The 137,773-nt window shown below is 43.6% G+C and overlaps 16 protein-coding genes and 2 long non-coding RNA genes across 31 annotated transcripts; 8 read left to right on the top strand and 10 right to left on the bottom strand.

Moving 5' to 3' along the window:
- On the bottom strand, positions 1,224–4,822 carry LOC8077026 (probable prolyl 4-hydroxylase 4). Its single transcript, XM_002439940.2, has 7 exons — positions 4,408–4,822; positions 4,220–4,277; positions 4,003–4,107; positions 3,066–3,123; positions 2,274–2,449; positions 2,065–2,122; positions 1,224–1,963 (listed from the first exon to the last, which is right to left on the bottom strand). Exons 1-7 carry the CDS (start codon positions 4,581–4,583, stop codon positions 1,668–1,670), a joined length of 927 nt encoding a protein of 308 aa, XP_002439985.1. The 5' UTR covers positions 4,584–4,822; the 3' UTR covers positions 1,224–1,667.
- LOC8077025 (type I inositol polyphosphate 5-phosphatase 10) lies at positions 5,670–11,229 on the bottom strand. 5 transcript variants are annotated; one of them, XR_002447571.1, is made up of 13 exons: positions 10,630–11,181; positions 10,099–10,178; positions 9,849–9,924; positions 9,384–9,443; positions 9,201–9,270; positions 9,017–9,133; positions 7,839–8,466; positions 7,561–7,754; positions 7,375–7,483; positions 7,092–7,240; positions 6,609–6,679; positions 6,289–6,497; positions 5,670–6,135 (listed from the first exon to the last, which is right to left on the bottom strand). XR_002447571.1 is itself a non-coding variant. In XM_021447624.1 (12 exons), exons 2-11 carry the CDS (start codon positions 10,126–10,128, stop codon positions 6,290–6,292), a joined length of 1,641 nt encoding a protein of 546 aa, XP_021303299.1. In that variant the 5' UTR covers positions 10,129–10,178; positions 11,150–11,229; the 3' UTR covers positions 5,670–6,135; position 6,289. The 5 variants fall into 5 exon arrangements, 4 of the variants coding, with proteins under 4 accessions (XP_021303299.1, XP_021303296.1, XP_002439984.1 ...); XM_021447624.1 differs by lacking the exon at positions 6,609–6,679 and having other exon boundaries at positions 11,150–11,229; XM_021447621.1 differs by lacking the exon at positions 6,609–6,679.
- Positions 15,785–19,457, bottom strand: LOC8064159 (NADH--cytochrome b5 reductase 1). The gene is made up of 9 exons (XM_002439938.2): positions 19,262–19,457; positions 18,391–18,532; positions 18,198–18,288; positions 17,967–18,044; positions 17,436–17,516; positions 17,254–17,343; positions 16,588–16,653; positions 16,393–16,479; positions 15,785–16,298 (listed from the first exon to the last, which is right to left on the bottom strand). Exons 1-9 carry the CDS (start codon positions 19,371–19,373, stop codon positions 16,206–16,208), a joined length of 840 nt encoding a protein of 279 aa, XP_002439983.1. The 5' UTR covers positions 19,374–19,457; the 3' UTR covers positions 15,785–16,205.
- Positions 21,668–24,038, top strand: LOC8064158 (E3 ubiquitin-protein ligase RING1-like). The gene is made up of 2 exons (XM_002441242.2): positions 21,668–21,982; positions 22,827–24,038. Exons 1-2 carry the CDS (start codon positions 21,820–21,822, stop codon positions 23,831–23,833), a joined length of 1,170 nt encoding a protein of 389 aa, XP_002441287.2. The 5' UTR covers positions 21,668–21,819; the 3' UTR covers positions 23,834–24,038.
- LOC110430272 lies at positions 27,278–32,243 on the bottom strand. Of its 3 annotated transcripts, none has more exons than XR_002447583.1 (3): positions 28,498–32,243; positions 28,308–28,409; positions 27,278–28,178 (listed from the first exon to the last, which is right to left on the bottom strand). It is a non-coding gene; the product is annotated as an uncharacterized LOC110430272 (long non-coding RNA). The 3 variants fall into 3 exon arrangements; XR_002447582.1 differs by having other exon boundaries at positions 27,278–28,409; positions 28,498–28,729; positions 28,803–32,243; XR_002447581.1 differs by having other exon boundaries at positions 27,278–28,409.
- Positions 32,248–35,482, top strand: LOC8077024 (myb-related protein 2). Of its 2 annotated transcripts, none has more exons than XM_021447649.1 (7): positions 32,248–32,385; positions 32,472–32,679; positions 32,754–32,830; positions 32,919–32,976; positions 33,056–33,143; positions 33,220–33,289; positions 34,698–35,482. In XM_021447649.1, exons 2-7 carry the CDS (start codon positions 32,475–32,477, stop codon positions 35,436–35,438), a joined length of 1,239 nt encoding a protein of 412 aa, XP_021303324.1. In that variant the 5' UTR covers positions 32,248–32,385; positions 32,472–32,474; the 3' UTR covers positions 35,439–35,482. The 2 variants fall into 2 exon arrangements, with proteins under 2 accessions (XP_021303324.1, XP_002441286.2); XM_002441241.2 differs by having other exon boundaries at positions 32,250–32,385; positions 32,475–32,679.
- On the bottom strand, positions 36,134–37,448 carry LOC8077023 (uncharacterized protein At5g19025). Its single transcript, XM_002439937.2, has one exon. It carries the CDS (start codon positions 37,148–37,150, stop codon positions 36,446–36,448), a length of 705 nt encoding a protein of 234 aa, XP_002439982.1. The 5' UTR covers positions 37,151–37,448; the 3' UTR covers positions 36,134–36,445.
- Positions 47,880–48,961, bottom strand: LOC8064157. The gene is made up of 3 exons (XM_021447221.1): positions 48,764–48,961; positions 48,570–48,640; positions 47,880–48,342 (listed from the first exon to the last, which is right to left on the bottom strand). Exons 1-3 carry the CDS (start codon positions 48,858–48,860, stop codon positions 48,214–48,216), a joined length of 297 nt encoding a protein of 98 aa, XP_021302896.1. The 5' UTR covers positions 48,861–48,961; the 3' UTR covers positions 47,880–48,213.
- On the bottom strand, positions 50,420–51,915 carry LOC110430563. The gene is made up of 2 exons (XR_002447913.1): positions 51,035–51,915; positions 50,420–50,943 (listed from the first exon to the last, which is right to left on the bottom strand). It is a non-coding gene; the product is annotated as an uncharacterized LOC110430563 (long non-coding RNA).
- Positions 53,434–56,444, top strand: LOC8064156 (60S ribosomal protein L24). The gene is made up of 6 exons (XM_002441240.2): positions 53,434–53,566; positions 54,858–54,896; positions 55,070–55,145; positions 55,229–55,330; positions 55,790–55,938; positions 56,103–56,444. Exons 2-6 carry the CDS (start codon positions 54,886–54,888, stop codon positions 56,248–56,250), a joined length of 486 nt encoding a protein of 161 aa, XP_002441285.1. The 5' UTR covers positions 53,434–53,566; positions 54,858–54,885; the 3' UTR covers positions 56,251–56,444.
- On the top strand, positions 60,452–65,377 carry LOC8077022 (BRCA1-associated RING domain protein 1). Of its 5 annotated transcripts, none has more exons than XM_021447978.1 (16): positions 60,452–60,668; positions 61,418–61,512; positions 61,603–61,860; positions 61,948–62,051; positions 62,260–62,446; positions 62,532–62,635; positions 62,733–62,813; positions 62,911–63,009; positions 63,116–63,211; positions 63,309–63,407; positions 63,503–63,598; positions 63,706–63,801; positions 63,919–64,048; positions 64,249–64,414; positions 64,592–64,716; positions 64,812–65,377. In XM_021447978.1, exons 2-16 carry the CDS (start codon positions 61,462–61,464, stop codon positions 65,169–65,171), a joined length of 2,052 nt encoding a protein of 683 aa, XP_021303653.1. In that variant the 5' UTR covers positions 60,452–60,668; positions 61,418–61,461; the 3' UTR covers positions 65,172–65,377. The 5 variants fall into 5 exon arrangements, with proteins under 5 accessions (XP_021303653.1, XP_021303655.1, XP_021303652.1 ...); XM_021447977.1 differs by having other exon boundaries at positions 60,453–60,668; positions 62,718–62,813; XM_021447980.1 differs by lacking the exon at positions 63,309–63,407 and having other exon boundaries at positions 62,718–62,813.
- On the bottom strand, positions 70,370–76,315 carry LOC8064155 (probable NOT transcription complex subunit VIP2). 3 transcript variants are annotated; one of them, XM_021447821.1, is made up of 16 exons: positions 76,032–76,314; positions 74,806–74,901; positions 74,319–74,424; positions 74,062–74,228; positions 73,930–73,966; positions 73,606–73,806; positions 73,033–73,245; positions 72,832–72,933; positions 72,339–72,424; positions 72,187–72,258; positions 71,585–72,013; positions 71,459–71,511; positions 71,343–71,384; positions 71,058–71,202; positions 70,893–70,977; positions 70,370–70,803 (listed from the first exon to the last, which is right to left on the bottom strand). In XM_021447821.1, exons 2-15 carry the CDS (start codon positions 74,821–74,823, stop codon positions 70,894–70,896), a joined length of 1,755 nt encoding a protein of 584 aa, XP_021303496.1. In that variant the 5' UTR covers positions 74,824–74,901; positions 76,032–76,314; the 3' UTR covers positions 70,370–70,803; position 70,893. The 3 variants fall into 3 exon arrangements, with proteins under 3 accessions (XP_021303496.1, XP_002439980.1, XP_021303495.1); XM_002439935.2 differs by having other exon boundaries at positions 72,369–72,424; positions 73,606–73,966; positions 76,032–76,315; XM_021447820.1 differs by having other exon boundaries at positions 73,606–73,966.
- Positions 90,290–96,465, top strand: LOC8064154 (probable leucine-rich repeat receptor-like protein kinase At5g49770). Its single transcript, XM_002441238.2, has 19 exons — positions 90,290–90,571; positions 90,783–90,906; positions 91,114–91,185; positions 91,894–91,968; positions 92,062–92,133; positions 92,234–92,395; positions 92,508–92,579; positions 92,667–92,738; positions 92,832–92,903; positions 92,987–93,055; positions 93,147–93,221; positions 93,306–93,377; positions 93,468–93,602; positions 93,701–94,176; positions 94,288–94,452; positions 94,671–94,810; positions 94,954–95,173; positions 95,296–95,528; positions 95,745–96,465. The coding sequence occupies exons 1-19, from the start codon at positions 90,463–90,465 to the stop codon at positions 96,255–96,257; spliced, it is 2,928 nt and encodes a 975-aa protein (XP_002441283.2). The 5' UTR covers positions 90,290–90,462; the 3' UTR covers positions 96,258–96,465.
- On the top strand, positions 96,745–99,207 carry LOC8064152 (L-ascorbate oxidase homolog). The gene is made up of 3 exons (XM_002441236.2): positions 96,745–97,290; positions 97,356–98,465; positions 98,562–99,207. The coding sequence occupies exons 1-3, from the start codon at positions 97,028–97,030 to the stop codon at positions 98,866–98,868; spliced, it is 1,680 nt and encodes a 559-aa protein (XP_002441281.1). The 5' UTR covers positions 96,745–97,027; the 3' UTR covers positions 98,869–99,207.
- Positions 100,310–106,166, top strand: LOC8077021 (probable galacturonosyltransferase 7). The gene is made up of 10 exons (XM_002441235.2): positions 100,310–100,739; positions 100,919–100,947; positions 101,039–101,086; positions 101,281–101,340; positions 102,429–102,522; positions 102,603–102,652; positions 102,806–103,101; positions 103,790–104,144; positions 104,221–104,766; positions 105,235–106,166. The coding sequence occupies exons 1-10, from the start codon at positions 100,583–100,585 to the stop codon at positions 105,514–105,516; spliced, it is 1,917 nt and encodes a 638-aa protein (XP_002441280.1). The 5' UTR covers positions 100,310–100,582; the 3' UTR covers positions 105,517–106,166.
- Positions 106,589–108,250, bottom strand: LOC8077020 (protein SCARECROW). Its single transcript, XM_002439934.2, has one exon. The coding sequence runs from the start codon at positions 108,092–108,094 to the stop codon at positions 106,589–106,591; it is 1,506 nt and encodes a 501-aa protein (XP_002439979.2). The 5' UTR covers positions 108,095–108,250.
- On the bottom strand, positions 115,173–117,493 carry LOC8064151 (transmembrane protein 56-B). The gene is made up of 8 exons (XM_002439933.2): positions 117,172–117,493; positions 116,761–116,849; positions 116,441–116,573; positions 116,243–116,317; positions 115,954–116,075; positions 115,771–115,846; positions 115,586–115,645; positions 115,173–115,484 (listed from the first exon to the last, which is right to left on the bottom strand). Exons 1-8 carry the CDS (start codon positions 117,253–117,255, stop codon positions 115,332–115,334), a joined length of 792 nt encoding a protein of 263 aa, XP_002439978.1. The 5' UTR covers positions 117,256–117,493; the 3' UTR covers positions 115,173–115,331.
- On the top strand, positions 133,470–137,065 carry LOC8077019 (cation/H(+) antiporter 15). The gene is made up of 3 exons (XM_002441234.2): positions 133,470–134,166; positions 134,259–135,257; positions 135,349–137,065. Exons 1-3 carry the CDS (start codon positions 133,888–133,890, stop codon positions 136,729–136,731), a joined length of 2,661 nt encoding a protein of 886 aa, XP_002441279.1. The 5' UTR covers positions 133,470–133,887; the 3' UTR covers positions 136,732–137,065.

The following is a 137,773-nucleotide window of genomic DNA, read 5'->3' as shown; positions in this document are numbered from 1 at the left end:
AAAAGGAAGAGTAGAATTCATGAGATGCCCAGAATGCCAGATGGCTCAGGCAGGCACGCTAACGCCTCCATTGATGGAGTCAGGTTCAGCAATCGCCATGCCCGAGTGAGGTTTTCGGAGACTTTCAGAAAAAAGAAAGAAGATAAAAAAACTGATGATATGCCGTCTTCACCGCACTCCATGAGTCCATGACCTATGCCCCAAAGTCCGAACGCGTAGAATGCAGACCAGCCGTGGCTCGGTTGATCAAGTTCGTAAAGCGAAAAATTTCGCGTGTTTATGGTAATTATTATCCAATCATAGACTAACTAAGCTCAAACGATTCGTCTCGTCAATTCTGATCAAACTGTGCAATTAGTTTTTTTATCTATATTTAATACTCATGCATACGTCTAAAGATTCGATTGTGACAGAGAATCTTGAAAAATTTTAGGTTTTTAAGTGGAAGTAAACAAAGCCCAAACTTCGACATGAGAACTTAAAAGTGCTGCCGTCCACGATTATTCATTTTCTTTTCACGAGATCCACGTGGTCAATAACATGTTCTGAACCTCTATGTTCTAACTATACTAATTATATACTTTAAGTAATAATATTTTTTAATATATATTTAGTTAAATTTGTTTTTTGAATGACAGATAATTAAGGACGGAAGAAGTGTATATCTAACACATACTATATTATATCTTTTTATTTTGTGCCAGAACTTCTGGCCATTCATTTGAATTCCGTCCCTTGAACCAAGGCAGTTCAGTGCCTGCCAACGCCTGCTGGTCTGACCATTAACCATCCTGAACGGGAGAAAAAAAAACACTTTTCTGTCCGTTTGGTCATAATCATTTCGTTTGCGCGTCTTCGGTCAGGGAAAGAAAATTGCAAATTGGTAATACAGGATTGCTCAGAACAAAGTGACGCAGAATTCAAGATGAAAACCACCTCGTCTCCAAGAACAAGTGATGCCACCAGCACTTTCTAGCTCGTCGCTGGCCGCACCACCAAAGTAGCTCAGTGGCAATGCTATTGTGCTTGGCGTCTGTTCGCTGGCCGCGAGGCCTGGTCTAAAATTTTAAGGCTGAAATTACTATTAGCTAATTTAGCTAATTTATTATAAGAGAAAAACACTACTGACTGACAAAAAAAAGTACGACTAAAAATAAAAGAGAACGGGCTTGACTTTGGCTCTAGCCATCAGTATATCACAGTTCCTCATCAGTTCGCTGGGATACCAATTGCATACTACCATATATCGAGAAAGGTTAAAGATGACAACGAATCAAGATCTTCCAAGATTCTGGTACAGATTATGAGCTAGCAGAACCAAGCAATCTAAAAAATCAATAAATAAAACGCTGGGCTTGTTCTAAATGCATCTCCATCCAGCATGACCTATCGCATATTTCTTTTATGTGGGACACAGGAGACCTAGAACAGACTACGGATTATGGATACAAGTGGTATGCAGTAGCAAAGAGTACTCTTCCAAGCTCCTGCCTGGTTACCGCTCAAAACCGCTAGGGGAAACCAAAAAACCCAATATCTAATCAGGAGCAAGGAGCAACAAAACCAGCAGAATCCAGGCCAAACCCTTGCGAAACAACTTGGTGTAACCTGTTCCTGTGTCAAGATCAATGGTTCCAACACGCCAGTTGTCCTCTCACATCCTGACCCTAGCACACATTGCAGCTCCTTCGACAGTAACCGGGCAATGCTGTGGTTCCCACCATGTACTCTGGGTTCTTTATGCACTCCCCTAGGGCCGCCCATTTCGAGCAGCTCTCGTTCTCGTCGGTGCAGTTGCCTTGTGGGTAATGGACCTTATCGAACGAGGCCACACGGATCCACTTCGTAGCTGACCATTTCTCGCCCCTTATGACTGCACAACCACCATGGAGGCTCACTGGATCGGTGGTGCCATCTGGCTTAAGGTTGAAGAAAAGGAGGGCATCTCCTTTTCGTGGTTTCACTGAGGAAGGAGTTTCAGGTCAATTGAGAAATATGTCAGATGTGGCATACAAAGGGGAAAACAAAGGAGTACCAAGAGACACTCTGGATAAAATGCAATACCTGCAATGCCTTTCTGAGCACATTCTGAGAAGGTTGCATCTTTAGCATCATCGACCTCCTTTTGACAATTCACGCAGATCATTATTTAATATGAGAAAATAGGAAATGGACATGATAGACGCATGTAGCCAGAAAAGCAAAAGAAATTCTTAACCACTCTCTACCATCTTCTTAAACACTAACATCACTGAAAATAGAAGACAATTTACCTCAGCCAAGGGGAAAACTGTTTCCCCTCCTTCTGCTACATCAGTTAAGTACAAAAGAACAGTAGCATAGCGATGACCACCACGAATAGTGTTAACATTGTCAGTGAAGTAATCATAGTGCGGTTCATACTTCTCCCCATGTTTATATCTTAGGACTTGGATATCTTCACCATTCTCTGATTAGAATATAACACCCATAAGAAAAAAAAAATCAATATAATTTTTCATTGTTCAGGCAGGTCCAATCTATACATGAAATAGGAAGGTGTAAACAGAAGGATAACAACAAAATGTGTCAAAACAATCACCCTATTATCAAAGCAGAATTTCAATGAACCAACATTTGAACAGACGCTAGAAAAATCTTGGATAAGCTAATCCTCAAAATTAGGTCATACAGCTCAGCACTAAGGCCTAAGGGACATGTCTGGCTTCTTTAGGTTGTGACATACTAGATTTGACTCCCCAACTGATATAAGCATACAGCCAACTGATTGACATAAGATTGTGTGCACAAGTGTCAGAGAAAGAGAGTGTGACATGAATTTCTAGAGACTACTACTATATTAAAGGCATGATTCTAATACATGCATGGTCATGGCTCTTAACAAAGAGTTCTGAAAACTGTGAGCTAGTATTCTTATCATGTAACTTGTCAAGCACTAGATATAATTCAACAAAAGAAAAAACAATGGTAAGCATAATCTGCCAAGCACTAGTATTAGGATTTTTGTGCCTCCAAAATGCAAGAATATAGAATTACAATGTTGATGCCTCAATGAGAACCACAACCTTTTGGAAGGAATGTCCATGCAGCAATTTTGTCCTCTATACCCTCAACAATTGGATCCTACAAATTTGAGCAGCATTGTTCAAGTAAGAACCATGCGAACAAGAGAAATGCCTCAACAGCCGGCTGTACTGCACTCTCAGACACTAGGTACGATTAGTCACGAGATGTAAGAAAATACAAATGTTTATCAGTAGCAGATCGCTCCCACCCTTCTATTTAGCTGGAAGGAAACATGAAAAATTCCCATAAAGATACAGTCAAATCCCATATTTCACTCTAATATGCATGCCAAGGAAATGCTCAGCATTCACTAATAGACCAGATTGATCAAAAGACTATTTTCTTCCCTTCCTATACGATGAAACACAAATAAACACTGAGGTATGAACTCGTAATCCTAAAGGGAGGGGAAACTCTGATTCAATGTAGCAGCACCAGCAATCAGAATTCTGAAATATGGGCCATAGGGCTAAATGGCAGTATCGGAAAGCTTTATATAATATTTCAGAATCCCCGATTCTCATTCATTCAATCACAACATTATTTTCTAGTTTCTGCTTGCCCCTGGCCTTTTGAGCAGTATCTTGTACACTGATAAAATGGATTCAAGTACTCACCACGGCCAAAAGGCTAAACTGGGCTGTAGCCTGCTTTGAACACAAAGCAGCTATATCCGCTAGTCAGCATGAGCAACAGACAAATACATTCACTGAAAAAGTAGGCATTCCAACTTCCCAAGGGTAATCTGCGATGCTCGAACTAGTGAGATGCCTCTTGTTGGGGATGATGCAGTTCCATTGTATAATATCTATGGCATATTGGCACATCTCCTTTATAAAACAATGTTTGCACATACGATTTCTATGCCAGCCCAGGTAAAGGGTTTTGTTTAGCAGAGGCAGTCTAACCAAACAACGAAAGTAAGAAGGGCCTAACCTGGCCCTTCCTGAGAAAGGTGCCGGAGCTGGTGCGGACGTCGCTAAGTGTGCTCTTGCCGGACATATTATCAGCGACCGCCGACCTCTTGAGCTCTGCTCTCGCCTGAAGAGATGAAAACGAGCAAATCCGGAAAATTCAGTCGAGCCCAGGCATAACCGAGAAGCAAAGACAAGCGTTGTGTGTGTGGGATTGGGGGCGGTAGAGCGGCACTGACGAGGGAGATGAGGTGGTTGGCCTCGTCGTCGCTGAGGAAGTGCTGGTACAGGAACACCCTGCGCCGTGCAAGCACCATGGATCGCCAGTCAGACTCAGACATCTCATTTGTTTTCGATGAAATCGAGATGGCATACGGGACGCAGAACCACCGAGCGATGGAACGGTGATGGGGGGTTGGTTGCCTACCTGGGTTTCCAGGAGATCTGGCGGGAGTGATGCGGGTAGACGACGGCCGCCGGGTACACCGAGCTGCCCTTGCTGCCTCCCCCGGCAGCGCCGCCGCGGCCGACGAGGTGGGCGAGGAAGAGGAGGAGCTGCACGACGGCAGGACGGCGGGCCCCCGCCCATGGAGAACTCTTCATTGCAACAGAGGAAAAAAAAATCACTCGCCCCCGGGGAAGGAGAAGAGGAGGAGAGGAGAGATCGCTTGTCCCGGGAGAAGAGGGGGGAAGAGCGGGGCGGGCGGCGGCGCGCGGTGACGCGAGCACAGCGGCGGCGAGTGGCCCGTTGGAAGTGGTCGCCACGTTCCACGGGTAGAGAGACAGGACAGCGCCCCGCCGCTCAAGTGCGCGCCCCGTCGGCCGTCGATCGAACGGCCAGCGCGCGCCGGAAGGAACCGAGCGTCCTTTGATACTCTTTACAGCCTCTCAGGCTTTGCTTGGATTATTATTTGATTCGTTTTTAATTTGAAAAAAATCGTTTTATCATTTTGTAAAACATCACTATAACTGTAGCAAATATAATAATAGTTTTATAGCCAGGTTAGTTATTATTTCGATCTTATAGTCGAGCTAGTTAATATTTTTTTGCTTATACCAAGAAGAGAAACGGGAGTTTGCCTCTCATGCCACCACCAAACTGGTTACGAGACCGTATATAGTGGTGGATATAGGCACCGCTTGGCGTAACTTTTTACCTGATCGGTCACTTAAAAAATGGCTCATTGCGTTGCGAGTCTGTAGGAGTCGGAGACGCTGAAATGTGCTTCTGGCTCTTCTCATAAACCTAACACAAATTAATACAAAACTGCCGTTGATGCCATTTTTACCAAACATTTAAAAAAAAAGGACTTCAGCTCCGCCGAAGCCAGAGTCCTGCCAACGAGGCCATAGATACCAAGTGCAAGTACAAGGAATAGAAAAGAAAATATGAGATATGATATTACAACATAATAGAAAAAATATTTTATAAACAAATAGAAGATAACTAACACTTGCTTTATTATTAACCTTGTTCTCATGAAAAAAGATGGTTACGAATGTTCGTAATAGCAGCTTTGTTGAGTCCACCATCTACTCCGATTTGCCCGATTATTTCAAAAAGATTTTTGAAAGCAAGATATAAACACAGATAAAATGATATAAACACAGTCCTCTGTCCATTCATAGTAGATAAACCATTTACTCCTTCCAGTAGATATAAACACAGATAAAATGTTATAAACACAGTAATAATCAAGATATGGAATAAATGATATACAATTAAAATAATGTCTCCTTCCAGTGAGACTCTGTAGTCTGTCCTAGACAAACTCAAAACTTGACCCTACAAACAAAGGTCAAAATACAAACTTTGTACAGTACAGAAAAGAAAGGAAAACATCCTTTGGTTACTCTGTTCAACTTTGAAAAGTACAAAAGAAAGAAGTACAGAAATGAACCAAAACAACCTTGTGAGGGAAATTTTACAGGTATACAATATAAACTAATGACTAGCTACTCCTTTCGAAACTGTACGCGATTACATGTTGTACAACAACATAATAATAATCATATGATATCTAATCATACTTCTTTGGTCACATAAAATTTCCCTGAGGAACAGATACCTAGGCGTCCTTGCGAAGGTTCTGCAGTGTTGTGTTCCCGAGTCACACAAAAACCTAGTTTTAATCGGTGATTTAGGCCCCAGCACCTGCAGTGTCATATCCATAATAGTAGTTAGCCATAGAGTATGCTTTACTAGTCTAGTCACTAGTGCAGTGTTTTGTGCTCTGCTTAAGGACATGTAAATTGCTGCAGTGCCTGCAGAGATTAATGCAATATCAAGAAGACTGAAGAAACATACCTTAGTTATGCTTGTTGCTTGTCGGTAACAGCTCTTCAGCACCGATTCTAATGTTAGTGTTTGATGAGCGCCTCTTTGATTTGCCATCTAGCCTTTCAGCATCAACAATAAATGTTCCACAAACAGGACGATGGTCAGAGAATTGAGACTCCCCCCGGAAGTACGATAACTGTGCAATACCATCTCCATGCCATAGTATTCTATCACACCTGGATATTTGCAACAAACCGGTCATTCAGTGGCGAAGCTATATATAATGTGGTGGATGCGGATGCACCCACAAAATTTTTAAATATCAGTGAATAGGATTAAATTTTCACCATGGTTATGACTCAAATTTATGCATCTACAAGGCAACCGCACCCCTCTCGGATTTGCTCTAGCTTCGCCACTGCGGTCATTAACTAGTATTATGTATTTCACAGAAGAGTTGATTGAACAAGTACCACATTATACTCATAGATGGCATGAAAAAGACGGTAGTGACACATGCAGTCAACTGTGTACCCAATTTTGGGAAGTGCAATTCATGAATACAGAATATGTGAATCATCTTGATTATTTTTTATTTACCGCACATGAGAATGATTCCTCTTTTATGTTACCACACTTACAACTAGCTTACTGTCCAAATCTGATTTAACTCATCTCAAAAGATGGTTCTTGTGGTACAGAAAGAGGAAATGCAAGGTTTTCGAGTTGCAAAGAGGTTTGTGGACTCTAGGATACTTCATAGGCACCAATAAGTGTTTAAATATGAGATCTGAACTTTCTGAAACTATCTCAAACATTGTACTACATACCAGGCTGGGGTTCTCCTCTTTTTCTTTGATGTGGCAGTCTCTCCAGCATAAGAATCTGAGTTGCAAGAGTACTTGTATGTGGGAGCAAAATATATCTTCTCTTCACTCCACCCCTTGAACACACTTCCAGACGCACGCTGAATATTGAGCTGAGAAAATGTGTACAATGTCAGTGAACTCTAGTATCATTTCACCATAGTATAAAATAAAAACCAGACTGGTTTCTTATTCTATAACTAGTCTTCCTTCTAGAAAAAAAAAAGCTTTATTTTGAGGAGTTCACCTGATCCTTTTCAAAAAGGGCATCCCAGTTATTTTCAGTCAGAAGTTTTTTGGTATCTTCATAGCTCAAGGAAATTCGGTAGTTCAGGTCTCCTAACCATATCACCCGCCTGAAAAAAGATCATGTGAATAAAAAAACAGTAGGCAGTAAGAAAAACTTAAAGCGTTTGTGGGATAACTTTCTTACTCATGGTCGAGAATTTTCTCAGGGATTCTTCGCCCAGCTCTTCTGCAAATCCTTCGAAATTGTGTGAGCCTTAGAATCTCTAACACATCTAAATTCCGCCTCAATTCATCGCCTTCCTTTTCACCTGAAGCCAAATGGCTGCAGATGAAACAAAAGCTTGTCTGGTACAATGTCATGCTTACTGATATACATCCCTGTATCAAAAAGAATTCTATCACTTAAGGGATCTGCTACACTCTATAGAAAATGCTTTCAGATAATTCCTTTTTGCCTCTTACCTTGTTTCCAAGATATCCCATTATTCCGCGACCAACACAGGATGTTCTCACATGTCCTATATGCTGCACTAGTTCTTTCTTTGCCCAGACTGTGACAAAAATACCAACCATTTGTTTGCAAGATATGAGGTTATACTTTAGCTGGTCCCTGGAGGCAGAAGCAGACGAAGTAACATCATCATCATTAAGGCCAAAAATATCATTCAATTTGTCATCCAATTCATCCTCTTCTGAAGAATCCATTTCATTGGCATATGCTTGTGGCCGTGGGCATCGAAAGCAAGCATCTTTGTAGGATTTCTTGGCCATTTCCACTGGGCAATTGCAGAATTTGAGCAGTTTTCTCTGGGATGGCATGTAAGATTTCCTGATGGATTTCAAGGACTTTTGGAAGATTACAGAACCACTGGCTGTTCTTGAACGGTTGGAGAACGAACCATCAAGGCCTGGTGTTGACTGGGATGAGGTTGAATCCAGGGAGGGCGATGGTTTGTGCTGAAATATATCAGCATCAGTGTCAACTGGTTGATTTAGTGCACGGTTTATAAGAGCAAGCCATCTTGCAGCTGGTTCGTTATCTTCTATCACAAGGACATTACCAGCATTGAGAGGCACAATTTCCTGAAAACTGTTAAAAGATCAAATAAAATAAGTATTAGGATGATATCTTCCATTAACTTATGAATACCAAATAAATTCCGATCCTTATTAGGTTTCCTTTGTTTTTATATTCTCCATGGTTATGTTTTTTCAAAAATAACTGGCATGATTATGCCAGGCATATATTAAAAAAAGAGGACTATTCTCCATGGGTTTGGAATCGGATTATTTTCACCTTCTCAATACAGTGACTTGTTCGTTAAAAAAAATGACCAAATTCTCCTTCAAGGGAAGTTAAAGCCTCATTTGGAAAGCACAAATAAATACCAGAATGTCAATTGCAGTCAAATAGACCAAGATAGATAAGAAATCAAGAAAATCTTGACTACACTGATTTTTTTTTTTTGAAAGTTGAACCGGGTTGGGGGCACCTGGATTGAGTACACTGAATACTAAACGTAAGCACGAAATAAGGAACATAACATACAGGGTATTACCCATTTTTCTGAGATAATGTTAGCACCACAATTGACAACATTGACATGGATAAGGTTCAGAGTAATGACGAAACTGGTTACCCTAAAACATAAATATCTGAATGGTCATCAGCAGGAAGAAAGTCATCCAGTTTCAACTCGGCGGTAGGCGCTTTTCCTCCAACGTTCCATGTGGAGACAAATATCCTAAACACAGAACTAAAGAATAATAAGGAGCTGTTCTATGATTCATGTATAATTGAACATGCAGCATTAATTCTCTTACCTAACATGTTCATATTTTGTAGCATTTGAAGAGTGACTTAGAAAATGGCTGAGACGTATGCTCCTAACTTCTGCTCTCATTTAGTCCAAAGAAACACACAAAAAAAAAATTCAAATTACATCTGTAGTTCTGTACTGTCAGTGCAGTTAGCTCATGAGCAAAATTGGCAGATAGAAAATCAACCTGAAAGTTTCCGGAAGGGGGATGAAGATGGTGACTTTGAGTTGCTTGATCCACTCTTAGCTACAATATACAAGAGAAAATGGACAGTTGGTTACTACTATGTTATCAGGATAAACTAGCAAAGTTGTACCACATCCAGTTTGTATAAAATGTTGAACTTCTGGAATGAAGATATCAAGTGCAGTACTGTATGTACATATTTGAATTCAGTTTGATCTCTTCGTTTCATTTCAACATTTGTACAAACAGAATAGTTATCCACAGTTCTGCAAAGTCCACATAGGTTCAATCGACAATATCTGTGTGGTTGCCAACTGACTTCAGCTTCAGCCATTACTCCTTTTGATGGGATGAAATTTGACAATAGGGTACTAAGATATATATTTTCCATTATTACCGTACGACTCAGCATTGACTGCTGATACAGTTTTCCGAAAGAAAGAAAGAAAGAAAGGATGTACTAACATGTGGAGCAGCCTGCACGGTCTGTCCTCTTGGCGACTTTCTTATCCTTTGTCCGAAAAAGGTTTGGCTGACAGCCCTATAGTACAAAGCAGAACACTTTTAGGTGAAATGCTCCATTTAATTGCAACTATGCAAGTGCAATCAAGATGTAGTTAGAAAAACAGAGGGAAGAGAAACAAGGATAGAAAGTTCAGAAACAATATGACCATGATATGAACAAAAGTGAAACAATAGGCACACCAATTCGTACCTTCATCTTTCCGTCATCTGAAAAAGACATCCCCTTTTGAAGGCAGAAGAACGATGGAAGATTTCCCCCCAAATCCAACTCTGAACACATAACTTAATAGAATGAGAACATGGTAATAGATCATCAACGCTAGCATGTATGACAGAAGCACCAAAGAAAAGAAGCACAGAATTGGAATTCTGACAGGAAATATAAAAAAGGGAACAGTTGTACGAAACCTCCACTTTTTTCAAGCAAGTACGGAAACTACGCCGGATCCACACCGTTATTTGGAACGAAGTTTCTCCACTGTTCGATTACAAATGACAAAGGAAAAAAAAACACACCGAAAATTTAACCAAAAAAGCATTTTTTACATGAAAAGTCAAGCATTATTCCTACAAGTTCCTCAACGAAGAATTTCCCTTTCAAAATCCAACCATCTTAGGATCCAGAACTCAAGTGCACACGCAACAGAGACACCGAGAAACGCAAGAGAAGAACATGGCGAAACTACAGATTTCCCAGCAGCAGAGAAAGCCAGAAACCCACCACCACCAAAGAGGAGCTCCAGCGCCCAATCCGTCTCGCGCCCGGCAGAACCTCCCTCCGACCTCCGCTTCCACCCCCCCTGCCGAGACTCGAGAGCCCCGGAATCCTCCTAAAACCCCAGCGGAGAATGAGAACCCACCAACTCCGCAACCATTCCTCCCAAACGCAACCGGAAAGAGCGGCGGCGGCGGCGGCAGAGGAGGAGGGAGAGGGACGCCTCAAACCCGGGAGTGGGTCTGCAGGAAGGCGACGAGGACACGGCCATCCGGGGCGGCCCCCCGTCCCGTTCTCCCCCGAGGATTAAACTACTCGGCCGCGGCCGCGCGCGACAACTGTACAGCGGGGCGTGGGCCGGCGCGCTTCCACGGCATTTCTTTCTTGGTGTGGGGGGATCCGGCAATTGTTTACGGGCGCGACTGCGCGAGCACGGTTTCCAGCGGGTGGGGGTGGTTGACCCGACCGTGGGGAGGAGAGGGAGAGGAGAGGAGTGGGAGGGGAGAGCTTGAGTTGAGCGGCGCACGTGCGGCTCGCCGGATTGGGTTTGGCGCGAGGGAAGCGGAGACGGTTGGGCCGGTCTGCCGTCTGCGGATGGGGATGGGGAGGTGAGGTCGCCAGGACAGGCGCCATGGGGTCAGCCCCTGTCCTTGCGTGCTTTATACTACCACTGCTGCTGCTCTGCATGCTTCCATGTAGTTTGGGAATAATCTCCAGCCTTACCCAAAACAGTTTGGGAATTAGGAGCTTCACCAGTCCATACGATCCGGTAATTATTCAGAATTTCATCAGAAGAATGATATGTGGATTATATTTACTTATTATTAGTTCGTACCAGCATCTTGTTCCATATTACTACTAGTGAGCTCTAGAACATCGAGGTAGGGTTAAAAAAGACCGTTTTGCCAATGAGTGGGGGCATAGAATATACGGAGTACGGCACATGTTTTACCGCTAGGATTATTTGAACAAGCGGGGTGAACGTTGACTTTGCCTTTAGACTAAATCTTAGGCATTGTTTAGTTCATCCAAAAACCCAAAACTTTTCAAGATTTTTCGTCACATCGAATCTTGCGGCACATACATGGAGCATTAAATATAGATAAAAATAAAAATTAATTACACAGTTTGACCTGTAAATCGCGAGATGAATCTTTTAAGCCTAGTTACTCCATGATTAAACAATATTTGTCAAATAAAAACGAAAGTGCTACAGTGTCGTTTTCTCAAAATTTTTTGGAACTAAACAAGGCCTTAATTGGAGAGGTTTATGTTGCTTTCAAAAGTGCCACATCATATAGACTCTAGAATCATTTGGTGAATTAGGCCTTTATTGTATCCCTCCAGTTTTGTCAGTTTATAATAATATGACTTTTATAAATTAGGTGTGATATGATAAGCCATGGCGGAAAGTATTGTTGGCTGATTTGTTGTGAGAGAAAAACATTGTTGAATGGCAGATTTGGTTGATAAACTCAAGCGTAATATTTCTAGTTTTTGCTGCCAGTTTTTGTTGGATTCTTAAAAACTAGAAAACGATTGATATCCATCTTTTGCTAGTTTTTATGACCTATAAAGCAATAAATGAAGCTAGATTTTTAAAAGCTAGGAGAATCCAAACACTCTACCGGTTTTTGCTCAGAATCCAGATTTTAGAAACTAGATATAAAAACTAGTTTTGAAGAATCCGAAACTGATCAAATATGCCCTTAAACAATAATCTTTTATGCATTATTTTCATTTTGCTATTTTAGATGCTAGTCATGACTCACGATATTTAATACATGTGTGACGCGGGATTGGATGATTGTTGGATGAAATGGAACCTTTTTTGTCTCAATGCTGGTGTTGAATACTTTCTAAGTGGTAATGGTATATACATAGTTTTATCTCAAATGAAACACTTTCTCACTCATCAATAATAACTTTAGTGCCATTTATGTAACTCCCCATTTAATGAAAATGAGACATTTTATTGAGATTGACCTTGGCCCGTGGATCGCCTATGGTGCCCTGCCTCTCGGTGTCGGTTCCGCCACGGCAGTGTAAGGCCCGCAGGTGGCGGCGCAACAACTCTGGCGGCATCGTTGTGCAAGGTCGCGAAGTCAGCGCGGTGCTTGAATGCTCGGCGAGGAGAAGGATGGTGGCGAGAGGCGTGTCTGTTCGACACAATATCTTAAAGAGGGTGAACTCACCATCTTAAAGAATAGGTGACTCTATGCAAAGCAAGCCAACCAACAAAACAAACATATGTTGTAGCCAGGCTAACACAATGCAGACAAACAAACAACACTAGGTTTATCCAACGATGGTGCAAGTGAGAGCATATGACCTAAAAAAACAAATTTTCAGCAACAAGCTAGCGTGCATGTCTCCACATAGAACCACCCATTAAAAGTGGTTGTTACTAGAATGGTTACTCAAGTTCTTTTTAAGAGGAAACAACAAAAAAAAAGATGGAAGAAAGGAAAACGCCGCCTCCCCTACTCGATGATGATTAAATTGAATGCGCACGAAGGGATATGGTACGGTGCTGTGGCGCATTTAGGCCGTAGTGCAGATCTGTGTGTGAAGCGCAATGGTCCAAACGCAAGCTGCATACGAAAGATATGATTCGGGTAATGAGGCCTTAGCTCGGAGCTAGCTGAAAGGATGCCATCATCGTTGCCATCATTAGAGGCGAGACCACCACTCCCCCACTCGGCCGATTAGTGGGGGGCCATGCATTGCATTGCATGGTGCCCATTTTAAAACGGTGGTGACAGTGAGCTAGTCCGATCTTCCACGGCAGGCGATCGCCCGCCATGCATATGCATATGCATATGCTTCATCTCTACAAATTACGAGAGCAATAAACAAAAACCCCTTGTTTGTTTCACAGGGAAGGAGAATGGCCTTTTGGAAGCTTATTACATGGTTGACGTCAAAGTTGTACTATAGCTCTTACATCAACCAATGCGTCTTTCACACCTTGTATAACTTGAAAATTCTGTAGAATTTTTTTTAACATCTTCTGGAAGCTTATTACAACTTTGTAGGGAGAATGACCTCTTGGAAGCTTATTGTATGCCAGTGGCGGATCTAGGATTTTAATCATGGGGGTACGGACAAAAACGATATAGTTCATCAATATGAACATAACATAATTATATCACTAAACGGTGATAAAATAGTTGTGAATGTAGAATGTTAAGGTTGTTGTATGGGCTGAGCAGACTAGCAATTGTATATAACAATGTATTATATATGTACATGTTACTAAAGAGTATTATATACTAGATGTTTTTCAAGAAATTTTGGGGGGACAATTGTACTCCCATGCTACTACTATACATCCGCCCCTGTTGTATGCATGGTTGATGACTTGATGTCAAAGTTGTAGCTCTATCTTTTACATCCAGGGGCGGAGCTGCGTTGCACCCCAAAAAAATTCAAAAATAGTAGATTTGATTAAAATTTCACCGTATATGCATCCCCTACAAACCATCTTTATGAACCCACAAGGCAAGTGCATCTCCCTCCAATTTACTCTAGCGATGCGTCTTTCTCATCTTATATAACTTTATTCTGGTAGTTTTTTTTAAACCTTTTGGAAGCTTATTACCTTGCAGGGGAATGACCTTTTGGAAGCTTATTACATGGTCGGTGTTACAGTTGGCAATTTGCTTCCAAAAATGTAGGGAGAATGACCTTTTCGAAGCTTATTACATGTTTTATTATATTTTTTTTACCTTTTGGAAGCAAATTGTAGGCTAAGTAAAAAAAACATACGGATGTGTCCTTTTCAGCTTTCACCTCATATAACTTTAAAATTCTGGTCCCTACAATTTGCACACTCACTCGAGTGCGTTTGGTGGTAATAATATTATGAGTGCCTAGTACATCTGTGAAAGCTTAACCGCTAAGCTACTATTATAATGGCCCAGGCTCAGTAATCAGTGCTCCTCCCAACGAAAACACACGATCACCCACAGGAATTTGACATGCCCACAGGCCCTCTTGCGACAAAAGCAAAACACGGATTTTTTTTTTAGCATACAACTTTTCGATTTGACGACTTCCTATGTCTTTATCGGACCGAATTCGATCGTCTGAACGTCACATCCCTGCCATTGCAGTTGTCCGGACTAGTTCGAGAAAAGAAATTTTTTAGATATTATATAACATATTTATAATTATAGTAATTAGTGTTCAATTATAGATTAATTAGGTTTAAAAATTCCATCTTGAAAAAATACTTGTAAATTGTATAATTAATTATTTTTAAATTTATATTTAACTTTTATGTATATATTAAATATTTGATGTGACAGGATGAAAAGTTTTAAGATGCAAACTAAGGCCTGTTTCAGTTCACAAATTTTTTTAGATTTCAACACTGTAGCATTTTTGTTTTTATTTGACAAATATTTTTTTATCCAATTATAAAGTAACTAGATTTAAAAGATTTATCTTGTGATTTACAGGTAAACTGTACAATTAATTTTTATTTTTATATATATTTAATGCATCATACATGTGCCGTAAGACTCGATGTGATAGAGAGTCTTGAAAATTATACAAACTAAGGCCTTGTTTAGTTCCAAAAAAAATTGCAAACTAGGCACTGTAGCACTTTCGTTTGTTTGTGACAAATATTGTCCAATCATGGACTAACTAGTCTCAAAAGATTCATCTCATCAATTCCGACCAAACTATGCAATTAGTTTTTATTTTCGTTTATATTTAATACTCCATGCATGCGTCTAAAGATTCGATATGACGGGGAATCTAAAAAATTTTGTAAAATTTTTTGGGAACTAAACAAGGCCTAAACAAGGCCTAAGCAGGGCCGCCGAGAACGCACTGCCTGCCACTTGGTCTCCTGTCTGCTGTGTGCTGTCCCCTGAGCACGAAGCAATCGCACGTACATGTACGGACACGCCATGAAACCATGTAGCAGGAGCCAAGAAGACGACGACGAACGCCTTGGTGTCACTGGCCATCTATACCTGCACCTGGCGCGTAAACGAGCGGCTTGAGATCGCTGTGCTGTTCGTGTTTCGGCCTCATAGGGCAGGAGCTGCAACCAACACACCACCTGCTCGCCTGTTTGCTACCAAGCCTACCCGTATGTATGCGCACGCGTCCATTGCTCTGCAAGAACAGAGATTAACACATCTGCACATGCACAGTTTTTGTATTTGTATGACGCGTCAGAATGACGCAAGTTGGCACCGTGTGCCGGCTCGGAGTGACAAACGATTGTGTTGGGGGGAGAGGGTGCAGTGTAACCACTGGTAACATTGCAGATATGAGGCAAAAAAATGGCGATGCCAGAAAACAAAAATAACATGTCTTCATTGGAGCAGCGATTGCGACGACACGAAAAATGGCATGGTACAATAATGTCCCGACACCAATACAGATTAGGTAGGTACTCGCGGTACTCCTGCTTTCATCCAGGTACGATGCTCTGAACGGCATACTTCGTCTGTTTGGAGCTATATGGCGACAGGATCAGGCTTCGTCTACTCAAAGTCTCAAAGAGGCAAAGAAACCTGTCCCATCGCCGCTTATTTTGGTATTGGTAGAGAGAATGCTTAGAACTGGAACTGCATCTCCTTCGTGTAACCGAGATCGTCCAGGTGTGCAGCCATGGCTTTGTTCATGGGAGGAGGGCCACATCGCAATACCTGAAAACGGAAAACCCCCTAGTGTGTGACTTCACCGAGCAAAACTGATGGCTTCCAAGTTCCAGCAAGTGCTTTCAGTAACTGGAAAGTTTACCTGAATGTCGGCAGCGGGCACTGGACAATGAGTTTGGATCATTTCCTTTGAGACGAACCCGACACCACCGTCCCAGACTTCGGGAGGCTGCACGGAAACAATGCCTATTTAGTAAGACACGGACACGCGAAACACAAGGTATCCACTAATGACAGGTGACTGGCCAAACTACTAATTCTTAGAATAGAAATAGACCTGATTCAAGACATAGTAGATCTTGAAGCGATCGGGATAGTTTTTGGCCATACTGTCAAGTTCTTCCTGCATCAAGCAAAATATAAGCGCACAAAAACGATACCGTACTGTATGATCATAGCAAGTTGCAATTTCATCACGAATGTAATGTCATAAGACCAATCAGTGGCACAAATGGCATGTCAAACATAATTTTTTCTTCTATTGTGATGGTTTAGTTTAGCAAACAAACAGGTGTCTACAAGAGTAACATTAACAGACTACAAGGACTGTAGACAAGAGTTCCTAGTTATACTGTGGAGGAACAAATCCATAATTATTTCTCAAAAACAGAGTGCTGCTTACACATATTTTATAGAAGAATTCTTGCAAGATGGCATATATAGAATTCTAGTAGCAGAATACAAATTGCCTGGTATTCTGTCACATGTTTCTGCTCTTCATGACATGATCCGTAATTTTTGCGCAAAAAACCAGATTATTTCCTTATCTCAGAAACCAGCCCTACTAGTTTTCTATTTGTAATGTAAGATGGACAGATGGAGAGTAATGATATCAGTGTCTCACCAAATAGGCATCATCCATTGAACCAGGCCCATTTACATACAGGTATATAACTGCTATCAGGTTAAGAGTCAATGAAGTCTGTCAGCATAAAAGGCATACCTTCAGAAGAATATCATCATATGTGACATTTGCATAGATTAAGTGTACTTTCGTATTGTCTTTTGGGTTCTCAAGAATTGCCCTTGTGACCTATAGTAAGACAGAAAATGCACTGCTGAGTACTAAAATAAATATCTCAACTTTTATAACATAATAAAGAACTTTGGACGGCATGTTATTACTTGGAACATTGGAGTAATGCCTGATCCTCCAGCTATCATTCCAAATGCTCTCACTTGTCCAGGTAGGTACTTGAAACGACCCTAGGTTAGAGAAGCATTTATTTAACTTCAATATCAAAAGGCCAAAATGCATACCAGGAGTATATCTACGTTTTCATTAATAAAATACATCCTCCGGTTCAAAATAGATGTTGGTAGCCTACTCAACTTCATTCAAAATGCAAAACTTCTAGGTACTTTTTGCCGTTTTGTTCATTTGTTGCCTTTGCTAAAACAAATGCTATCACTCTCATCTCACAAAACAAATGAACGCCTCTTTCCAATGTAGGAGGATAACAAGGTATTTACAACCACAGAATGACAAGCGCGATGCCTAATAATGCTCAGTAACTCAGAGGATTATAGACAAAATAAAAATCAAGACCAAAATATGTATCATGAGAAAGGACCAAATTGAGCATGTACAGTGTGTGAATTCGGACATGGAACAGGCAAAATCTACGTACAAAATAAAATGTGATACAGGTATACCTTAGGTCCCTTCACAGACATATAATCACCAACTTTCATCTCACGGAAATGATGAGACATTCTTCCTTGGGGATACATCTTCATGATGGGAAAGAAAGAAAAATAAGTGGTCAACCACAACAGTGCACAAATAGTTGCATCGGTGACCAAAGATGCATAACAACACAATTGAAGATAAGATGGAAAGATTAGGAATGAAAAAAAAAAAAGATCATCTTATTGAAAACCTACCTTTATAACAAGCTCAAAGGATCCAAGATCAGAGTCCAGAGTAGTTGGAGTATAAGGCTTGATCACTTCCTCACCAGCAGCATCCTGTCCTCTGGAACAATTGGGGATAAACACAGTAAGATTAAAGGAAATTCAAAACTAACGGCTGCACCTTGCAAACCCACTTTCAAAACCGGTAACGAAGAGCGCAAACCTGCAGCTTATATGTTGTCCGATTGGAAGACCCAATGCAGAAGTAGGTGTCGGGAGTGCAAACTTGAACTTGGCAACATTATGACTCAGTTGCCTCTTCTCAACAAGTTTAAACTCCTTGAAGTTCTCGGGGTCCAGGCAGCCTATAAAACAGATCACACAATGCAACCAACACAAATGAGCTACAAGAACAAAAAATGGGACTAGGCTGCGAGCTCCGTGTTCGTAAAAAAGAATGAGCTCGTAGCTTCAAAAGCACTAAGTAGGTCACTTAAAATAAGTAGAACGGTATATGCATACACAGATTACCAAGTAGCAAGAAAATAATCACGGTTGTTAGGATAAATAAATAAATAGGGCCTTCTTTTTTTTGCGATCAAGGAGATTCATTCATCACGGGGGAGCAAAACTACAGTCTGAGGCCAGTAGGTTCCAAACACTGGTTGGACCAGTTCTGAAATGGTTCAGAACCCAAAGAAGCATATCAACTAGATGGCCTTGGCCTAGCAAGGAACTTTAAGGGCGGTAAACTTTAACAACGCAAACCAAACGGGGCCTTATCTCTGAATGTTCAGCTTTGGCGAATCATGTAATCTTACCGACACTAGTGCTCAGAGGCATCAACACATCTAAATCCAATTATTAGCATGACAGGAAGATGAATCGATGGATCGCCTACTTCACAAATTCTTTGAGCTCAGCACGACACCAGCGCGGCAGGATTCAGAGCCAGAGATAACATACTACTAGCACTAGTGAGTATTGACCACACGAGGACACGAGAGAAGACGAGTGAGTAGCCACAGGCCACAGCAAAGGGTTCCGGACACGCGCGGGGTTATTGGTGACGGAAAACGCGCAAAAGGGCTCACCCCTGGTCTTCCTGCTGCGGAGGAAGAGGTAGGCGGCCCCCGCGGCGACGGCGACGACGGCCACCGCGATGGCCACCGTGGTCTCCAGCCTCTGCCCGTGCAGGAACTCCATGCCCCCCGCCGTGCCCTTCCCCTCCCCTCCCCTCCCCGTTGGTTGGTTCGGCTTTAGATTCGCGGGCGGGGGTTTGGTTTGGTTTGGTCTGGTCTGGTGGTGTGGTGCGTGCCTGAGATTTTAGAGCCGTCGTGACTGACCGGTGACGCCGACCGGAGACGGGTAGGTGCGCTGTGCGCAGTGGAGGCGGGGTTGGTTGGGACGGGCACGGGACAACGCCGTTCGCTTCCTGATCAGAGACGGTGCTGGGCCGACAGGATGACTTGTGGGCTGCGGCCATTCCTTCCCGTCTCGTCAGCCGGCCCGTCGCCAACACCGTACCGGCCCGGCTGCAAATGAGGCCTGTCCCACTGGGCTGCCGTTGGCGCGGCCACGGTGGCCTTTTTTTTCTTTCTCTGCCCCGGCGAGCCCACGCCGCCGCCGCTAAAACGTTGACGTCGGCGAGGACGGAGCCCACGCCATGGCCACCGATCTTGACCGACCCTCTCCGTCCGCAGGCAACTATAACCACGCTAAGAGCAACTCCAAGAGAATAGGTAAATTTGGATATGGAAATTGGCTCTCTAAAACAATTTAGCCATTCAAAATAGAGAAGTCCCACAACAGCTTGTCTAAATTGGCTTTCTATTTCTTGAACATGCTTCCACATCATAGGCTTGAATTAAACTGAAACGACGCATATCGTCGAGCACCTCTGGGGCGTGGACACCGACGACGCTCGGGCAGCCGCTGGTGCTGAAGGTTTTGAACGGAGCAGGCATATCACCTCTCTCCGCAAGGCATTCACCTCCCCGCACATCCCGGCAGCGCCGACTCAATGTGTCTCCTCGACTTGCCTCATTGTTGCTGCCACTACGGGCTACGGCGGCGGCGGCGGCGGCAGCCAATCTTGCTTTGGCCTTCGTCTCAAGAGTAGCAGCTTGCTTGACTTTGGGTGGTGTTGCTCTTGACGCCCGCGCCTGCACAGCTGCAGAGCCCACGAATGAGTGTTGTTGCCATGACGATTGCTGCTCGCAACTTGTTGCCATAACAATGGCGGTGGCGCTCGGCACGACGGCAGGATGGATCGGCGTCGGCACTAGTGGGGGCAGGGGCTAGGACAGCCGTGGCACTTGACAGGCAGGGCCCATGGTGGATAGGATGGCGAGCCAAGGCCGCTCGCTTCTTCTCCCGAGCGACAAAAACGGAATAGCTACTTTTGTATTTTAGAAATCCCGTTAGCGAGGCTATTGGAGCCTAATTTTCTCTAATTTTGTCTAAACAGGGTAGGATAGCTAACCTGTTGGAGATGCTCTAATGCCTTCTTTACTTCCACTCAAAACCCAAATTTTTTCAAAATTCTTTATCACATCAAATTTTTAGACGCATGCATGAAGTATTAAATATAGATAAAAATAAAAACTAATTACATAGTTTGGTCGAAATTTTCGAGACGATTTTTTTGAGTCTAGTTAGTCTATGATTGGACAATAATTACCACAAACAAACGAAAATACTACAGTGTCGCGAAATTTTTTCATCACCAACTAAACACAGCCTAAAACGAGGTGGAATGGAATCCCTTTTCGCCGTATTCCAGAAGCTGAAGGTCGACTAGGGAGTAGGGACCGGCGGCAGACGCAACCTGGAAGCGTCCGTTGGAAATGGACGGCCTCGTGCGCGGTCAATGGCTTGCTGTGCCACCTTTACCCGTACAAATCGTGTTGCGCTGTACCGGAAATTTCTTCGGACATGGCCCTGCAAATGCAAGGCCTTATTTAGTTCTAAAATTTTTTATAAAATAGTAATAGTAGCATTTTCGTTTGTATTTGACAAAAATATTGTCCAATCATGAACTAACTAGGCTCAAAAGATTCATCTCATCAATTCCGACTAAACTGTACAATTAGTTTTTATTTTTGTCTATATTTAATACTCCATACATACGTTTAAAGATTTGATGTGACAGAGAATCTGAAAAATTTTACAAATTTTTTTTGAACTAAACAACGCCCAAGAACCAGCTCAATCCGGTATCCTACTACTTTGGTTTTCCTCCACGGTTGTTTTTTTAGTTAAAAAATGAGAGACGAGTATGATATAAGTTTACTTGATATACAATAATAGAATAATAGTGGTATGTTTACTAGTTTATATATATATATATATATGCAGAAAAATAAACAATTAGGAAAAGCCAACAACAGTTGGGGCAGGAGGATTAGCTGGTAGGCACCTTTGCCTGAAAGTGAGGTTTTATCAGCCAAACTGCAAATGTATTTACAGGCACTGAAAAAAACTCCCCGAAGAAAAGCGAAAAAGGAGCAGAGCAATTGTATGCTTCCAAGTCATAACAATCTTTATTGGTTGGAGATTTGCGCCTGGTTCAAATAAAAAAAAAAATATCTCTCCTCCATTTGGAAACAGGCGACGATGACGGCCAGGGAGTAAAGAAATCCAGCATAGCATGCCAGCCACCTGCCCCGTAACTTCTTTGTTGTTTGTTCCCCTTCATCATCCTACTACTCCCGTTCCGCCGAAGCTACCGAGGACGGGCGCACGCAGGCGGAGGACCAGCGCCGTCGTCCAATCCGCATCCGCTAGTAGGGGGAACAGCCGGCAGCGCGAAGGTCAGTCGTCTCGTCTCTTCGCGCGAGCCCTCCCTCCCTGTTTTTTTCTTTCCTCTTCCTACTACTAAAAAGGAAGGTGGTTTCTGTTCTGTGGGGGCGATTGGTTCCGGTGCCCGAAATCAAGAACCCGGAGCCGGTTTGTTTTGGGCCCTTTGGATAATATATCTTGTGCTGTCTGATAAAAGGGATCGCTTTTGCTGCTTGATAGATTGGGGATTTCTTGAGGGAATTGTTCGGTGGGGAAGATGAGTTTGCGAATAGTGCAATGTGAGTGAATCAATCCTGAGAGGACAGGACAGGGAATTAGTTTTGTGCTGTGGTTTGCGCGAACCACAATGACTTGTGATGGGGGCTCTCAATACCTTCTTTTGGAATAGAATCTTGTTCTTCAAATAGAAAGTGTGGAATTGGGACCCTATTCTTGAACTAAGAATCTCGACTCCTAATCTCTGCCTTCCCCCGTCTAGAAGATCTGCCAGTGCTGCCTCGTCTACAAGTGGGTCTTCTCTGTAGGACAGCTTGCTGCTCCTGTTCCTATAGAGCTGAAGTGAATAGAGTTTTAATATCTGTATTAGATGTAAACTTAACTTTGTTCTTATTCTTGATACCGAATTATTATAAGATCTCCATGCCTGCCATTACTGAGTGAAGTTCAGTCACAGATGGCCACTGTATTCATCTTGTTTCATCTCTTCTTGGTAAAGTTGTTGTAGATGCTGCACTTACTCTCGTCAATGATGAGTTGTATCCCATGGTTATTCGCTTGGGAATCAGTGCATATTTCCCTTTTTATTCATATTGCACTGTTGACACCTTTTGTCTCTGTGCAATACTTGATCGGCAGCAAGGATTTGGAGGATGACAGAAGCTGCAGTTACAAGGTACTGGTGCCATGGATGTGAGAAGGCCATTGAGGAGGCCATGGGGGAGGAGATCAAGTGCCCATTCTGTGATGGTGGATTCATTGAAGAGATGATCGGGGAGGAATTTGAGGGGTTGGTCAGTCAGCAGTCAGAGCGGGATTTATCACAATGGGGAACGTCAAACAACCCTTTTGAGCAGCCAGGATCGGCAGCAGACAGTGAGGATGAAGATGACGACGATGATGATATAGGCCGTGAATTTGAGGGTTTCATCAGGAGGCATGGACGAGCATCAGCTCTGCGTCGTGTGCTTGACAGCATCCAGGATGACCTTAGAGCTGACAGGGAAAGGGACCACTCCGTTCTGATCAATGCCTTCAACCAAGCCCTCGCTCTGCAAGGCTCGGTACTTGACGCTGATGAGGCTCGAGATGACCAAGGTGGATCTAACAATGATGATGGCTTGCTTGAAGAATATGTCCTGGGGGCTGGGCTGAGCCTGCTGCTTCAACATTTGGCTGAGAATGACCCAAACCGGTATGGCACCCCTCCTGCAAAGAAAGAGGCGGTTGAAGCTCTGCCCACTGTCCAAATAGCAGAGGTTGTCAGCTGTTCAGTCTGCCTTGATGATCTTGAGCTGGGGTCCCATGCAAAGCAGATGCCTTGCGAGCATAAGTTCCACTCTCCTTGTATCCTGCCATGGCTTGAACTCCATAGCTCCTGCCCTGTGTGCCGGTTTGAGCTGCCATCTGAAGAGACGAAAGATTTGAATGAGCCTAGCAATGTCGACAGAACAGAGAGCACCCAAGAGGAAGTCAGGGCTGATGGCCCTGAAAATGACAGTGAGAGCAGTAACAGAGCATGGGCCCTTGTTCCTTGGTTCAGTGGGCTATTCTCAACACCTGAACCGCAAACTGCCAGAGGCGCTTTCACCGATCAACAGACTCCATCCGCTTCTGGAACCAACCCGAATGCTGGGGAAAGTTGATTTCTTCCTCCTTTGTGAATAATGCTCATACATCTAAGAATAGCAATGAACCTTGTCAGTAGATGACTTATTTTTCTGTACTGACAATCATTGGATGGATCGCAAGGTACAAAGTTTGTGGCTGTTCTGTTTTGCCAGGATTTTAGCGATCATTTCACCTTTAATTAATTTCATAGCTACTGAGCCTATGCGATCATTTGCTTTCTATGTTGTTGGCTCTGAAAATTCCATTCATGTTTATTGTCTTGAACTAGTGCTAGTCGTAAAACGTTTGTGATTCATGAACACCAGTAGAGGTAAACCTCGTCATGTTCAGAGATGACACTAAACATTCTCGGGGAGAATATGTCGGCAAGGAAGTACAGATATCAATACTACGCAAGGCTACCTGTTGAAATAGTGTGACCAAATTTACACATCGGGTTAAAAGTATTAAGATTTTCTGGCTGTGTTTGTTGCTCTGATGGGATGTCTTTGAGCTATTTCTGGAATATGTTGGTCTTATAAACCATCATGCCTGGGATTTATAGCTGGCCCGTGCTTATACCAGTTAAAATATATCGTCATATCAAGTATCTGCTGGCTGAACATGAAGAGAATTACCCCTATGGGAATCCGTTCTATTGATGCTGCACATGTTATACAACAAGCTTTAGGGCTTGTTTTGGCTGCACTGCAATCCACCTCAATCCACAACTATTTTTCAACCCCAATACACCTCAATACATATGAATTAGGGTATACAGAGTGTAGCCAAACAAGGCCTTAGGTGGACAAACGGTACTTTGGGTTTGCAAAGGAACTTCCTGCTCATATGAATTAGGGTAGAGAGAGTGCAGCCAAACAAAGCCTTAGGTGGACAAACGGTACTTTGGGCTTGCAAAGGAACTTCCTGCTCTGTATGTTTCTGAAGATGGTTTCCTTTGTGTTATATCACATGCCCTTCTCTTGGTGCAGGTTTGAGTATCCTTGAGTGGCCATGAGTACTTCTTCCATCTGTCTCCTCACTTGTAGCCATGGCTTTCAAATGATTGCTAGCCTCTCCTTTTTCCAGAAAGGAAACGGTTCAGTGTCCATACCGCTAAATGCATCCACATGGGCATGTTTTTTTTAACTACTACTCTCTCCGTCTTGTAATATAGTTCATTCTAATATTTAAAATTTACCCTCAAATATAATGTATTCTAGAGGATAAAATCTTTGCATTAAATACTTTCTATTTATCAGTCAATCACCATTAATCAAATTGATTATGGGGTCTAATTAGGAAATAAAGTGAATGTACATGCGTTTTTTATATTCTCTCTTAATTTGTCTTAAAATTTCTAGAATGCACTATATTACAGGACGGAGAGAGTAGACAACAATCTTTGCGTTGATTAAAAGCATGTTTAGTGGCTGTAGGATAGGATCTATGCTTCAACCTTTGCATCACTCATCTTGTTATTATTCGTCAGGAATGTACGAGGTGCCTGTGCATAGACGCAATATCTGAAAATTAGCGAACCGATCTCAGATTCTCAACTGTATCACGGTCCGAAGAACTGTTGCCGAATCCAAGAAAAAGAAAGAATTTTCTTGGTAAGACGATTTAACATACAAACTATCTTAATTTATTCATAGAAAAGGAATTGTGTAATTTTTTTTAGAAAAGGAATAATGTAATTGGTATAGCAAAAAATGGGTTTGTTTGGTAGAGGGTTTTTTTTTATGTGTGATTTAAGCTGTAGCTCCCTGATTCTGTGACTGATTCCATCAGCAGTTGGAAAATATTCTAAAGTGATTTTTGGTGAGAACTGATTACGAAGCGGTGGGGAGTGGTTTTTTAGCTCCCAAATGGTAGTGTAAATAGATAACGGTTCTTGTTAGATCCTACCAAAATCTAGTCACGTTTTACACGTTTGCTGTTTATGAGTGATTCTCGCAAAGGATCTAGAGCTGGGAGTACTCTCAAATAACTCTAAAAGTTGTTCCATAACTCTAAACTTTAGCTCATTTTTTCATCTAGAAGACGTTGGCATACATGTATGAGCACCCATCCAACAACTATAATAATCTTCGAACGAATGAGCCAATTGATCTTAATATTGATGAAGCACCTACCACCAAAAGAATAAAATAACATCGCTGGATCATGAAATTAACCAACTCAGCTGTGTTCAATTTATTATGGGATAGATGTTCTATGTAACAATAATCCATTTCACTCACCTTCCTTTTGGCACGATACAAAGATGACGTATTATAACATATAATAAAACTGGGTCGTCACGTTCGTTTGAGCTTATCTGCTGAATCTGTTAGATATTCAAACAATATTTTTCTCTCATAATAAATCAGCCAACAGTATTTTCAGCTATGGTTTTTTAGTCAAACGAATAGACTCACGTAATCACCCTAAGAGTCTATTCGCTTGTCTGAAGAGTCATGGCTCAAAATACCATTTATTGATTTATTGTGGAAGAAAAAACACTACTAGCTGGTTGAAAAAATATGTCAAACATATAGGTTATAACACAAGCGAATGAAGCCTAGCCCTGTTTAGTTCCCCACTCTAAATTTTTTCGTCCATCCCATCGAATCTTTGGACACATGCATAGAACATTAAATGTATATAAAAAAATAAACTAATTACACAGTTTGATTGAAAAATGTGAGACGAATCTTTTAAGCCTAGTTACTCCATGATTAGCCTTAAGTGCTACAGTAACTCACATGTGTTAATGATAGATTAATTATACTTAATAGATTTGTCTTGTAGTTTTCTGATGAGCTATGTAATTTGTTTTTTTATTTTTCTAAAAATCTCTTTCGACATCCTTCTGACACATCCGATGTGACACAAAAAAAAATTTTCATCTCCAATGGCCTTTGGCAAACTGTACCCGAGCCAGGAATTTGCAGCTCCAAATTCAAGGCAATCTGTAAAACCGTGATGCTATCTTGCCCAGCTTTCGGCAACTTTCACTTTGGACGTGAGCTGCGGCGCAGATGGCGCCTCGCCGCCGCGGCACCACCGCCCGCGCCGAGATCCCCCTTTCGGCAGGCACGGGAGATTCGGCGGCCGCGGACGGGCCGGAAGCAGCTGACTTCCCGCCGGGCGCTTTGCCCAATCAACGGAGCGCCACACGCCACGCGAGGTCGCGCGGTAGGTACAGGCCCCCCGTGCGCGCGAGCTTTGGACTTTTTCATCTCCTGCTTGTCAAAGCGAGAGAAAGATCAAAGATGCCCCCGCCGCCGACCGTGACGGGCACTCCCGACGCCGTGCGCTCTGGATAATCACTTCTGGAGGCGTTGGGTTTTTCTTGCTTTTTCGCTGCAAAAGTGCAGCAATTGTTTTTTTCTCTCCACGAGTTCGGTTCAGTTAACCAAGTGGGTTGCCATCGGGAACAGGTAGTATTCAATACAGGCGAGAACCTGTTCCACGCACAAAGCCACCATAGATGAGATGCATGCTCATCGCCCCCGTCTTAAATTTATATATAATTCATTCATCCCTGGAACATAAGCCTTGCAAACTTCAAAGGCCAGCATAAAACTCTACAGATTTGTCATAGAAGGCTGGCATTATAATTATACATGTATTAAAAACAATATGATTATCTGTGTGCACTGCTAATACACACATCAAACTAGATATAAATGTGTAGACTCTGGACATATTAGCTTATTTTCTACTCCAAGGTGTTTACAGGACAGAACTTGTCGTCGAAGTGGGTATTCTTCGTCACCCAGCTGCCAGCAGCACATGGTATGGTACTGCCCTCCCTCCATCCCAAATTTCGAGCATTTCTCGTTTCATCCCAAGCCAAACTATCATTAGTTTGATCATGTTTATACAAAAGGATGATAACATTTATAATATCAAATAAGCATCAATAGATCCATCATTAAAAAAAATTTCCATGGTTCCTTGGTGTGATAAATATTAAGACATTCTGACTTAGAATGGGACCAGAAATGCTTTTATTTTGGAACGGAGGGAGTATAACACAACTAATAGCAAGGTGGAACAGAAATAGCACCTCTAGTATAGCTATATTGGTAGTGCTAGATGGTCACCCCTCTCACCTGACCTGAGCTCTCTTTTCCCAAGCCGAAGCAAAAGCCTTCCAAACGAAGAACCTGTGGAATCAAATAGAGGAACATGGTCCAAAAATTCTCTAGCCAAGCTCAGTGTTAAAAAAAATTACTGTTATGTGACGGATAATATAAGTACAGAAAACAATAGGAAGTATGATTTCAATCGGCATATTAATTAGTAACGAATTGAAAAATAGAGCAAAAGGATAATCGTTCGTTTACAGCGCAGCATGTGTTCAGCAAGCAAACAACGAGAAAGCACCTGCAATAAACCAGGAAGCGAAATGTGGCAGAACTACCCAAATTCTTAGAGGAATATTGCTCGTGACATCGACTGATGTCAATATGATCATTGGAATATCGAAAAGAGGGGCAAACCAAAAGCACTGACCAGGACTAGAAATGCCATATGCTCCAACGATGCTCCCAAGGAAAGAATATCAAAGATGTTCGCCTCATCGCCTCAATTTGATTTACTTTAACCACAGATTTCCTTCAAAGAAATCCAACCATTAGCACAAAGCATCAGCGCACATAATACATGTACAGCTATAAACATAGTGCAAATTTGCATTAGATACCATATCAAGAATGAATCCTTCAGGTGCCTCCTCGCTGCCTGTGAACTGCAAGAGCATCACATAACCACTAGAGTAGACTAGTTGCTCAAAGAGCATCCCTGAACAGTAACCATCACTAAGCGTAGGATAGTCGCCGCCGCGATAGTTTATTTTCATACTCAGGCAGCATATGTTCTGTGAAAGCCACAGAAAGCTTCTTTGCTCCACAAGGAATATCAAGATTCGGATGCCGCTGATGAGAATAAGAAAAAAAAAGATTTAGATGGATTGATGAGAAATACATATTGATGAAAAGCATAGCTCACCGGAAATATGCAGGCAACTTGAGGATGAATACATGCCAAGGACACCAAGAAAAGAATCAATGCCGAGGAGATAGTTTGAGATCGAGAATCTATGTGTCCATGGAGCTCATGGTGTCTGGACAAAGACTCCATTCAATAAATGAGTTGCTTGTGCAATTGGGTTGCCCTATTCATGACTGATTTTCATTGGTTGCTACTCTGCCTTTTATCTCTCGAATGATCAAAATTGGACAAGAAACTAATTGATTACCGGTGTACCCATGACAATAGACAAGGTTTCTAGACCCAAACTGTATGATCTTGTTGCAATTGTGTCGGACCATTTTGAGCAGCCAATGTCATACTAACTACTGGTAAACACTGTTCCAAATTGTGCAGTCATATGACAAAGCTACTAAACTACAGAAGGCCAAACCTAGGTCATCAGAAATCAAGCAGTCTGGGTTTGGTCCGTCAAACGCTGCTTGGCAGGTCAATATAAGGAGGAACTTAGCCACACATGTAGATGCACACTCCGCCAGTCCACCAGAACTCGTATGATATCAATTATTCAAACTAGTTTTGTTCTGAAAAGTGGTGGGTGCTAGGTAGATGACGAGGTGGTTCCTAACACGTGATAGCGATGATAAGTTGGCACACAGGCAGGGTATCTGCAAATTAGGTGCTAGGGGGACGGATGAACCTAGGGCCAGGTATCGACTAGGTGACTGTCCTGGATAGTTAACTGGGTGTATAACTTGTACATCCACGCATTCTTCTATTTTGTTGCCCCCTGTGACAAACCAGATAAGATCACTTCTGATAATTATGTGCTTTTTCACAGGTCTTTGCAGCTCTAAAGATGAGTGCCAATTATCTACAAGTACAGATCTTTCAGATAAGAAATAATAACTTAATCTAATGAAAGGATGCTAAAGTTTATAAGATTACGATCACATAACTGTTTGCATTTTGTTTAGTCTTCACTCGATTGTGCTACATGGTTCCTACAGGCAGGAATAACAATCATATATTCCTGTGACAAGCCATTTATCAGACAATTAAAATGCATAATACACGCAAGATAGACTAGTATTTCCTATAATCTATCAGGTTTAGCTTTCTTTCTTTTTTAAAAAATGAAAGCACCGAATTTCCAGGGACCAGTTAACACTCTTATACCCTTCCTTTCTTCTGATCATCTACATGAGATATCTTGTGGTTTAAGAAAATGGCCATTAAATAAGAATTAATAGGTATAGTATGCTGGTTCATTGATAATATTTCCTATAACCTAACATGCTTAACTTTCTTGTTGACAAAAAAAATGATGCATAAATAATATTTAAAAAACAGTTTTTGAATAACAATTAGCGTGTGCACTGTGCTGGTCATGACTCCTTAGTTCAAGCAACTCCGGCACAAGCCTTTGTGCCTGCTACTGAACCGGTAAGCCTCATGTAAAAGAAGTTCGTAGAAACTAGAACAGAAAACTTCATGTTATATGTAACTTACAATTCTAGAACTGCTATCAGGACCAATCTTTACAGCTGAATATGCCCCCACAAGTGATGCTGCTTTGTTAAAGATGAAGGGTACAGGATGATGCTTTAGATTCTTGTATCGAAGACTTCTTTATATGCTGATAGCTAGACAGCCCACCCTCCATTTCAAACAGCATGTGCTATCTGATAAGTACATGTTGCTAGAAAAATAGAAGTACAGCGCATGGATAAATAAAATAAATTATGAGATGAGTACAAAAAGTATACTGCAGCAAGAAAAATAAACATGTGTTTCGTGCTCAAGTCATCAACACAAACTCAGTAAAAACAATGATGCCGCAAATGGTATAATCAATAGGTCTTAGTGTCATTCTTTCAAAAAAAATAGGTCTTAGTGTCACAAATATCATGAGAAAATTACCAAACATTCCAAATTGGCCCATTCTTCCAAAAACTTTATGAGGTTTCTAATCTATTGAAAAGAACTAATAGAATAGGGAAGTTATGGTTACAATTCCCCATGACTGTAGAAGAAGCCCTAAATGGGAAGGGACACCGGACACAGCAATAAGTTCCTGGAATTCCTTTTCTTAAGTGGCGAACTTGAATTATGTCCGTTTAAAATTCTTACTACTGTTCTTCAATGTCAACATATGTTATTAGTATGGTCCTAATGAGTCACTTCAACCAACCAAATATTGTACAGGGGTGGAGTAGAAACACAGCGAACTGCCAGTTAAATTGAGTACATGAAACGAAAGTCCTCAGTTCTCAGGAAAAGACTTAATCTTATTCCTTATATATCTCAAGAATCAAGAGCATATAAATAGAAACAAAAAATGCTGACATGTGGAAAATTCATACATGCTTCGCTTTTGGTTTCAAGAAGATAATGGAACTAAGTCTAGAAAAGCTAGAAACAGTTCCCTTGATGACAGAACATGAATTAATAAAAATTGTATGTTACTGTATTTTTTAAAATTAAAAATGGGGAGGACCTAGACTGACATTGACTACAAGTGTTTCGGTCCCTTAAAGCTTGGTAAGCTAAAGAAACTTGATTGTAATGAACTGGTTATCTATGGTAGCAAAAGTCTGAAAGGGTGGTTGTGTTATTGTGTAACATATACAGAAACATAGTACGTAAGTACTCTTGCTTTGACTACTGATGATTACAATCAAAGGGTCTTGTTCAAAAGGAGCTTATCCCACATAAAGAGCATAAATCTCATGGCCGAAACTTTCCTGGACTGCAATGTGAATATGTACCAATCTTAGGAAAGGACGCTGACGGAACTTATTCTTGTTCATATTCCATGCACTTTAAAGTAATACAACGGACAGAATCAATTTGATAGAAAAACTATGTTTCTGTAAGTAGAATAGCGTCCCCAACAAGATAACGACAAGTGTCAATGTGTGGCTTAAACAAAATTAACCCAGACTGCATCTGATTCCACTATAAATAATAATAATTAAATCATGTACCGAAGTGCAGCAAGACTGAACCATTTGTAAAAACCAGCAAAACTACCCCCAGCTGGCAGTATAGAGAAACTACTCAAATATTTTTCTCTGGTCATTCATGAGGCATAAATTCAGAAGTGCATCTTTTATAAACTGAACAGATCAGATAGCAGAATCATATTCCAGAAAGCTACATAAAAGTATAATTTGCTTTATCTATAGGTGTTCGTGTTTATCTCTACACATGCCACAGACACTTCAAGTGTTCTAAATCAGTAAAATACACCTAGAAAAGTAAGGTGTTAACATACATAGAAGTCACAGGTTGAAATTCAAAATGAAAAAAAATTGATTTTGGTTATTGATTCCAAAATTACTAAAGCTAGCATCTTCTCTTAGTAGGCTTAAAGGTTGTTCTTTTGACGTTTGTTCCAAGATGCTAGATTCTATGTTTTCCCATATAAAACGCACCTCATAAGGCACTCCTTATCAACCTGAGAAGGTCGAAAGGGTATCAAAAGGCTTAAGGTCGGACAAGAGGGCGTTTGAGTTTGTCAACACGAAACACTCCAACACAAATTCAGCCTTTGGGAACAGAGAAAAGAGGACACTGGAAAACACAGGCCACAAAGGTTAGGAAAATTCAGAACCCCCCCCCCCCCCCCCCCCCTTGGTCTCATTAACCTAACTTCTTAGAAATTGCATGTCATTTCTACAGCAGATGTATCACCAACATCAGGGCCCGAGTGAGCTCTTCACCACGAGAACATCCTTTCCAATGGAGCAGCATCTGTTTTTGCGTGGAGGAAATGCCCAAGGAGATTCTGGGCTGGTTCTCTCAACTGACGCTAAACCAAGGCTGAAATGGACACCTGAGTTACATCAGCGATTTGTAGATGCAGTCAATCAATTAGGTGGAGCAGAGAGTAAGTACAACACTCTTATATCTTCTCAAAGTACAGAGACCAGCTGAATTCTTATATTTCTATTCATCACCCAGAAGCTACTCCAAAAACAGTCATGAGGCTCATGGGAATTCCAGGACTCACCTTGTACCATTTGAAAAGCCATCTCCAGGTACTTCAGAATCAGAAATCCACCTGCTAAAAATGATATTTGTAACTTTGTAACTGCTGCAGTAACCATCATTTTTTGGATGTTACAGAAATACAGGCTTAGCAAGAACCTCCAAGCTCAAGCAAATGTCAGTACATCAAAGAATGGTAAGAACAAGTTGTAATTCCTATATTTACTATCATAATGGAACAGCATAAGAGTTAGCAACTTGTAACCGCTTGGCAGCCATAGGATGTACATCCGTTGCTGATAGGATTCCTGGAACAAGCGCAGCTACAATGAGCAGTACAAATGTCGTTCCACAGGCAGAGAAGTAAGGACTCTGATAACACACTGTAATTGTATATAATCTGAATACTGAAATAATAGTCTCTTTTCCTGGGTGCAAGGACTATTCAAATTGGTGAAGCACTTCAGATGCAAATTGAGGTTCAGAGGCAGCTAAATGAACAACTTGAGGTGAGTCACTGACACCGCTAAGATAACATTCTTGTTCCAGATTTTTCACGTGGTAGATAAGGTAGGTTGAACAGTGGACTATCTCAAGCATTTTAGCTAGTACAGTCCCAAACTTTCGGAAGAGCATAAGGGAAGACCACAATTCCAAATTACTACCTCGATGACAAAATAATTTACAATCCGGATCTGATTCAGAACCGAACATTTACATTACAATGGCAAGGGTGTATAAATGTAGACCCAATATTTTTAGCCAAAAATACATAGTTAGTAGGTATAATATGTATATACTCCCCTTTTTTCAAATTGTAAGTCGTTTTAGTTTTGTCCTAAGTTAAAGTTGTCTAACTTGGACTAAGTTTATAGAAAAATGTACAAACATCTACATCATCAAACGAGAATCATTAAATGCACCATGAATATATTTTGATTGTATTACAGTGCATTTATTTGGTATTGTAGATATTAATACATTTTTCTACAAACCTGATCAAAGCTAAAAATTTTTTGACTTAGGACAAAGCTAAAATGACTTGCAATTTGGAACAGAGGGAGTACAAGCTAATTACAATTTTAGATTAAGCAATAAGGTTGTTTAAGCTGAGTCAAGAGATGCACATAGCCATTAGTTATTACAGGGTGAAGAAACAAATAGTCTGTTAAAAAATCAAACATGAAAACAGATCTCTCAAACACCAATTCTATTATTGAACTTCTAAATGTTTGATGAAAATTCCCATTAATGCAAGCCCACAATCTTTATCAGATGGCATGCAGCCTTCATATGGTCCCTCCGTTCCAAATTATAGTTCACTTTAGCTATGCTTAAGTCAAACTTCTCTAACTTTGTCCAAGTTTATAGAAAAATGCATCAACATCTACAATATCAAAGCAGTTTCATCAAATGCTCCATGATATAAGTCAGTGAAAGTAAGTTTGACTTAGGACAGAGCTAAAGTGAAGCTGTCCTCCTCGCACCTCCCATGTTTTGTCAGCCTGCTGCCTCTTGTTGGCCCAAGTGCACTTGTGCACTCTGTCCGACATAGATGATGACCGTTGAATCAATTAGTGATCTTGAAGCTGCATGCTTGAATAGCAAACCATAATAGTCTGGTTTCTCTCGCATATAGGCTTCTTTCTCCTGCTCGTCTTCTACAAATAGGGTTTCCCTTCGATCACACAGTGCCAACCACCTCAGTCTCTTCTGTGTGATCATTAGGCAGCCTATAGAAGTGCAGGGTTCAGGGTCATGATTGTGAGGGGTGGCATCCTAAATTATTTTCTATGGCTTCGTACACACAATATTGGAGTCCAAACTTTTTAAAGGTCCAGCAAAGTCCCATTTATAGTGTCTATAAAATGGAGTTGTGCTGCAGTGATTCTGATCTGAAATTTAAACTGGAAACAGGTGCAAAGGCATCTACAACTACGAATTGAAGCCCAAGGGAAATACCTGCAGGCAGTTTTGGAGCAGGCACAAGAGACACTTGGAAAACAGAATTTGGGTCCTGCAAACCTGGAAGATGCAAAAATAAAAATATCAGAGTTAGTTTCACAAGTATCAACTGAATGCTTCAGTAATGCGATTACAGATGTAAAAGGAAGTTCAAGTGTGCATAGATTAGAGCCCAGACAAATCCAGTTTGTTGAAAGTTCAACAAATAGTTATTTGTCTGTGGCTGAAGGATTCATCAAGGAGCACAGACTACAGCACCATGGAGTACTAAAAGCATATGATGATAGTTCATTATTTTGCAGAAAAAGATCTCATGAACATGAGACCCAGTTTGCCCTTAACAGAAGCCTAAGTGAGCGTAGGATGGCTCATTTGCAGAATGAGGAAGGATACAGTAAAGCAGAGTTTGGGTATGAAAGTGACACAGAAATGGCACATGAGTATGCTGAACCTCAAAAGAATGGTGGAGGTAGCACCACCAGTTCGGCGTCAGGAAGCAAAGTAGATGCAGAGAAGCTATATCTGGAAGAACAAAACTGCGCAAGACAGGCAGTTGAATACCCCAGAGAAAGCAAGCTAGTAGATTTTGAGCATCCGTGCTCTGGGAAGAAACTTGATCTGAACACCCACAATGTCGATGACACTGATCAAGCTTACAGACATTTTGACTTGAATGGCTTCAGCTGGAGCTGATAATATGTAACATGATATAAGTGAAGAAATGAAGTTACAAATAATTTCTTCCAACATTGAAGTATTGATACATGATCAAATGTAGGTCAAGAGGAATCATTTATGTTTTTAGGTATTTAGTATAGCGTACAGAAATGGTATTCGCTTTGGGCCATCAGCAGTTTACTCAAAACTAAGGAAAATAACAATGCGTAAACAGTATACGTAAGAACCCAGACAAATAGCATCAACGAAATTAGAGTCCATAAGATTCAGAACACTACGATAAGAAGATAATAGCAACAAAATGAACAGTGGTATTATTAAGAAACCAAGAGAAACAAATGGAGGAATATTCATCAACATAAAGAGCACTATTTTTCCAAGGTCAAGCAGTGAGAAAAGGACCAGAAAGAAACGAGTCATCTCAAATAGCATTGCAAAATCAATCTACTGGCATAAACTATGTGTGACATCGCAGACCTAACATTCTAAACTCTTAGTTCAGAACAGCTTGAAACAAACAGGGGGAGATTATACACCAGTACAGATGGAATACTGCTACCCCTCATAGCTAACATTTTAGATAAGAAGCATCCATTGGCACAATAGGACTATATGAATGAAAGCAATTTCTCCAAACAGCCATCCCCCTTAGTAGTTAGTAATCATTTCCTAGTAACACGACAAAACCAGCATATTGGATAAGTAGGTCGTTAGACGATATAGCAAGTTTTTAATTAAGTAAGAAAAAAAAGGATTTGTCTCTGCTGCGCTTATTTATATACCCAATAGGCAACAACCACTTATTGCATAATCCACTGATGACATTGTATCTACCTCCACAATTATTCCTCTCCGTGAGCACATTATGCTTCCTACAAGAGACTAGAATAGCAGGGAACTGTAATACTATCATGTACGTAGAAACTGTAGTTATCTGAGATGGAGCAGTCACGCCAATTATTCGCTCATTATTTCGCCATGGGAGGAGGAGAGCCTTCAGCTGTTTGTTCTTCATGGCTTCCCTACTTCTTCATCCGGCGCACCTTCTTAGCGCCCCAGACCTCCACCCTCTCTTTTGGGCACCCGCACGGCGCACGGAAGATAAGCACGGTACGGCCATTGGGCGGCGCCATCTTCCTGAGCACCGCCTCAAGCTCCCGGTGCTCGTCCCCAAGCCCCGCCACTGGCCACGTGGCCGCGGCCCCGCCTCCTACGCCGTGCGAAAGCGGCAGCAGGCCGCGCACGCACTCCTCCGTCTCGAGCTGGATGTCGTACTCCACGGCCTTGCGCAGGCCGCGGCACCGGGGCCTGCCGCACCGGCGCGCTCGGTGCGACGCGGCGTCCCACGCCAGCACGGCGGCCCCAGCCGCCACGCCCGCGGCCAGTGGCACGCACGGCGCCGCCGGGTGGCGCGTCGCCACCGTGGCCACCGCGTCCCGCGCCTCGACAGCCAGCAGCCGCGCGTAGGGCGCTGCAAGGAACGCGAGAGCGGCGAGCGACGCGAGGAGCGCGAGCGCGTCGACCGCGGCCAGCGCGGAATGGTCGCAGAGGGCGGGGAATAGCCGGCCCCGCGATCGCGACCGCGAGGCGGTGGTGGTGGAGGAGGAGGAGGAGGAGGAGAGGGACGCGCGGCGGGGGCGCGGGGAGGAAGCGTCCGAGGAGGAGGCGCGGCGCCGGTGCTGCTCGAAGGCCCGGAGGAATTCGATGAGGCTGCGGCAGTCCGCCATGGCGAGGCGGGTGGCTCGGCAGGGTGGGTGCCGAAATGGACTCGGAATTTGGGATCCGCGGATCTGAGAGTGGGGCGGGGCGGGAGCCGAGACGAGCTGGTTGGGATCGGATCGGTGGTCGCGTCCGTGCGGTGGTGCCGCGCGTCGTCGGCGGCAGCGTTTGCGTGGTGCCGTGGTTTTTCTGTTTGGCGCGGCGGTCGGTCGGTCGGTCTTGTCGCGTCGCGGCCGACGCCCGCGTGGCGTCCGCTCCGCTGGAGTGGAATGGAAATGGCCCCGATGACTATGGCCTTGTTTACAGGAAAGACGCATGCATCGAGTATTAAATATAGACGAAAATAAAAACTAATTGCATAGTTTGGTCGAAATTGACGAGACGAATCTTTTGAGCCTAGTTAGTCCATGATTGGACAATATTTGTCAAATACAAACGAAAATGCTACAGTGTCCATTTCTCAAAAATTTTCGGAACTAAACAAGGCCTATCGGAAATTTTCGAAACATTACTGATCCTTAAAAGTGTCATTTCATTAAGGCCTTGTTTACTTTTTAAAATTTTTTTAGAAATGCGCATTGTACCACTTTCGTGTTTGTATGTGATAAATATTATCCAATCATAAATTAAATAGGCTCAAAAGATTCATCTCGCAAATTATATGTAATTAGTTTTTTTTTAATTTATATTTAATGTTTCATACATGTGTAGCAAGATTCGATGTGACGAGAAATGTGAAAAAAATTATAAAATTTTTTGGAACTAGACAAGGCCTAAATGTCACCTTCTCGATTGAAGAGGACAGGAAAAAAAAACTACTGCACGAAAAATGAGTATGGGTATATACAGATTAATTAGTTAAAAACTCAAAATTTATTTATCTTTAGTACATAAAAGATGTGATTACCTTATGTGCCTCGTAGTGAGAGGTTACTCTCTCCATGCCATGATAGAAGACGTCTAAAGAAATGTTCCATTAATATTAAGGATAAAAGACTTGAATAGTCCCGTAAACTCATCATGACAGATGCTGTCCATTTGATGAGATCAGAGATGTCCATTTGAGGGTCTAATAGAGCTCCAGATTTGTTTAAGATTCAGTTTCAACAATGGCATATTAGATGCAATTCCAAAATATGATCAATATAAGGTGAGTGTGGCACCTGCGAGGATGTGCCATTTTCTAGACCTTCAGTTTTACTTGTAGCCTTGTTTAGTTTTGAAATTTTTTTGATTTTGGGTACTGTAGCATTTTATTTTTATTTGACAAATATTGTTCAATCATTGACTAACTAGGCTTAAAAGTTTTATCTCGCAATTTACAGGTAAACTGTGCAATTAGTTTTTGTTTTCATCTATATTTAATGCTCCATGCATGTGCCGCAAGATTCGATATGACGAAGAATCTTGAATTTTTTTTTTTGATGAACTAAACAAGGCCTGTGCAAAATAACACTTTTAATAGTATAGGACATGGTTAAAAGCAATAAAAAGCAGTAATAGAAACACATAAATCACAAATAACTCAAATAAAGGAACAACAAATAAATTATGTTTTTTAGAAGAAAAAATGAATGCTAGTAATATACTCCCTTCGTCCACAGAAGAGTCAATTTCTAGAGTTGTTCTAAGTCAAATTTTTTAAATTTTGAATAAATTTATAGAAAAAAATGCTATCAAATTAGTATCATTAGATTCATCATAGAATATATTTTCACATTATGCGTATTTTATATCATAGATGTTGTTACTCTTTTCTATAAAGTTAGTCAAACTTAAAAAAATTTGACTGACACGGATTTTAGGAATTGATTCTTTCATAGACGCAGGGAGTATTAAGATTTAAAATATATTTAGTTATTGATTTCTAAAAAACAAAGAATTTTTATTATTTATAGAGAATACAAACCCATCTTAGCACGATTTTAAAAATGGCCAAATTTCTTGTTTGATGGTTAAAGATTTCTGATCCTAGAGTTAAGATGGTTAAAAACAAACATGAGAGACATTAATTTGGATGATCCAAAATAGACTTCTCCTATGAGAGAATCCAAACAACAAAAGCAATTGGGCTATTTGCCCAAAAACATGTAACTGGGCGACTTGCTCGAAACATGTAACTGGGCCAATTGCTGCACGGAACACGAGAATGTGCAAAAAAAAAAAGTGAGAACGAGGTCGTTTCGGCCAACATGAGGTTCATCACACGACCTGGCCCATATTTGGTTTCGTCAGCCTGTCTTCTCAACATTCTCCCATCGTTTATTACAAGAGGTATATTCCGAATTCCCATGAGGAATAACGATATTGAGCCTTATTTTTTCAAAGAAGATATAAAATTATATTACAACTCAACATAGAACATCTAAAAAAAACAACATAGAACATCTCAAATTAAATAGGAAAGAACCTGAAATAAAAAAAATATATATCCAAGTCATTTCCATCTTCTTCTTTATGACTCTCTTCGTCTTGAAATATATTATAGGAATTCTAGAATATTGCACCATTGTGTATCAAACAATCCGCCATATGATGTGGTTGCATGTTGCAGGATACCGAACCATTTTGAGGTTAATGACGTCACTGCCGATAAATGCATGCACGACGCATGTTTAACAAAAGAAACAATTGCATTAATCAATACATCAAACTTGAAGTTTAATTAGTTCCTAATGGGCATGTAGCGACACATCTTATTGCTCTCACTAATACTATATCGTTACATTTAGGGTCCCAAAGAGAAATTTTTTTGTGGAATTGGGATCTAAGAAGTAAACGGGGCCAAAAAATTTTGGGACCAAAATTTTGGGCTGTAACTGTGCACGCACTCCTATGGAAGCCCACCAATAACAACTGCAACTGCATGTTGTCAATGGTGGGCTTTCATGGGAGTGCGTGCACAGTTGCAGTATAAAATTTTGGCCTCAAAATTTTTTGGCCCCGTTTACTTCTCAGGCCCCAATTCCACAAAAAATTTTCTATTTAGACCAAAAATTTTCAAATCTAAACAGGCCATACGTCCATTATTCTTAAATAAAGAGGGGGGTGTTGGAAGGTTTCTCCTCAAAGGTACGCTCGTACTTTCTTTCAAAGATTTGGATATATCTTTTTGGATAACGACTTTCAAAGATTTGGATGTTGCGAGGCTGTGCCGAATCTGCTGGTTCGCCCCCCTCGACGGAAAACGATGAATCTCCAACAATAATTGCACAACGAATAGTCGTATGTTAAGGCTTTGTTTGGTTTGGTCTGTTAAAGTTTATCGTCCGTCACATTGAATGTTTGGACGAATATATAGAATACTAAATATAGATTATTTATAAAACTAAAAATATAGCTAAAGAATAATTTGAAAGACAGATCTTTTAAGCCTAATTAGTTCATAATTAAATAATAATTATCAAATAAGACGAAACTGCTGCAGTACCTGTTAAACTTTACCACCCGAACCAAACACCCCCTAAATATACTCCGTATTTGGCCAGCGGCTCAACGATCATCATCAGATCAGATCAGACTAGTATAGTAGAGCCAAATTAAAAAAAAATGAAGCGAAGCAAAGAGGTAGTGTACAGCTTCGTTCAGTTGGCGTGCACACGGCGGGCCGTATATATCTCTGACCCAAATCCAACGTGCGCCAGGGCCAGGCCAGCCACAGAATCTGCTCGCCGACGCCCCAGCGCTTTTGCATGCGGCGCTCGTTGCAGTTGCACGGAGAGTCAGAAACGGCGACTCGAACGACAGGGGGGATGGAAAGCCACAGCCGGCCGCTCCGCTTTTTACAAGCCTATCCAGTAACCAGTATCCACCGCCACCTCACCGGCGGGCGGCGGGCGGGGTCGTCTCAGTCTCACCACCCCACTCGGACTCCTCTGCTAGCTGGAACGTAACTGCATGCGCGTGTCGTGTGGCTCCACCAGTAGTAGTAGCATATGCTGCGCTGCTGTTGCTGATTTGGGTCTTGTTTAGTTCCGAAAACTGAAAAGTTTTCGAAACTGTAGTATTTTCGTTTTGATTTGACAAACATTATCCAATCATAGAGTAACTAGTCTTAAAAGATTCATCTCGTGATTTACAGGTAAACTGTGTAATTAGTTTTTATTTTCGTCTATATTTAATACTCCATACATATGACGTAAGATTCGTTGTGACGAAAATTTTGAAAAGATTTTGCTTTTTGAGTTGAACTAAACAAGGCCTTGGAAGTCACGCGCCCACCAGTCACCCAGCAGGGGTATCGATGCCGGTGCACACTTGTCGACCTCTTGAGAAGCCACGTAGTACTGTACGAATTGGCCATAGCAGATTCAGCTAATAAATTTAATCGAACAAGCTTTCAAGCTAGCTTATCTGGACAGATATATAAGAGTATATTTGTAATCGGACGGATTACGGATATATTAGCATCTGGCTGGAATATATGCTCATCGATATATAGACAGAAGATCACTACGTTCGCTTTGGTATATATATATATATATATATATATATATATATATATATATATATATATATATATATATATATATATATATATATATATATATGCCTTTCTACGATTCGATCTGCTCGATCGCTGCATGTACGTGTACTACATGGCTACATGCTCTTTCGTTGCATGGCGGCGTGGATCACCAATTCGCCGCCGTACATGGAGAGAAAGGAGAGACTGCTTTCCTGTCGACCAGTGGAAGCGGGTAAAGGTTCCCTGCTTTGGGGGTTGGATAACCGGCAACGAACCGGATAGCCTCGCATCGCGGCGCGCGCACGCACCACCGTACCAACACGTGGAGCTAAGGACGGATCATGGTCATGCATGGGCAGCAGAGGTTGAGAGATTCGATTATTCCATTCGTCGGTCCATTTTGCTGCCGGCCGGGGCTGCACAGCGCGCGCGCGCGCGGCGGGGCGGGCGGACACGGACGTGCGGCATCGTGTTCACGAATGGAGGAGGAATCGTCAGCGACCATGGACCATGCCACATGTGACGACGACGTGCCAAGTCAAAGGATAGAGAAAGGGGGTGGGATGAGAGATTTCGTGTCATCGTGTACTAGGCTTTCTCGTGAGTCGTGACGCGAAGCTGATCCATGGACCACAAAACGAATGGATTGCATGGGAATCTTTTTATGTCCCAGTCGGGCGGGGCAGCGTCACGCCGCCCAACGACAGCGCCGGCTTTGTACGCTTCTCGCTCCCGGACAGGGCCAGGCCCTGTATAGGCCTTGATTTAGTTCACCCCGAAAACCAAAAAGTTTTCAAGATTTCGCGTCACATCGAATCTTTCGACACATATATAAAGCATTAAATATAGACAAAAATAAAAACTAATTACACGGTTTAACTGTAAATCGTGAGACGAATCTTTTGATCCTAGTTAATCCATAATTGGACAATATTTGCCACAAACAAACGAAAATGCTACAGTAGCGAAATCCAAAATCTTTTCATATCTAAACAAGGCCTAGATTGGAGATGAAAATTTTTTAGTTGTCACATCGGATGTGTCAGAAGGATTTCGGGAGGGGTTTTTAGACATTAATAAAAAATAAATTACATAACTCGTCACGAAACTGCAAGACAAATCTATTAAACATAATTAATCTATCATTAGCACATGTGGGTTACTGTAGCACTTAAGTATAATCATGGAGTAATTACGCTTAAAAGATTCGTCTCGCGGTTTTCAACCAAACTGTATAATTAGTTTATTTTTTTATGTATATTTAATGTTCCATGCATGTGTCCAAAGATTCGATGGGATGGATAAAAAAATTTTGGATGGGAAACTAAACAAGGCCTAACAACATATCTTTTATCTCTAGATCAAGATCAAGGGCCCGCAAAAAAAAGTACTCTCTCCGTATAGAATTTAGATATCATTTAGGACAGCGACACGGTTTTCAAAACACAACTTTGATCTCTTATTTTTATAAAAGTATTTAGAAAACTTTTATGAAAGTATTTTTTTAAGACAAATCTATTCATATAGTTTTTATATTTACAAATTTAATAACTTAAAAGTTATTAAGGATTTATATTTTTAATGTTTGATTTAAATTTTATCTAAAACAATATCTAAATTCTATACGAAGAGAGTGGAGTACGATATTTCTCGGCTAACCAACTTGGACCAAAGAAATTCTTACAAAGTCCTTAGTAGTAGTACTCCAGTACGGAACAATTCTTCCGCTTCATAGGTGTAGTACGTACTTATGACCTCGCCGCTGCAAAGTCAAGGCTTGAGGCAATTTGGTACGTACTACTCCGTAATTCTCTAGGAGATCGAAGTTGACGTAATTTTTTTTTTTTTTTTTGAGAGAGAGAGATAGAGAACAAGAAAGGCAAAACGCCTACACTGTCTAGTGATTAGCCAGATAAAGGTGGAAACTCCGTGCACCTCAAATCCATGCCGTATGTAGTAGCAACCAGATGCTACAGTGGCATCTCATCTCCTTTTTGGTTGGGCCTTTTCAGCCGTCATCTGTTCACGGGATCAACAGATAACATTGTATAATGCGTCTGAGTGATCCAACTCGTACTGATTACGGTTTTTATTTGAATTTAGCTGGATTCGTATCAATCCACATATATCAAGTGAATCTTTAGAGGCGAATCTATTGCATCCATTAGGGTCAGCTGACCCCGATAATTTACCAAAAAATCACTTAAACCTCTTTAATTCACCTGCAAATTATTCTTTCAAATAGACAATGAACATGTGTTTGACCCCGTTGTTTAGTCCTTGACCCCAGTGACATAATATTCTGGATTCGCCCTTGCGAATCTTTCTTCATGTCCGTGGAAGTCTCGACTCATAAGAAAAATCAACAAAGCAGGTCATCGGTCCCACCAACTAATCAAATGCCAATATCCCTTGCTCTGTAATTTTGATTATTATCGTTGGCATTGCCAATCCTAAACCAAACCACACCTTAGTGTCTCACACTCTCGATATGATGTCCCATCTATGCTTCTAGCATAACTTTTCTTCAAACGCTATCAATGTACTATGACTGCACAATGGCTTGAACATCAAGGCAGGGTGATCACGCGCGTATATATGCAGGCAATTAGGCAAGACGCCAAGTGGAACACTTCAAAGCACGCATTTCAGTAACACCGTCACTCGCAAGACACATTTTTCGTTAGTTAATACTCCATCCGTTTTAAATTGTAAATCGTTAATCAATACATATCTAGATGTATAATAAAATTTATGCAACTATAAAGGAAAACATCATAGTTATTAATATTTTTTATATTTATTAGTAAAATTTGAGATTCATTAACTTAACTTATCAAGAAAAGATCATTTTATCCTTTGTGCATAGAGGGGGTATAATTTAGAATGAAATGAGTACAATTTCCTTTTTCTTTCCTACATGAGATCCATCTATTAATTTGCAGCACCCTAAAACTTGCACTTGGTTGACACATAACCGCGTGCATTGTGGAGTTGGGCGGACTGATGGTGAGCGTCGTCAAGGGGTGGAACTCTCTTTACCTGACTTGGGCCTGCGCTTTTGCATGACGCTTCTTGACCTTGTTAAGTAGTATTTCCCACTAAATTTGATCTTTCTTATTACATACTCAATGGTGGAGCCAAGGGAGGTCGGTAGGGGCCATACCCCCCAAACATGTGACAATAATTTTTTTACTAGGATAATAATTTTTAGTGCAATATTAAAATTCTATTTATATCAAGTGAAAGAATATAACAAATTAATATATATACACCTATTAGTACATCTACTCCCTTCATCTAATAAAAAGTGTCACTATCATTTTTCAAGAAGTCAAATATTTTTTATTTAAACTAAATATTTTTGAGAAACCTAGTCAAACTTAAGACCACTAAAAGAATAGGGTCTTAATACATATAAGAAAAGGTTAGCAATCATATCAAGTTGATGAATTAACTGAGACAATCATAAAAAAAAACCTAACGAGTTGAGCCACACTCAGTTTTTGCAAGTTGTTTTTTTTTTCAGCTGCCCCCTATCTATAATTTCTCGCTCTGCGCCTGCACACACATATGCATCAGAACAAATAGGGTTTGTGAGCTCAACATGTTCCTTGTTGCTCAAAAAAAAAAAAACTCAATGTGTTCCTTTGAGCTGAGAAATTTGTATCATCTCGATAAGTTGAACAAATAATGCCAAGCTTAGGGTATTGCATACAGGAGGTGAATACTAGTTAGATAAAAGTTAGCTTTATTTTTATTTATTTATTTATTTTTATACCTTACATATTAACGAATGGTGTGTGCACTTTAGCTTCATCCTACAATAGAACACAAATTATAATATTGCACTTGAAAATTTCGCTACATGGCGCCCTTCTCCGGGTGTAGCTCTCGCCTTGAGCCCCTAACTGGCCGGGAGAATCAGCTAAGAGTTAAGTCATTGTTGTGGTATTTAGTGATGTGTTTAGGCAATTCAGGTTTTAGATACTCGTCATATTGTAACATTCTTTTATGTATATTTAGGTGTCTCCAACGGGTATCAAATAGCTAGTGAGAAATAATTTGTGTACTAGTACTATCCATAAGAGAGAGATTACAAGAAATGAACTTGCGCTGATTTACACATAAAACGCGTGTCTACATCTCTGTTCTTCGCATGTTTCACATCTTTAGTGCTTCTCTTTTTTTTATTTGTTCCGTTGTCTATATCACAGACGATTTGATCAAAGTCCACTAGGACGCCCCTAGGATGGGTTTTAACCTTTTGTATTATAATAATATGGAATTATCAAGATTAGTTTGTTGAATTTATAACTTAGTGTATTATTTAATATTTATATACCTAAATTGTAGAGTGTGATTATAATTATGCACTGAATTGCTAAATGAATTTCACTAAAGTACATGTAAAATTGTGTACGTCATATCCTTTGACAAAATCCCAGGTCCGTTGTTGGCTATCTAGCATATAATCTTTTAAAAATAGTTTTAGAGGTAAAGTTCGAATATGTTTTTATAGAGATAAATATACATGTGTGTGTGCACGCGTGCATTTTTAGAAGGGATGGCAAGAGCTTTGCCGTGATTAGAAGAAAAGCTGTGCATCGATCTACTGCCTACGAAGTATTTTCTCTTTTTTAAATTGTAAGTTGCTTTTAATTTTTTGGTATATCTAATTTATTATATATTTAGATATAATAATATTATGTCCACATGCATAGAAAATGGATGAATAAAAAATCAAAGTAAATTATAATTTGAAATGGAGGAAGTATGTTGAAAAGAGAGAAAAAATTATCAGGCAGATACATGTCTAAAGCACTATTAGGGCTCGTTCGGTTAGCTTCTTCCAGACCTGGGATTCATTCCAGATTGCTTTCTGTATACAAATTAAGCCTACGGCTAGAATTTTTCTAGGATGTCATTCCCTGCTAACCGAACGGAGCCTTAGGGCGTCCTCAATACTCTTTTTGAATAGCTAGCTGATCTGGAGCCCGGGAACAATTAAATAATAAAAAGTAGATAGTGGTAAAGTATGTCAGTGAGTGAAATTTTTTTGAAAAATGTGCGAGCTAAGCTCTTGGTTCGTCGCTAGCGAGATGAGTTCTTCGTTTCTCTTTCTTCTGGATTGGGCAGATGTTCCTCTTAGCTAGCTGATTGTAGCGCCATTGGGAACGCGCTTAGGCCAGTCTCAATGTAGTATAGTTTTATGACACAGTTACCAATACTATAAACTAGGTAACCGAGCCACAAGAGTTTTATGGGGATGAAACTTCTCTCTCATCTCATAAAACTCTTTTATTTAATGACCCTGCCAAGTCAGCAATTATACTTATATGACATTCTATTTAATGTACATGACACTCTCATAAAACATACATTGTGACTGACCTTAGTGTTCTTGTTTGCAAGGACCCCATTGCGACGTGGACTCTTTCTAGCATAGGATCCCATCGGATCTTTCGCTTATCTCCAAGGTTGGATGGAAGAAGGACCAAGGAAGGCAACTAGCAGCGAGTGGCCGTTGCAGCGCTGCGTCCGTGTGCGTCCCCTCCACATGTCGTCAGCTGTCCCGTGCGTCGTTTTCGGCCCCGCCGCTCTCGGCCGTGCTGGGCCGGCGCATCTTTGCGCAGAGCTCGCGATCACGGCCCCTCACGGGCGCACAGGGAGCACCCAAGTCAAAGGCCCGGAGCGGCGCGTAGCGGCGGTGCTCCTGTGTGCCGTCGTGTCAAAGCCCCTGTGGCTCCGTCACCGGCCGGGTCCCCTCTCTCTCTCTCCGTCGTCAGGCGGCGTCAGCTCACTGGGCGCGGGCGGTGCGCGGAGGACCCCCAGCGATCGGACACGAGGAAACGACACACACGAGGGCACGAGGCGTCGCTCTCCCTCCTTCCCAACCCAACAAGTCAGAGCCGCATCTCGCCAGACGCCACCTCGCCCCTCACATCGCGGCGGGGGCCAGGGGGACACGAGCGGAGCAGAGCGGCGCCCGTGGCCGTGGGCGTGGCCCGCCGTGCAGGCCGATGGTCGCGGTTTCTAGCTCGCCCGGCGAAGAGAGAGAGAGAGAGAGAGAGGTTGTTCACGAGTCACGGATCACGGAAAATTCGCAGGATAATAAACGCGCAGGCGCGCAGCTCGACGTCGCCGCCTCGCGCTCAGCAGCGCACGCGTACGTACTAGCTTGTCACGGGCGGCGGCGGGCGGCGGCAGCAGCAGCCGTGACGCAACAAAAGATGAGGCGGTCGAGGGAGCAATGATGCTGCATCATGGAGGAGCAGAGAGCTGAACGATCTCAATGTGCTGGGGGCACTGTATCGACTCGATCACTCGATACATCTGCATGCAGTTCTGACGATGATATCGAACAGCAACCTAATCACAACTCCAAACAACCGATGTGCTTCCAAAGCCATACACACACACGCGGCCTGTATATATAAATATATATATATATATATATATATATATGGCTAGGTAATTTTGTTTCTAGCTTAATTTCTACTAGAAATACACAGGAGCACTAGCAAAAGCACTTTGTACTACTGGTAAATAAAGACGACGACGAAGGATTATTGGGTCGTCCGTCTAGCTGAGCTCCGTTGTTCAAGCTCTTCCGGGACCCTTGGGTGGGTCATGGCGGTTGTTGGGGCCAGACGGTTGGTAGTCGTTCACCTCCACGACCATCCTCGCCATAGGCTTGCCCATGTTCATCGCCGCCGCGATCGCCGTCTCCTGTAGTGTCCCAACACAAAGTCATCATCGTCGCATCAGGATTATATTACAGCAGCAGCCACTACCACTACCATCGCTGAATTAATTCATTAATTAATTAATTAACCTCTGTATTTTTCGCTAACAGTTCTTCTGTAAATTCAAGAGGGAACGAACACAGACAGCAGCCGGCAGCCGGCAGGAAGGCAGAGGAATTAAAACAGCCGGTTTATATAGTAGCACCGTACCTGAGCAGAAGTGAGCTTCAGAGCCGGCGGGCGCTGCTGCAGCTGGCTCCTCCCCACCAGGCGCAGGCTTCCTGCAATCGCACGAGCAAAATCAGCAACCGATCGAGGAAGGAATCAGCGGTGGGATCGATCGAGCTAGCTAGCGAACGCCATGGCCGTCGGGCCGAGCTGGTGGATGGGAAGCCGAGGCTCACTTGGCGTGGGGACGGCGGAGGCGAGGGGGAGGAGGAGGAGGAGGAGGCAGGACAGCACGAGGAGCACGAGGAGCGGCTTCTCGGCGTGGCGCTTCATTTCCGCCTGCTCACGAGTAGGGGGGCGTATCTCAGGACGAACGGAACGAGGTGCCAGGAATTCTGAAACTGGAATGGAATGGAATGGAATGGGGATGACGCCGGGTGGTGCCGCGGGTTTTATAGTTGGACGACCACGGCGTTGCTCGGCTCACTGGCGTCCACTCGCGGTCCGGCTAATAAAAGGTCAACTAAAATGTCCAAATCTTTAAATGTTACCGGCTTTTTTTCAGAAGGTGAAATGTTCTGTGTGGGAACGCGCGGCACTAACCGGTGAGCGCTGACAGAATGCCAGTTGTCAACGACAATGAGTCGTCGGTAAATCGATGTCACGATGTGATTTTTTTTGCCATGTCACGATTTGATTTGATTACTGCTGAGTATACAGCCTTTTTACCTAAAGTTCTTCCTTCCAAGAAATCAAACATGTTTAATTTCTACCAAATACATACAAGAAAAAGATATTAATATTTATGTACAAAATAAATATCATTGAATCTATTTTTATGATAGATTCATTAGAAATATAAATATTGTTAGTATTTTTTATAAAATATAGTTATTTTTTTAAAAAAATGGCCGACATGAATACCAAAGTGACACTTAGAAAAGACAGAGGGCGTACTCCCCCTGCCAACAAATTATAATGCCACCTTGTCTTAGTTAAGTTAGACTGAATAAGTACGCGACATCCTGTCATTGGTTATAAGATCTTGGAGTGTATATATATATCGCATTATATATAATTGAATAGCGGGACTATGTTATGCCACTCTGGTTCATTAGCTGTGCGTTTGTCTGTCTAAATCGGCAACGCCTGGAGTAGTTTACATCTTGGAGACTCCCGTCCTTGCTTGTTTTGCATGCAAATCATTGCATCACAGGACTGTGATGCCATTTTACTACTCTGCACTTTTTTGTTACTTGCTCGTCCTTCTTGCCTCGGCATGCAGCTTGATGATGCCGTGATGCCGACTTGTAGCTCGATGATCGAGTCACACGTATATCTATACATATGGCGTGTGTGCAAGTGCAAGGGATCGGACTTCCGTGTTTATTATATCATCACCTCATAATATCACAGCACAATTACACTGTTGTCTGTCTATGACAGCAATTTCTCGAGTAATTCGATACATAAGTACTGTAAGATAACTAAAAGTATATAATTAAAGTGCTCGAATGCCTTTCCAAATTATTAACAATATATAGGTATAGTAAAGGGATGGAGATGGGTGTATTATGAAGTGGTGGAGAGAGGGATAGAGAAACTGGATGTAATTGAGTTTACAGCTAGCTTAATAAAAACCAAAAAACTTTGTGAAATGAAATAAGTAAGCTAGTATATGTGAGCTAACTACTGTATATAAATTAAAGAGCTCATAGATTAGCTACGAGCGTACATATATAGCTAAGTAAAAGCTAGCTAGCTAGTGTTCTTTACTACCCTTCGATTAATATAAGAACCTCAGTTTTCCTAAATTAAATTATTTTAAGTTTAACTAAATTTATAAATAATAACGAATATACATCTAGCACATTAAATATATTATCCAATTGTGCTCATTTTATATCGTAAATATTGTTTTTTTGGTAATTCTGATCAAACTAGAAATGGTTTAATGGTAGACAACTTTGAATTTCGTATATTTTAGGAAGAAAAAGAGTTCGTGTAAAAATTCGTTTTCTTCCTAACCACTTTCTTTTTATGAAGGATTTTCTTTCCCGTTTCTATAGTACAACAATATTGACAATAATTCTGCATTCGTACGTATCTTGCTGCTGCGTTCACAGTTTTCGTTCGAGACGCCACACCACAGGTGGAAGTTGGCAGGTCACCACTCGAAGTCTTTATTCAAACTCATCAACCCTAATTGGGCATGCACTAACATCAACAGTTCCCAACAAGCTCCAGTCCAGTCCTTTTTATTTTCGCTGCTGCGCCTAGATATTTTGCCCATCTCACCCAAAGTTCATTCATGCGATCGTGCTCCGATCCGTGTACGTTTCGGAAAAGCTTTAGCGATGTCAACTGACATATAAGTACATACAGTGCAGGATGACTCGATCGCATGCACCAAACTCTGCATTTGAGGAAGGAGAGCGTTTCAGAACTCTTGTTGTTGCATGACCATTAACGACATTAATTTGACTTTGCTCTGCAGAGTGACTTACTCCAGTAAACAACTATGATGACCTTCCGAGTCAACTTTATTCCTGATCCGTTGCCACAAAATAGCGTCTTATTTGTACTTTGGATTTTGACAATGCAAGATCCCGCAGCATGCCCCACGGCCGTGTTTTGCGGGTGAACAAAGTTAGGTGCCGCACACACACACTACAACAGATGAACAAACAACTGAGACGAGAAAAAGAGATGCATGCATCTAACATATCTATGCGGTTCTCATCTATTCCTGCGAGCATTTGCGTCGAGACGAGACGACGGATGCATCGCGTTGCACCGCAGCACACGTACCTTTCTGCTGCGCCGGGGCCGGGACGGGACCAGCCGAGCAACACAGAGACAGAGTGGTGTGTGGCCTGACCTGACGAACTGCAAGAAGCTTCTTGAATCACTCGTGGGCCCTCTGATGATGCCCTTTCGCGCACGTGTGGATCCTTGGTGGGGTTCCAGCACTCCGCTTCGTTCGTTCTCGCTAACGCTGGTGGAGCGGCACCAGTGCATTGAGGGCGTGCGCGATGGAGAGGAAAAGACGCCGCCGATCGAGCGGCAAGGAAATTAAAGCCGGGTCGCGTCCCTCACAGTCTCGTCGATCGGATCACTCGGAAAAGCCAACGCCATGTCCCATGTGCGATGTGCCGGATCGGACTCGATCGGCGGTCTCGACCTCGACGTCTCGTCGATCCCACCGCCTTGTGATCTGCGAATGGAACGAGACGTGCGTGTACGACTGGGATCACACGACGGCGCCGCAGTGGCGAATCGAAGACCTGCTCTGCGCGCCTCGGTCGATCCGGGCTGGGAAACCGGCCGGTTCCGACGGCGAAACCACCGGCGCGATGCGCGCCCGGCCGGGTGGGGCGGCCGGGACAGCGACGGCGCATTGCCAGCCGGCCGGCCGGCCGTGTGAACGACGCTTTACTCTAGTCGGCGGCTCGTATAGGGAGGATGAGGATGCGCGCATGTAAAAAGAAGCTTGTGCATGCTCCGTAATGGTTGGATCTCATGGTCTGTCGTGACAGATCACGTTGGAATGTCGATCAATCAATGGACATAAAGCCAACAGGTTTTCTACTCCCCCTAGTGGGTCCGGATGTTACATGGGCTATAGGTTGGTCCAAGACAAAGTTACGTGGACAACACCAGCCCTTGGGAGCATTGACAATTCGATATTTTCTAATAACTTCAATTTAAAGAACCCGATAGTCTAAAAGAAAATTACATCGTAGACTTTTAAACATGGTCTTCCGTCGTCTTTCACGGGCAACCAATCGAGGGTACATTAGCCTAGCCTCAGCATCATTTTCATGAAACTCCATCTTCAAATTTGAATGGCTCGGTGGGGCAGTAGGGGACAAGAAAGAAGAATGAGTATCTTGAAATGTATTCCGCGAGTGCAGTAAAAGATGACATGAGGCTTAAAGCAAGGAAAGTCTCATAGGGTTTCGCATAAAGACTTTAATGACACATCCTAATTTAGGTAATTGGGTTTCCTACTTAGCACAAGTTACTAGGTGAAAATCGCGATCTCCGGAGAGAACCAAACCACACCAACGCTTGGATTCCATCCAAGTTTCATCTGAACCAACCAACCGCCAAGAGCCCATCTAATCACGAAGAAGTCTGAACTCACTCTTAATCGTGAGTACGACTGATATATCAAGTTTACACTTTTCATAAACTGCACACTTTCATCTTAAAGTCGCGATTCCTATTTGTCAGAGTTACTAAGACTCAAATAACATTTTAAAGATATATGGATGGTTTTATCGCATGATCCTTTCGATGTTCTCTTCAAACTAATTTTACACCTACCACTGAGGTTTCAGCCACTGTCAAGGAGCAAAATCCATTTTAGAAGCCCCCTTTTGTGCCACTTAAACCGACCTTATGTAACACAACATTAAGAAACCCAATTAATTAGTGGTCTGTTGTATTTCAAATCTCATGGTTACATTGTAAAGACAACTTATTTGTCCATGAAGTACTACTTAGAATCGAACAAGCATTAGCACAAACACAAATATCCAACCACCGTATCATAACACATCCATAAGTATAACTTTAGAAGCAAACTTTTTTATACAACTATTAGTTCTTGGCTGGATTTTTTAATTATAGAAGTGATTAAATCACCTTGAAAACTATTTTGTCTGATAGGAAGGTAATTTAAAAAAATTTTAGAGGTAATTTAAACAATTTTAAGAGTCGAGAGATGAGATGAAAGGTTTTAATAAAGAAGATAAAAAAGTTCATGAAGGTAGAAAAATACCTTACCTAATTCCGCCCAAAAAAAGCCCATGGGTTCATTGTTATGCCTGAAGCCCACAATGCGGTTTTTTGGGCCCAAAAGGGCCCACTTCGCAGCATATATCAGAACCTAGTCAATCAGCCCAAGTGCCCAACGCACGAACTAATATAAGAAACCCTAGCGGAGCCACTAGCACACTCCCCCTTCCTCCTCCGCGCCGCCGCCACCACCGCCTCGCGGCCGCCTGCGGCTCCGCTCCTCCACCCGGAAGGTATGGCAACAGTCGAAACCATCTGCCTTCGTTCCTGCCTTACACTAGCTCCTGCGCTCGCCTTAATCTCTTGTTGTTGTCGCTAGAACCGTCCCTAATTCCATTCCCGTGATCTGGTGGTTGTGGTCATTAGATGGTTTCATTTGTTGCACCTGTAGGAGAATCACTGTCCTGCAGGTAGATAAACATCGGGAGGTGTACATCCAGTTGAGTTTTGAGTTGGCTGTTTGTGTTTAGCTTTCCCTTCTTAGAGACGGATCGAAGCACAGTACTGACTACTGAGGGTCTGTGACGCTACAGCTGTTTCAATCGCGTACTCCTAGTTGTCTATTTTTTGTGCGTGCTATATGGATCAGAGAACCCTGTTTCCAGTAGAGATTTGTTCCTTATTTTTGCTGCCAGCAGTCGCATGTCAGTTTAACCTTTTGAGTTCTGAAAGTGTTTGGGAGGACCTTTTGAATCTAAAGCACATGCACTCAGGTGCTATGGCCTTTGCCATTTCATAGTTGCCTATTTCATTGATGTGCGAGATGTGCCAGGATAGCACCCTTGCGGCAGGAACTTACTTTTGGTTGCTTTTCTGCTGCCTGTCAAATCCTAATATTTGTGCGCTTGCAAATTTGCTTGGTTGTTTAATTGATTGCTATTGATTTGACAGTTTTTGTACTTGCATTGGTTCATTGTCATCTGGTTTCTTTTGCACCTGTAGCTTGTTAGTTGTAGTCATTGTCTTGCAAGCAGATAGTCCTCGGGATGTATATGTCCATTTAAGTTTTGTGTTGTCTATGTGTTGTGATTTAGGTAGTTAGGTTTCCTTTCCCTAGGACGGATCAGTGCACATGTACTGTGGCGATATAGCTGTTTCAATAGCGTAGTTGCCAAACTTTTGTGTGTGCTATATGGACCAGGGAACCCGCTTTGCAGCAGAGATTTGCTGTGTTTCTGCTGCCAGTAGTCACCCGACAGTTAAATCTTTTGAGTGTTGGTTACTATGGACTTTGGCATTTCATAGTTGCCTATTTCATTGAGTGTGTGATACACGATAGAACCCTTGCAACAGGAACTTAGCTTTGGTTGTGTTCCCTTTCAAATCCTGGTAATTTTTTTTTGTGTGGCTGCAAACATACCTGGTTTCTGCTGCCTGTCAAATCCTGATATTTGTGTGTGAGCTAACTTACATTGTTATCTAATAATAACTGATTTCTCAGGTTATGTAATTTCGTAGTTGCATTGTCAAATGTATATATCATCAATTCTGATTTTATTTCTTTGGTTCTTGTGAAATATGTAGTTGGTGAAGGTTTCTTGAGCCTGAGAAGATGGTGCTGAAGTAAGTTTCTACTTTTATTCCAATTGAAATATGTGAATATATCTCGATAGTCAATGCCCTTATTTTTTTCTGCATGGCTAGTATATTTTCTGTGATTAATTAATGACTGTAGAACTAATCTATTAAGAGTTATGGATCTCGAAATTATTCTAAGTACGGTCATCTCATTGCAGGACGGAACTTTGCCGCTTCAGCGGTCAGAAGATTTATCCTGGGAAAGGCATCAGATTTATTCGTGCTGATTCTCAGGTTACTTGTGATTACAATTTTATAAGAGATTTCTAAGCTTATACAAAATGATCTTATAGAAATAAATTATGTTTGTTTTATAGGTTTTCCTTTTTGCCAACTCGAAATGCAAGCGCTACTTCCACAACCGCCTGAAGCCTGCTAAGCTTACCTGGACAGCAATGTACAGGAAGCAACACAAGAAGGTATGTGATATTACCCAGCTAGCATTCTTAAGAATGTCATTTGTTCATTTCTCATATGAGGATTCCATGTTTTTTGGTTATAGATTAGCTACAGCTTTCTCGTATTAGCTGAATACAAGTCTTATTATAGGACCAGTATTTGAATAAACCTCAGCTGTGGACGATTTCTCGCCATTCCGGATTATGATTCTTGTGTTAACTTCTGTATTTATATGCTGCGCTGATATGTAACATTAACTAGCTAACCTTCATGTGTTAATGTACATTTAATGTTAGCTAATGTAGTTAGCTGTCTTCTGAATCATGCGTTTTTTTCCTTGTAATCTACACTTCATAATTATCATTGTATCGATCTATTTGATGCATAGCATCTGACAAGACGTTTGCAAAAACAATTATTTCTGCCATGCTCATAATGGTGCTAGAAGTCTACAACTTACATGCCATTTTTTTCCGCAGGACATCCATGCTGAAGCGGTCAAGAAGAGGCGCCGCACCACCAAGAAGCCATACTCCAGGTCAATTGTGGGTGCTTCCTTGGAAGTGATCCAGAAGAAGAGAGCTGAGAAGCCAGAGGTTCGCGATGCTGCTAGAGAAGCTGCTCTTCGGTATGTTTGCCAAATAAAGCCATTGTTTTTGCCTGACAGTAGTAACCATTTGTTTGTCTAACCAATAAAATCTGGTTTGTACTCGAGTGATATTTTACAGAAATGCAATAGATACTGATGCTCAATACCTCTCCCTACTCATTTGAACTGTCATGACCTTGCAGCGAGATCAAGGAGCGCATCAAGAAGACCAAGGATGAGAAGAAAGCAAAGAAGGCGGAGGTGACCAAGTCCCAGAAGGGGCAAACGAAGGGCGCGGTCCAGAAGGGTTCCAAGGGCCCCAAGTTGGGTGGTGGCGGCGGGAAGCGCTGAAAGAACTGAAGTGTCATTCCCCGACCTTGCAGCTGCTCCTTAGCCTACCCTGTTGCACCAAAGCCACTTTTGTAGAACCTCGGTTAAATTTGGAAGACTATTCTTTCAGTGTTGCTTGTGGGTGTTAAATATGATGACAATAGAACGTATTTATATTTATGTTGGAAAAAAATGGTCGTTGTTCATATGCTTCACTCTGCTTTGCTTGAGGGCTTTCTCAAATGTGTTTGGTTGGGCTGACGTGCTCTATCCTGTCTCGGTGTAACCGGATAATCAGATACACGGCGCAGGCCATTTTGTTGGGGCTCTACTGTCTTGCCATAGCAAATTTGGCTAGAGCAACTTTAGCAATGTTACCTTTATCAGCTGGTTGGGTTTTTTATGGTGAAACCTACCCATCTGGGTTAGGTCTTTGCTTGTATTTTTTTAAATTTATTTTAGAATTTTAACGGTGCTATGCTTTAGTGGTGGCGATGTCATTTTGTGATTTGCTAGCTCAGTTCGTTCACCTACTCATCTGGGTTAAGTCTTTGCTTGTATTTTTTTTGGATTTATTTTAAAATTTTAATGGTGCTACGCTTAGGCAATGTCTTCGTCGACAGGTCAGCTCAGTTCTTTAGAGGTGCTTAAGTGCTCATAACTCTAGGATTTGCATATATGTATTTATAGGGATGAGTGTTCGGAGTATCCTTTGGATCATTCAAGCTTCAAGAACGTTCCATTATCAAGAAAACCATTTTTAACATCCTCAATTTCCCAAGCAAGCTCTCTAAATGGGACCATTCCAGCAAGATGAGCCTTCCTCTCCCGCGATAGCCAGCTGAGGTTAGATCTCGCTTAAGAACCAAACCTTAGGGCTTATTCAGTTTCCAAAAACTACCGAAATTTTTTTAAGATTTTCCGTCACATTAAATCTTGCGACATATGTATAGAGTACTCGGCCACAAGATCTCATCAGTCCGGTGTCTTTTCAGCATGTGCTCCTCTGATCTCGGAGGCCAAAGGCGGAAGGATAGTACCGTCGAATTGACTTGGGCATGTTTGATGCTAGGGCCGTGTTTAGTTTCTGGAGGGAAAAGTTTCGCAATAATGTAGCATTTTCGTTTGTTTGTGGTAATTATTGTCTAACCATTGACTAATTAGGCTCAAAAGATTTGTCTCGTAAATTCTGACCAAACTGTGCAATTAGTTTTTATTTTTGTCTATATTTAATACTCTGTGCATATGTCTAAAGATTCGATGTAATGGAAAATTCTGAAAAATTTAAGGTGGAAAGAGCTAAAGTAAACTAGTTCATCAGTTGATAGAAAGAGCTAAAGTAAACTAATGCTCCCTCCATTATTTTAAATTATAAGGTATTTTAACTTTTCTAGATACATTATTTTTACTATGTATTTAAACATAGTGTATATGTAAGTGTATAGTAAAATCTACGAATCTAAAAGGGCCAAAATATTTTATAATTTGAAATAGAGGAGGTATCTATTAGTCTATATCTGCCCAAAGTCTATGGCCTTGTTTAGATGTGAAAACTTTTTGGATTTCGCTACTGTAGCACTTTCGTTTGTTTGTGACAAATATTATCCAATTATGGACTAACTAGGATCAAAAGATTCATCTTGCGATTTACAGTTAAACTGTGTAATTAGTTTTTATTTTCGTCTATATTTAATGTTTCATGCATATGCTGCAAAGATTCGATGTGACGGGAAATCTTGAAAACTTTTTGATTTTTGGGGTGAAAGGCCTATATCTACCCAAGCGCACGCGCGTCGTATAAGAATTGAGGGGTCACTACACTGGTGCACGCTAATAAGGATTCTACTTCACCCTACTAGCAGTGATGAAAATGGACAGAAGCGGGCGAGAAGATCCTTTTTTTTTCTGTTTCTATATATTTTTTGGATGGAAACATATTGAGCTTAGAAAAATCGAGATCAGAAATAAGATCAGAATACCTTGATATATGGAAACAGATAAATACATGTGGAGAGGAGGAAAAATAAGCTAGGATGACATGATCTAGTGTTGTCAAGTATGTACGCGTGTATGAAGTCACATAACTATACGAGTCCACTGCTATTTTTCTATTGAAGCCCTTTTCATATTTCTTTTATACTCTTTCCATCCCTAAATAACTGTTATCGTTGGTGTACGTGGCATAAGTTTGACTTGATTTGTAAAAATATACATAACATTTGTATCTCTAAATAAATTTATTAAAAAAACTAGATTAAAAAATCTGTCCAATGATACTAATTACATACAATAAAGATTCAAAAAACTAGATTCATAAGATCTTTCCACGCTGTCGGTTTGGCTGCTGTTATCTGGGCCATTTGGCGTATAAGGAATTCAGCTTGCTTTGACATGAAAAAATTATAATCTCCTACTAAAATTGTCTGTAATCTGCTTCTTCTTGACATATTGGGCAGGCTTACTGAAGGAGGGCCTAAAGGATCAAGTGATTCAAGGAGCCGAGGTGGTGAAGTCGACAACACTCCTCTTTCACAAGCAAGATCTCCAATCACGCGCGATGAAAGAACGTCAGATGGTGCCTTTTGTTGGACACTCCTGGGAGCTGAAGCAGTAAAGATGGCGACTCTTTTTCTTCCACTTGCAGGATCTGCAGTCGTGTTATCAAAGATGAACTTCAGCTGGTTTCTTTTGTCGATTTTTTTAGTTGTTTGTTTCGCAGCTGGTGTGCTGCTGTGAGTGAAACTCTAGTGTCCGAAATAGAGATGGATGCGATGTTTCAAATAGATATCTGCGGTTTCTCTAGCGTAATTTAATGAACTAAATGAAAATAATAAAGAAAAAAAATTATCAATTTAGTTTATTGAGTTGAACTAAAACTACAGATATCCGTTTAGAGCACCATCTCCATCCTTAATCCGAAACCTCAGTTAATCTTCTGGACAGATAGCTTGTTAGTTGTTACCTAGTTTGTGGTAGCAGCGGTAGTTTTTTTTCCATGCATTTGTTCCCTTTGTTTGCATGGATAAGTTTTCTAGTGGCGGTTATGAATTTCTCTTTTGCGATCATTAAACTGATCCTTTTTGTAATTTTGTTACCATGGTAATAAAATTCGGTTTTATCGGTGTAGAAAAAAAATGATATCCAACCGAATAAAAGTAGAATCTTGCAAAAACGGACCAAAAAGCTCCTGTTTAGTTCATGAAAATTTTTAGTTTTGACTACTGTAGCATTTTCATTTGTATTTGACAAATATTGTCCAATCATAGACTAACTAGGCTCAAAAGATTCGTCTTGTAAATTACAGACAAATTGTGTAATTAGTTTTTGTTTTTGTCTATATTTAATGCTCTATACGTGCCACAAGATTCGATTTGACGAGAAATCTTGAAAAAGTTTTTGATTTTTGGATGGAAGTAAGGCCTTGTTCAGTTCGCAAAAACTTGCGAAAAATGGTACTGTAGCACTTTCGTTTTTATTTGACAAATATTGTCCAATTATAGAGTAACTAGGCTCAAAAGATTCATCTCGTGGTTTACAGATGAACTGTGCAAATAGTTTTTGTTTTCATGTATATTTAATGCTCCATGCATGTGCCGCAAGATTCGATGTGACGGAGAATCTTGAAAATTTTTGGTAACTAAACAAGGCCTAAACAATACTTGGGTGAAAAGTTGTGAGTATTGTAACACTTTTGCTTGTATTTGACAATTACTCCCTCCGTCCTAGTATATAAGGCGTAACCACTTTTTGCTCATGTCCTATAATATAAGGCATGCTCTCTTACAAACATAAATGCAATACTACTAGTGCTGTGAGAGAGAATTAAATATGTTCTTGGTCTTTAAACCAGAGGTGGTTACGCCTTATATACTAGGACAGAGGGAGTATTGTGGACTAACTAGACTCAAAAGATTCGTCTCATAAAATTATAGATAAACTGTACAATTAGTTAATTTTTATCTATATTAAATACTTCATGCATGTACCATAAAATTTACTGCGCCGAAAAATTGTAAAAAGTTTTTGTATTTTATTTGTAACTAAACAAGGCCTTAAAAAAACTGTCATCCGTGGACTGTGGGTCTACGGGCTCCGGCTGCCATCCAGCTCGCTACGCGTGCACCGCCATCAAATCGCACGGCCCATTCGCAAATCGCAAACCAGCGCAGGCTTTTCCACCCCCTGACATTTATTGCCGTTCGCTGCACGCCTGCCCCTGTCACTCTCACCTCGAGCTGAGGGAAACGAAACGAGTACGAACCGGAGCGGCCAAGCCGGCAAGGTTTGAAACGCGCCTTGCGGAGTTGGAGTTGCGGTTGCGGGCGGCGGGCCACAAGAGGTGAGTGAGGAGAGGACTGAGCACCGACGAGACGGGCAACGGTCCGACGACGGCTATCGTCATCTTGCCGGTGCGCGACGGCGATCGGCCCGCCGTCCAGGTGAGCCAAAACTGCACCACACCCCGCTCGCCGCCGCCGCTCCTCCTCCCTCTCTCACGTTTCGCTGCCTTCGCCGAGTGGCCGTTTCTCTTCCTCCGTATCGTCCTCGTCGCGTCTCCGTCTTCTCCGTTTCTCTCGCCTGGTCTCGTGCCGGTCGCCTCGCTCGCACAAATGGTTTGGGCATGCCGGATCATGGCAGCGAGCTGGGACGGGAACCGGAGGCGTCGGCCGGCTAGGTCACAACAACTACAGTACCGATTGTTGCCAACCAAAAAAAAAGCACAGTAGCGATTTTGTGAACAGGGTGAGGGTTCTTGCTAGTTTTGGTGGTTTTGGGTACCTGTCTTACCATTTCCAATCTCGACCGGCGTCCAAAGTGCCTTGTCCTTTCTCTTTGCCACATTTGGGGGCAACAGTTTGGCCATGGACTCCTCTTTTATCATCGACCCTTCTTTTGTTGGAAGTACTAGTCTCTTGCCCAGATAGAGTAAAAAAAATTGTCTCCATCAGTAGAACAAGTACAGGACACATTTTAATCTAGATTTGTCACCACGAGCCATAATAATCTCTGAAATGTAATTGGTTAGGGTATGTATATTAGTTTAGTTTGTTTTTTTCTCCTTTCACACGTCCATGACTTCTGATTCATCAAGAATGCCGCATGTCTCATGTTAGTTAACAGTCTCATGATTTTTAAACATATCTATCTAGTCCACCATTTTAAATTTTGACCTTGATGTTGGTCACAGCTTTACAACCCATAGATGCAAGGTCTGCTACTTATGTGGACATAATGCGTGGTAAAAGAAAAATCAACTCTCCAACTCAACCCGGATTCAAACAGGTTCTTTCATTCGTTTTTGTTCACCTTTGATTCAATGTTTGATGCAACAAGGTTTATGTTCAACTTTCTGTTGATTAATTTCTATTGTAGAACACAGACGCATCACAGTTGAAAGGTCAAATCTTAAAAGCTGTGGCAGATGCAGGGGGATTACCATCCCCTGACAGTAAGCAAAGCAAAATAGGAGCCGGAGGACCTAATAAGCGCTCACGAAAAGAAAGCAACGTGTCCAAAAAACTTGTCTTGTACCAAGACGCTGGACGTGCTACTGAGTTGAAGAGATTGCCAACTCCAATCAATTTATTTGAAGACGAATGTGTTTTTTGTCATTCATTTAGAACGACCGAGGTAATACAATTTAAATCATTTTGCAGCTATCTTTCAGAGCTGATGTGTTGAAGGCATCTAACTGGTAATGTCTCCCCTCTATTCCAGTTGGTTCATGGTCCGATGGTACGTTATCTAAATGGAAAAATTTTGTCCACTGACAAGGGCAACTCGTCAAATGCCATCTATGTCCATAAGAAATGCCTCGAGTGGTAGAGCTCTGTCTTTTGTGTAGACTGTGCAAGTCTTTATATTAATCTACATAATTTAAATATATCATCATGTCATTTTCACTGTAGATTTCAGACGCAGCCTTGTTCCTTTAAAAAAAAACTGTTCAGTTCGATTTTAATCTAAAGGACTGCTTGGCTATGGTGATACGGCCTTTCATATTCTGTTCCTACTGTTTTTTTTATGAAGGGCTCCTAAAGTATGGTTTGATGGTGACAATGTTATGAGCTTGGAGTCAGAAATTAGACGTGCTTCAAGACTGAGATGCAAAAGATGTGGACTCCTGGGAGCAGCCCTTGGTTGTTATGAGAAGCACTGCAGGAAGAGTTATCACGTTCCATGTGCAGTTCAGATAATTGATTGCCGCTGGGATGTTGTAAGCATTTTTGCCTTTGATCCAAAGGTTTCTTTACTACTTATGAATAGCGTAATATTTTGACATGCTTAATTTTACGTGGTAGGCTAAAGGCTATGTGTTGTGCCCTGAACACGTTTCAAAGACACTACCATGTGATAAGCTGCGGACACATAGAAAGGAGAATTACAATTCTTCCCTGCATCAAAGGTATTGTGATCATTCTTTGCTCTTCTTGGGAGATATGTAGATGTTGCAATTCATGTAATCTGTATTGTATTTTTCTTTCTAGCCATTGTTCATGCAGAGAAGAACCTTTCACCAATTTCGGAGAGGAAGGTCAGCAATCTGATTTGCATAACACCACAAGTTCTTTCTTGCCTGTAGGGTAAATGCATTTCTTCACCTCCATAGTTAATACAAAGGTTCATGCAATTTTTTGTAAGAAACATCCATGTTTCATTTCTACAATTTCGTGGTTTCAGCAAATGTGCAGAGAAGGAAGGAAATCTTTATGTTCATCATAGGGAAACTCAACAAACTGATCAGCTTAACACTTCAAATACTTCCTTGTTCCCACAGAGGTATGTGAATTGCAATGTCATGCAAATATAGATATTAGAGACCTTGTGCCTTGTGATTAATATATATAATCTCTGTGCTGTATCCCCCCCCCCCCCCCCCCCCAAGCCAACCTTCTCACAAAGAAGAAATTTCTCCCAATAGCCCAAGGGGTGGCAAACAAATGGATCAGCATAACTCCATGAGTTCTTGCTTGCCTGGCAGGTACATGATATTTATTCATCTTTCCTTTGGGTATACTGTAAAGGTTCATAATAATTTTATCTATCACCCATTTCCATTTCCATAACTGGTGGTTCAGCCTGTATACAAAAAAGGAAGAAAATTTTGACAATCATCAAAGGAAAAATCAACAAACAGATCAGCTTAACATTTCAAATCCTTTCTATTTGCCTCGGAGGTGTGTGATGTCGTCATGTTTGCTATGTGATATGTAATGTAGCTTTTGGAGTTCATCTGATAATCTCTGTGTTGTCTTTTTCATGTTTTTCTTAGCCAACATTCTCAAAAAGAAGGAATTTCCACCAACAACTCAAGGTATGGACAAATAGATCAGCTTGACACCTCAAGTTCTTCTTCCTTGCCACTAGGGTATGTCATGTTTCTTCTCCCTTCTTAAGACAGTTTCCTGGTTACTTAGCTTAACTATTCAATGGCCTTTGATTTTGGTAATTCTTTATTGTGTTTCTTGACTCTAGCCAACATTCGTACGACAAAGCAACTTCTAACAATTGTGAAAGGGATAATCAACGAACACATGAGTGTAACACCTCAAATTTATCCTCGCCTCAGAGGTAAATGATCTTTTTAGGTCTTGGCCCTTCTTGGAAGATTACATAAAGGTTGTTGGTCATTGAGCAGTCATTAATTATTTAGTTATAATTATTTTCTCTTGTATCCCATCTTTCCAGCTGTCATCCAGCCGAAGGAATTTCTATTGCTTTCCAAGGGGAAGAAACAACTGCAGATCAGCCTGACACATCGAGCTGCCCTTCTGATCAGTTGGTTTTATTTGGCTTGTCATTAGGTGTGTCGGAGAAGGTATCATAAAATAAAGTAGCAAAATAAGCCACTTTTAAAATGCATGCCATGGATGGATGACATGTAACATGTTCCATATGTTCCATTTGAATTCATCTCTATGGATAAATGTGGTGCAAGAAATTGTCTGCTGCGTGCATTACTAATGATTTCTGTTCCATTCCAGATCATGACCAATTTCCTTCACCCTTGTTGGACAGGATTTCTTGCAAAAGTTTGCGTGTTTGACCAACGCGAAGCTGACAGAAGAGTGGTCAAAAGATGTGACCCATGTCATTGTGGCCAAAGGTGCTGATAGCTCATGGAGCAGATCATTTGAAGCCCTCATGGCCATACTTTTTGGGAGATGGGTTGTCCATTTTGAATGTTAGTATGCTATCTCTCTGCTGCAGTTCCATATGTGAGCTTTTCTTTTGTATGTTTTGAGTACGTTTTACTTATTTGAAGCTGTACCTTATCACCCTCGGAGTCATGAATTGGAGGCATCGAAATTCAGCAGAGGAGTTTTATCCGGTGCTGATGCTTTTGACCTTGCTCTTTCAGGGGTTGCGGGCTGCTTTGGGACGGCACTTCCAGTTCCAGAAGCTGCTTACGAGGTAGCATTCAGCATGGATTCAGTCAGAACAATCAACGGGCCGAAGAAGGGACGAATGCGAGCAGCTGAAGGGGTATGTTATCTAGCACTGGCGATCATTCAACACAGGAGTCCATTCATGGATCTAAGCTGATTGCTGCATCTCGATTCTTCGTTTCATGCTCGCAGGCACCAAATCTGTTTTCCGGACTGTGTTTCTGCCTGAGCGACTACATGAACCCTGACAACAGAGACCGCATGCGAGACCTCATAGCCGCAGCCGAAGGGCGGGTGCTGGAGAGACGCGACCTGCACTTGCAACAAATAAAAAACCCTGATGATGACTCTTCGGTGAGGCCGTACTTCGTCTACGACGTTGATGCGCCGCCGGGAGAATTCAGCTTGAGCACGCTGCACAAGGAGATGGAGGAAGTGAGAGAGCAAGCGGCGGCGGGGGCGCAGGTGATCTGCCACCTCAAGGTGTTGGATGCCATTGCGGCTTATGACGCGGAGATTCTGAATGTGAAGGACGATAGCTTCACGTCGTGAATGTGTGCGTAGGTGGGAGAAGTATTTAGGCGATACAAAGTTGTCCCTTTTGTTCTGCAAAATGCTGAGGACGACGTAGGCTGGTCGATGTATATGTGCATAGATTGGTTGTCGATTTGGCACTTGCTCAAGTAAGTTTCAGGATGCTCCAGAAATGTTAATGTATCACTAGATAAATGCCCGTGCGTTGCAACGGGAAACAAAAATTCAACACCATCACAAAGAACACTTATTCAACACGACAAACAACATGCAAGCTTTACAGTGCATTTGAGAAGAGAGATGCATGACCTGAGCAATGTTGTCCCTTTTTTTCAAGAGAAGTTCATTACACCTATCATATCTAATAGCTGAGCATACAACTGAGATATTGGTGTCTCCAATTAAAAAAATAAGTTGAATAGAAACAAAGCCACGACATTTTTTCTTTTTGAAATACTATTAACACTCGCTGGGAAGTAGTTGAACAAATATTACAATCTGCATAATCTTAGTATAATCTGTTTCAAGCCACATTAATGACCATGACAATAATATGATTGATGGCCATCGGTGATAAAGCAAAGGCCATATCAGTTTCAATTCTAAATACCCTGCTCAAGATCACGCAGCACCATCCCTAGCCTATAAGCACTACTTATAGAAAAGCTATCTGATTTTTCATCGATCCATGCCACAAAATTGTTCTATAGTTCTTCGTCTAGAACTAAATCAAAAGCCCCAAACCACAAAAAACGTTGAGCATGGGATGAAATTGTTCTATACCTAGTTCTTCACCACCTTGGCCATCTTGTGGAATTCCTTGTGCATGACAGACTTGTCACAGAGGTTGAGTCTTATTTTGCTTCTTTGTTTTGGTTGTATAGAGGACCACTACATTCTCCCTACCACTGGCTGGCTGCAATGTCATGATCTTCTTGTTTGCAAGGCCTAAAGAGCAACCTATCAGTGTCGCTGATAGCATTAAAAAGTCAAATGAATAGGTAAACAGACGCTAACCAGAGTTCCCTAGCAGTGAACATTATATAGATTGTTGGAATCCTTACTGAACTGGAACTTGCCATTGTCGTTGCCAAATTGTTTGACAAGGAAGGTGTTATTCTTCCTCACGATCTCTCTGACCAGAGAATATGGCTTGTGCATATGAAGCCTGCTGCGAGTAGAGTTAATCCCTGATTTATATCTACAAAAACATTGAATTAATGGCACAGTGAAGCATCTAAAGTTCAGTTATATAATACAAAGGTAATTTAAAACTTTTAAAACTTTCAGTTAACTAATTACTCAAGAATCTGTTTGGCTGTTTTCATATGTACCGGACAAATACCAAGAATAAGAACTTATAAGTTGTATTTGAGTGTTGAATACGTAGAATGCAAATATAACAGTCGCACTGATACTGAACTGATTGTCATCTATCATCAATTATGACAAACTTTAGAGCATCCCACCTTTAGTGGGTTTTAGTATTAATTGCAGCAGTAACAAGTTTTAAAAGTTCAGAACTCTAAACAAAAAGGAATGAAAAATAAGAAACCCATTTTCCATATATAATTCCTCACTACCTCTTCCTGTGATAGAAAGTCTAAAAGAGTATCTCAATAGATATGCAGCAAGCTGATTAATGTTGTTGGCAGTACCAGTACCAAATCAAAATATTCAGAATAAGTTGGATCAGAAACACTTGCCTGTTTAGCTAATCAAAATATTTCATTGACCATCTTGTAAGCAATAATTTTACACCATAGTCTTTTTGGTACAGAAACACTCACCTGTTTAGCTAATTAATAAGAAGCACAGAAGCAGCGGCGATGTCTTACTTCCAGATGAGTCGATTATTTAGACAAAGCAAAGCAATAGGCCAATAGCTCAGTTCCACGGTGGCTGAAGTGGTTTCTTGTGATTGAAATTGGCATAAATGAAGGATAATGGCGGTTTCAACCGACTATCATTCTCAAAACAAATATTCAGAGCACGACCAGCTGCTTATATAAAAAGGCAAAGATGATTTAACCCCTGGGAAAAGGGAAGGAAAGTAAAGTGAGTGTACAACAAAATATATGATCCAGTTTCATAATTCTAATTCTTAAACCAAAATTTGTTACAGCTGAAGGGATTACTGTGGTAAGCCTCATCTTATATATGATTCCAGGTTCATCTCTCAAACCAAAGGGAAAAAGATCTCCTCGCTGCTTCATCGTATATACACTTGGTCCTTAATTGTTTAAACACTGAAAATTTCTTAGCTGAAAAATTGAAGTTTTGCCGTAACTCCAATACTTTAAATAAACTTCTATATTTCTATCAAAGCAAAACAATAAACTTCTAATTTCTATCAGCTAATCAGAGTATTTAATCCACAGCTAATCATCACTCCCATCAGCACAATCACAAATTATTCCAAGAGCAAACTAAAATAATCCTCCAAGAATAGATCAACACGCAAGTCGCAAGAGCAGTTGCAATCACCTAATCAAGCCACTGCTCCAATCACCGCCTGTGTTCATTGCAACGCACAGGGGAAAGAATAATAACAAGAGATAAGTACATAGATAGAGATTTATTTATTTTTTCAGAGCATCAGGAAATTGGATGCATGAACTTGCCCATTCGTGGGCACGGGTGGTGAGCGCGAGCAGGAAGGGCTTGACGGGGAGGTTGCGCTCGGCGGTGAGCTCCGGCACAATCTCGGTGAGCACGACGCAGCAGGTGTCGTTGGTGAAGAGCGCACTGGCGAGCGCGATGACGATGCAGACGGGGAACAACAGGTTGTTGCTGCCCTGGCGTTCGCTATGCCAGGAGTTTTCCCAGATGCTTCAACATTCCAGCGCTCTTGAGGTATCCGCCCACCACCATGGTGGCGAACAGCAGGCCCAGCATCACCCCAGTCGTGCGCCGCCGTCAGGCCGCGCCAGCCCAACCCTAGGGGCCGTTTTTTCTAGCGTTGTGGGAGGTAAAGGGAGTCTGGATCTCCCTGATCCGGCCATCATCGGCTCACCGGAGCTCTGGCGGCGCAGGATGAACAGGTGCGGCCGGTCTCCCCCATGCGGGTGTGGGAGGAAGGGGCGTGATACAGACAATGGGAGCCCTTCCTACTTCAGGGAGGCTGTGCGGAGGAGGTGGCCTAACGCCGGCGTCAGGAGCCAGAAGGCGTGGCGACGTCCATGGGAGATGGGGAGGGGCAGGGGAGGGCATGAGTGCGGGACGGCGTGGTTGCCGAGCGAGATGGGATGCCAGACTGACGGGGACCCACTTGTTGGCGCAGTAAAAAATTGGCCGAGGGGAGGGGAGTTGGGGTGGGAGGAGCGGAGGCACGAGGGAAGCTAGGTGTGAACGATTGTCTTATACATGTTTTAGTTGTATATAGATATAGATATAGATGTAGCTGTTCGCGTGCTTCTTCTAAAATTTTAGTTTTGAGTCACGGACATCTATCTACAAAGATTTTTTTTTGAAAACTGAGCATTAGCTCTCAGCTGTGGATCATAAGTCTATCATCTTATTGTATTTGCTTTAAGGGCATGTACTATGTACCTAACGGGGATTAGTGTGTAGCATAAGAGAATCTCATTGCCACTTAAATCTATAACAAACCCCTTGTTGCCATCCAAAATTATAGACTTCCCTCACTGCTCTGGAATCCTGAATCCCCTCGATGGTAACTAATTTCATTATCTTATTATAAAAAAACACTAATTTCATCTCATGTACACATAGACATCCACTCATAACGAACCAGTGGATGCTCGATTGAATTCAGATCATTAAGTTGCCTTCGCTCTGTCTACCATTGGTCGACTCGATGGGTTCAGAACAGCCTTCTCCATGTATCGTTGGCATAGGGCATACCCAATGCTTAGTCTAGGAAGAATTCTATTAGGAAAAAGTCTACATAACCCTCTAAACTATCCAATGTAGTCTACTTTATCCTCCAAACTTTAAAACCGGATATTTTATCCCCTGAACTTTCAAAACCGGTCAAATAACCCCCTTGAGTGGTTTTGGAGGGTGGTTTTGTCTTTTTTCTTTATTATTTATCTCCGCTGAATATTTGAAAAATCATAATAAATCATAAAAAAATATAAAATGAAAAATCCAATTTTGTTAGACTCACGATGAGTAGATCTACATAATGAATATATAATATAGTATAGTTTAGTGCAAAGTTTTTGCTATAGCTTTAAATCTATGTTTTTCTATAATTAATTAGAATAATTTATATATGTAGTTTCTAAGGTCCAATTGTGGTGGAAAAATTTTATAGTGTGCTTATTATTGTATGCTTGAACTATATAAAAATTTCATACTCATTAGATCACGTATAACTTAGTTTTAGATAAAGCATAGATTTAACAAGAATAAAGCTAAATAAATCTATAACTAAGTTATACTTGATCCAATGGGTACAAAATTTTTATTATACTTTAACCATACAATAATTAGCTCATCAAAAAAAATCACCATAATTGGACCATAGAAACAACATATATGAATTATTCTAAATAATTATAGAAAAACATATATTTAAAGCTATAGCAAAAACTTTGTACTAAATCATATCATATTATATGTTCACTGTGTAGATCTACACATGTGGAGTCCAACCAGATTTTTTTTTCATTTTATGTTTTTTTATGATTTATTTTGATTTTTTTAAAGATTCAATGGAAATAAATAAAAAAGAAAAAGACAAAACCACCCTCGAAAATCGCTCAAGGGTGTTATTTGACCGGTTTTAAAAAGTTCAAGGGGTAGAATATATGATTTTATAGTTCGGAGAATAAACCAGTCCACCCTAGATAGTTTGGGGGATTATATAGACTTTTTCCAATTCTATTAGCTATCAAAAAGAGATCAAGTAGCTAACAACTCTCAAATAGCTAATCTAGCATGATCTAAAAACTTCTCTCTCACAGCTCATATAACTCTCCATTATAGTGTTTATTTTTTATTATTTCCATGCTTTATCTAACGAGCTATTTGCAAATTACCATTGCGAACGCTCACAGAGGTGAGGATATTCCTCATTTTCATATCGGCTACTGCAAATCTACATTGAAATACAACCAAACTAGTAACGTTATATTGTTCAGGTTTATACAACAGCCTCTAGGGCCAACTAGATGCAAATAAATTGCACGGCAAAGCCAGAGACAGGATAACGTAGGCAACCAAACAGATCTACAGAGCCTTCACTGTTTAACCGGATAGAATCATTAATATGCTCTGTAGTTACGCGACATGTTCAGCAAAACTCTAATCCTCAAACAGGCAACGCGCACATCTCAAATCCAAAGTCTGATTCTATTTTTTATGCGACTCAAAATGGTCAAAACATTGATAGTCAACACGGTGACTGCGTCACAACAGCAAAAAGAAAGTCAAAAGTCAAAACATAGGTACAATTGCCCTACAAATACTGAAGCAAACCTAAATCTCAACTACATGTCTACAACTGCCACCTGGCAGGGCAGCCGGCCAACAAAGGAGCTCCATTTTCCAATCAGCATGCATGCCAATTTCCTGGGCTCAGGAGTTCTTACATAATCATTTTGTATGAACTCATCCCATCTATGACAACAGCTACTGATCAAACCAAACTAACTTCAAATGCAGGAGAACCTAGGGCAAGCTGCAAGGGTAAATACGTGTGCATCAGACAAGCAAGTCAAACATACACATAATTATTCCTTCCTTTTATGCATGATAGAAGCATGCTACCTTATAATTCTCGCCTAATATTTTGGCCAGCAGAAGGAAGGACAGGTCTCTTCTCCACTGCTTCGTAATGGAGAACAAAGTTGTCCTGCAAGCAAAAGAATGCTCAGATACACATTTCTCTGCTAATAGATAAGGATTCATAAGGTTTGATTCACATAATGAAACCTTATGGACAGTATCCCAGATGCTTGGATCAAAACAAATGTAGGACCCTCGTTCATGAAGTGGAGTTTTCACGAGAGGTGCAGAATTAGGAGCTCTTGTGAGCCACACACGGTAGTCTTTGTGGTAAAACCACCCTTTATTGTATCTGAAAACATGGAGCAGCAATTTGCTTAAACAACATGAAGTTTCTATGCTTAAACATGAAGTTTGTTTAAACAAGAGGTTGCAAGCTATATATAAAGAATCAGAGAGTGATACTATAAACTGTGCAGTTTCTATGCTTACAGTTCATTAGCAGCATATAACTGAGCGACATCCTTAGGCATGCTGCACAAAGAACATAGTTAGAGGAGGCACAACCTAATTACATCAAATGAATAGTTAAATGAACTATAAAGTACCTGTAAAAGATGTAGAATAGTGTCAAGGGGTGAAACTTCTGAAAATGTAATGGCTGCAGAGGATGAAAAATATGTGAATATGTAATGTCAAGGAGGCTAACAAAAACTAAATGTTTAGAAGCTTACTTGCAGTGCTGGTGGTGGCTCTGCAAAGAAACAAGCGGGGATCTGATAATCAGGTTCTCCTATAGCTGGCTCATTTGACCACGGAGAGCCAAATGTCTTGTAAAGATTATCTTGGGAGTTCAAATTCAACCCCAACGATGTCAAATCAATCCCCAAAGCAAGAGCTGTAGGTCCAGGCTCTTTCATTCTTATTAAACTCAACAATCCAAGTAAGCTATATGGATCTGGCGCAGCCTGTGTTCCCTGAACGGATTTTTGGCTCTGATCCTTGTACTGTTGAGGACCTGAAGATGCCTGCAACCTAAGTGAATTTTGAGTCTGTGGTTGATGGTACTTCTGCATGAATTGCTCATAAACCCCCGCATTAGTCGATGGACTTGGAGAATTTGATGGTCTTAGTCCAATAGTTTCCAGCCCAGCATTTTGAACCTAATAAAAGATCACTATGGTTAGTAATCCACATTCAGAAAGCTTAGCAGGCACCCAAAAAAAAAACTCAGTAGGGATCTCCCCTGCAGCTCCGGTGGAACAAAGCAAGCAGTTTTAAAAAAAGGTGATGTGTTCAATCTTGAGATGATGTGAACAGAAGTGGTAGTACTTACTGAATTAGCACTCTGCTGATGTTGACGGGGTGGATAGCTGCTTCCCAAGTTAAAGCCAGATGGTCGAGCCATCTATAGAATGATGTGTGCCAAAATTAAGAATAAGCAAATATAAGTGTTCAGGAAATCAAATGGTAAAACCATCAACTCACAGGATAATGTTGTGCTTGCATAATATTTACATTCTCATGAAGGTGGTCCTTGTGATGGATATCCATAGGATAATCTGAGGAACTACCTTATATTCCAAAGAAACATATAATTAGATAATACACTCCAGAAGAGGGGATGTATGACAAAAACATAATCAGCAGAAAAAAAAAACATATCAATGAAGTTAGCATAACATTAGTTGGAAACTTGAGTAAAGGATCAGGACGTCAAAGTGTGATTAAACAAGGAAACATCAACGGTAATAACATACTCCAGATCATCATGTAGTGTTTAATTATAGCATATGTTGTGAATGGCTGAATGCAAATTTCCAAACCAAAAATATAAATAACAACACATGAAATGCAAGTGCACAAAGCTACAAAAACTGGGAACAGGTGGCCGTTCATATCATATCAAACAAGGTTAAGAGCTTATGTTTCTCTATTACACTCATAATGAGACTAGCAATGGTGATTGGTGAGCACACACCTTTATTTCCTGGTAAAGCTGGAAAATCTTCATTCTGAATGCTGAATTCCTGATTTTGTTGCACAATGGCATTGACACTTACTCCATGCTTTCTCAGTGATCCTTCAAATTACATAAGTCAGAAGTTATATATAATTTAAAGAGTACTCTAATCTAAAAATCATTTGAAGATTTGTTAGCAACTTAGCATTGCAGTATTACCATATTGTCCTTGACCACCTCCAGCCGAATTAGGCCGTCCAGTTAACTGAGGGAAGTCATTAATATCAAATGGAGCATTGTCACCTGAGCTTCCATCATATAGCATTCCAGAAGATCCTAAAGAGTTGTTTCCTGACTGTACTTGATTCTGAGATAGTGACCCTCCAGGTGTTGGGTAAGAACTTCCAAGCAAGTTCATAAACTGTGGGGATGCTGGCAAAGGATAAACAAAGTGAAAGATATATTATTACACTAATTCCCAGTAAATAGTGGTACTGATTTCTAATAACAACAGCCTGGTTCCCCTTGTTAGTTTTGAGCCAAAGTGGGCCAAAACAAAAGTTTGCTGTTTGAAACTTCAGGAGCAAAGTGTTGCCATTCGCCCCTTCCACATCCCTGTTACTAATCTTATCATAAGTGTACCTTTCAAATTTGAACTAGACAATTATAATTAGAACCAGATCATTTCTATCCAGCCAACATGAAAGATGTAATGAGAATATACAAATAGATTCATCAATAAAGCATGGAAAGTTCAACCAAGCCTGCATACCCACAATGTCATCTACATACCTTGTTGAAGCATACTACCCATACGGTTGGATCCTTGAATGTTGATAGCCCCACTTCCAGAGTTGCCACTTAAATTCATGCGAGATGCAATACTAGGCATAGACAGTCCTCCAGAGCTTATACTTCTCCCAATATTGCTCCCACCCATAATATTCCCAGCATTTGTTATTCGTGGACCTAAATTCCCTAAGACTGGAGAAGCTGCCAACCCAGGAGCAGAATTGCGGTTACCCACATTAGCCAAGTTTGAGGATAAACCTTGTATTGAACCACCAATAGCATTCATGCTACTACTAAATCCAGGATTTCCCCCAACATTCATACCTCCTCTGTTGCTGATCCCAGAATGCCCATGAGGAATCTAAAAAAGGGGGTCAAGTGAAATGAGAACCAAAGCAACAAAGATCCCACTCAGCGTGAACTGGAACAAGCTGTGGATGCCAAGGAAAAAAAAACCTGAGACATGGAAGCTTGAAGATTATTTGAAGGGAACCGGCCACTGGAAATACCACCACCGGGTTGTTGAACCCCTGGAGATGGAATGCCCGTCATTGAATTATTTCTTGGTGCTAATGATCCAGAGATATTTGCAAGATTAAGATTTCCATGAATGTTGTGTGAGCCTTGCAAGAAAATTCAGAGGAGTTAACAATAAAAGCAGGTCAATGCAACATGCACCAATGGACTAACAAGATACTGTAATCTTCACCAACCTGAGTGATGAAAACCCGGAAGTGATCCAGATTGACCGGAAAAGGATGATGTAAATGGCCTTCCTGTTGAATCTCTAAGGTTTGAGGTGGCCCCACTAATGTTTGACTGCAAAAGTGATGAAAATGAGTTCACCCGTCAGAATATATAACTGACACTTTAAAATGCAATACTTACAAGGATGCAAAAGGTAGAATAGCTTGAACAGCAATGCTATTACATTAAACAATCGAGCATCAGCTATCAAAGAAATAAGAGAAAACAAGGCATGTTTGCTTTCCGTTCAGCAACATTTTTATGTATTTTAATGTGACAGAACTAAACAGATAACAAACAAAAAAATTACCATGTCTAGAAAGGAAGAGGCTATAGGAGACACTCATAAGTGATAACATACAACTGATCTAAGAAACTAGACTATGATTGTTTACTGAATAGAAAAAAGATGAAATGCATAACCATATTAATTTAGTAAGGGTGATGACGTACATTCAGCGGTCCTGACATTTTGATGATGCCAGAATTGAACAAGCCAGGAGCACGTCAAATATTATCCACCTAATGGCATGGTATTGTTTATCCAATCTGAAGTCCAAAAAGAGACAATAGATGTGCAAGTTATTTATAAAACCATATTCAACAAAACGCATTTTTACTTCAAATAAAGAAAAAGGAAAGCTAAACAAGCACATCGTCTTAGCAAGTTTTATCTGTAAACATGGCCAGATTCCTTATCAAATGCAAAGCTGGATCAAAAGTTGACTTCTAATTTAAAACACTAACAGGTACTACCAAACCACGAAGACAGAAACAAAGTATTAGACCTGATTTAGGATGATAAGGGTGTGTGAGCAACCTTTAGGTCCAAATTAGCATTTTCAAAAATGCAACCGTAACTTGGAAACTTAAAATTGGGAAGCCAAAAAGGACAAAAATATAGATCACGATTATTTCCAGGTTTCTACAACCTCAATATTAGCTGACAGATTTATAGAAGGCAAACCAGATGTTCTAAGAACTTCTTTTTTTTTTTTGGGGGGGGGGGGGGGTGGATTTTCTTCTGGAATGACTTGGTGGAGCAGAAAGGGACTAGAACTCATGACTTGCTGAAGTGTAGGACTACGAACCAATCAAATAATAACTACAGTATGCAAACTTTATTGTTTTTTAACAGCCCAACTGGCTCCGAGGACCCTCATGTTTATGGGTCACCATATAATGTCTACAATCTACACAGAAACTATCTATGTAGTTAACCCAATAACATGTTAAGCTAAGCATGAAGAACCAAGAAACTTCTGAAACTGGCAGGCTATAACAGAATATAGATGGACAGAGGATTGGCATATTTGATGCACAAAACAATAAACTTCTATGTTCATGAATTCTCTTCCTATAGTTTCACCTCCACAGGAAACAATTCTGTGCAGGCTCGCAACAAAAAAAAAATTGTTTGGCACTTCGGCTGACTTTGGTGCCCATGGGGCGGACCCAGTAAAGGACATGGGTGTACACATGTACACCCAATATTTTTTGCAAAGCAATCGAAGTTAGTAGTCATAATACATGCATATACACCTGTAATTAGATCCAGATCCGATTACGAATGGTATGTTAGGGTTTGGGCGCACGGTTTTACCTACGATTTAGGTTAAGATTTGGGCGCACGGCTTCGCGCAGCAGGAATGGAGGACCAAGGGGAGGGGAGGGAATACCTGGTGTCCTGGTGGTGCTCGTCGCCGGCCAAGGTGTCGAGTGGCGAAGTAGGACAGCAGCGACGGTCGCGGGGACACCGGGGCTGCAGAGGGCGGACGCCGCGCCGGAGCTGGTCGCGACTCGCGAGGACGCTGGGCCCCAGGTGGTGCTCGACCGAGCGCTGTCTCCTCTGCGGGTTGCGGCGCGGCGAGCGGATGGAGAGGATCGGCCGCGGGCGAGACGAGTTCTGGCGGCGGGCCAAGGGTCGAGCCTATACGGTTTCTATTTGCGAATGCCTCTGGTATCCTTTTCGGACTCGGATTGGGTGACTTGACAGAGTACTACCTCAATCTCAATCGTCCAGATAGCATCCAACGAGTACATTCTAATCTGAGAAGCTCTCTCCCTGGTTATAAGACAAAATACCAAATCCTGCAGGTCCCTGCTCTCTTCCTGGTTATAAGAAGCTCACAAGATCCAATGAACCTTAGCGCAAAGGCTTCAACACTTTGCAGATTGAGGCAAAGTACACAGCAGCAGGCACTCTCAAGAGTGTAAAACAAATAAATACAAGGGACAACTATATTATAATTATAAGTAGAACTAAGCACTTTTCATTTTAGGAGTTCTAGGTTCAAAGCACAAATACATGCCACATTCATTTATATATATAGTAGGTCACAGAAGACTATAACCAGACCACAAAAGACTATAGTTGGGTTATTTCACTTCTACAATTTGGCCACAAAAGACTATAGTCGGCCACATACAAAGTACTATCTAAGGGCTAGAGCTAGAACATATCATGATCTTTAAGAATGTCATTATCATAAGTTGAGGATGTTATGAGTTGGGTAAAACTTCCTAAATTGCCAATAACATTGCATTCTTGAAGCTCCACACTTGCTCCTTTGCTACAACCATGATTCTCCACTTCTACTTGGGGTTGTACTCCATCAATTTTTTTTGTGGTTGGAAATGACAATTTAATTAATTAGTCTGAGAATGAATTACAGTAGAATATATGGGCTGCACCTATAAAGTTTATAACATACCTTTGCTCCTTTTTTGGTGGGTTGTACTTCCTCTAGTTTAATTTATCAATCCAAGTTCTTTTCCTCCTTGAATTTTTAGATTTGACCTCCTTTTTCTTCAACTGTGCAGCACTAAGCAAGTCTTTTCTTTGCTGGACATTTAGTTCAACATTTTCTTGGTCGTTGCATGGCTTGCTCATAGTAGAAGTAGATGCATTTAGTTTATCCTCTAGCTGTGTACCAAGGCAATCAAGTGCATTGTCTATCATCAAACAACATTGTGGAGAGTGGGCTACTTTATATGTCAAATTGTAAAATTTGTAAGACAAGTCCTTGTAAGCGAAGTTGAGATCCCAGCTTTGGATTTGCTACCACATTCCTTCCTTCCTTATCTTGTACACTCCCATTGTGTGCTGCTTTAGTCCATCTCTTTAACACATAATGTGTTGGCAATATCTTTACATTCACCAAACCAAGAATTTTCAAACCATGTGCACACAATATTCCAGTCCTATTGAACATTCCACAACTACATAAAGTTGTTTGGTTCAAAGAATCAGTTGTTTGGTTCAAAGGATTAGCTTGCGGGAGTTGCTGCTCAATGTGGCACCGTTCCCGCACCTTGTGGGTTCCATCCTTGTTTATTGGCATGGGCTGAAAGGTGAGGGCTGTTTTGGAAACTGCTGTAGCCGTCAGATGGTAGGTGGAGATTGAGAGAATGTTACGTCGTAACTTTGCTCCATAAATTTACTGAATCTGGCTTCATCCTTTCATCTAAGAGCAACTTCAGCAGGGACACCCAAATCAGAGTTCCTATTTTGGATTTGGGTGTTTACCCCTATTTTTATTGGCTCAACAATTTCTTTCATTCTAACAACAACCTCCAAATAGAGCCTCCAAAGTTTATATCAGCAGACAATGGCATGGAGACCCACACGTTTCTAACTTAACCCTTCTTCCCCTCATCCTATCTCCACATAGAGGGCACGGGATGAGTGGGTAGAGAAGGCCACGGCCACTCCTTCGGTGGCAAGCAGGCTAGGCCCACTCCTCCCAGTAGCTAGAGCAGGCTGGGGACGCTCCTCCTGACGGCGAGCTGGTCAGGCCACTCCTCCCGCGCGACCAGAGCAGTACGAGGACGCTCCTCCCAGTGACAACGGTGACCAGCTTGGGGTTGCTCCTCCTGACGATGGCAGCGAGCAAGTCAAGGCCGCTCTAGCTAGGACGATGTGGAGGGTGCACCATGGTCGTGACAGGTGCACTGCGAGCAAGTACGTCGTGGCCATCTAGCCATTCGGGGGAGCGGATCAAGCGAACGGGGAGGAGATCGAGCAGTCATACAATAGATTGAGCCACCGGGGAAGAGATCGAGCCACCAGGGAGCGTGCTCGTAGGAGTGGAGGAGACACATTCGTCGGAGGTGAGGGACAGAGGGGAGCGTGGTGGAGGTAGATGCGGGCAACCATACTCATGCTCGCGTGGAGGCAGGAGGAGGTAGTTGTGCTCGTCGGTGGGGAGGCAGACGATCCCGTGCTCGTCGAAGTGGAGGAGGCGTGCTCGTCAAATGGGAGGGGGCGCGTCACGAGCAGGGGAGGACCACAGTTCCATACGCGCGAGCAGGATGGGGCTGAGGGGGGGGTGACCCAACAGGAATTAGGGTTGGTGGGAGGATTTTATTGGCCGAATAAATTTAGGGTCCGTAGTAGAGGCCCTACTGGAGTTGGATTTTTGACTTGGATACCCATATTTTGCTATTGAGGCTCAAGTAGGGTTCTACTAAAGTTTCCCTAAGATAATAAATTAAAATAAACCCAATTGAATTATAGCACTGCGTATCGGTGGTGAGCTCAAATCCAAGGGGATTTTTAACTTTTTATCATTCTTACGGATGACACTCCTTTGTTTGTCAGTTTTTTATGTGCCCCTATATAACTGCCATCGCAAATAATGAAACCTCTTATATTTTACCATTTTCGCTGATGTGACACATTAAATGGGCATGTCAACACGGTAGTGAGCGTGGGAACTTCTACATTACCTGTTTACTCTCGCTGCTTCTTTGTCCCTCCACTCGTTGACGTGTGAGCCCTCTTTCTCCTCTCTCTAACTTGTGGGCCCCATATGTCAGCTTCTCCTTCAACCTCCACCCACCTCCACCCAGTGAGGAAAGGGGTGTAGTCCATGGTGACGCCAATGAGGCTGCACCCACCGCCGGAGCCGTCTGCGCTCATCGGAGCCGAGGAAGGGATTGTGCTCTAGATCCGGACCAGAGCGCCTTCGTCGGAGGGGCCCAAGCCGTGGCCGAGTGTGCTGGCGCGTAGAGCCCTGCACCCGAATACCCGATGCTACAGCTCCAACCATGCAGCCAGTGGTGGAGCGTGAACTAAAATCAAGGCGGGCGATTTGTAAATGTATGAGCTCAGAGAGCCGATATGGCGATATACTCAAGGAGACACCACTCGCCATATTTGACCAAGACCTTATTTAGTCCTAATAAATTTTTATAATTTTTTTTCAGATTTCTCCTCACATCGAATCTTACGGTACATACATGGAGCATTAAATATAGATTAAAAAATAACTAATTATACAGTTTACCTATAATTTACGAGACAAATCTTTTGAGCCTAGTTAGACCATGATTAGACAATATTTATCAAATACAATACCTTCCGTGGTGCTGAGGAGTGCATAGCAGAGGCCAGAGGGCATGCTCAATAGCACTAGCAAGCGTCGTAGCTGTAACGACACTAACGATCTAGGTTTCACAAACTATCTAGCAAAGCTCACTTAGTTTAAGAATTACCATAAAGAGCTATCTGGACAAGCGAATTGTAATAGTGGACATCTATCTTTGTACCACTCCGTATGTACTAGCCTCATGCGCTATGTACTATACTTGCATATAGTTAAAATAGGAAGTCAAATCATAAAAGGACAATGGACAGCTACAGTTTGTTCTTGTGGCTGACTCGTCAGCTGCAAGCTGCAACTAGCCTGATTAGCAAACACAACAATTAAGGCCTTGTTTACTTCCCAGAAAATTTTGCAAAATTTTTCACATTCCCCGTCACATCGAATCTTTAGACGCATGCATGGAGTATTAAATATAGACGAAAATAAAAAATAATTGCACAGTTTGGTCGAAATGGACGAGACGAATCTTTTGAGTCTAGTTAATCCATGATTGGATAATATTTGTCAAATACAAACGAAAGTGCTACAGTGTCCATTTCCCAAAAAATTTCGAAACTAAACAAGTCCTAAGAACGATGACACAGTGTTCAGACAGACTTAAGCTTTCAGAGAAAGGGGGGGGGGGGGGCAAGAGCCCAGTTTCGCCTTTGAGAGGCTCCGCCCATGCATGCAGCCCTCGCTCGCATCCGCAGTCACGCTCTGCCTCGAGATGTGGTACGTGATGTTGCTCATCGTGCTCACGAGACACCTCGACGACGCCGAGATCGCCATCTGACTCCATAGCCATTTCGTTTGCCGTCGCACCGTACCTGATCCATCTTTAATTTCCATCTCACTCATCAATTTTGATAATAAATTTGGACTGCACCACAGATGGATCCATCGAGCAGCATGAACATCAACGGGTGGGAGAGGCAGCTGTTCATCGGTCTCAGTGCAGCCATCAGGTAATAATTAGCACAAATCTCATTTCAGAAAGAAACTTTTTTTTTTCTCGAATATGCACGAGTGTGCGTATCATTGTATTAGAAGGTAAAGAATTTTATGATACAGAGAGTGCCGTTTCCGGCCGTTAGTACATGCAGGTGCTACATTTTGAAGAGAATACAACCAAGGGTAGAAGCCAGCTACACGCACACTAGGCGGCCGCCATAGACCCCAGATCACCGGCGCCCGCCTGAATCCAGCAGTTTGCTTCGGCTTTGATTAGTTGTAACAGGTCGCTGAAGCTTGCGCTTTGCCTCTGAAACATCTAGCATTGCGCTCTTTCCAGACTTGCCAGGAGACTAGCGCGAAGAGAGAGTCAAATCCCGACCGCTGCTCACCGTCGAAGAGGCTGCGCAGATCGCGCCACCAGCGAACCGTAGTTGCAGTGGTTGGCGGTAGCTGTCGCCTGAAAGTTTGCAGGATATGAAACCATAGCTCTCTGGAGAAGGGGCAGCTTACAAGGATATGGTCGATGGTCTCTGTGGCCTGAGGTAGCAAAGCTCTCTAGCTTCTAAGCCATGTCTCGCCCTTCGGTCGCCCGTCCAGTGCCTACGCTTGAGTGCTAGCCAGAGGAAAATCTTCATCCTTAGTGGCGCCTAGGTTTTCCAGATCAGTTTGTGGCCAAACATCGGGGTGGAACCTTGATGCAACATGATGTATGCTGATTTGGCTGAGTATTTTCCGTCTGCTGTCCATCGCCAAAGGACCCTGTCTGGCTGATCGTTGAGCTGCACCGCGGCCACCGCGTTCCAGAGTTGGAGATAGTCCAGGATCGCCTGCAGCGACATACTCCCGCTGATGCTACGCGCCCAGTTTCTATTTTGCAGTCCGTCTTGGACAGTTTGCCTCCGCCGGACTCTTTTCGGCAGACAGAACATGCATGGAAAGATCGATGAACGTAACGATAACTGCCATTGTCGACTTGTTGTACTTGCACATGGTGCAGCGTGTGCGTGTCCAACGAGCTCGGGTCCGGGCGGCCCCGTGCGAGCATGTACGCGGTGAATGGTGATGGTGGTGCTGGCACCGCTGGCCATGGCGCTCGTGCCGGCGACGCGTGAGAGCAGTTCCCGACCATCTTCACCGGGCGACAGACACCTCTAGAGAACGCCGTGTCCAGCATCGTCTATTGGTTGGTTTATAAAATATTCATCTTACAAAATAATCACAATTTATATAATTATTTATTTTTTTACTTTATATTAAATATTTTATACATATATTTAAATATTCGATGGGAGACGACACCTGAGTTTTATTTTTCTACGTCAAACCGGAATGTTTTGTATGCGCCTGCTGCCGTCCAAGTATCTAAGTGGCTACAGTATTTTTTTTTTTTTGCCAGGCTTATCGGCCCTCTGAATATTCAAGGTACTGCTGGTTTGTTTGCGCGCCGAGGTCACATTCTGATATTTGTCTGAATCAGTTGACTAGGTGAAGTAGTCACCTTTAGGGCTTATTTAGATGCAAAAACTTTTTGGATTTTCACACTGTAGCAATTTCGTTTTTATTTGACAAACATTGTCCAATCATGGAGTAACTAGGTTTAAAAGATTCGTCTCGCAATTTACAGACAAACTGTGTAATTAGTTTTAATTTTTATCTACATTTAATACTCCATGCATGAGACGCAAGATTCGATGTGATGGAGAATCTTGTAAAATTTTGAGTTTTTGGGTGCATCTAAACAAGGCCTTAGTTTTCGCCGTTTGCCAGAAACTACGTTTATATACCACTTTCCTTGTGCCAAAACTCGCGGTGCATTGCTCTTAGGCCTTATTTAGTTCCAAATTTTTTAGTAAAATAGATATTGTAGTATTTTTGTTTGTATTTAATAAATATTGTCTAATCATATACTAACTAGACTCAAAAGATTCGTCTCAGAAATTACAGATAAACTATGTAACTTGTTATTTTTTATCTATATTAATGCTTCATGCATGTGCCGCAAGATTCGATGTGACGGAGAATCTAAAAAATTTTACAAATTTTTTTAGACTAAACAAGGCCTTATACTGTCTCCAACAATACAACCTATACCCCAAATAGGTCCTCAATAGTGCTTTGCCTATCCAAAAACACCTCCCAATAGAGAACAAAAACAGACAACCTATTTTGCCTACCGGACGAATGGACACGCAAAAAAATTTTCTCTTGGGATGACGACGCAAATGAAATCGCTGGTAGTGGTGGGCTCAATGGGGACGAAGACGAGTAGCGTTCGACGGGGACGGAGGCGGGTGACACTCAACGGGGTGCGGATTTGAGCTCCTCCTCGCCTGCGGGCGCCGGATCTAGGAGGGAGAGGCACCGTGCTCAGTGGGAAGAAGTAGCACCAGGGCAGAGAGGGAGAGAAGGAGGGGCCGGAGACGGAGATGGAGAGCGTAGGAGCAGGCGCACGACCGAAGAGGAGGCTGGCGCAGTGGCCGGCTATGGCTGCGCAGCAGTGCAGCAGCGTGGCTAGGGCTGCGCCCGAGATGGAGAATTTGGCCACCGGCGCTCGGCGGAGAGAGACAGGAGGAGGAGCGGCGCTCGGTTGTTGGAGCACGATAGTTTTAGGTATGCGTTGCTCGTTCACTGTTCACGACTCAAAAAGATGAAATAGGTCTCCGTTTAGGTTAGCTATGTTAGAGATAGTCTTAGTCCGTTACTCAGCACATAGTCGAATTTGTCAAATCCTTTTTTTTTTTGTCGGCCAGCAGTTTGTCCACGCCACGCCAGTGTTTTTCTTGTGGGCAAAGGGAAACGCGACGGCCGCGACGTGGAATGGAAGTCGTCAATACCTACCTAACCCCATGAAATTTTCACCGGAGCAACGACAAAGGCGCTGCCTGGTAAAAGTAAAACGACTGTGTTGGCACTGGCTGACGTATGGACGGACGGCTTCAGGGGCCGTGGCGCACCGTGCAGCCCTGCCGGATGTTCCGACGACGCGGCCTGGGCAGAGCCGGTCTTCGCTGCGCGGGGGAAGAGCAGAGGGCAACTCACCCAACACGGGCATTTGTTGATTTCACACGCACCAAGTGACCGACGCAGCCGCGAGCGAGATCCAGGCAAAACCGGGTTGGGGTTTTCCAGATGCATGCATGCATGCCCCTGTGATTGTGTTTATTGATTAGATTTGTTGTGACTGCTAGTAGTAATAACGAGAGTCGGCTGATCGCGAGTGTGGAAAGCGCTAGGATCGCCATCAGCGCGAAGCTAGCTAGATGCAGAATTTGCGCAGCATGCATTGACCAAAAGGACTGTAGGCTGCTGTCCTGTCGTGTCTCTATTCTGGCCCTGTCATAATCAAAGCGCCAATCATTATCCGATCGAAAAAGAAAATCCTGTAGTACGTACGTAAAAACTAACGCTAACAGTCCCCCATTCCAATCAGAAAGTCGTCTCCATCCGTGAGTATTTATAATCCCCCAGCAACTAAACGCAGGATCCGGCAGGGCACCTCGACCGGCCGGTCCCGGTCGCCGACCTGACCTCCCCATCTCGTCAACAGCATGGTATTATCTTACCCCTGATAGAAAACAAAGAATGATATTTAAGGCTTGGTTTAATCAAATTATGTTACTACTTACTCCTCCATACTTGAATAAATTTTTTTAGATATATATTTCTAGAATTATCTTAAAAAACTTTTCAATTATTGTCCGAATTTTTAGAAAAAAGACTTATGATATTAAACTAGTTTCATTAAATACATCATAGAATATTATTTTTACAATACGCTCATTTTATATCATAGATGTTACTCTTTTTCTTTAGATTCATAGAATTAATTTATTTAAAGACAGAGGGAAATTAGGTTTGCATTCCATTACAAATCTAATGATTTTTGCATAAATATCAGCATATCTTTTCTTATACATTTAATTAATTTCAAGACGATTTTATTGTTCAAAATAAAGTCAGATTCTCCATTCTCCCGGACTGCTCAAGCACGCGACTCCATATGAGGACCTTCTTCCCTTTTCTTCTGCCCGCTCTCCCGTGCACACGGTTATCAAAGTTGTACTCATTTTTTTTAAAAAAAAAAACCTCAAAGTCGTATTCATTTTTGAGGCAGCAGGAGTAATAATCTCCTACAACTAAAAAGACTAAAAGAAGGACTTTTTTTGGTGCGGCTTTTGGTTTCGTCCTTCGGCCGTGCCCCGTGCATCCGTTGCGGCTCCCAGCGTCAACTTTGGAAACCGGCATCGCCTCCGTGATCCCCTCTCCCTTTCCTATCTTCACCGTGAGCACTAAGCAAAGACCCCTGATCCTGGGCAGCGGCAGGCCCCCATCCCCTCCGAGCTGCGGCAGCGGCAGGCCCTCATCCCCTCCGTGTGCGGCACCTCCGTGCTGCGGCAACGGCAGACCCCCATCTCCTCCGTGTGCGGCAGCGGCAGGCCCGGCAGCGGAGGTCCGTGATCCGCATCGACGCGGAGAAGCTGGGCAGAGGCAGGCCCCCCCATCCCCTCTGCTCACGTTTCTCTCCCTCCTCTCGATCTGCGCAGCTGCCCGCGCATGGCGCACGCCGGTGGCGGCGCCCCCGCTGCGAGCCCGCTGCCCGCGCGCACGCCGGTGGCCGCGCCCCGTGCCCCCGCCGTGAGCCCGCTGGCCGAGCGGCCGCGCCGGTGCCAGGTCCTCTCGATCTCCGGTGGCCGAGCGAGCGAGCGTCCACGCCGGTGCCCGCTCCTCTCAATCTCCGGTGGCCGAGCGACCACGCCGCGCCCGCGCGGACTCTGGTGGCCGCGTTGCCCGCGCGAGAGCGGCCGCACCGGTGCCCGCTGCCCACGCCGCGAACGTCGGTGCCCGCTGGTGCCCGCTCCACTCGATCTCCGGTGCCGAGCGCCCGCGCCGCGCCCGCGCGGATTCTGGTGGCCGTGTTGCCCGCGCGAGAGCGGCCGCGCCGGTGCCCGCTGCCCGCGCCGCGAACGTCGGTGCCCGGTTCTCTCAATCTCCGGTGGCCGAGCGAGCGGCCACGCCGGTGCCCGCTCCGGTGGCGGAGCAGAGTGCCAACAACAGTGAGTCCAGGGGCCCATGCTCTGGGGCCGAGCATCCATTCATGGCCGGACGCTGCTAGCCAAGTCGGCTCTGGCATCAACTCCTCCGACTGCGTGCAAAACAAGAACGATGTCGTATTTATTTGTTTCTTTTGTCGTGTGGACTTCCACATACTAGCGCAGGTAACATGTTTGACGAAATTCCCCTGAAATCTTTTGAATTTGTTTGTCAAATTTATGTCCAGTGATGTGTGCTTATTTGGATACTCGGTTGAGTAAAAAACATTCTTTTATAGTTTGTTAACCTTGCGTGTCATTGGAGCTACAATGAGATGTCAAGCTCTGTTTTTGTTTGTTTTCTTCTTCCACAGGTATGAGCAACCTCCCAGAGCTCAAGTTGATATGCACAATGATATCCCCTAACGAGCTGCAGTCTGCCCAAGCTAGGCAAGTGGCTACAAAGTGATGTATCTTATCTTCAAAGGAAACAAACTTATAATATGACAAAGCGTTTTGCATTGGTTCAACTAAAAATAAATATGGTTCCTATATCACTCGCTGACATGAAAGTCTAAGAAAGTCATTGTAACGTCCCGCCTCCACGAGGCCGGACCCGCTTACATCTGGCAGCTTTTGTAGGATATAGTCAGTCCCCACAGACCAACACTTCGTCTTTTCTGCACACTTTGTCCTCACTCGCGCGCACCCGGGAAGTATCTAGGCCAAGCACGCTTAACTTTAAAGTTCTTTCGAGATAGGCTTCCAGAAAAGAAGTTGCAACTTGTTGGTATGAGTATCCTATTAATCCTATTGAGTCCTGGGCCGGGTGTTACATCCTCACCCCCTTAAACGAGGCCAGGCCCGCTTACATCTGGCAGCTTTTGTAGGATATAGTCAGTCCCCACAGACCAACACTTCGTCTTTTCTGCACACTTTGTCCTCACTCGCGCGCACCCGGAAAGTACTTCCCGGTCGGTCACCCATCCCTAAATTGCTCTAGACCAAGCACGCTTAACTTTAAAGTTCTTTCGAGATAGGCTTCCGGAAAAGAAGTTGCAACTTGTTGGTATGAGTCTCCTATTAATCCTATTGAGCCCTGGGCCGGGTGTTACAGTCATAAACCTGAAATCGCAGAGTAATTTTAAAACAAAATCATGTGGATTATTGGCTATTGCACATAAACAAGAATATCATATAAATATTACTTCTTGTTTAATATTTGAGTACCAGATAAATTAAATTTGTGTATTTCATTTGAGTTTACTCCGTAGCATATACGCTATCTAGGGGTTATTATTGTCACTAATTTTTTCTTTGGGTTGGTGTTGTAGTGCTTCGAGATTCTGACAGTTTCCATCAACATACCATGAACCACAGGATGGAGTTTGCCTAACATATTTGCTGGAAAATGTACTCATTCTTATTTGGCCTCAAACATTCTATATTGTTTGAACGATTCTGTTTTGATGAATGATTTATTTTGGAGAAGAAGTAGAATGATCTTCTGATGTCCAATTTACCTAAATAAGTTTAATCAAGTTAGTGGAGGATGTCTAAGGTTATGTAAGAAAATAAATCTAACTGAAATTCTTTTTAGTTAGATCTTTTTTGCCTTGTTTTTGTCACAACATATTTCTAACTCATTAAGTTGCTACTGGTATGTATCTACCATTTTTGTTTTGATTTTACTGCTATAAGCATATACTATTTTTTGTTGATTCAGTCACTATATTCCTTTGACATCTTGCCACTGTCTGATAAGCACATTAGCTCCTTCATAAGTATTTAAGCTGCCTTGAGTGAATGTTCTTTGGTGGTTTCAGATAATATATGGGCAATGGGCAATCTTAGGCTTGAAGCAATCCAGGCAGCATGGGCAGTACAGAATCTCAACAGAAAATTAGACTTAGCATGTGCTGAAAACCTAAAATAGTGTTGCTTTATCTAACATTTCAATATATGTTCACTATGTTATTTCCCATTCAGGTGTATCAAGTTAAAAAGCTTAGTCCATATCTCCTATTGTATAACAGTGAAATAGGATTGATTGATCTATCCTTTATTTCTTATTTCAAATGAACATATGACTACTGTGAATGAGGCACTTATATCAATAGGATTTCAGATGGACATATCTAGCAGAATTTCCTTTTTATTTTCCATCTCTGCAATTTATGAAGTGACAACAACATGTAAATATCTTTTTGCTCATTCTAAACTATTTTGTGCTTCTCTACAGGGTTGCGTTAAGTACCACAGCCTTATATCCATGGAGGTTAGTATGGCTGGTATTTTATTCTGAAATTTACATTCATCAAATAGTTTGGAATTTCAAGCAGTACTAAGAAAAGAGCAATTCTTATCATCTTGGGTACTGATTTGGCTCAGATCTTGAAATGTGGTCTAACATGCTCTTGGATATGGAGTTGTCTCAATTCTAGAAATATGGCCTGATATGATTAGCATAGGTTTCAGATTAACATTGTCGCTTATAATTAGCGCATGTCTGTTTTAAAAACCTGTAGTAAACAATTAATTTTTTAGCATGTATTTCATTAAGGAGTAGAAAGTGCACTACAAAAATAATAGCTTAGCATGTAGCAAACAATTCATCATTGATCGTGTCCACTTTTACACTTGATTTTGGTTGTCAGAAGTCAGCAATACTGGTCAGTTTAAGATACTGTGTTTAAGTAGATAGTTTGTCTGAGGTAGTATCTGCACAAAAGGATACAAAGATATTAACTTCCATGCAGGTGATGAGCTGCAGTAGGGTCTTCGTTCAAGTTTTAGGTAGTGACAATGGACAAAACACTTGTGTCATTATGCATTGATGTCGAGCAGCTTGCAATTTCCACTGCACTTTAAGATGGTTGTGCTCAGTTATTTATCAGTATATTTATTATGCTGGTGCACAAACTTCCCTATGTAGTGCCATATAGGTTGTGTAGTTTCTTATATGCCCAACATAGCGTGGATCGAAAATATCACATGGGTTGAAATTCTGCCCTTAACAATCTAATTAGGACTTGATTGTCGTATAGAACTTAGGAATACAAGAAGCTTAATTCATTGTACTTGAATATAACACAAAATTGGTTGCATTGTGATAATTCTACTTTTTGAGGAAATGATGTGTGCTGCTACCTATCAACCAGGTACCAGTTGAATTGGTAACTCTACAGTACCCAGATCCATGCATTCCTTTATGAGTTCCAAGAAGTGATTTGGAACATGAACTCATTTTGGTTGCGCAAGACAAACAGTTAATCACATCCTGTTATGAATTTTGAGCTTTTGCCCCATATTTGATGGCTTCCATGGACAACAAGTGATGTCACTTTTAACGGCAATATTCAATTTCGTAATATTGTTTTTTTATCGTGCGATCTGTGTGTTTTTAGTATAAAAATTTATCTATCCCGTAGCAACGCACGGGCATACTACCTAGTGTAATAATTCTCAAATCTCAACCACCTTTGTCACGGTCGTCGTCCGTCAGCAACGTTACCATGTCAACTGCAGGACATACTTACTATATATAATATATAATACGAACCGGACTGCTGCGCATTGCCCCCAATCCTTCAATTAGATTACATAGATATAGATAGATTATATAAAATATAATAACGTAAGCTAGTACTACTACTTTACTCCTGTTCTAAACAAGACGCTAGCGGCCGTTGGTTGGACGTAGCTGAAGGGCATCAGCAGCATCCACAGAACCCATGGATATCATTACCCTCCTATATATATTGCTACGTAGCTGAAGGCAACATACGAAAAGAGATCGCAAGAGGAGGAGGGCCGACGCGCTAATCGCAATTAAGCCCCGGTTCGGCTGCGAAAGCTACCTGCCACCAACAGTCGCAAAAGCAAAAAAAAAAAAGTGCTGGCATCAGCGTTAATTGGGGGTTTGCTCCCGACTGCGTCGAATTTCCTACCCCCTTTGACCGGGGGCTGCTAGCCGCTGCGCATTATTATTGCTTTTAATCACGCCGGAGTTCTGAACGCATGGGGCTCGCGTCGCGCCTCCGCTCGCCATTTGCTTGGGTTGACCTCTTCCCTTTCCCTCCGACGCACTACGCAGAAGCCGCGCCCGCGTTGGGGCCTCGGGAGGTAGAAGAAGAAGAAGATAAAGAGGCGGTTGGTGCCCCGCCGGCTCAAATATTGATGAACCGCAGCGCGGCTCGGTCGTTCGCGTGGACGTGCGGAGGGGAGGGAGCATTTTTGTACAAGTTGCGCAGCACAGCTCGCTCGCTCTCTCTCTCTCTCTCTCTCTCTCTCTCTCTCTCCCCGTTTAGCTAGTAGGGCCTTGTTTAGTTCACCCCAAAATCCAAAAAGTTTTCAAGATTCTCCGTCACATCGAATCTTGCGGCACATGCATGAAGCATTAAATATAGATGAAAATAAAAACTAATTACACAGTTTGTCTGTAAATCGCGAGACGAATCTTTTGATATTAGTTAGTTCATGATTAGATAATATTTATCAAATAAAAACGAAAATGCTACAGTAGCGAAATCCGAAATTTTTTCGGAACTAAACAAGGCCTAGCTAGTGTTGCCAGCTGCCACGGCAGAGAGAGAGAGACACAGCTCTGTCTTCCTTAATAGCTAGTCTTGCCACGACAGAGAGAGAGGAGGAGGAGAGTCGTCTCCCCGGCCAGAGAGAAGAAAGAGGCCGGGTGCTCCGGCGTACGTACGTGCACCTCTCTCATCGCCCGCCGTCGGTGGTTAATTAGCAGGATGGAGGAGGCAACGCGGCGGCGGGTCACGTCGACGGCGCTGCTGTTGGCGTTGGTGGTGCTGGCGGCGAGCGCTCCTGCCGGCTTCTGCGCCATCAACTCACAAGATGGTTAGTACGGCGGTCAACTCTGCTGCTTGCCTCCTTCCATTTCCGTTTTCATCGGGTTTTATTTACGAGGGAATTAAAGATGATGCGAGCCCAGAAACTATTAACCAGACAGGACGATTTTGATCCAAAATTGGTCTCTGCTCTTACCAACCAACCTCTCTTTGCTGCCCTTCTTCTGAACCCTGAACTGAAAAAAGGCTTGTTTTCGCAGGTTCTGCTCTCAACGCGCTCAAGAGCCAATGGACGAACGCCCCGTCGAGCTGGTCCTCGGCGAGCGACCCCTGCGACGGGGGTTGGGACGGCGTCATGTGCAACAACGGCAGGGTCACATCGCTGTGAGTGCCGACTGCCAAGGCATGCAAGCCACCATGGCCGTGCCGCTGCGCACCTTCCTTCCTTCCTTCTTCCTTCCTTCCTTCCTTCCTTCCTTTGTTTATCGAATCGATCCACCGCGTGTTGCCAATTGCCATGCGAGGCTACCTCATCACTGAATGGAAATGGGTCTGAATTTCACCATTGTCCGTGACGTGCCTTGTTTGCAGGCGGCTGTCAAGTGTCAACATCCAGGGAACGCTCAGTGACAGCATCGGACAGCTCACCCAGCTCGTCTACCTGTAAGTCACTTCTTCCCGAATCACAATCGCTAGCTGCTGCAAGGCGCCATGGCTATACCCACCCGGCGTGAAGCGTTTGCGTTTCAGTGTTTCAGACGATTCAGGGTTAGAAAGATTTTGAATTGGTCAGAGCGCTGAATACTTCTGCATCTAGGCTTGTAGCTACCTTGCAAACTCTGCTTTCTTCGGGCTTCACCTGTCCAGCTCATGCTGACCAATTCAAGTTTGGCAGATTGTTGGTTGTGACTAATAATCTACCAGTAAAGTATCATTACCATGGATTAGCTAGTTGGTCTCTAGGTTCTTTTGTTAATAAGGCCAGGTTACCAAAAAAATAATTAAACAAAGATATATACTCCTTCGGTCCATAAAACAATGCAATTATCACATCCCAAGGAGTCAAACAATTTAAACTTTGACTAGAATTATATAAAAATTACTAACACTTATGAAACAAAATAAGTATCATTAGATTAGTTATATAATATATTTTTATAATGAATTTATTTGAAAATATAAATGCTAATATTATTTTCTATAAATTTGGTTAAATTTGAGCTAGTTTGACCGGCACGCTTTCCATAATTGCGTTCTTGAGTATATACACGAACCTATACCTATATTATAATAATGTGACAGAAATGATAATGTACAGTAAATTTCTAAGAGAGGAAAGGGTGTTCTATCTCACAACATAAGCACTTGCAGGGATGTTTCCTTCAACATCGGTCTGAATGGTCGAATGCCTGCTACAATCGGGAACCTTGCAGAGCTTACCACACTGTATGCGCTACATTACTCTTCATCTTCGATCCTGCTTTTCCTTATCCAACGCACACAAAAATCACCAAAGCTTAATTGGACTATACTTGACAGGATCCTGGCAGGCTGTAGCTTCACAGGAAGCATTCCACCGGAACTCGGCAACCTACAGAAGCTCACATTCCTGTAATTACTAGCCTGCTTCAATAGGGGTTTTTTTTTTCAATTGTCACTCCTTATGATTTGGCATGCAGAGTTAACTGGTTTTGTCGCACATTCTCTTTAGGGCGCTGAATTCAAACAAGTTTACAGGCACAATACCCCCTCAACTTGGTTTACTCTCAAGTCTCTTCTGGTTGGATCTGGCTGATAATCAGCTCACTGGATCTATCCCGGTCACAACAGCAAATACACCAGGGCTTGACCAACTTATCCACACGAAGCACTTGTAAGTGATATCGATCTTAATTTGTGCTTTTGGTCAATTAAGCGAGATCAAAATGTATCCATACCACCGTTTCATTTGCTTTAAATGCTTCTAATTTCTGATACATGAACAGTCATTTCAACAAGAACCAGTTGTCTGGAACACTTACAGGCCTCTTCAACTCCAATATGAGTTTGATTCACGTGTAAGGGATTGCCGGACTTTCAGTTTATAGTTCATACATGACATCAATAAAACATGCCCTGCTAACTCATCTTGGTACCTTTGTTAGATTGTTCGATAGCAATCAATTAACTGGCTCAATACCAGAGGAGCTAGGGGGCGTTTCAACACTCCAAGTCCTGTAAGTATCTTAGAATCTGTGGAAATTCAATATTTTTCAACGAACACTGTTCTATTATATTCTTCCTCTTTGACCGATTTGCATCTTTCACAGCCGACTAGATAGGAACAGTCTTCGGGGAGCAATTCCTCCTAACATCAGCAACTTGGTCAATCTAAATGAGCTGTAAGTGGCCCATGATCTTAAACAATCAGCAACAGTCCTGGCACCCAGCACCATTTTTTTATTAAAAATGTGACATTCTGCAGGAACTTGGCCAGCAACCAGCTCACTGGATCACTGCCAGATCTAAGCAGCATGACCCAATTAAATGTCGTGTAAGAAACTAACTGTAGTGATACCATGCTGCTTTGTCGGATCATACCAATTTCTGGATAATTACTGACGAATTGGTTGCTTCATAACCAGGGATTTAAGCAACAACTCCTTTGCCGTTTCAGTAGCCCCAAACTGGTTCTCAACTTTAACATCGCTAACCTCAGTGTGAGTTATCTTAGACTATTTGCTCTTTAAATCACCATCGCTATATCAATAGCTAACTCACCGTGTTATCTTCTGATCTCACAGGTCAATATCTTCTGGACGACTCTCTGGCGTGGTCCCCAAGGGTCTCTTCACGTTGCCCCAGCTGCAGCAAGTGTAATGTTCTGGCAACTTATATACTAAACAACATGTTTCATAAGGGGGGAAACTTTATCATGCTAACCTTTTTCGTCACTGATCAAACAGTGTACTGAACAACAACGCGTTCAACGGAACCCTTGAGGTCACGGGCAACATCAACAAACAACTGCAGACTATTAATCTCATGAATAACAATATTGTCGCTGCCAATGTCACCCCAAGCTACAACAAGACTCTAGTGTAAGAAACACTCAGCCCCGAGAGCCATAAAGTTGCTTCTTTCTCCACCCAAACAATTCAGAAAGACTTCATTTCTTGTTTGCCAAACCTGAATACAGGCTAGTCGGGAATCCAGGCTGCCAGGACCCAGATTTAAAATCCTTCTGCAGCCTCAAGCAGGAGAGCATGATTGCATACAACACCAGCCTGAGCAAATGTTCCTCTACAGATTCATGTTCCAGTGACCAGAGTCTGAACCCTGCAAACTGCGGCTGCGCCTATCCCTACGCCGGGAAGATGGTCTTCAGAGCGCCCTTGTTCACGGACCTGACAAACAGCGCCACTTTTCAGCAGCTGGAGACAAGCCTCACGCAGCAGTTATCTCTACGTGATGGCTCTGTATCCCTCTCAGACATTCACTTCAACAGTGACAACTACCTCCAGATTCAGGTGGCGCTTTTTCCATCGACTGCTGCATCCTTCAGCGTGCCGGATCTGATACGGATAGGCTTTGATCTGAGCAACCAGACTTACAAACCACCACCAAATTTTGGACCTTATTACTTCATTGCAGACACATACGCTCTTTTGGCAGGTACTTTAGTTTTACCATCAAAAAGCCCAATATGTATTCAAGTATTATGATTTATTTTTTGGAGCAACTAGTATGGTGGTATGAAATTCACTGTGTGACTTTCTGTGTCAGGTGCTGCTTCTAGTGGTAGTAAGAAATCACAGATCAGTACTGGCGCTATCGCTGGAATTGCGGTAGCCGGTGGACTTCTTGTGATTGCCCTCATTGGCATGGTATTATTTGCATTGCGACAGAAAAGAAGGGTTAAGGAAGTGACAGGACGAACTGACCCTTTCGGTAAGGACTTGTGTGCATTTCGATTCCTGTTATGTTTACTGACAGTGTTGTGCAAGAGATTCATTGCAGAAGCTTTTAGAACGTAACCATGATTTTCGTTGTTGCTTTTTTTTAACCAAGGACATGTCATAGTTTGCAAACAGTAGTAACAAAAATCACCTGTGACAAAGAATAATACTAACATCAGATTTGAACTGAACTTTGTTCCAAAATAACAGCTTCATGGGGAGTTTCTCACAAAGACAGTGGAGGGGCTCCACAGCTCAAAGGAGCAAGGTTGTTCTCTCTGAATGAACTGAAGACCTGCACCAACAATTTCTCAGACACCCATGAGATAGGCTCAGGAGGCTATGGAAAGGTATCAAACAAAAACAACAAGCTGTTTGGTTTGCTTAAAGAAACCATTTTGGATAAAAATGATCCAGTCTTATAGGTAAATCTGCCTATTCTTCACAATACATTCAGGCAACTCACAAATATCAAAACTGGTAAATTTTAAAGGTGTATAAGGGAACACTAGTTGATGGAACGCGGGTCGCCATAAAGAGAGCGGAGCGCGGATCAATGCAAGGTGTGGTGGAGTTCAAGAACGAGATCGAGCTGCTGTCCAGGGTTCACCACAGGAACCTGGTGAGCCTGATAGGCTTTTGCTACGAACAAGGGGAGCAGATGCTGGTGTATGAGTACGTCTCCAACGGAACGCTGAGAGAGAACCTGTTAGGTACGTACATTGGCAAAACCACCGCACCCCATATATAACATTTCACAAATTTTCCATCTCTCAATTGTAATCAAAGCATCAATTTGATCATTCAAATCTGTACGCGTGAACGGCCTATGCAGTGAGAGGAACGTACCTGGACTGGAAGAAGAGGCTCAGGATCGCGCTCGGATCAGCGAGGGGACTTGCGTACCTTCACGAGCTCGCCGACCCGCCTATCATCCACCGGGACGTCAAGTCCACCAACATCCTCCTCGACGACCACCTCAAAGCCAAGGTCGCCGACTTCGGCCTCTCCAAGCTCGTCGCCGACACCCAGAAGGGCCACGTCTCCACTCAAGTGAAAGGAACGCTGGTGAGTCACAATGAAAACATCATACTACTAGGAACCTACCTGAGCTCGTTCGTTTGTCTTATAAGCTGTACTTTTTCTGCTAGTCAACCATGTTTTGAATGACAAATTTGACAGATAAACTCAAACGAACATAGCGATTTTTTAAAAAAAAATTAAAATTATCATTAAAACTTACCTAAGCAATGTGGTGAATTTGGTGGACGATGCTGCCTGTAGGGTTACCTAGATCCGGAGTACTATATGACGCAGCAGCTATCGGAGAAGAGCGACGTGTACAGCTTCGGGGTGGTGATGCTGGAGCTGGTGAGCGGGCGGCAGCCGATCGAGAGCGGCAAGTACATCGTGCGCGAGGTGAGGATGGCCATCGACGCCAACGACCGCGACCACTACGGGCTGCGGGGCCTCCTCGACCCGGCGATCCGGGACAACGCGCGCACCGCCGGGTTTCGGCGGTTCGTGCAGCTGGCGATGCGGTGCGTGGACGAGTCGGCGGCGGCGCGGCCGGCCATGGGCGAGGTGGTGAAGGAGATCGAGGCCATGCTGCAGAACGAGGTCGCCGGCGCCGACGGCGGCGGGGCCACCAGCTCCGCCAACTCCTCCGCCAACGAGTTCGACGGCGCGGGCGGCGGCGCGCGGTCGCACCCGTACAGCGACACCGAGATCACCAGAGGCTCGTACGGGGACAACGCGTCGGACTACATGCCCTACTTCGAGGTGAAGCCCAAGTAGTAGTAGTAGACTTCCAGTTCCAGACTTCAGTTGTTGTTGCATAATCAAGTAGGTTGCGAGATGCATTGTAGATTTGTATAATTTTGTATGTCATCACGTCACGTGTATATTCATTGGTTTAATTCCTTGAGCTTAATTTTACCATGCTACTTCCAATGTATCATGATACGACGAATTGTACATGCCTAGAAATTTGTTCTGTTTTTTTGGTCCTTTTATTAAAAAGAAAAAAAGTCACATTTTCCTCAGCGTTAGAAATTTGCTGCCGTACGTCCAGCTCATCGTCGTCTCGGTCTCCGGCAACGGCAACAAACGAAAAAGAAAAGGAAAATGGGAGGGGCAGAGGACGCGGTGGCGAACGGGCGGACGCGCGACGAATCCGCCCGCCCCGCGCGCGCGACCTGCCACTTCGGGGGCCATGGGGCCAGCATGTCCTAAACGATCGAGCACCGCCCGTTGGCGCTTTAAAGCCCCGCCCCGGCGTCCCCTCGTCAACCCGAAGCCTCCCCGGTTATCCACCGGCCTCCACCTGACCCCTACCACCACCCGGGACGTCTTCCATGGCCTCCTCGTAGAATAGCTCTATCTCACCCGCAACAAACTCCTCATTACATCCTTCAAGAGAGAGCCGCACCACCACCACACTAGAGCATAGCGCCCCGGCCCGGCCGCCGCCGCCGCGCGCCGCGCGAGAGCTAGCTGCTGCTGATCGATTGGTACAGGCACGTGCGTGCGTGCTCGATCGGGTGGAGCAACAAGCGAGGAGAGACATGGCGACGACGACGCGCGCTGCCGCCGCCGCCGGCGTCCTGCTGCTGGTGCTGTCGGCGCTGGCCTTGGTGGCGCGGGCCGAGGACCCGTACCTGTTCTTCGAGTGGAAGGTGACGTACGGGACCAAGTCCCTGCTGGGCGTGCCCCAGAAGGTCATCCTCATCAACGGCGAGTTCCCCGGACCCAGGATCAACTGCACCTCCAACAACAACATCGTCATCAACGTCTTCAACCAGCTCGACCACCCGCTCCTCTTCACCTGGTAAGCTGTGCATGCATGCATGCATTTCATTTGCAGTAATTAATTGCACGACACCTACCGTACAGGAACGGGATGCAGCACCGGAAGAACTCGTGGATGGACGGGATGCCAGGGACGCAGTGCCCGATCTTGCCCAACACCAACTTCATGTACAAGTGGCAGCCCAAGGACCAGATCGGCAGCTTCTACTACTTCCCGTCCATGGGCATGCAGCGTGCGGTGGGCGGCTACGGCGGCATCAGCGTGTACAGCCGCCTCCTCATCCCGGTCCCCTTCGACCAGCCGCCGCCGGAGAACGACCACGTCGTGCTCATCGGCGACTGGTACACCAAGGACCACGAGGTCCTGGCCCGCCAGCTCGACGCCGGCAAGAGCGTGGGCCGCCCCGCGGGCGTGGTCATCAACGGCAAGGGCGGCAAGGACCTGGAGTCGGCGCCGCTCTTCACGTTCGACGCCGGCAAGACGTACAGGCTCCGCGTCTGCAACACCGGGATCAAGGCGTCGCTCAACTTCCGCATCCAGGGCCACCACATGACGCTGGTGGAGCTGGAGGGCTCCCACACCCTGCAGGACGTCTACGACTCGCTCGACGTCCACGTCGGCCACTGCCTCTCCGTGCTCGTCACCGCCGACCAGAAGCCCGGCGACTACTACATGGTGGCGTCCACGCGGTTCATCCACGACGCCAAGTCCGCCAGGGCCGTCGTCCGCTACGCCGGCTCCAGCGCGCCGCCGCCGGCCGAGATGCCCGAGCCGCCGGCGGGCTGGGCGTGGTCCATCAACCAGGCGAGGTCGATCCGGTGGAACCTGACGTCCAGCGCGGCGCGGCCCAACCCGCAGGGCTCCTACCACTACGGCCAGATCAACATCACACGCACCATCAGGGTCATGGTCTCCAGGGGCCACATCGACGGCAAGCTCCGGTACGGCTTCAATGGCGTCTCCCACAGGGACCCCGAGACCCCCGTGAAGCTCGCCGAGTACTTCAACGTCACCGACGGGGTGTTCAGCTACAACCAGATGGGCGACGTGCCCCCCGCCGTGAACGGACCCCTCCATGTCGTCCCCAATGTCATCACCGCCGAGTTCCGCACCTTCATCGAGATCGTCTTCGAGAACCCCGAGAAGAGCTTGGACTCCATCCACCTCGACGGCTACGCCTTCTTCGGCGTCGGGTGCTGCTCATCATCAATTCCTTTTTTTCCTCCTTTTTGTGAGCAAGTATATACATTTGAGCCATGACATGCATGATGCTATATATATATCTGTAGGATGGGGCCTGGGCAGTGGTCGCCGGAGGCGAGGGTGACGTACAACCTGCTGGACGCGGTGAGCCGGCACACGATCCAGGTGTACCCGAGGTCATGGACGGCGATTATGCTGACGTTCGACAACGCGGGCATGTGGAGCGTCCGGTCCAACATCTGGGAGCGCTACTACCTCGGGGAGCAGTTCTACATCAGCGTCATCTCGCCGGAGCACTCGCTGCGCGACGAGTACAACATGCCGGACAACGACCTCCGCTGCGGCAAGGTCGTGGGGCTGCCGCTGCCGCCGTCCTACTCCGCCGCGCGCTAAAATGACCAAGCAGGCCCCCGGCCCCTCGTGTTCGGATTCCTGTGTGTTGCTCCTGAGGAATTTCTTTTGCTTTGGCGAAAATAATTAAGTAGCCGGGCCGCGCGTGCGCCCCTCAGCTCAAACTCAAACTCAAAAGAACAAAGACGAAAGAAGCGTAGGGAGGGGAAGGGGAACAAGGAACGTCGGCTGGGGTCAGCCGGATGGGAACGAACGCATGAATATATCATATATGTAACCTTGATGAGATGCCCTCTGAAATCATTGTAATGGGGTTCTCAGAAAAAAAAAATCATTGTAATGGGAGTTATATATGACTTTACCTCACCATTTATATCTACACCAGTGAGCCCTTGCGTATATATGCATCTTCTACCGTGATTACACATTTTGTACTTTCCTTCGCTGTGTTTACCCTTGATCTTAGAATTTTGGGTTTGTTACTCATCTCGAGCCTTGAGGAACGAAGATCCTCAACCCCAGCAATCTTTTATTTTTCGCATTTGAAATCTATAAGTTCATCGTATGATGGAATAAACAGTACTCTCGCTCATATTGGAGAAGGGAAGCAAGGTTTGGATTGGATATAGGATGCACTCTCTACTGGGGCCTAGAGGGATAGTGAGGAGGTGGTAGGTGGTCGTGTAGGGAATCTTTCAATTCCACTTAGGGTGCGTTCGTTTGGCAGGAATGGTGATCAGGAACTATTTCTATCAGGAATGCTAGTGTAATTTGTATAGTCAATCTTCACCAAAAACTATTTCTGACCAGAAATGACCATAAATAAACGAGCCCATAGGAGGATAATTAGGACTAGGTATGAAAATGGATGGAGAAACCTTCTCCTGTTTCTGTTTCTATAATTTTTTTTTGGTGAAAATGAGATCGGTTTTGAAAAATCAAGGATTATAAATGGGTTTCAGATATGCGGATATCTGGACATTCGAAAATAAACCAATACAAAAATTGAAAATGAGACATGTCGCGGCACCTGACACTTGTTTTTAGTCGGCAGAGAACAAACTCTAGAACATGCTTTCCTTGCTTTCCAATACGTTGCTAAAATTTAGAGAGAATTGAAAGAAAGGATGTGGCTTAACAAGGCGCCTAAAGAACTTCTCCTTTGTCAAGCAATGGCTATTTGATTATTTGATATTTGGGAGGCCAAAAATAATATCAGAAATAGTGATGTCTAGGTGCATCCTTATTGTAGCCATACTTTTTCTGCCAGCCAACAGTGTTTTTCTCTCATAATAAATCAGCCAACAGTAATTTTATTATATATTATTTTTGACTTTACTTATTCATGTTAGTAGATGTTGTAATGTGGTTGCTCATATTTTAGCTAGCGTCTACCTATTACTTAAAATTTTTTGCGCTGGCTGTGTTGCCTAACCAGCGAGGCTCTCAGCACAAAGAAGGCACAGTAAAAAGGAAAAAAAGAGAATAAATAAATGAAAATTAATAATTAAAATGCAAAATTTTTGCAAACGGGGGCGATTCGCTGCAGCGCCGCACGAACACAGAGGCCAGACCGCCAGACACCGCGCACGAGCATGTTCGGACGCCCTCACCGCCGCCGCCTTCTCCAGGACACTGCCGTGGCGGCCTTCTAGAAGACACAGCTACTGGCGGCTTCCCGCTGCTCCAGCCTGATTTCTAGAGCTACCGCCGTCGGCCAGCCAACACCGTTGCTCCGGGTGGTGCGGCGCGCGGGATGAAGGGCCTGGGACCGGCGGCCGCCACCGCCGCGCCAGCTGGCAAGCGTCGGTGGCGGTGCGTGGCGGCGACGGGGGCCGCGTTGGCGCTGCTCTTCTTCTCCGTCGTCGTGCCCCTCGCCGTGCTCCTCGGCCTCCACACGCGCTTCCCCTCAAGTCCGTACCTTACTCCCTACCCCCAAAACCTTACCTTCTTCTTACTCCCTCGCAATTCCGCTCGCGTCCCGGATCCAGGCATTCCGTTCAGTTCGCGGGCGCGAGCACAATCTCGGGGCACCTCAACTGGTTACCCGTTGTTTTTACCCCAATTCTGTTGGTTTTTTTGGTCTCTGCAGTGTACTTGGTCGACGAAAGCGCGGTGTCGGTGAGTGTCGATTGAATCTGATTATCTGAATAGCTTATGTTTACTCTAATTCGGTGCTTGTTAAGCGTTGCGCTACATTGCTGCCGTATAGGTTTATGACGGCAGCGAGGGTGGTACTTGGCCGCAGGTTCCGTCGGAGGTAGGACTCCTCAACTCCTAATCACTAGCATTTCTGGGTTATCTTTTGTTCCATTCCTACAAAGATCCCAATCACGTGGGGGGTGGACGGGTGTTGTTAGGCGTGTGTGCGTACTGCGTATCTTGTTAGATTCGGTCAATGATGATCTCAGTTGGAATAAAATATTTAGTCACACTGATGGCTGCTTTCTCCAGGAAAATGACAGCTCGCAAGTTAACAATACCGTGAAGGAGTTTGTACCGCCTACTTCGAAGGTCTGCAATTGCATTATCATTTGTTTGTGCGTGAACTTTCCCAGCATGCTTGTTGTCAGTTCCTGCCATGTGTTTGTTCAGTCTTCAGCTGAAGCCTCGTGGATGTGTTGAAGTGGAAGTACTTTCAGTTCTCAATTTTTCAGTGTTGATGATTTAGTGATCTTTACTTCTTTTTACTGACATTTATGCAAGCCATCAACTAAAGTATTACTTCTTTCTCCTTGGTACTCCAGATCTCAAATGATTATTAACTGTTAGTAATTCTGTGGCTAGAATTTTACTTCCATTTATCAAATGCATGCATTTCATGTTTGGTTCATGAATGTTGTGAGTTACTGTTAAGATTGAGTTAATTTTCTTGGTAACAATCTATGCATGATTGTTGGGGCCTGGGAGAGCTTTTAAGCCCTTTGCCTTAGGTGCTAGAAATTATCTAGTGATGACCTAATGCAGCCACTATAAATAATGCTCAGCAGAGAACTAGTCATGCTAGTGGCATTTGTTACTACCTGGAAAATGTCTGCTCTGGTATACTGGCTGGACTGCAGCCTGTTTCCTGAATCGGTGCTTGTATTGTCATTTGCGGGTTTATTGCTTGATTAATTTTGGGCTACCAGTGTGAAGTATGAGCTCGCTGAAAGAAAAGAAAAGCTAAAAGCTTCTGTGGGATTTAAGTGGGAACTTGGAATTCAATCCCCATTGGATTATTTGATATCAAAAACCATTTTGCTTTATTTTGGTATTACTGTGAAATTTTCACTGGTTGGCTTACTTGAAATGCAGCATAAATATAGCTTGTTCTGGCTTGGCCAGTAGTGTTAGAATGTTAGATGATTAGCTTTGTCTTACAACAGGGAAAGCAATAATGATATAACCTCTGTGTTGGGTGACCAATTGTTGTAACTGTTCAAATAGTTGTACTATACAATATTTTGGTGATTTTTCAATATTTATTATATAAAATGCTTATTTGGAATGAAGATTATCCAAGTAACGTGATTCATGTTGTCTCATAACTCTTGTTTATATATCAACACTTGTTTCATTGTTGTTATTATCTTGCTATAAGTTTTCTATTTGTCTAACAGGTCGTGACAGACACAAATGGCAGTCCATCTGACAAGGTTATTGGCAGCCAACCAGAGCTTGGCAAATTTAATGAAGATATCTCAATTCATCTAGGTAGGTTTCTTTTCAGTCACTTTCGTAAATGAAATATTGAAAAATGACAATATTTTGTCTAATACTTATTTAATATGCAGCTCCCCCTATCCAACAAGCTACAACTTTGGAATGTTCTATGCTGCCCAATGTAAGAGCCACCAATAGAAAATGCAGATGTGAAATCTTGTGATAGTATTTATCAGAATCTGTTTGGGTGTCATTTACAAGCAAAGGTTTCATATATTACCTGGTGTGAATGATATTTTCGTGTTGCCTGATCTTTCTAGCCCTACTTCTGCAGATTACTAACATTGATTTGAAGGACAACTTTGAACAAGGTTTACCTGGTGATGAGAATGGAGCATTCTGCCAGGTTCAATTTGGAAGCTATTGTCGTTGGTCTGTAGAACATAAGGAGGTCATGAAGGATTCTACAGTGAAGAGACTTAAAGATCAGCTCTTTGTTGCAAGAGCTTACTATCCAAGCATTTTGAAACTTGACGGCATGGAAAAGCTTTCACGTGAAATGAAACAAAATATCCAAGAACTTGAGCATATGCTTAGTGAAGCCATATCAGATGATGATCTTCCTAAATTGTAAGTTTGACATTAAGACATTACTTTCTTCATTTTTCACTTCGAATTGTAACATAACTTATTTGTTCAAACAATACAAGTATACAGCCAACTTCAAGGACCAGAAGTTTGCTCAAGTAGAAGTGTTTGGACTTTGGATTGATGCTTTTGACCATTGCTGTAAAACGCGATTGCAAGCTATTGAGTTAACTGTAGCTAGTTATAGTTTCATCATTCTGCCTTTGCACCTGTTGCTTCCTAGTATTATAATAGTGTGATATGCTCATATAGTCATATGCAGACAATAGAAGCTGTCTTATTGACAGCGTTACCTGAGTCAGAGGCGCCGGCTGGTAGTAACAATACACAAGGACAAGCAGTCTTGTTACCACAATGGTCCAGTAGCCTGTCACCTCAGATTGTGTTGTTAGTTCACATTATTATTTTTATGTTTTATATGCTTTGCATATTTTGAACCCTCATTACTGTTGATATGTAGTCTGGTTGAACATGTAATCTATATGCGATTTTGGGAATGCTAGTTTGTCATTAATGGTGGTGGTCTGGGTTGAATGTATGAGTGTGCTTGTCAGTTGATATTTCTGACAATCTCTTTTATGATCTTATTCAATCTGACTTTCAAAGAACAATTTTTAGTGCATTCCTTGAATAGGCCACTATAATGAATCTTTGTTGCTATTTTTTGAAGTCATGGAGTCAATTTGGCCAAGATGGACCAGATAATTGCTGCAGCAAAATCATGTGCCGTAGAATGCACTAATGTTGAGAAAAAGCTAAAACAGTTGCTTGATATGACCGAAGATGAAGCTCTTTTTCATGCAAGACAGAGTGCTTATCTTTACAGGCTTGGAGTTCAGACATTACCCAAGAGCCTCCACTGCCTTTCAATGAGATTGACAGTTGACTACTTCAAGTCCTCAGCTGACATAGGGCATTCAGGCGCAGAGAAGCTTGAGAATCCTGCATTCCGGCACTACATTATTTTCTCCACCAACCTTCTTGCATCAGCCATGACTGTCAACTCAACTGTGATAAATTCTGAGGTATATTATTGTATACTATGTTGTACTATTATTCTTTTGAAAGTCTGCATAGTTTCACTCACTCATAATTTTGCAGGAATCGGTAAATATGGTTTTCCATCTTGTTACTGATCCACAGAACTTCTATGCATTTAAGAACTGGTTCATCAGAAATGCTTACAAGGGAGCTACTGTCAATGTCCTTAATTTTGAGCATTTTCAACTGAAGAATTTGGTTAATGGGAAAGTTGAACAACTATCAATATCTGAGGAGTTCCGCATCACCTCCCATAGCAATGCTCCAACGCTAAACACCCTTCGGAGAACTGAATATATTTCAATGTTTGGGCACTCCTTGTTCGTGCTTCCTGAATTCTTTAGCAGTCTTAAAAGGGTCATCGTCCTGGAAGATGATACTATAGTCCAGAGAGACTTGTCGCTCCTGTGGAACCTTGACCTAAAAGGAAAAGTGATTGGTGCTGTCCAGTTTTGTCGAGTAAGATTCGATCAACTCAGGGCATACTTGCATGACTTCCCCTATAATTCCAGTTCGTGCATATGGATGTCTGGGGTGACTGTTATTGATCTTGATAAATGGAGGGAACATGATGTCACTGGAATTCATCAGCGGATACAAAAGAAGGTTAGTTTAATATCGATAATTAACTGTTGCCATTTTCATGTATATTTCAATTGTGGGATTTTCAATTATTTGTAATGGATGCATCAGTAATCGCTTTCCTTATGTTAGAGTAATTAGACCAGGCTCGGTTGAGCCTTTTGGGCCAAAGGCTATAGCTTATACCTCTTGTATATTTATTAGATGATTAGAGACAAGGCAAGGATATCTGTGATTGGTCATGTTTCCATAAACCAATCCAAAGCCTGGCCTATATATATGCGTGTACTCTGTACCCCTTAAATCAATTTAAAATTCTAGAGCCATAACCTCTCTTACACTTTAGTTTCCTAGCTTCAAGTAGGCAGTAGCATATTGTGGTTGCTAGAAGTTAGCCAGCCCGCTTCTTTAATGCTTATGTGTTTAACTTGTTAAACCAGGAGTTTGTAAACTCTTGATCTGACAAAGCTGTTTTGGTATTACCTTTAACAGATGCAACATGAGTCAGAAGCTTCCTGGAGAGCTGCAACACTACCTGCAGGTCTACTTGTTTTTCAAGATCTGATCCATCCTATTGAAGGCCAGTGGGTCCAATTTGGTCTGGGTCATGACTATGGACTCACTCATGGTGCTATAAAGAAAGCTGCCATATTGCACTACAATGGCAACATGAAACCCTGGTTGGAACTTGGGATACGCCGGTACAGGAAATACTGGAAGAAGTACCTGCCGAGGGATGATCCGTTTATGATTGATTGCAATGTGAACCCATGATATGCAAGGTTTTGAGTTTTTTTACATCCCGAAGCTCCAGTTTTCAAGGCATGGCAGGCAATGTTCTGCAAAAATAGCAAGAGACACGCATAGATAGAAGCATTTATTCTATCTGAGGGGAGCTCCACCGTACAAATCCTGATTGCTCATGATGTTACTGAGCTGCGTAGGAAATTTGCTGTGAATTTATGCAGACAGGCTGCCATAATCATTCGCTGATAGATGTACAGTTAGATCTGGAAAAGTTTTTGGGTTGCAGAGCAACATCACAATTTGGTGTTGAGGGATGTGTTAGTTTGGCGAGTCTTTTGGGTGGTAGAATATATATTCATTTTTTCCAGAATGTAGAGTGGGGTACATATTGTAATCTATTGCCACCCTGCCCTCTTGCCCGGGGATAAGTCTCCTCTGACCTAAGTTAAACTAGGGACTGGAGTTGAAGTTGAGTAAGCAGGTGTTCTTGCACATGTATCGATGCAATCGACAAGGCTTTACTCGCATATAAACATTGGTGCAATTGACAAGGCAAGGCTCGCCTGCTGGTGACTGAAGCCCCAGAGGAACAGGTTTCCTCTTTCCCGTCCGGGCAGTTGGTCCACAGATACATTGATGCAATTGACATGAATTATTCAGTATCTTTGCTGGGCTTATATAGCTATCTTATTTACATGTGAAATGCCTGCCTGCCTCTACCTGTACAGATCTTCAACGCACGATGAAGAAACTGGAGCCAGTTGCAGCCATGCAGGCATCAGGTCCTCATTTATCCGAACTGCAAAATTCAGGTACGACCCTTTTGCATTTTCCTAATGCTAAATCCAATCCGATCGATCGAGATTGGAAAGTATTTATACTGGAGCCAAACAAACATGATACATGTAAAAGCAACCACTGACCAGAACTGGCCACTGACAAGTCGGCCCAGCAGCCACTGTGCTTCGCACATGTGACTATGTAGGCCCACTTGTAAGTGACCACTCTAGCGTGGCATTGGATTGGACCCGTTTGGTGCGTAGCACCTTATCACACAGTGCACCGGTACTAATAAAGCGACTGGGGCTGCTGATTCGGGTTAACGGTGTGCCTGTCCGTGAGGCGAGGGGCACCATGCCCACGTGGAGACCGCATACAGCGGGGTGCCCTTCCACCCCAGCCGCACCGTGCCGTGGTGGTCGTCCGCCACCGTGTAGCCTAGTCCCGCCGGGCACGCGCCGGCCACCAGCTGCGCGCGCCCCACACCGCCGGCTCGTAGGAACCCGTGCCGGGCGAGCTCCTCCTGCCAGCAGCCGAACTTGCCCCGCCCGCTCCGCGACGGGCCGCCGACCGCCAGCACGTTGCCGATCTCTCTGCCGAGCACGCCTTGCTCCACCAGGTGCCTGCTCGCGTCCAACTCGCTCGGCCGCGACGCGCCCAGCGAGTCGAACAGCGCCGAGTAGTGGTGCAGCGCGGAGACGAATCGGTCCAGGAAGTGGCCGTGGTCGCCGCCGCCGCCACCGACGTCTCCGGGCGCCGCTCCTGCTCGCTCTTGCTCCACCAGCGTCAGCACCTTGGGCTCCAGCCACTGCACCAGCTGCATCGTGGCGCCGTCGTCCCCAGCCGCGTCGTACAGAGCGTGCCGCAGCCAGTGCACGGCGAGGGCCTCCCCTGGTCTCCTGCTGGGCATGTCCGCCACCGCGGCGCCGACGACGACGTCCCCGGGCCGCTTCGCGATGGCGTAGAACTCGAACGGCATGTTCAGCTTGCTCGCGAGCCCGGCGAGCTGGTTGCCCGTGTCGTGAAGCGCCGACCGCGACATGCCGAACCCGGTGACGCGGAGCACCGGCGGGCCGCCCGGCCGCGCCGCCAGCGCGGGCAGGAGCGAGAGCCACTGCAGCGCGCCGCCCGGAACCACGTCGAGGTCCACAATGTGGACCAGGCGCTTGCCGTGGAACGCCTCCAGGATGGCCTGGTTGCACGCCAGGTAGGCGAACCTCGCGAACGGCGAGACGTTGTAGAAGGCCCTGAACGCGGCGTGGACGGCGGCGCACGGCGGCGCCAGCGGAGCGCAGATGCCGACCCACGAGCTCATCAGCCGCGCCGCCAGGGCCTTGGTGAAGTAGGCCACGAGACGCTCCCCGCAGGACGACGCGTACGGGGACGCCATCTGCGCCAGCTCCAGGAGCATGCTGTTGGCGTCCGCGAGGTTGCCCACCGACACGGCCACCGCGCTCTCCATGAGCAGCGCGATCATCCGGACGCCGTGAGCCTCCAACTCGCCGCCCCTGGCCGTCGTGGCGTCGTTTCGCTCCTCCACCTCCACCACCACCGCGCCACCACCTCCTCCCTCGGAGACCTCCTTGCTTACTGCCAATTCCTGCTCGTCGCTGCTTACCTCCGCCGCCGTCGTCGTCGCCGGGTCGACGAACTCTGCCACGTCCTTGCCAGTGCAATTATCGACAAAACCTTGGTGATGATGAGGCGAGAAAGGGTGTGACAGTGGCAGGTTGGCGCTCCCAGCGCTGCCGCTGTAGAGGTACGGATCATGAAACTGCATCAAGCTTAGAGAATCTTGCATGTCTGAGCCTCTTCCTGCACTCATGAGCTAGCTAGGTGAATGATGGGTCAGTCAGCTAGGGTTTTGCTTTTTGCATAGTTGGAGAGAGAAGGGAGCAAATAGAGCAATGGCTAATTGCATATATGGACTGTCCAAGAGTAAGACCGTGTCAAACCAGCCGGGAGCTAGTGGCGGTTTCAGAAGAAGGTACACGGCAGGAATCTGCGAAACATCAGCTTGATGATTCTCTAATATGCATTCAGATTGGTTGTTAGGCTTGGCCGGCACTTTCAGCTGCTTGCTTGTGGTTAATCATTGTTTATCTGGGGTTTTGCTTAAGGCTTAAGCTCCGGTATTGTGTTACTAGTTCCCAACCTAACTGAAAACTTAAGCAGCTGCATGCCCTGTGTATGTGGAGTGTGGAATGCTCCAGAAATTCAAAGAGAAATTCATCTTCTGTTCTTAATTCTTTTTCCCTTAAAGAATTTAGGTGTGTATGTATGCATGTAGTTATCAGTTTATTAAAAATTTTGACAACGACACTTCAAACTTGGAAGTTGTCACAATCATGTCATTGTTGTGATATGCAAAATTTTAAAGGAAAATGCATGGCAGGTTCCTCTTTCTTTGTTAAGTTCTAGAGATATATAAGACTACATTTCACACTTGGGCACACAGAGAAAATCGAAACCGAGCCACTAGGACTCTAGGTTCCCACAAGGAGAGACAGCGATTAAAAATCAATTGAAGTGATTGGATGCTTTTTCTAGAGTGCTAATATGTACTAATGTCTTGGAATTATAAAAAAAAACCTAATGCACATAGTTTTGCAGCCTCATTTCATTTGTGTGCTGATTTCATGGTTAATGACAAAGCATAAATAATTGACATGTCTGATAAAACCAAAGTAACCACTCTTGTTGACACGAAACGAAATCATGGTTTACTACTACTTCTTATCTAAATGTGGTGTTCCATAGCTGTTATAATTTGGGGCTCTTCCAGGGCCACCTAGTAGAACATATATAATATTATTGGCACCAGATTTTCATGTACTCCCTCCATCCCAAATTGTAAGTCATTCCAAGAATCTTGGAGAGTCAAAGTATTTTTACGTTTGACCAAAATTATAGAGAGAAATACTAAAAATTGTAACGTAAAGTGAGTATACTATGAAAATATAATTAAGAAAGAATTTAATGATACTTATTTGGTATCATAATAATAATTATTTTATCATATAAATTCGGTCAAACTTAGAAAAGTTTGACTCTCCAAGATTCTTGGAATGACTTACAATTTAGGATGGAGGGAATATTAATGAAGATCAAACACAAATGCAGTTGTTGTACCGCAAGATGATAGGAACATTGCCACTTTGCTCTGTAATAGCTAGTCCATTGTACTTTTAGCACCAACAAAAACCAAATGGCTATTTAAGAGCCAATCATCAATATATCATCCAGGTGGGGGATTCTCTCTCTCTCTCTCTCTCTCTCTCTCTCTCTCTCACCCCCACACACTCCCCCATCGACTTATGAAAAAAAGAATAATGATGAAAATTAGGTCTGTTAGGCAGAGATTTGGTTCTTCAAAAAAGAATCTTAGAGAGAAATTGATTCCTGATTCACCTGTGAAATAGAAGAATTTTCTGGTTTATAGTTTTAGTGGAGAAATTCTATAAGTCTTTTCCAACTCTGACTCTAAAACCCCATAACCTTTTTGTAGTTGCGTTAAAAAAATAATCTTTTTGTAGAGATTGTCCATATAGTTCTTCTCTAGAAACAGTAGAATCACTACCAAAAACACACCCTAATTAAACAAGTTAGAACCCAGGTTCTAGACATGGTCATTGAAGCTAGAAACAACTTTGGCAGCTGCAGATCATCATAACTTCGTGCTGGATCATTTGGACAACTAGAAACAAAACTATCTTTGGTGGCACAAGCGTTTACACTTGATAGATGATTTTAAAAATGAGCTCAGCCTGGTTTGCATCAAGGATAAGCAAAGTACTGTAAAGCTTCTTCTAGAATTGTGGTTAGAGAATATACCTTAATGTTCTTTTTTTTTCTGCCTTTGGGCTTTGCAAGCCTTATATTCTAAGTTGTAAGAGCATCTCCAACAACTTAGTAAAATTGACTTGTCAAATCTTGTGATTTGGCAAGTTACTATCTTGTTTGGCAAATGAAAAAAGTGTTCTCTCCAACAATTTGCTATTCCAATTTGATTAACGCAACCAGACTACTTTGCAGATTAGTCCCTGAACTTTCCTGAAATCAACCAAGGACATATCTATAACTCTATGTGTCTGTCATATTTTTAGAAAAGTCTGGAAAGTGTAATCTATTTGTGTCTCGATCCCATCGTCTTTGTTCCGTCCGCTCCGCCGTCCATCTGCCACCGTCGTCGCGAAGCTGCAGGGCGAGGGCGAGCACGGGCCGCCGTCCGCCGTCCATCTGCCACCGTCCCTCGCGAAGCGGCGGGGCGAGGGCGAGCTGCGTGGGCCGCCGTCCGCCGTCCGTCGGCAGCCGTCTGTCGCGAGCGGCAAGGGCAAGGGCGAGGGCGAGCAGCGGGGCGAGGGCGAGCTGCGCGGGCCGTCGGCAGCCGTCCGTCGCGAGCGGCAAGGGCGAGGGCGAGCAGTGGAGCGAGGGTGAGCTGCGTGGGCCGTCGTCCACCGCGGTTCGTCGCGAGCTGCAAGGCGTGGGCGAGGGCGAGCTGCGCGGGCCGTCGTCCACCGCTGTCAGCTGTTCGTCCGCCGCGGTTCGTCGCGAGCTGCGAGGCGTGGGCGAGGGCGGGCTGCGAGGGCGAGCAGCGGGGCGAGGGCGAGCGCAAGCAGCGGGCGGCCGCGAGACTCCGTCCGCGCGCGATAGCAAGTCGCGTCGCAGTGCGGAAATATCCGCACGCGGCACCGGTGGATAGAAAGTTTGATAAGCAGCAAATTGATTTAACAAGTTGTTGGAGAGATATTTTTGTGATTTTGTCAAATTTATAAGAATAGCAACTTGATTTACCAAGTTGTTGGAGATGCTCTTAGGGGCCTCCCCTGCTGTTCCCGCAAAAAAAAAAAGTTAGTACCCAGGTAACAAGAAGTACACAAATTAAGCTGTACTAGTTAGCGTGGTTTAGTTTTAGTTGTAATTTGAGATCCATATATTGGAACAAAGGGCGAATAAATGTCTTTTTTTAATGGTACTTTTATACTATACAACCGTTTATGCATGGTGATATGAAAAATAAAACAACGAAGAAGATTCTAAAATTTAACTTGAGTAAAAGAAGAATCCTTCTCATAATGTCAATGATGAACTTTAGCTAAATTCTGTATATAGCAACTAAAAATGCCTAAACATCAACATGATAGATGACAAATTGCCAATGGTAGGATCGATGATGACTAGTGCACCGTACCCATGTACTCCCCATGTATAGGATTTAAATGTCGTTTAGGACAGCGACACAATCTCCAAAACATAACTTTAACCTCTTATTTTTATAAAAATATTTAGGAAAAAAATGATATATATATATATATATATTTATGAAAGTATTTTTCAAGATAAATCTATTCATATAATTTTCATATTTGTAAACTCAACAATTTAAAAGTTATTGATGATTTATATTACCAATGTTTGACCCAAATTTTGTCAAAATGATATCTAAATTCTATATAGAGAGAGTATGCAGTGTACAGTATATCCTATATTCTCTGGTACTCCTAGTCCTAGGTGTAGCTAGCTTGATGGCCTGTTTACTTAATTGGCCGCGATTGATGACGTGAAGCTGTATGTAATGTACGTCGCGCTCATTCCTGCCTCCAAATGTCAAACTTATCGTTTTCTAGGTGCTAAGCATGCAGTAAGCGAGAAGCTAGCTAATAAGGATTTATTTGCTATATATACTTTGACCCGGTAAGAAGAAAACCTGCATGCAGCTGTGTGACAAGGCTATATATGCGTTTATCATATATAATTAGATAGATACATATATACATATTTATGTGACACACGGTGGATCAGATTGGCACACCGCGCGCCGGTTTCGATCGCGGTAGAATCATCCATGCTGACAAAGCCGATCGATCAAGCTGATGGCTACCGCTTGCCTTGTGCCCTTTTGTTCGCACACAATATGCATGCAAGAGATACAACCCGAGCAAGCAGCCGGTAAGAAGAAACAAATCTGGATATATGAGCCTAGTTAGATACACACCCGGCCGGGCCGTGCCGGCCGGTGACCAAACTAATTAACTGGCCAGCGGCATGCCAGATGAATTGCCAGCACCCTACTCCGCGTAACACCTAAAAACTATCGACTGCCTGTGCCAATCTATCTATGTACTCCCTCGGTTCAATATATATATATATATATATATATATATATATATATATATATATATATATATATATATATATATATATATATATACACACACACACACAATAATTATGGTATTTGTATCGGTTAATTAAGCTAAAATTTGATCAATTTTATATTAAATAGTATTAATATTTACGTCTTCAAATAAATTTGTTATAAAAATATATTTTATAACTAATCTAATAATACCTATTTTGTATACAAATTATTTATATTTTTAATATGAATTTAGTCAAAATTCAGACTGTTTGACTCCTCAAAATCCGAGAATTGTATTCTTTTGTGGATGGAGTTAGGGGGTGTTTGGGACTGTTCCACAAACTCTGCTCCACAAACTCCACTGTGGAGCAGCTCCACAAAAAACTGGAGTTTGTGGAGTACCTCTCTTTAGGTGTTCTCACAACTCCACCCTTTTTTCTCGAACTGAGTGCGTGGAGCTGAAACCGTTTGGCTAAAAAACGTGGAGCGAAGCTGAAAAACGTAGAGCAGAGCAGTCCCAAACTCCCCCCTTAGTACTCACATATATATGTGCATGTACTGGAGTATTACGTACATACGTACAGAGCTAGACACAGCCCACGTAAAACGTACAGCCGGTGATGGGTAGGTATTAGAACCAAAATCCAAGCTCCAGCATTGGTCATATCGTCTCTTTCGAAGTCTCCATGACTTGATGGTTGGATATGTACTGTATCAGTATTTATGATGTGAAGATATATAGTATATCGTCCAATATTGGTACACCTGATACACACGATGGCCTGTGGACTCTATGTTAATAACAAAACAAAATAATAGACGCGTGATTGTGATAACAAAACTATCTCGGTAGTATATGGCAGTAATCAAGCCAATAAACATCGCAATCGAAATTTGCATATGCGCATGACCGATGACTCCCTTCCAGGTAGACACATGTAGCGCCGACAGAGCAAGCTTTGGACGTGCTAATCCGCTAAGCGAGCTTGACTAAGCGACAAGCAGCGTAATGCTGGGATTTGGCTGGGGGGGCTCCCTCGCTCGATCGCCCGGCGGACGACGCCGCGTCAAAGATGGCTGGATATGGTGCTTATTTTAATTGCACGTATAATATACATGCATACATCGGACGACAGTGAGTGCTTCCATCCGCTGCACATCATCACCTGTTACGCACGCATTATTGCTCATCATCCATGCTCCCGGTCATCGACCATCAAGCGTTGTTTAGCATATATATATGCTACGTAATAACGTAATCCGCTTCTCCTATTGACATATATTATTGTCAGGAACATGATTGGTTTGTCCGCTTCGTTAGATTCCTAGTACACACAAGTAGTTAATGTAAAATACTCCTTCTTTTCCAAATTATATAAGTCATTTTAGCTTATTAGATATATACATTGTGTGTCTATCTAAAGAAAAGACAAAACGATTTATAATTTATAATTTAGAAATGTGAGAGTTGTTATCAAGTAGTGTCATTGTAGTAGTTAGAGATTTGCTAATCAGAATTTTCAGCCAAAGTTTGGTTAGCTTGGCACTCTTGCAGCAAGTATAAACTAATTACTAAGTTCAGGAAAATCAACCCTATGTAAAGTGAGACCAAGTTAATGCGCAACCTTTTAGGTGCATATAGTAATAAGCAAATAACAATTATGAACATAATTGCTATGATCCAATAATCTTCATAAGGATTCAGCCAAGTCTCGAAAACAGCAAGGCTTTCCAAAGGAGTTGTCATCAAGAGACAATTCAAGATCAGCCCAAAGCTTTAATTTATGGCTGCAAAGTCTTCTGTAAACGTTACCCTTTTGTTTATCTTTTCTGTCTCTTTTTATGTTTCTTGATTCTCCTTGTTTTGAACTTCGTTGTCCAGAGACATTTTTAATTTTTATATAAACCACTGTAGGAGCCACGGCTCTTGCAGTTTCATCACAAAAATATTATGAAATATGGGTTTTGACCAAATGTCATCTTGTATTTGATTCACCAGTCTGTCAAACAAGTTGAAATGCATTTTGATCTATTTTTTTATATTTGTGGCGACCTGATCTGTCCATCTACGGATTTGCCCGGATTTGTTCTCATGTCTGCCTCTCATAGCAAAAACAGGTCGCCACCCCTCCACCCAACACTCTGCCTTTGAACCGGCGCATGCGGGAGGCGGGCGAAGCGAGCTGGGCCAAGCGGTTTGTTGGACCCAGGCCAGGAAATGAGAAAGTGGGCCACGAAAAGCTGAAACACGGAGGCCGAAAATTGTAGGTAAAAGTCTAATTTCTTCCTCTAAGTTTTTTTTCCCTCAACTTCAAATCAAAGGATAAACCATCTCTCTTAACTTTTCAAACCGTGCATTTTATCTTTCTATAGCAGTTTTAGAGACGTTTTTGCTACATAGAATGATGGTTTTGCTACCGTGACGCTGGTTTTGTTTTTTCTTCTTTTTATTTATTTTGGCTAAATCTTTAAAAAATCATAGTAATACAGAAAAAATAAAAAATAAAAAATCTAATTTTGTTAGACTTCACATGAGTATATCTAAACAGTAAATATATAATATAGTATGCTTTAGTATACATTTTGTTATAGATAGTAAGGTTTTATCTTTTATTTTTTATTTATTTTGGCTAAATTTTTGAAAAACCATAGTAATATACAAAAATTATAAAATAGTAAAACTAATTTTGTTAGACTCCACATGAGCATATCTAATTTAAAAGATCACGGACGCTACGGTCCACGGCCCACAGGAAAATGCACGAGCAGGTCTGTCACTCCTGCTTCTGTTTCTTACTGAACATCACTGAAACAATCGCTTTCTCCTGAATTGAAGGAGGCTCCGAAAAAACGGTAAAGCAATTTAGCTTTTACTCTAAAAAAGGTCACCAATAAAATCTCCGTTGCTAGTTGCTACAGCCTAATCCGTTTTTGCACTGACACTCTGCTTCGTTTTGCAGAGAGTTTTCACCATCCCCTTGCAGATCTTCCAGAACCAGACGAGGTTCATCAGGGAGAGCAACGGCGGCACCGTCAGCATGCTGTAGAACCCCAGCGGGAACACTGTCCTCACCTGGAAATGTAAAACACCATGACAGCAACAATGACTAAGTTAATAAGCCTGCTTCATTTTGAATCTACAACCGGATAAACAATTTTAGATTCACGAATTACCTGATCAAAATGCAGGTACATGTGAGCGAAGAAGTACACGAACAATATGACCCGAGCAACCTGCATTGCCACGCATGAGGTCGATGAACAATCACACATATGGACTCGAATGCTTGCTGCTATATATTAAGAAATTCTGGTATCAGAAGTTCAGAAGTGGAGCAGCCAGAACTAGCAGGTCATACCAGCCATCCGACGAACAGCGCTAGTCCATTGTACAAGTAAAGCTTAGAACCCTTCCGGCCTGCAAGATCCAGATACCTGCAAGGGAAAAAAAAACATGGCACATCCGGTAGGAACTAATCCATGACGCTCTGAGCTAGCGTCATCAGTAGCTGGAGATTTACAGTGTCTGAACTGAATATTACCATCTAAGGTTCACGAAGGGAGTGGTTGCTTCAGTGAATAGGACCATGAGGATGTAGAAGTGGCCTTTGCCGCTCAACAGGGCAAGAGAGATTGCATACATGGAAACTCCATGGTGCAAGAGCTGAACATTCAGCGTGAGCCACCAGAACAAATTAATTCTTGTCAGGTATGGTTTAAAACACAGAGGAGAAAAAAACTCATCTCTAATTAATTACTGTATATGCTGGTCAAAAAAAAATTAATTACTGTATATGCATGTATGTATGGTGACAATATAAAATTGCTTACATATTCCTTTCCGCCTAGGCGAGGGAAATACCACAGGATCATCGCCAAGTCTGTCAAGAAGTAGCCAAGAGAGACCTATAGGAAGGAGAAAACATACAATGGGTTGAATTGGACATCTAATAATGCATTTCTTCTGAACAAATATTTTGGGACATCCCTTGGTCTTGCAGTTTAATTTTCTCCATCCTGTAAACTTACCCCGAACATGCCATCAGATAGCCATGATTTTCTGTCTACTATGAGACCGCCGTCCTCGCTGAAAAGGTCAGATAGCAGCAGCAGATAGAAGGAGACCGCCGCAGCAGCCAACGCGTGGAACGTAGAGAATCCCCTGAAAACATGGAAATAGATGCATGCATGCATAATTATTAGTAATTAGCATGCACAATGGATATATCTAGAGATAAGTATATATGCAATGGATGTTTGACGAGAATATATATGTATGTATATTTCTCAGTAGAAATAATAGTGTACGTGTGAAAAAGGTATAGGTCTTGTAAATAAGAATCTCTGACCTATTGTTCCACTCAACTTTATGCATCTCGTTTAGCCCATCATACCCCTTGAAGCACCGAGAGCTAACTTGGCGAGTCAAGTCGTATACCTGCGAGAATATAACAGGAGCTAGCACATGTTAATTCTTAATTCAGTGGAACGGGTAGAAACACACTAAAGCAAACTCCTGTCAGTTTTGTGCTAGCTTTTTTCAGCAAACAGAGATACATCATGATTCATGAATCGAAGATCGCACGCTCGCGAAAACCTTTGAACGGCCAGGCGCCACCGTACCCTCCCATTATAAGCTGTACTTTTTCTGTGAGTCGACAGTATTTTTCTCTACAATAAACCAGCGAACGGTACTTTCCGTCTGACTCTAAATTAGCAGATCGATGTACTGTGCTAGATGGCAATGGCCGATGACTTACAGCTGCGCACATGGCGATCCCGGCGAGAACCGAAGCCGGCCATACGACCTGCTCCTGTGGCCCGAAGCTGATGATGAGCTCCATGCCAAGCTAGCTAGTCTTTTCTTTGCTCCGATCCTAGCTAGCTCCCCACCTCTTCTTCTTCTTCAGATGGCGATCGATCGATCAAGCCGATGACGTACGGACTCGTCGTCGTGGCGATGCTGGAAGCTAGTAAACGAGTTTCCTCCGGCGGGGCCGGCCGGGCGCCGGCGGCGGATCGATCGGAATAAGCAGCGGCGCGTTCGGTCGTCTCTGCGCGCGTTGTTGCTTTGCTTCGCGTCCATGGGCATGGGGGCTGCGGCTCTATTATAAACGGGCCGGGCACCGGGCAGGGTCCACACGGTCCGAGAGGAACACCTCTTTTTTTTTTTCCGTCGCCACACAGGACTAGACTAGACCTGAGAGGCCAGAGGTCGTCTTGTGTGTTTTTTTGATTGATCGGAATTGGAACTCTTGTGTTTTATTTAACCAGCCGTGAGTCATGTGTGTGTGGGAGGGAAAATAATAAAGGAATGCGAGCAGATTTGACCCTGTTGGCGTACGATTTTGTTTCGTTCGTTCGTAACGGAGTTGTTTCTTGTACCAGGTCAAGTCAAGTCAGTACGACGTATCGCTAGCTCGATCGATCCACCGCCACCAAAACCATGCATCGATCAGTCAAAGTCAGAAAACGTGGTGTTGGATCCGCCGGTGCGGCACGTTCCGAGTCCGAGCTAATTAAAAGGCTGGATCTGAGTCCCATGAGAAGTGGCCGAACTTCGAGCATCGATCGAGCACGCCAAAAACCAGCTAGTTCAGCGTGCAACATATGGACCGTTGACTTGTTGTTGCAGTCTAGACTGTAGCAGAATACTCCCTCGAAACTTCAATTCCTTGAATTCATGTCAATCAATTTTTTTTAGTTTGATCAACTTATAGAAAAGAACATTAATATCTATAACATAAAATGAGTATTTTATTTTATAATAAATTTAATGGTACTAATTTGTGGTACTATAAATCTAAACGTTTTTTTCTAGAAATTTGGTTAAAATTTTAAAAAATTGACTTAAAATAACTCTAAGAATTAAAGCTCTAACGAACGGAGAAAGTAGGCGAAGATAACGCACCATGGTTGTGATCTCATTGCGCGCAATGCTATTGAGTTTTCTTTCTCACGCCACAAATTAAAAAATCCATTTATCTTTACTAATGTTTGGTTCACTCCTCACCTCCTAAATATAGTCTCATTTAGTCACTTTTATCTAAACACTACCTGTTTGGTTCCTCTTGTTAAATTTTAGCTAGCTAAAATTATTTGGCAGGTCTTAAATGGATTTTTTGGCAGATAACTAAATGGACTAAAAGTGTATTAGCCAACTAGTCATCCTTACTAAATGGGAAAGCCCACCTTTTAGTGAGACTGTCTCACTTTTTAGTCATTTTAGATCCAAACACTTTGACCAAAAGGGACTAAAAGGCTTATTTTAGTCTCTTTTAGTCCACCAACCTAAACAGAGGGTGACTAAACTTCACGAGCTAGTTTAGGTGACTGGATATGTAAACCAAACACGCTTATGGTATCAGCTACCGCACGAGATAGTACACACCTGCAGAGGAGGAATGAAGTATTGCTTGGTTAGTTTGGACCGTTGGATTACATACATGGTCTTTGGATGGCTGAAAAACGAACGAGTGCTTTAAGTTACAGTATAGCATCTGCACTAGATCTCAGCCCCCAACAAATCAGTTCTTCCATTGTAAAAGCAATTCCAAAAGTCTCTTTATATATATTCTTTCTAGTCGATAGGAGAACATCCTTTAACAACTTCTTTAATTGAATGTCCAAATATAGTCATCATCTATATAGAAAGTAATTTTCATTCAAATAACTTTCAAAATAATGATTTAGAGTTTCTAAGAAAATAACGATTTAGAGAGTGACTCTTTGGGATGCTCTATGTTTTCAATAAAATTCCTGTAGGGGTGTAAACCCCTCCAGATTCGTCAAAAAAAAATTTGCTTCTCTCTATATAAAGATTCCATAAGCACCGTTGCATTCTATATGCCGTTAGAGCATCTTTAAATATCTTTCTCAAACTCACTCTGTAAATTATTATTCAGAAAGTTATTTAATTTTTTTTAAAAAATATTTAAATAAAATACTCTCGTGGGTCTATTTGGTTACGAAAGAGCAGTTGTGAGCTGTGAATTGTGAAAAACTTCCGTGAAATACTCCCTCCGGTCCATTTTATCTGGCGCACGTTAGAATGACACAGTCTCCTGGATTGCATTTTGACCATTCATTTATTTTATATTATATTATTTATGCTTATAAACTTATAATCATTGGATAGTATAATTCCTGACAAATCTAATTATATAAAATTTGTGTTATAATAGTTAATAAATTATTAGTCTAATTAATGGTTGAAGTTTTTAAAGTTTGAATCTTGATATGTGTGTCGCCAGATAAAATGAACCAAAGGAAGTATGTGGTATGAAAAAGTTGTAGCTGAAAGGATCAAGATGCCCAAGAGGGGGGGTGAATTGGGCTTCTCTAAAAATTTAAGCAACCTATAAGCTCCAATTCAACCCCTTGTGCCTAGTGTGACTTAGAGAGCTACCGGATAAAAAGTTTTGCAACCTAGTTCCAATCCTATTCTAGCATGGCAATTCTAAGAATGTAAAAACATAAAGTAAATGCTAGAAAGTAAAGGAGTAGTGGAAGAAAGTGCTCGGCGACGTTTTGCCGAGGTATCGGAGAGTCGCCACTCTCCACTAGTCCTCGTTGGAGCACCCGCGCAAGGGTCTTGCTCCCCCTTGGTCCACGCAAGGACCAAGTGCTCTCTACGGGCTGATTCTTCGACACTCCGTCGCGGTAAATCGCCCAAAACCGCTCACAAGCTTGACACGAGCCACCCACAAGAACTCCGGGTGATCTTCGTGCCTCCAATCACCACCGAACCGTCTAGGTGATGGCGATCACCAAGAGTAACAAGCAACGAACTCTCACTTGACCCAAACAAGGCACTAGAGAGTGGTGGATGCACACTTGACTCTTGGAATTCACTAGAAGAGGATTCTCTCAAGAAATCACTCAAATCTCAATCCTCTCTAGGCTCTTGCAACTCTCTTGCTCCACAACAAGGTTCTCTGATGTTCAAATGGGCAAGAGAGGTCTCATGGACGAGGTGGAGAAGTATAAATACTATCCACCAAGTCCAAAGGTCGGCCAACCGTTTTCCACTGAAAACGGGGTCACCGGACGCACATTATGTTGCATCGGACGCACTGCATCGAGCGTCCGGTGTGACATAACGGCTACCTGCTCTTCTTTCTGACAGGTCACCGGACGCTAACTCGCAGCGTCCGGTGCACCGTCCGGTGCTCGGGGAAACTTTACATGTTCCCTGCGCATGGGACCGGACGCTACCCGGTGCGTCCGGTGCTAGCGTCCGGTGCTCAGGGGAACTTTGCAAGCTCCTTGGGTAAGGGACCGGACGCTACCCGGTGCGTCCGGTGCCTAACCCTAAGCACGGCACTGTTCTAACGGCTAAGGACCTCACCGGACGCACTCACAGAGCGTCCGGTGCAGCGTCCGGTGCCCCTTTGGGCACCCAAACTTCGTCAAAACGCGATCGCTCCAACACGAAGTTTGTTCCTCTCGATCTAAGGACTATCTCTGAGCTGCCTAGTGCTAGGTTTACCAAGTGTGCACCACACCTAAACCTAAAGCCTTGCCTAAGTCAAGCTACTAGATCAAAGCCCCTCTTAATAGTACGGTCAAAGGAAAACAAAGTCCAAAACTACTCTAAGTGCCCTTCTTCACCATATGGCACTTAGACCTAGTCTAGTCTCGACGATGTCCATCCATCCTTTGAAAACCGAAACGATTTCCACTATTAAGTAGGCATGAACGTCCCTGTTCATCGAGTACCTATATACCATGACCTTACCTATGACTTTGCCTCTGCAAAACACACGTTAGTCATAGTAAACAATAATGTCATTAATCACTGAAATCACTAGGGGCCTAGATGCTCTTTCAATCTCCCCCTTTTTGGTGATTGATGACAACCTCGCGTAAGAAAAGAGTTGAGATTTTCAAAGTGACTTGGTTTCAATAAGCATATTACAATAGGAATAAAAGGATTAGTAATGCTTATATCAACCAAGTCAAAAACCCTGCATCCAAATATGTGAGTGGTATACGACAGGATATAAACATAAGGCTCATAAGTACAACAGAGTAGAAACGCGGAAGCAAAAGGTAATATGAGCCAAACACATGACAATAAGATATCACAGTAAGCACAAATCATGTCTCATAGCCATAGTATCTCACACAAGTGCAATGCATAAAAGTAAACGTGATGCATGATAGAGTAGCACACATAAAGAGTATCTCAAAAAAATAAACTCCCTCTCTAGCTCCCCCTAACTCCTAACTCTCTCCCTCAAACGCACTCTCTCCCCCTTTGGCATCAAGCGCCAAAAACCTAAGAAGTCGGCGGAGGAGGCAGAGCAAAAGACTCCCTCGGTACGGCCACAAAACGAGCTGCATCATCGGAACTATCGGCCGTCGATGCGGAGGAGGTGGAGTGACCCTCTGAAGCTGCAGGTGCTGGAGAAGCGGTCCGGGTCTGCTCTGGCGCTATCACAGGCTGTGCTGGCTGCTCAAGGCCGGCGGACGAAGCTGGCACGGACTCGGTCGCTGTAGCTGTCGTCTCTGGAACGGTAGTAGACGGTGCAAGCTGCTCGGACGACGCTACGGATGACGACAGAAGCTCTGCAGTGGTAACTGGCGCCGTAAAGACTGCAGGAGCCTGCAGAGGAGGAGGCGTAGGGTCACCAGTCAGAGCACTGTAGGTGAAGCTGAGGTGCGGATCTGTCTGCGAGTCCCACACAAGTTGTGATGCTGTCGCTGACTGAGGGGTGAAACCCGAGCGGAGAGGGGTAAACTGCGGTACCTGCTCAAAGCCTGAAGAGATAGCACCCTGAGAGACCTGGTGCTGTGGCGTCGATAACGGCTGACTCTGAGCTGGTAGCTGGAGCGGCTGCTGTGACGGGCTCTGAGTCTAGGGCGCAGGAGTAGGAGGCCTGACTGACGATGTGCCTGGGAGCTGTATCTGCGGTAGCTGAATCCCAGAGGCGGCCATGAGGGCGGCCATCATCGCGGTCTGCTGGGCCTGGAAAGCAAGCTGCTGCTCCTGAAAGGTGAGAAGCTGACGCTGGAGCTCATCCTGCCTGGCCTGCATGGCTGCATTGATAGCAGCCTGATCCCTGTCACGCCTCGCCTGCTCCTCAGCTGCACGGCGCTGGTCTGCCCTCATCCCCTCTAGAATAGCAAGCAGGGCGGGGTCTGAAGCACTCGAAGAACCGCCTGCCTCGTGGTCGTGAGCTCTGGGAGGAAGGTCAGTCACTGGCGGCTGATAGTCGTCGTCTGAACTGTCTGAGGCGAAGTCAAACTCGCCCTCTGCCTCTGCATCGGCGAACGCCCCGATAGCTACGTCCTGCTGCTCCTCTGTCTCTGCAACAGCTGCTGTACTGCGGGTGCCCCTAGGAGAAGGTGGGGGCACCGGTCCACGTGGAGCACGAGGAGGAGGGGCACCGCGAAGGTCGTGGTGCGCTCTCAACATCTGCCGGGGGTCGTAGTGGGGGAAGACGGTGTCGGACTCTGTCAACTCCCTCTGCAAGTGAGCTGGCAGGGGCAGTGGCCTAGCACGAAGTATAAGGAGGGTGATCCAATGTGCGTAGGGCAACTGACGCCGGCCCCTGAAGCTCTCTGAGATGGTGTCCTCAATCTCGGAGACGATCAAATCCCACAAATCAAACTGCGTCTGGGAGATAAGGTGAGCGACGAGCCACTGCTGCATACGAGTGAATCCGTCTCTGTAGCCTGTCCTGGGAAGAAGAGTCTTCCTCAACACAAAGTCGAGGATCCTGGCTGGGCGTGTCAAGTCTGCCACTGTCCTGCTGGAGCCCTCCCCAAAAGGTGCACGGAAACAGGGAGCCACGAAGTCAACTGGTGGTATCTCACCACCGTGAGGACGACGAGGGGGATCCACGTTCCCGTAGCACAGCTGGTGAATCCTGGTGGGAGAGGCTCACAGTCCAAGCACCTCTCGGGCCCTCTGAGCTGTCACTCTGTAGTCTGTCCCCGCCAGTGCGTAGTGGATATAACTGTGATCTGGAGAAACCCACACTGACGCGTAGAACTCTCTGACCCACTGCTCACAGTAAGTGCCGGGGAGTGCTAGTAACTCTGGAAATCCGTGGAGGTAGGTAAAATACTGACGAATATCAGCTCCAACCACGTTCCCCAGTATCTCCAGGTCGATCACTCTGTGCTCCCCGAACTGAGCCTGAGAGCGAACCAGTGCCTCGTAGATGTCCTCCTGGATGACTGTGTAGAACCTGGCACCGGCTCTAGGATCCCTGGCAGCTGGAAACCAGGTGGGAAACGGAACGAACCTCAGCTGCTGGATCTCTCTAGCTGACACAAGAGAAAGATCCCTGTGGATCCTGACTGGCCTCGGGCGTGAAGCTGGTGTACCTCTCGCTGGTGTGGCATGAGCTGTGGAAGTGGACTGACCCGGCGTGCCGGTCCGAGGAACGGCCTGGGTGCGAGCACGAGTCGACCTCCTGAGTGGCTGCTCCTACTCCTGTGCTGGATCCTCTGCCTGGGTCTCTGTCTCAGTGTCTAGATCCTCCTGAGCTGGATCCCTGACCACAAGCCTAACCCTCTGTCCTCCAATCGTCACGGTGCCTGGAGGGGATCCATGAAAAGCCTCTGCCTCAAGCACTGCACGCCTCTGACGCGGCGTAAGATCATCACCGATCCTCAGAGAACCAGAGCGACCACCCCTCTCGGCTGCCTCAGCCGCTGCTGCAACTGCCTCTGCGACCTCTGCATCTCTGTCACTGGCCTTCCGCTTCTTGGTGGCCAGCTTCTTGCCTTTTCCCTTCTCTGCCGCTGACAGGCGACGGGGAGGATCACCTCCACCATCACCTCCTGGAGAACCTCCTGAGCCAGCTGTCGGACCGCTAACATTCTTGGTACGAGCCATAGCAAATCAAGCGTCCGACGTACAAAAGACTGGCAAAGGGGAACAATGCACTGCAGAAAATTGACAGGATAGGGTCTATATAAGCAAACATATCGACTAGAGATGAGATAAACCTAAGGGTCGCAAGAAAAGATAAGACACGGGCACGAACGACTTACGATCGACTGACGAGACGCGTTCCGGATTAAAAAGTCGCGATCGGAAACCTCCAGAGACCACGAATCTTCTCCTAGAGGTGCTGCAACGAGAAGACCATTGAGATTGGAATCAAATCCTAAATCGAAAGCCATGGACACAAAGGCTCGAGCACCTTGGGAGATAGAGCAGAGAACTTACCCCAAACCCTAATTTCTTCGCAAGGAAGGAAACCAGAGCGAGGAGAGGGAAGGGAAGATGTCCCTTAGCAGATCTGGCGCGGGGGAAAGCTCCAAACTTGCCGGAAAACGGCGCAAGGACGACGGTGGCGGCGCTAGGGCACGGGCCACGTCCGACTTTGACCCAACCAAGTTCCATCTTCAAAAGCACACAAATAAATACCAAATGGAACTGGTATGAGTGACTTCTCTCAAACCCTCAAATTTTCACAAATATTTAGCCATAGGCTTAGTAGTTTTTATGAAAATAGTTCGAGAAAATCACCAAGGAGCATCGTATGGCCATAAAGCTAAGGGTTTGAATCATAATGAGCTTTGAATGCTCCCCCTATCTATGGACGAACACAGCGGATGCTCAACGAGTAACCGAAAAGAAACGGTTAACCAACAAGCGTGCATATGAAATGAGTTGTAATGCAATACTTGAAGGTAAACTAATGCTTGTCAAGTTTGATCCAAGGTTAAGCTTTTTCACACACTCAAGGGAGTTATCTCAACCATGTTAGACAAGCCCTACATGCAAGTTATATTTTTAGTTTTAGTATGCATGATATGCAAGGCAAAAGTTATTTACAAATTGAAAGGATCAAGATTCAACACACAACTTTTATCTTTTAGTGAAGTTGGATAGGTCAAGCACATTAAGTTCATTTCTCAACATACAAAACCTAGCTTCATCTAGGGGTTTTGTGAAGATATCCGCCAATTGATTTTCCGTTCCCACATTCTCTAGAGATATGTCACCCTTAGCAACGTGATCCCTAAGGAAGTGGTGGCGGATGTCAATATGTTTTGTGCGGGTGTGTTGAACCGGGTTGTTTGCAAGTTTTACGGCACTTTCGTTGTCACACAACAAAGGTACTTTGTCTAGTACTACTTCATAGTCTAGCAAAGTTTGTTTCATGTAGAGTATTTGTGCACAACAAACACCGGCGGCTATGTATTCCGCCTCGGCCGTTGACAAAGCAACACTATTTTGTTTCTTTGACATCCAAGAGACAAGTGATCTACCTAGGAAATGGCACCGTCCGGATGTGCTTTTTCTATCAATCCGACACCCGGCATAATCCGAATCGGAATAGCCTACAAGTTGGAATCTTGCACCTTTGGGATACCACAAGCCTAGGCAAGGTGTGTATTTTAGATACCTAAGAATTCTCTTGACCGCAATCAAGTGAGATTCCATAGGCATTGCTTGATATCTTGCACACATACACACACTAAACATGATATCGGGCCTAGATGCGGTGAGGTAGAGTAGACTTCCTATCATGGAGCGATAGAGAGTCTTGTCAATAGGGTTACCTCCCTCATCCAAGTCGAGATGCCCATTTGATGCCATGGGAGTCTTGATTGGCTTGCAATCCATCATCTTGAACCTCTTGAGAAGATCTTGAGTGTACTTCTCTTGGGAGATAAAGACTCCTTCCTTCATTTGCTTGACTTGAAATCCTAGGAAGAAGGATAGCTCGCCAATCATGGACATCTCAAACTCCTTGGACATCAAATCACCAAATACCTTGCAAAAATCTTCATTAGTAGAGCCAAAAATAATATCATCAACATAAACTTGGCAAATGAAGATTTCCCCATTCATTTTCTTGGTGAAGAGTGTTGTGTCAACTTTCCCAATCTTGAAGCCCTTCTCAATGAGGAAGTCCCTAAGCCTCTCATACCAAGCTCTAGGTGCTTGCTTGAGACCATAGAGAGCCTTGGACAACCGGTAGACATGCTTGGGGTACCTAGGGTCTTCAAAACCGGTTGGTTGCTCAACATAGACAAGCTCATTAATATAACCATTTAAAAAGGCACTTTTCACATCCATTTGAAATAATTTGATATCATGACTTGATGCATATGCAAGTAGGATACGGATTGCTTCAAGTCTTGCCACCGGTGCAAATGTTTCACCGAAGTCAAGACCTTCCACTTGTGAAAAGCCTTTTGCCACAAGTCTTGCCTTGTTGCGCACCACTTTGCCTTGATCATCCTTCTTGTTCCGGAAGACCCATTTTGTTCCAATCACTCTTGCATCTTTGGGTCGCTCTTCAAGTGTCCAAACTTGATTGCGAGAGAAGTTGTTCAACTCCTCTTGCATGGCCATGATCCAATCCGCATCACGAAGAGCTTCCTCTATAGTCTTTGGTTCATCTTCAAGAGACACAAAAGCGTGATGTTCAATAAATAAAGCATGTCTAGAACGAGTAGTTACACCACGTGATGGACTCCCGATGATGAGATCTTGAGAGTGGTCTTGGAGGAGATGTGATGTTCTTCTTGGTGCCACTTGAGGGGTTGGTTGGGGAGCATCAACATCTTGTGCTTGTGCCACCGCTTGCTCAAGAGTGACTTGGGTGTCTTCATGAGCATCTCTCACATCCTTGTCTTCATCTTGTGGACCTTGTGAGGTGGATGGTGGCTCAATGACTTGCACATCATCATCATCTTCTTTAGGCTTGATGTCTCCCACCGGCATGTTTTTCATGGCATCCCTCAATGGTTCACCACCTACATCATCAAGATTATCACTTGCTCCTTGGGAGCCATTAGTTTCATCAAATTCGACATCAAATGTTTCTTCAACCATGTTTGTGGCATGGTTAAAGACCCTATATGCTTTGGACTTTGATGAATAGCCAACCAAGTAGCCAATGTCACATCTTCTTTGGAACTTGCCCAAGTGTTGGCGCTTCTTGTAGATGTAGCACTTGCACCCAAACACTCTAAAGAATGAGACATCGGGCTTCTTCCCATTGAGCAACTCATATGGTGTCTTCTCTAGGAACTTATGTGGAAAGAGCCGGTTTGAAGCATAGCATGCCGTGTTGATTGCCTCGGCCCACATCTTCTCCGAAGTGTTATACTCATCTAGCATTGTTCTTGCCAAGGTGATCAATGTCCGGTTCTTTCTTTCTACAACCCCATTTTGTTGTGGTGTATATGTTGAGGAGAACTCATGCTTGATTCCCACTTCATCACAGTATTCTTCAATGTTGGTGTTGTCAAACTCTTTGCCATTGTCACTTCTAATTTTCTTGATCTTCACATCAAATTGATTTTGAGCATTCTTTGCAAACTTCTTGAATATTGATGCAACTTCGGCCTTGTCTTGCAAGAAGAATGTCCAAGTGTACCGGGAGAAGTCATCAACTATGACCAAGCAATATTTGTTGCCTCCAAGACTAGCATATGTGGTTGGTCCAAACAAATCCATGTGAAGTAGCTCAAGCACTCTTGAAGTAGAGAGATAGGCTTTGGTTGGATGAGTGTTTGCAACTTGTTTGCCCGCTTGACATGCACTACAAAGTTTGTCCTTTTCAAATGTCACATCCTTCAAGCCTCTAATCAATTCTTTCTTCATCAACTTCTTGAGTGTGCCCATTCCAACATGTGCTAACCTTCTATGCCACAACCACCCAAGTGAAGTCTTGGTGAATAAGCAAGTCTTGACATTAACTTTATTGGATGAGAAGTCAACCACATATAAGTTGTTGTGTCGGAAGCCTTTGAATATCACTTCATTGTCATCTTCCTTGGTCACAATTACTTCCTTCTTCTTGAATAGGCATTCAAATCCAAGGTCACATAATTGCCCAACCGAGAGCAAATTGAAACTCAAAGATTGCACATAGAGCACATTGGTGATGGAGTTGTCATTTGATATAGCAACCTTTCCTAGACCCTTGACTTTCCCTTTTGAATTGTCACCAAATGTGATCTTCTCTTGGTTGTCAACATCTTCATCAAGAGAGGTGAACATCCGGGGATCTCCGGTCATGTGTTGAGTGCAACCACTATCAATTACCCAATGTGATCCACCGGTCTTGTAGTTCACCTACACACAAGAGATCAAGCTTGAGATTTAGGGACCCACATTTGTCTAGGGCCCTTGACCTTCTCTACTAGTTGCTTTGGCACCCAAATCTTCTTTGGCCTTTGCTTGTTTGGTGGCCCCATGAAGCTAACCTTGACCTTGCCACACTTGTCTTTCCTTACAATGTAATGAGCATTGAAGGCAAATGGTCTTGCATGCTTGGGCAAGGGTGGTGGTAGTGGTGCCTTACACTCATGAGCAAAGTGTCCTTCTTGACCACACTCAAAACATCTTTTTGGCTTTGGCTTGCTTGCTTGATCATGAGTGGCTAGAGACTTGATGAGCTTTGTTTGATGAGCCTTATAGCCAATCCCACTCTTGTCCATCTTCATGACGGTGTTCATGAAAAGCTCACTTTGAAGGTCCTTCCCTTTTGTGAACTTTGCTAACCCCATGGTTAGGTGTTCCTTCTCTTTCTTGAGCTTGTTGTTCTCTTGAGTTAGCTTCTTGATGATTGGGTCATTGTTGCTAGCTAACTCATCCAAGATGAATGTCTCATCTTCTTCTTGCTTGTCATACATCAAACCAAGCTTGAGATATTGATTTTCTTCTTTGAGTAACTTGTTCTCATATGCAAGTTTCTTGTCTTGATCAAGTGACTCAATCACAATGGTGTTGTGCTTGGATTGGTATTGCAACTCTTTCTTGAGCATGACAATTTCATCCTTGAGCTTGATAGTGTCCTCATAACTCTCGGCCACTACCACTTTCTTGCCCTTGCAATCAACACATTTGCTTGTGCTCTCCACAAGTAAGTCATCACAAGATGTGGCTACATCAAGCTTAGCAACATTGTTAGTAGCAACATGTGTTTCATCAATTGCAAGTTCATAAGCAATCTCAAGGTTGTCATAGTTTGCTTTTAGAGTTGTTAGCTCTTCTTTCATTGCTCTATATCTAGTGATAAGCTCATCATGAACACTCTCAAGTTTATCATGTTTTTCTTTGAGCTCTTTTAGAGAGAGTTTGAGCTCCTTGAGCTTAGTGGTCATGATCTCATTTTGTTCTCTAAGCTCATCACTAGAGTTAAGCTTTGCTAGAAGTGTATCATTTTCAAGTTCAAGCTTTTCATTTTCACTTCTAGTCTTTCTTATGACTTTTGTGTACTTGTTTAGCAATTTTACAAGTTCATCATAAGAAGGTGATTCATATTCACTTTCACTCTCACTACTCTCATCCTCACTTTGTACCTTCCGGTCACCCTTAGCCATAAGGCATAGGTGTGTAGAGGATGTAGATGGTGGTGAAGATGATGGTGATGGAGCATCAATGGCAATGGCGGCAACCTTCTCATCATCACTTTCATTGCCGGAGGAGTCACCACTTGAGCTCTCAATGTCGGTGAGCCAATCACCAACAATGTAGGCCTTGCCATTTTTCTTCTTGTAGTGCTCCTTCTTCTTGCCACCTTTCTTCTTGTATTGCTTCTTGTCATTCTTCTCATCATCACTTGAGTCATCTTGCTCTTTGTTCTTCTTCTTGTACTTGTCCTTCTTGGGCTTTGGACATTGATGAGCAAGATGCCCAAGTTCACCACAATTGTAGCAATCCATCTCGGAGATGGGCTTCCTCTTGCTACTTGTGAAGAATTTCTTCTTCTTGGAGTCAAAGTTGACTCCATTCTTGTTGAGCTTTTTCAACATCTTTGTGGTTCTTCTCACCAAGAGAGCAATAGATGCATCATCATCACTTGAAGTTGATGACTCAACTTCAATCTTCTTGGCTTTGCCCTTGTGAGAAGCTTTGAGAGCCAAGTCCTTCTTTTCTTTCTTGGCCGACGAGGAGCCATCTTGAGGGTTCATGTGCATGTACATCTCATGAGCATTGATCTTCCCCAATATGGTGGTTGGTGTAGCGGTGGAAAGATCGCCTTGATGAAGCACGGTTACTATGTGCCCATATTTCTCAATGGGAAGCACACATAGTATCTTCCTTGCTACATCCGCCGTACTCATTTGTGTAAGCCCAAGTCCATTTAGCTCTTCTACAATGACATTCAAGCGAGAATACATTTCATTAGCATTTTCTTTAGGAAGCATTTCAAATGTATTAAGCTTGTTCATCACTAGGTGATAGCGTTCCTCTTGTTCACTCTTAGTTCCCTCATGGAGCGCACAAAGTTTCTTCCAAAGTTCATTGGCGGTTTTGTGGCTCCGAACACGGTTGAACACTTCTTTGCAAAGACCTCTAAAGATGTAGTTTTTGGCCTTTGCATTCCACTTCTCGTTTTCTTGCTCTTGTGGAGTAAGAGCGGTGGCTCTTTCCGGAGGGGCAAACCCTTCGGTCGCGGCTTTTAGGCACTTTACATCGCATGCCTCAAGGTATGACTCCATCCGTATTTTCCAATACGGGAAGTCATCCCCATCGAACATGGGTGGCGGTCCATCCCCGTTAGACATCTTTCTCTAGGCGGTGAAGCCTAAATAATGAGCACTAGGCTCTGATACCAATTGAAAGGATCAAGATGCCCAAGAGGGGGGGTGAATTGGGCTTCTCTAAAAATTTAAGCAACCTATAAGCTCCAATTCAACCCCTTGTGCCTAGTGTGACTTAGAGAGCTACCGGATAAAAAGTTTTGCAACCTAGTTCTAATCCTATTCTAGCATGGCAATTCTAAGAATGTAAAAACACAAAGTAAATGCTAGAAAGTAAAGGAGTAGTGGAAGAAAGTGCTCGGCGACGTTTTGCCGAGGTATCGGAGAGTCGCCACTCTCCACTAGTCCTCGTTGGAGCACCCGCACAAGGGTCTTGCTCCCCCTTGGTCCGCGCAAGGACCAAGTGCTCTCTACGGGCTGATTCTTCGACACTCCGTCGCGGTGAATCGCCCAAAACCGCTCACAAGCTTGACACGAGCCACCCACAAGAACTCCGGGTGATCTTCGTGCCTCCAATCACCACCGAACCGTCTAGGTGATGGCGATCACCAAGAGTAACAAGCAACGAACTCTCACTTGACCCAAACAAGGCACTAGAGAGTGGTGGATGCACACTTGACTCTTGGAATTCACTAGAAGAGGATTCTCTCAAGAAATCACTCAAATCTCAATCCTCTCTAGGCTCTTGCAACTCTCTTGCTCCACAACAAGGTTCTCTGATGTTCAAATGGGCAAGAGAGGTCTCATGGACGAGGTGGAGAAGTATAAATACTATCGACCAAGTCCAAAGGTCGGCCAACCGTTTTCCACTGAAAACGGGGTCACCGGACGCACATTATGTTGCACCGGACGCACTGCACCGAGCGTCCGGTGTGACATAACGGCTACCTGCTCTTCTTTCTGACAGGTCACCGGACGCTAACTCGCAGCGTCCGGTGCACCGTCCGGTGCTCGGGGAAACTTTACATGTTCCCTGCGCATGGGACCGGACGCTACCCGGTGCGTCCGGTGCTAGCGTCTGGTGCTCAGGGGAACTTTGCAAGCTCCTTGGGTAAGGGACCGGACGCTACCCGGTGCGTCCGGTGCTAGCGTCCGGTGCCTAACCCTAAGCACGGCACTGTTCTAACGGCTAAGGACCTCACCGGACGCACTCACAGAGCGTCCGGTGCAGCGTCCGGTGCCCCTTTGGGCACCCAAACTTCGTCAAAACGCGATCGCTCCAACACGAAGTTTGTTCCTCTCGATCTAAGGACTATCTCTGAGCTGCCTAGTGCTAGGTTTACCAAGTGTGCACCACACCTAAACCTAAAGCCTTGCCTAAGTCAAGCTACTAGATCAAAGCCCCTCTTAATAGTACGGTCAAAGGAAAACAAAGTCCAAAACTACTCTAAGTGCCCTTCTTCACCATATGGCACTTAGACCTAGTCTAGTCTCGACGATGTCCATCCATCCTTTGAAAACCGAAACGATTTCCACTATTAAGTAGGCATGAACGTCCCTGTTCATCGAGTACCTATATACCATGACCTTACCTATGACTTTGCCTCTGCAAAACACACGTTAGTCATAGTAAACAATAATGTCATTAATCACCGAAATCACTAGGGGCCTAGATGCTCTTTCAGTAGCCTATTTGGTTAAAATAACTATAAAACTTACCTCCATCTCTTTATCTCCCTTAAAACAATTGCGAACATCTTTGTGTTTAATACTCATTTGGAAAAACTGAAACTAGAAGCCAAAAACAGAGTCCAAGGTGCTGCGAAAATTATTACACAAAAGGTACTGCTTTTGAAAAAATAGCTTCTGATTCTACCTATTTAGTTGGCTATCTGCCTTTTTTGCACCAGAATCACTTTCCAGAAACTGAACCAGACTAACACAACTTATATATTTTCCGTGCTCTAACAACTTCTCTATGTCTTATGGTATTTTAGAGAGCCAATCTCAATCTACATCTTTGACTAGCGAGGAATTTAAAATAAGGATAACCGTATTTTGAAGTTTTCACTAAAAAGTTATTAGAGGGTATTTTTCACCAAGGTTTATGTTCCTATTAATTAGAAAGGATATAACGAGGCTCCTAGAGTTTCTCTAAGTGGCTCCATCTACCTCTGCCTGGCAGGGATCAAAAGCATGTGATACGTCTCACTAGTGCAATTAATTATTTACCTTTGTGGTAAGCAAATATCAAAATACACTCCCTCGGTAATTTTCTACAATGTGTATTTTTTTTCATTAGGTGTTTTGAAAATACTTCATAATGTGATGCAAAAATATAATCTTAATAGTAAGTTCTTCTCAATATGAGTCTAAACACCAATTTTGTGCCACAAAAATGTGAATCAGTGGTCAAGACTTGTCTAAACGAAATAAAATGAGTTTTAGCACTGATGATATGATAAGAATTACCGTATTAATGTTTGGTCCCTTCAACAATAATGCAAATGAAAACAAAATTAGTTCAAATCGCATGTCTTGACGTAACGTCCGCGCGCAGCTCTAATTTGTTTTCATTTGCGTTATTGTTGACGAACTAAGCACAGTACATTCTTTGAGCCTCCGTAGCATCTATATTTCTTTCTTCTTCTAGTGTAAAAGCATTGATCTCAAAATCAATAGGCTGAATAATTAATCAAGCAAAGCACTCCTTTTAAATATGAGTGTATATGTCAGTCACTTGTTGTGCTGTACTTACAAGTGTGTGCATATATTTCTCAGTGCAGAACCGTACCGTAGAACGAAGCTGCGGTCGTCAAAAATTAGGCAACGGGCAGCGCAAACTCCCCGGAGAGCCGGCCAAAATTTAGCAGTTACTCTAGGAACCACTGCCACGCGTGTCCTCTCTCCGGCTTCGACCGTTTTCCACGCTTCGTCCCATTTTTTTTTTTTTTTTTTTGCTCACTGCATGCTTTCCCTCTCGAACCTTTCTCCCATTCCAGTGTGTGTGTGTACTAGCTCGCTCTGGTGACGCCGCTCGATCTCCCATATGCGCCGAGATGGCCACAGAGCTGCCAGCGGCGGAGATGGCCAACATGCTGCCGCCGAGGAACGCCACGGTGCAGGTGTCGCCGGGCAACAACATCTCCAGCGCCGCCTCTGTCGTGTGCTACTCGCCGATGATGGTGACGGCCTACGGCATCTGGCAGGGGGTCAACCCACTGGAGTTCTCTCTCCCTCTCTTCATCCTCCAGACGGCCATCATCGTCGCCACCACCCGCCTCCTCGTCCTCCTCCTCAAGCCCTTCCGCCAGCCTCGCGTCATTGCTGAGATCCTCGTGCGTAATTAACTGGTTAATTTGGTGCTGCTATTGCAATTGCACATCGATCCAAAGGCCTAGTGATCAGTTGCTTGCCGTGATGAACGCAGGCCGGCGTGATCCTTGGGCCGTCGGTGATGGGGCAGGTGGAGGTCTGGGGGAACACGGTGTTCCCGGTGCGGAGCTTGCTGACGCTGGAGACGGTGGCGCACCTCGGCCTCCTCTACTTCCTCTTCCTGGTGGGCCTCGAGATGGACGTCAACGTCATCAAGCGGTCGGGGAAGAAGGCCCTCATCATCGCGGTGGCCGGGATGGCGCTGCCGTTCTGCATCGGCACCGCCACGTCCTTCATCTTCCGGCACCAGGTGTCCAAGAACGTGCACCAGGCCTCCTTCCTGCTCTTCCTCGGCGTGGCGCTCTCCGTGACGGCGTTCCCGGTGCTGGCCCGCATCCTCGCCGAGATCAAGCTGCTCAACTCCGACCTCGGACGCATCGCCATGTCCGCCGCCATCGTCAACGACATGTGCGCGTGGATCCTGCTCGCGCTCGCCATCGCCATCTCCGAGGTCAACAGCACCGCCTTGTCCTCCCTGTGGGTGCTCCTCTCGGGGGTCTTCTTCGTGCTCGCCTGCTTCTACATCGTGCGCCCGCTCATGTGGTGGATCGCCCGCCGTGTCCCCGAGGGCGAGGCCATCAGCGACATGCACGTCACGCTCGTGCTCACCGGCGTCATGATCGCCGGCGTCTGCACCGACGCCATCGGCATCCACTCCGTCTTCGGCGCGTTCGTCTACGGGCTCGTCATACCCAGCGGGCAGCTGGGCGTCGTGCTCATCGAGAAGCTCGAGGACTTCGTCACCGGGCTGCTCCTCCCTCTCTTCTTCGCCATCAGTGGCCTCCGCACCAACATCACCCGGGTGCACGATCCCGTCACCGTGGGGCTCCTCGTGCTCGTCTTCACCATGGCCAGCTTCGCCAAGGTCATGGGCACCATCCTTATCGCTGTCTCCTACACCATGACCTTCCGCGACGGCGTCGCTCTCGGCTTTCTCATGAACACCAGAGGACTCGTCGAGATGATCGTCCTCAACATCGGAAGGGACAAGGAGGTCAGTAATCAACAAGATGCATGGTGCTGGTACACTGTTTCATTTTCACTGCATATTAAACAGAAATGAAACCCAACAACCGGCCGGCCAGGTGCTGGACGACGAGTCGTTCGCGGTGATGGTGCTGGTGTCTGTGGCGATGACGGCGCTCGTGACGCCCGTGGTGACGACGGTGTACCGCCCGGCGCGGCGGCTGGTCGGCTACAAGCGGCGCAACCTGCAGCGGTCCAAGCACGACGCGGAGCTGCGCATGCTGGCGTGCGTGCACACCACTCGCAACGTGCCGTCCATCATCTCGCTGCTGGAGCTTTCCAACCCAACCAAGCGCTCCCCCATCTTCATCTACGCGCTGCACCTGGTGGAGCTCACCGGCCGCGCGTCCAACATGCTCGCCGCCCACCACTCCGCCACCAGCAACCAGAACCGCAGCTCCAGCTCGGCTCCTGGCTCCGGCGACCACATCTTCAACGCCTTCGAGAGCTACGAGGAGAGCGTCGGCGGCGTGTCCATCCAGGCGCTCACGGCGGTGTCGCCGTACCAGACGATGCACGAGGACGTGTCGGTGCTGGCGGAGGACAAGCACGTCTCCCTCATCGTGCTCCCGTTCCACAAGCAGCAGACGGTGGACGGCGGGATGGAGCCCATCAACGCGTCCCTCCGGGGTTTCAACGAGAACATCCTCTCGTCGGCGCCGTGCTCGGTGGCCATCCTCGTGGACCGCGGCCTCAGCGCCGCGGCGGCGCGCATGGCGAGCGTGCACCACGTCGCGCTGCTCTTCTTCGGCGGTCCCGACGACCGCGAGGGGCTCGCCTACGCGTGGCGCATGGTGGAGCACCCGGGCGTCTGCCTCACCGTCGTCCGGTTCATCCCGCCGGACTACAAGGCCCCCGCGCTGACGCTGACGCCGCCGCAGCAGCACATGATGCCGCCGGCGCCACGGGTGCCCGCGTCGTCCAACGTCGTCCAGGCGCGCGCCACCGCCATCACCATCGTCCCGGACGCCGGCAAGAGCGAGCGGCAGATGGACGAGGAGTACCTGAACGAGTTCCGGACGCGCAACATCGGCAACGACGCCATCCTGTACATGGAGCAGGTGGTGGCCAACAGCGAGGAGACGCTGGCGGCCATCAGGGGACTGGACAGCGCGCACGAGCTGTACATCGTGGGGAGGCACCCCGGCGAGGCCGGGTCGCCGCTCACGTCGGCGCTGGCGGAGTGGATGGAGTCGCCGGAGCTGGGCCCAATCGGCGACCTGCTGGTGTCGTCCGAGTTCTCCAAGATGGTGTCCGTGCTGGTGATGCAGCAGTACGTGATCACGACGCCGCAGCCGGCCGTGGGGCCAGCCGTGCCCGTGACCGACGACCCCGTCCGGCAGTACGTGACCAACGCCAACCAGCGGGCGTCGCCGTCGGTGGGTCTCGGCGGCAACCAGATGGGCCGCGGCGGGTGGGGTGGCGGTGCCGGAGGGTTCTGACCTCTGGCACGTACGCACGTTGGTTGATGATTCATCGGATATATAGGAGGTTATACATACGTACGTACGTGTTTTGGATGGCAGCACGTTTATAGGGGGCTTCAATTGATGAAGCGATGTTGTGTGTACAATTTGTTAGCTTATCGCTATCCTGTCTGGTTAGTACTAGCTCTTTTGTGATTTTTAGGATGGGGAGGCGACAAGGTGTGTGTCTAACTGTGTTAGCAGCTCTTCTACAAATCTTTTGCTGTAGCTGTTAAAAAGGGTTTCTCGTTCTCGAACTAAACAGTAGTCAGGTTTTGTAATGCATCTATTTTTCTATCTTCGACCCTCATCTGTCTTGCCCTTCTTGTTGATACATCAAACTACTTTCCTTGAAGGTGTGCTCTTGAACACACTATCCAACGAGAAAAAAATCAATGGTCACTTCAGGAGTTTGGTGCCTTGATGACGGCCTTTCCATTCTGTAATATGCAGACAACAATACACTCTTTAGGGAAAATGGTTTGGAGGGAGCTAGGAACTTGAAATTGGTACTAAGTGCTTTTTGAAAAAGTTGTCTGGCTTAGAAATTAATTTTCATAAGAATGAATTGTTTTGCTTCGGATCAGCTATGTAACAGGGTTAGAAGTTTGTAGAGCTTTTTCGTTGCAAGGAAGGTAACTTTCATTTCCAATACTTAGGAATCCCAAAATCCCAATGCATTTTCGTAAGTTGTCAAATAAGGACTAGAGTCTATTTGAATAGCATTTTCAAAAATAAAAGTTTGATGGCTGGAAGGGGAAGTTATTATCGTCTGGAGGTTGGTTGATGTTGATTAACTTAGTTTTATCAAGCTTATCTATGTTTATAATTTCCTTTTTGTCTATTTCAAAAGGAGTACTTAAAAGGTTGCATTACTACCAATACTAATTTTTAGAGGGGCGTATTTTATCAAACAGTAGTCCCCTGATATCTAAAAAGAAAAAAAGAGTGGCTTTGAAAGAAGGATGTAGTCGTTTGGAAGTTATGGTGGTTGAAGTCTTTTGTTTTTCTGAAGTTG

Source organism: Sorghum bicolor, chromosome 9, assembly GCF_000003195.3.
Source record: "Sorghum bicolor cultivar BTx623 chromosome 9, Sorghum_bicolor_NCBIv3, whole genome shotgun sequence".
In the NCBI taxonomy this organism is placed as follows: Eukaryota; Viridiplantae; Streptophyta; class Magnoliopsida; order Poales; family Poaceae; genus Sorghum; species Sorghum bicolor.
Note: the sequence above shows the minus strand (reverse complement) of the source record. Positions and strands in the feature narration are given on the sequence as shown.

Bases quoted from the DNA above. Each gene is read 5' to 3' on its own strand.
- LOC8077022 (XM_021447977.1), top strand. From the start codon at position 61,462: ATGCGTGGTAAAAGAAAAATCAACTCTCCAACTCAACCCGGATTCAAA. The intron at 64,415-64,591 runs GTTAGTATGCTA...TTGCTCTTTCAG, and splicing joins ATGGGTTGTCCATTTTGAAT to GGGTTGCGGGCTGCTTTGGG. The intron at 64,717-64,811 runs GTATGTTATCTA...TCATGCTCGCAG, and splicing joins GAATGCGAGCAGCTGAAGGG to GCACCAAATCTGTTTTCCGG.
- LOC8064155 (XM_021447820.1), bottom strand. The intron at 71,512-71,584 runs GTAAGCTTCTAA...CATCCTCTGCAG, and splicing joins AGCCACCACCAGCACTGCAA to CCATTACATTTTCAGAAGTT. The intron at 71,385-71,458 runs GTACTTTATAGT...TTCTTTGTGCAG, and splicing joins CTATTCTACATCTTTTACAG to CATGCCTAAGGATGTCGCTC.
- LOC8064158 (XM_002441242.2), top strand. From the start codon at position 21,820: ATGCCAGCCACCTGCCCCGTAACTTCTTTGTTGTTTGTTCCCCTTCAT. The intron at 21,983-22,826 runs GTCAGTCGTCTC...CTTGATCGGCAG, and splicing joins GAACAGCCGGCAGCGCGAAG to CAAGGATTTGGAGGATGACA.
- LOC8064152 (XM_002441236.2), top strand. From the start codon at position 97,028: ATGGCGACGACGACGCGCGCTGCCGCCGCCGCCGGCGTCCTGCTGCTG. The intron at 97,291-97,355 runs GTAAGCTGTGCA...CCTACCGTACAG, and splicing joins CACCCGCTCCTCTTCACCTG to GAACGGGATGCAGCACCGGA. The intron at 98,466-98,561 runs GTGCTGCTCATC...ATATATCTGTAG, and splicing joins TACGCCTTCTTCGGCGTCGG to GATGGGGCCTGGGCAGTGGT.
- LOC8077019 (XM_002441234.2), top strand. From the start codon at position 133,888: ATGGCCACAGAGCTGCCAGCGGCGGAGATGGCCAACATGCTGCCGCCG. The intron at 134,167-134,258 runs GTGCGTAATTAA...TGATGAACGCAG, and splicing joins GCGTCATTGCTGAGATCCTC to GCCGGCGTGATCCTTGGGCC. The intron at 135,258-135,348 runs GTCAGTAATCAA...CCGGCCGGCCAG, and splicing joins ACATCGGAAGGGACAAGGAG to GTGCTGGACGACGAGTCGTT.
- LOC8077025 (XM_021447624.1), bottom strand. From the start codon at position 10,128: ATGTCTTTTTCAGATGACGGAAAGATGAAG. The intron at 9,444-9,848 runs GTTAGTACATCC...TGTATATTGTAG, and splicing joins CCGTGCAGGCTGCTCCACAT to CTAAGAGTGGATCAAGCAAC. The intron at 9,134-9,200 runs GTAAGAGAATTA...ATTATTCTTTAG, and splicing joins ACAAAATATGAACATGTTAG to TTCTGTGTTTAGGATATTTG.
- LOC8077023 (XM_002439937.2), bottom strand. From the start codon at position 37,150: ATGGCGGACTGCCGCAGCCTCATCGAATTCCTCCGGGCCTTCGAGCAG.
- LOC8077020 (XM_002439934.2), bottom strand. From the start codon at position 108,094: ATGAGTGCAGGAAGAGGCTCAGACATGCAAGATTCTCTAAGCTTGATG.
- LOC8064156 (XM_002441240.2), top strand. The intron at 55,146-55,228 runs GTTACTTGTGAT...TTTGTTTTATAG, and splicing joins TTATTCGTGCTGATTCTCAG to GTTTTCCTTTTTGCCAACTC. The intron at 55,939-56,102 runs GTATGTTTGCCA...ATGACCTTGCAG, and splicing joins GCTAGAGAAGCTGCTCTTCG to CGAGATCAAGGAGCGCATCA.
- LOC8064154 (XM_002441238.2), top strand. From the start codon at position 90,463: ATGGAGGAGGCAACGCGGCGGCGGGTCACGTCGACGGCGCTGCTGTTG. The intron at 92,739-92,831 runs GTAAGTATCTTA...CATCTTTCACAG, and splicing joins GTTTCAACACTCCAAGTCCT to CCGACTAGATAGGAACAGTC. The intron at 93,378-93,467 runs GTAATGTTCTGG...CTGATCAAACAG, and splicing joins TTGCCCCAGCTGCAGCAAGT to TGTACTGAACAACAACGCGT.
- LOC8077024 (XM_021447649.1), top strand. From the start codon at position 32,475: ATGTATCACCAACATCAGGGCCCGAGTGAGCTCTTCACCACGAGAACA. The intron at 33,144-33,219 runs GTAAGGACTCTG...CCTGGGTGCAAG, and splicing joins GTCGTTCCACAGGCAGAGAA to GACTATTCAAATTGGTGAAG. The intron at 33,290-34,697 runs GTGAGTCACTGA...AACTGGAAACAG, and splicing joins AGCTAAATGAACAACTTGAG to GTGCAAAGGCATCTACAACT.
- LOC8064151 (XM_002439933.2), bottom strand. From the start codon at position 117,255: ATGGAGCTCATCATCAGCTTCGGGCCACAGGAGCAGGTCGTATGGCCG. The intron at 116,318-116,440 runs GTAAGTTTACAG...TCCTTCCTATAG, and splicing joins TATCTGATGGCATGTTCGGG to GTCTCTCTTGGCTACTTCTT. The intron at 115,847-115,953 runs GTAATATTCAGT...TTTCCCTTGCAG, and splicing joins CCCTTCGTGAACCTTAGATG to GTATCTGGATCTTGCAGGCC.
- LOC8077026 (XM_002439940.2), bottom strand. From the start codon at position 4,583: ATGAAGAGTTCTCCATGGGCGGGGGCCCGCCGTCCTGCCGTCGTGCAG. The intron at 4,278-4,407 runs GTAGGCAACCAA...TGCACGGCGCAG, and splicing joins CAGATCTCCTGGAAACCCAG to GGTGTTCCTGTACCAGCACT. The intron at 2,450-3,065 runs GTTGTGGTTCTC...TATTCTAATCAG, and splicing joins ATGGACATTCCTTCCAAAAG to AGAATGGTGAAGATATCCAA.
- LOC8077021 (XM_002441235.2), top strand. From the start codon at position 100,583: ATGAAGGGCCTGGGACCGGCGGCCGCCACCGCCGCGCCAGCTGGCAAG. The intron at 100,740-100,918 runs GTCCGTACCTTA...TGGTCTCTGCAG, and splicing joins CCACACGCGCTTCCCCTCAA to TGTACTTGGTCGACGAAAGC. The intron at 100,948-101,038 runs GTGAGTGTCGAT...GCTGCCGTATAG, and splicing joins TCGACGAAAGCGCGGTGTCG to GTTTATGACGGCAGCGAGGG.
- LOC8064159 (XM_002439938.2), bottom strand. From the start codon at position 19,373: ATGGAGTTCCTGCACGGGCAGAGGCTGGAGACCACGGTGGCCATCGCG. The intron at 18,289-18,390 runs GTTTGCGCTCTT...CAATTGTTCCAG, and splicing joins GGACAACATATAAGCTGCAG to AGGACAGGATGCTGCTGGTG. The intron at 18,045-18,197 runs GTAGGTTTTCAA...CCCATCATGAAG, and splicing joins CCTTTGAGCTTGTTATAAAG to ATGTATCCCCAAGGAAGAAT.
- LOC8064157 (XM_021447221.1), bottom strand. From the start codon at position 48,860: ATGAAGCGCCACGCCGAGAAGCCGCTCCTCGTGCTCCTCGTGCTGTCC. The intron at 48,641-48,763 runs GTGAGCCTCGGC...GTGCGATTGCAG, and splicing joins CTCCGCCGTCCCCACGCCAA to GAAGCCTGCGCCTGGTGGGG. The intron at 48,343-48,569 runs GTACGGTGCTAC...GGGACACTACAG, and splicing joins TGAAGCTCACTTCTGCTCAG to GAGACGGCGATCGCGGCGGC.